Below are 144,179 nucleotides of genomic sequence, written 5' to 3' on the forward strand. Positions count from 1 at the left end.
AATCCAGGTTCCCATGCCCCTGCTGCATTAGTTTAAATCCCCCCAAAGAGCACTAACAAATCTCCCCCCCCCAGGATATTTGTGCCCCTCAGGTTCAGATGTAGACCATCCTGTCTGTAGAGGTCCCACCTTCCCCAGAAAGAGCCCCAGTTATCCAAAAATCTGAATCCCTCCCGCCTGCACCATCCCTGTAGCCACGTGTTTAAATGCTCTCTCTCCCTATTCCTCATCTCACTATCACGTGGCACGGGCAACAACCCAGAGATAACAACTCTGTTTGTTCTAGTTCTGAGCTTCCATCCTAGCTCCCTGAAAGCCTGCCTGACATCCTTGTCCCCTTTCCTACCTATCTCGTTAGTGCCAATGTGGACCACGACTTGGGGCTGCTCCCCCTCCCCCCTAAGGACCCGTAAAACACGATCCGAGACATCACATACCCTTGCACCTGGGAGGCAACATACCAAACGTGAGTCTCTCACGCTCCCACAAAATCTCCTATCTGTGCCCCTGACTATAGAGTCCCCAGTTACTAATGCTCTGCTCCTCTCCCCCCTTCCCTCCTGAGCAACAGGGACAGACTCCGTGCCAGAGGCCCGTACCCCATGGCTTACCCCTGGTAAGTCGTCCCCCCACAAGTATCCAAAGCGGTATACTTGTTTCTCAGGGGAACGACCGCAGGGGATCCCTGCACTGACTGCTTTTTCCCAGTCCCTCTTACAGTTACCCACCTATCTCCAATCTTTGGTGTAACTAATTCCCTGAAGCTGCTATCTATGACCCCTTCTGCCTCCCGAATGATCCGAAGTTCTTCCAACTCCAGCTCCAGTTCCCTAACTCGGTCTTGGAGGAGCTGGAGATGGCAGCACTTCCTGCAGGTAAAATCAGCAGGGACACTAACTGCATCCCTCACCTCAAACATCCTGCAGGAGGAACATTGCACTCCCTTCCCTGCCATCCCTCTAACTTTCTACCAAGATCTGGCTAACAACTAAATTAAATTTTTATAAAAAATAATAATAATATAATAAAATATGGTACTTACCTCAGACCAATGGGTTTTATTATTAGGTTAGAGGAGGAGGGCGGGTGGGAGACACTACACGTGTAGTGTCTCGGGTTTCCTCTCCACCAGAATTTATTGGTGAGGGTCTTCCCAGACGTCCGCGGGTCGACTTCCTGTTCCCGCCTAAAAAACTAATTTTAAAAAAAAAGAAAAATTCTCAGCTCCTGCTGAAATTGACTAACCAGCCAGCTCCACTCCCGCGGAAATCGACTGGCCTGCCCCTGCAAAGACAAGTGCTTTTAAAGGTTGACTTACCTCCCAGGAACCTCCTTCCGCAATGCTCCCGCTGAAACTGACTCACCAGCTGTTCTCACGCCGAAATCGACTGGCCTGCCCCTGCAAAGACAAGTGCTTTTAAAGGTTGACTTACCTCCCAGCAACCTCCTTCCGCAATGCTCCCGCTGAAACTGACTCACCAGCTGTTCTCCCGCCGAAATCGACTGGCCTGCCCCTGCAAAGACAAGTGCTTTTAAAGGTTGACTTACCTCCCAGCAACCTCCTTCCGCAATGCTCCCGCTGAAACTGACTCACCAGCTTTTCTCCCGCCGAAATCGACTGGCCTGCCCCTGCAAAGACAAGTGCTTTTAAAGGTTGACTTACCTCCCAGCAACCTCCTTCCGCAATGCTCCCGCTGAAACTGACTCACCAGCTGTTCTCCCGCCGAAATCGACTGGCCTGCCCCTGCAAAGACAAGTGCTTTTAAAGGTTGACTTACCTCCCAGCAACCTCCTTCCGCAATGCTCCCGCTGAAACTGACTCACCAGCTGTTCTCCCGCCGAAATCGACTGGCCTGCCCCTGCAAAGACAAGTGCTTTTAAAGGTTGACTTACCTCCCAGCAACCTCCTTCCGCAATGCTCCCGCTGAAACTGACTCACCAGCTGTTCTCACGCCGAAATTAACTGGCCTGCCCCTGCAAAGACAAGTGCTTTTAAAGGTTGACTTACCTCCCAGCAACCTCCTTCCGCAATGCTCCCGCTGAAACTGACTCACCAGCTGTTCTCACGCCGAAATCGACTCCTGGTACATGGTACCAGGAGTCTTTTCCTTGAAAGAAACAGTAATTAGATTAGTGTAGAAAACATTGGAGATTGAAGAAAGCAATTCAGAAGCGACATCTCAGAAAAATCTATGGTCAAGACTGATCAGAAGGTGGAACGTCTCAAGAGGCCTGACCACTTCAAGACACATGGTGAACTATACCAGAACTGTGCTTTCTTTAAGCAGTAGTTCAAAGTCTTTATTTCAGCCTCCGCACTAGAAAATGCATCAGACCAGCGTAAGATAGCTCTCCTTCTAAATTTGGCTGGACCACAAGCAATTATTCAATTTGTTTTAATTTAGTGCAAATGAGGACAAAAGTAAATACAGCATGGTGCTCCAGAAGTTTGGCAATCACTGTAAGAAACAGATGATTGAGAATTCTGAGCGCTACATGTTTCAGAAAAGGTTGCAGCTATGGGGAGAGTCAGTGGATTCCTTTGTCACAGCTCTCAAGCTCCGAGCATTGTAATTTTGCCTCCGCCTCCGAGTCCATGCTGCGGGACCACGTTGTGTTTGGAATTAAAGATGAATGGCTGCGTGAGAAAATGTTGAGAAAACCAGTGTTGTTGATTGAAGATGCTATAAATAGGTGTAAAGCCAGTGAGCAGGCATACAGTGACTATGCTGAATTCGTGGCGAAAGAAAAAAGCGCGAAATCGATAAACGTGGCTGACGCCATTAATGCTGTGTCGCAGCAAAGAAAACTGGCCGGTGGCCATTTTGATTGTGTCATCATGAGCATGATGACATGCACACACTATGGACACGCCCACAGTAAAAACAATTGACCGGCGAGAGGGAAATATTGTTCCAATTACTGTAGACTGAATCATTTTGCAGCACAGCGTTGTTTAGAAACAACTGTTCCAGTAACCAAATTTAACAGCATTATAGAGAAGGATCCAAAGTTTGCAAAGTGTTGAGAACAAATCGAAAATCACAGAAGATACAGAGGATTGCTCACCTTATGCATTGTCCGATACATTCATGATTGAAGCCATTACCAAGATTGATTTACTGGATCGGGAAGAAAGACCAATAAACATAACTCAAAGATAATAAAGGAGTGAATTGTCCCACTTGAAATAAATGGTGAAATGATCCCATTCAATATTGTTGCTAACTTTGGTTGGCTCTTAATTCGTTGCTCGTTGTGTCTTTACTTAAGTTGCTCTGTTTCTATAACCTTTGCTCTAGAGTCGCCAGGTATCTTTATGATACCACCACGAGGTTCAAGTTCAAGTGCTGATCAATAACTCAATACACCAGTTAGTAAGATTCAAATCAAAACACATTTATTATACACAGTCAATAATTACTCATACATAAAACTCTACTTACTAGACTATCTCTAACACTATAGGCCTATACTTAGCTTGGAACTGGCCCACTAGGTCAGGGGAACAAATGGCCTTTCGTTCAGGTTCTGAGTCTGTAGGATTCAAAGCTGGAGTAGACTGGTAGCTAGGAGCGCCTATCTCGTAGTGTGCGTTGACTGGAGACTTACTTGGTAGATGCAGCAGCTAGGCAGTTCACTGTCAAGGGTTGGTTCGTGTTGCTGAGTGACCCTGCCAAGAAGAACAAATTGAACTTGGGGACTCTACTTTATAGTCCCCAGGGGCTTCGCGCTGTTTGGGGCGGCCCCCATATCGGGTTCCAAGTGATTGGACTACGTTCCGATCACTTGGGTCAATTTCTCCAATACTGGAACGGTTCCCTGATCGCTGGTCGGTTCCTAAATGTCCGTTGGCCTTCCTTTGTCTTGGCTCCTTCTGGCGCCGAGGAGTCTGCCTTGGCCTTATTCACTTTAAGTGTTTCAATTGTGCCCGGGGATCGCTCATTAATATGCAGATGGCTGCTGGTTTCAGTTCTGTCTAGGTTTCTGTAAGTTCTAATACACAGGAAACTTTGCACCTGCTTGTTTCTCCTGTGTTGGCTGAATTTCCCTGCATCCTTTGCGGATCTCCATTTTAAGTCGGGAAGTGGCCAACCCAGGTGGCTACAATATTGACACAGGAGCACACAGAAATATTATCATATTCTGCTCTTTACAGCAAGCAATCAGAAAGCCTCTGATAAAGCAGTCAACCTGTGAGCTCAGAGATTACAATGGTAACAGGATAGCTACAAGGGGACATGTTGTCTCATCATGAAGAATGGGCAAATAGAGCTACCCAGCGACTTTGAGGTCATAGAGGGTCAGAAATCTTCATTGATTGGTATTGCTGCTTGTCAAAGATTGCAATTAGTGGAAAGGATTCACTCAATGGATGCTTCAGGTGACACAGATGAAGAGTCCAGGGAAGACGTAAGTGATGTGAACAACCTCTCTGAAGTTCATAATGATGATGGCACATCAGAAAACATAGCTTCGACTGATGCTGCAACATCAGAAAACAGGGCAACCACTGATGCTGAAACATCATTACTACCAGGGCAGCATGTTAGCATACTGGTTAGCACAATTGCTTCACAGCTCCAGGGTCCCAGGTTTGATTCCCAGCTTGTGCCACTGTCTGTGCAGAGTCTGCACGTTCTCCCCGCGTGTGCGTGGGTTTCCTCCGGGTGCTCCGGTTTCCTCCCACAGTCCAAAGATGTGCAGGTTAGGTGGATTGGCCATGCTAAATTGCCCTTAGTGTCCAAAATTGCCCTTAGTGTTGGGTGGGGTTACTGGGTCATGGGGATAGGGTGGAGATGTGGGCCTGGGTAGGGTGCTCTTACCAAGAGCCGGTGCAGACTCGATGGGCCGAATGGCCTCCTTCTGTACTGTAAATTCTATGATCAGAAAACAGGGCAACCACTGATGCTGAAACATCAGAAAACAGGGCAAATACCAATGCTGAAACATCAGAACCTAAGTTAGTCCGAGTAGAGGAATCGCAAGCTCGTTTAATTTCTGAGATACCACCAGTAATTGATCGCAAACTGCAGACCATAAAAGCCGAAACCAAAAAGGACTTAACTGTCCAGAAGGTAAAACTATACCTCAGAGAAGGATGGCCGGCTGGATGCAAATCACCCTTTCAAGACATAAGAGATGATCTGACTACGATTGATGGTGTCCTGATAAAAGGAGACAAGATAGTGATACCGGCCAGTTTACATCTAGAGATACTGCAACAGATTCACGAGGGTCATCATGGCATCGAGAAGCGTCATAGGTGAGCCAGACAATTGGTGTATTGGCCGGGAATAAACCAAGAGATTGATCAGTATGTGCAAGCATGAAATACTTGTCGGGTGCATCAAACTGCACAGAGCCAGGAAACCGTGCAACAGATGGAAATTGTGACCAGTCAATGTCTCTCAACACCACAAATGCTGCTGGGGAGAAGACTACGAACCACATTACCACATGGTTACCAGAGGTGGAAATCTTTCAACAGCAAGGTATCACAGATCATCAGTCTAGAAACTGATAACAAGAAGATAAGTGAAATAATCACTTAGACAAAGAAGCAACAGGAGGTATAACAGACACATCTTGTCTTTACCTGAGCTTCACGAAGGGGACTTTGTGAGGATTCAAGATCCAGAAGATGGTTGGCCAAATCTTGCCACAGTTCTTCATCAGGTAGAACCCAGGTCCCACCCAGTGCGAACAGAACGAGGAGCACTGTTCAGAAGGAACAGATGAGCGTTACTTCGTGTCAAACTCAAGGTTCAAACTCAACAGGAAAAAGTTGTTCCAAGAGACAACATATTTAAGGACATTTCATTGCCTTATCAGATTCAAGTTTAGCTCCAACACAGCTAGAGGATGGACTAGAGCAATCTAATACCTTGAATATTCCACTGAGACATTCTATCAGAAGCAGACAACCTTCAGAGAGACTGAACTTGTGATTATAATTTAACCATTCTCATCTAAGTGATGTAACTGTAATAATGCAAACAAACACTGTGTTATATGATAATAAGATAGTGATAGTTACGAGCCATTTAGATAACAATACTATTAGGCTAGTTATAAAAGAAAATATCACAACCGCTGTAATAATATTTTCTTTCACAAAGGAAGGGGGATGTGGTATCATAACTATCAGCATTACAAGGGTTAATGTGATACCATGAATAGCCACTAGAGGGAGCTACAGATACTACTATATAAAGCAGTGCTGCTGGACCTGAGAGCATGGGTAAGCAGGAGACAGCTAGAGCAAGGTCATCAGAACAGTTAGTATGAGAAGGTTAGATTAAAGTTATACCAGTGAGTGAGATTAGCAGTAGGTGATTGTAGTTAGATGTTATTGATCAATTCTAGATTCTAATAACGACTAAGCGTCAAAACCCAGTTTAGTAGTGTAAATAAAATCATAGCCTTGTTTAAATAAAAGCTATGCTGTGGTCTTTGTGGAACACTATGCGATCCATCCTAAATAAGCAACACAAAGAACACCACACAGAGCTCATTTCACAACGAGTCATCATCCCCAATATTGACTGGGACTCACTTTGTGCTGGGGGCTTGGACGGGGCAGAGTTTGTAAGGAGCATCCAGGAGGACTTCTTAAAACAATATGTAGATAGTCCAACGAGGGAAGGGGCTGTACTGGACCTGGTATTGGGGAATGAGCCCGGCCAGGTGGTAGAAGTTTCAGTAGTGGAGCATTACGGGAACAGTGACCACAATTCAGTGAATTTTAAAGTGCTGGTGGACAAGGATAAGAGTGGTCCTAGAGTGAATGTGCTAAATTGGGGGAAGACTAATTATAACAATATTAGGCGGGAACTGAAGAACCTAGATTTGGGGCGGATGTTTGAGGATAAATCAACATCTGACATGTGGGAGGTTTTCAAATGTCAGTTGAAAGAAATTCATGACCGGCATGTTCCTGTGAGTAAGAAGGATAAATACGGCAAATTTCAGGAACCTTGAATAACGAGAGATATTGTAGGCCTCGTCAAAAAGAAAAATGAGGCATTTTTCAGGGCTAGAAGGCTGAAATATAAGGAAAGTAGGAAGGAACTTAAGCAAGGAGTCAGGAGGGCTAAAAGGGGTCACGAAAGGTCATTGGCAAATAGGGTTAAGGAAAATCCCAAGGTTTTTTACACGTACATAAAAAACAAGAGGGTAGCCAGGGAAAGGTTTGGCCCACTGAAGGACAGGGGAGGGAATCTATGTGTGGAGCCAGAGAATATGGGCGAGGTACTAAATGAATACTTTGCATCAGTATTCACCAAAGAAGGAATTGGTGGATGTTGAGTCTGGAGAAGGGTGTGTCGATAGCCTGGGTCACATTGAGCTCCAAAAAGACGAGGTGTTGGGCGTTTTGAAAAATATTAAGGTAGATAAGTCCCCAGGGCCTGATAGGATCTACCCCAGAATACTGAAGGAGGCAAGAGAGGGAATTGCGGAGGCCTTGACGGAAATCTTTGGATCCTCACTGTCTTCAGGTGATGTCCCGGAGGACTGGAGAATAACCAATGTTGTACCTTTGTTTAAGAAGGGTAGCAAGGATAATCTAGGGAACTACAGGTCGGTGAGCCTTACGTCAGTGGTAGGTAAACTACTGGAGAGAATTCTTCGAGACAGGATCTACTCCCATTTGGAAGCAAGTGGACGTATTAGCGACAGGCAGCACGGTTTTGAGAAGGGGAGGTCGTGTCTCACTAACTTGATAGAGTTTTCCGAGGAGGTCACAAAACTAATTGCAGGTAGGGCAGTGGATGTTGTCTATCTGGACTTCAGTAAGGCCTTTGCAAGGTCCCCCATGGCAGACTGGTACACGGTAGACTGATTTGAGCAGCACGGTAACATTGTGGATAGCACAATTGCTTCATAGCTCCAGGGTCCCAGGTTCAATTCCGGTTTGGGTCACTGTCTGTGCGGAGTCTGCACATTCTCCCCGTGTGTGCGTGTGTTTCCTCCGGGTGCTCCGGTTTCCTCCCACAGTCCAAAGATGTGCAGGTTAGGTGGATTGGCCATGATAAATTGCCCTTAGTGTCCAAAATTGCCCTTAGTGTTGGTGGGATTACGGGGTTATGGGGATAGGGTGGAGGTGTGGACCTTGGGTAGGGTGCTCTTTCCAAGAGCCGGTGCAGACTCGATGGGCCAAATGGCCTCCTTCTGCACTGTAAATTCTATGAAATCTATGAAAAGGTGAAGCCGCACAGGATCAGAGGTGAGCTGGCAAGATGGATACAGAACTGGCTAGGTCATAGAAGGCAGAGAGTAGCAGTGGAAGGGTTTTCTGATTGGAGGGCTGTGACTCGTGGTGTTCCGCAGGGATCAGTGCTGGGACCTTTGCTATTTGTAGTATATATAAATGATTTGGAGGAAAATGTAACTGGTCTGATTAGTAAGTTTGCGGACGACACAAAGGTTGGTGGAATTGCGGACAGCGATGAGCGATAGTCAGAGGATACAGCAGGATTTAGATCGTTTGGAAACTTGGGCGGAGAGATGGCAGATGGAGTTTAATCCAGACAAATGTGAGGTAATGCATTTTGGAAGGTCTAATGCAGGTAGGGAATATACAGTGAATGGTAGAACCCTCAAGAGTATTGAAAGTCAGAAAGATCTAGGTGTACAGGTCCACAGATCACTGAAAGGGGCAATACAGTTGGAGAAGGTAGTCAAGAAGGCATACGGCATGCTTGCCTTCATTGGCCGGGGCATTGAGTATAAAAATTACAAGTCATGGTGCAGCTGTATAGAACCTTAGTTAGGCCACACTTGGAGTATAGTGTTCAATTCTGGTCGCCACACTACCAGAAAGATGTGGAGGCTTTAGAGAGGGTGCAGAAGAGATTTACCAGGATGTTGCCTGGTATGAAGGGCATTAGCTATGAGGAGAGGTTGAATAAACTCGGTTTGTTCTCACGGGAACGACGGAGGTTGAGGGGCGGCCTGATAGAGGTCTACAAAATTATGAGGGGCATAGACAGGGTGGATAGTCAGAGACTTCTTCCCAGGGTAGAGGGGTCAATTACTAGGGGGCATAGGTTTAAGGTGCGAGGGGCAAAGTTTAGAGGAGATGTGCGAGGCAAGTTTTTTACACAGGGGGTAGTGGGTGCCTGGAACTCACTACTGGAGGAGGTGGTGGAAGAAGGGATGATAGTGACGTTTAAGGGGCATCTTGACAAATACATGAATAGGATGGGAATAGAGGGATAGGGACCCCGGAAGTGCAGAAGATTTTAGTTTACACGGGCAGCATGGTCGGCGCAGGCTTGGAGGGCCGAAGGGCCTGTTCCTGTGCTGTACTTTTCTTTGTTCTTTTCTTTGTTCTTTGTTCATCCACCATCCTGTGAACAAGACCCGCTGTTACTGCCAATCCAGGGCCAACAACCTGTCATGATGCTGGTAGGGCCTCTTGGAGAGGAGAGGGGGAGAGGGAGCTGGGGTAGTGGGATGGAATGAAGGGTTGAGGGACAAGAGTAGCAGTGAAGGGACAAGAGACAGGGAAGGTACAGTAAAGGGAGGAAAGACTGGGACGGTGGAGTGAAGGGAGGGAGGACAGGGAAGATGCAGTAAAGGTAGGAGGGCCAAGGAAGATAGAGTGAAGGGAGGAGGGACAAGGAAGATGGAGTGGAGGGAGGAGGGACAGGGAAGGTGGAGTGAACGGAGGAGGAACAGGGAATGTGGAGTGAAGGGTGGAGGGACAGGGAAGGTGGAATGAAGGGAGGAGGGACAGTGAAGGTGGAGTGAAGGGAGGAGGGACAGGGAAGGTGCAGTGAAGGGAGGAGGGGCAGGGAAGGTGCAGTGAAGGGAGGAGGGCCAGGGAAGGTGAAGTGAAGGGAGGAGGGACAGGGAAGGTGCAGTGAAGGGAGGAGGGACAGGGAAGGTGCAGTGAAGGGAGGAGGGGCAGGGAAGGTGCAGTGAAGGGAGGAGGGCCAGGGAAGGTGCAGTGAAGGGAGGAGGGACAGGGAAGGTGCAGTGAAGGGAGGAGGGCAGGGGAGGTGCAGTGAAGAGAGGAGGGACAGGGAAGGTGCAGTGAAGGGAGGAGGGACAGGGAAGGTGCAGTGAAGGGAGGAGGGATAGGGAAGGTGCAGTGAAGGGACGAGGGACAGGGAAGGTGCAGTGAAGGGAGGAGGGCAGGGGAGGTTGTGAGTGGCTATGGGAAAGTGGGCACCACTTGGAGGTATGGAGAGGTGGTGTAGGGTGGCAGAGATGCCGATGACCAAACCTCTTAGTTGGCACATTGGGGGATGATGAGGTTGTCCCATGTGCAGCAGCCCAGGAACACATATTGGGTGGCCTGCCCTACCAGTCTGGGTAACCTCTGTCACCCAAGAGCCAACATCTCACCCGAGGGAGCGCCTCAAAGGTGCCAGGTACCTCAGAGTGCGCCAGGGTGTATGTGTCGTGCCGCTGCCTGGGTATCGGGTGCAAATGTGCATGATATGCAGCTGGTGGCACACACCAACTGCACATTCAGGGAGTGGAAGCCCTTCCTACTGATGAAGGGTCCCACCTGATGAACCGGTGCTGCTAGGGGGACATGAGTGCCATCGATCATCCCTCGGACCTCGGGCATGCCAGCGATGGCGGGGAAACCTGCTGTCCCGGCATTCTGGTGCGCGTGGTCCAGACTGAAGTATATAGAATCCGCTTCCTAGGTGTACAGGGCATCTATCACGTCACGGATGCACCTGTGTGTGGATGTGTGAGATCCCACAAGATCCTGCTCAACCCCTGTAAAGACCCTGAGGCGTAAAGCTCAGGGTGACTCTCACCTTGACAGCCACCGGGAGCAGGTGTCCTCCTCCAAACACCCGCGGTGCGAGCTGCGCCACCACCTGGCACAGGTGCTGCACGGTCTCACTGGTTAGCTGAAGTCTTCGGTGGCACAGGTGGTCTGGCAGTTCCACGAAGGACAGGTAGCAACTGTATACATATGCCCTGATGTGTGGCCTCCTTCACACCTCTTTCTTGAGCCTCACCAGCTGGCCCTTGCTCTTCTGGGGCATGTTCCTCTTGTGCCTGGTCTCCCCTGATCTTGCCTTGTTCCACAACGACAGCTGGGGCCAAGGGGAAAGAGAAGACATGTTAGCAAGATGAGTATTCCCTTGCCCACCCAAAGGCAACAGGTTACATAGCCACCCAGAACTGTACTTCAGCGCCACCCTCCACATGTCGCCCCTAACCCCACACCTCAGCTGGTCCCCCCAATATGTTGCCATCTGCACTGCACCCCTGTTCCTATTAGTGAGTGGCACCGGGTCTGTGATGTGGGAACCCTCTCCTCACCACTCGTCCCTGTCAACAGGGGCACCAGTGACTGCCGCAACTCATGTCAGTGATAGGCTCTGTGGCCCCCTGTAGGGTTTACTGTGGGTTGTCTGACTGGGTGGGCTGTGTGTAATCTCACCAGCAGGTGCCACCTGGTTGTGCAGTTGAGAAGGTGATCCTGTGCCAGCAATCACCTCCATGCTTCGAGGCAAGTCCTACAGAAGGGGGTGAGCGAGGGAAGTGTGCACACTCTGGGAGCACTCTTTGATTTTGCAGCCAGCGAGTGACCAGAACATGGAGCCAGAATCGGCGGCGGGCAATAAGCCTTGCTATTTGTATTACGCATGATGCTCCACCCGATCACAAATCCCGGCATCGCGAAATGCAGAATCCAGCCCCTGAATTGCCAGTGTAAAGGTAAGATGCAGTAACATTTGATCTTTTAATAATATTTACATGCTAGTAACACTATCACGACAATTTTAGCAACACTACATAATATGAATTGGGAAAGGAGAGACCTTCATAATAGTTTATGAAATGTGGCGCACAGAATCAAAGAGCTAAATGGGTCGAATTTCTGCCAAGCTGGCATTTTTAGCACACTCGTTAATGTGCTCCAGCAGAACCCCTCTGGGTGCTATTTTAAAATAATCATTAATAAGCAGCTCCAGGGCTGTAGTAACAGAGCATATGTAGGAATTTTCCTCAAGTGCTTAAAATGTGCGAAATGGAAGAATAAATTAATTTAAAATCTGAAATTACTTTCACACGAAGCGCAACAAACTTTATGTTTCTCAAATATATGATATTGGTTCGTAACAAGTGCCATTCACCCACAAGGTTTCTATGTCCGGTTTTGGGCACACTTGCAGGATGTGCCAGCAGCAGCACTTAGAAACATCTCACTATTCAATGGCATTTGCCATTTTATTTGGCCTGGGGAAGATGCACTCCGCCGGGGCCGCACTTAGAGGGATTTCCCATTTTAAAAGGGTAACCCAAACTTCTCCCAACCACACACCCCCTCCCCACAATCTTGGGGAAGCCCCTGGGAATGTCCCCACACCCATGGGCCCCATTCCTGGCATTGCCAACTTGACACCTGGGCACCCTGGCACTGCCAGTCTGGCAGTTCAATCTGGGCAACCAGGCAGTGCCAACCATGTGCCCAGGTGCTACGGGGTGTGACAGGGCACTACACTGTCCTGTCCCTGACCACCCAGGGTCTCCAATGGCCTGGGAGGCACTCCAGGTGCAATTACGTTTGGCCCACCTTCCGTCTCGAGAGGGCCTCTTCCCGACACCATATGGGGTCCAATGTTTGTATTCATTACTACAATCTAATATCTGTTTGATACACTATGATTTATTCTAAAGATGTGGCAGAATCTGTTTTACGTGTGTGGGGTGCTTAGCACAAACAACAGACTTTTATGAGTTAATGTCGTTTTACATTTTATTGTTTTTCAGTGTTTGATTTCAATCGCCCAGATTTTTTGGTTGTCAAGATGCCATTCATAGTGGATATTCTGTGAAACTGACACCAACGCCTGCCATCTTCATGGTGCAGTTCAACACCAAAATCTAGACGTTGTTATTAAAGATTACTTGCTCCTCCACAGGATGCTTGGTGGAAATCAATCAGAAATTACTAATTTGATGTGAACTTTCACTTTGAACTTCATTATACTCGCTGCTAAATCATTTGAAAAAGTTATGCCTTGTCTTGCAGACAGGGGAGAGATAGGCAAACTGTATTGATTTCTTCTCACCACCTGTCTGTAAGCAGAACGTGTTTTGAATTATTTTTTAAAGTATGTGATGGCGTGTTTTCCCAAACCTTCAGTTTGTTAAATCCAATTTACCAAACACCCACGGCAAACTCATATTATGATTAACTTAAAAAGTTAGCTTATGCCACATTCAAAACCCGAGGGTGGATTGTTTGGAACTTCCTACTCCAGCACACACACACACACACACACACACACACATTGTCCAGGCAAACCCATTGACTCTTCTAGCAAGTTGAACTTATCAGATGTGTTAGTAATTTAATTTATTATGTTCCTGTGTGCTAAAGCAGCATATGGAGATTGTAACAATTAAGATACAGGATATTTCAATGCTTGTTACACTGGTTTCTGCCTAGAGCGTTCTCTCGATCCCCAGATCAGTTGGAATATCAGTGATGAACAGGTCCTCTTGAGGTAGTCATTTTGCAGCAGTCTGCCAGCCAACAAGTGTCACAAAGGCATAAAGGGGAAAAAACAATTTCCAGTTTAGTTAAATTAAGTTAATTTAAAGAGAAAGCTGCGACGAGCAGACTTCAAGTCTAGAGGGTCGTTGGGATAGTGCTTGACCGTTTGGAGAAGTGGTAGTCTGCTTGGCAAGGCCATAAACCTGAAAGTGTGTTTTGAAGTTAAAATAAATGAATAATCTTTATTGTCACAAGTAGGCTTACATTAACACTGCAATGAAGTTACTGTGAAAAGCCCCGAGTCGCCACATTCCGGTGCCTGTTCAGGGACACAGAGAGAAAATTCAGAATCTCAGCTGGTATGGGAATTGAACCTGCTGCTGGCTTTGTTCTGCATCACAAACCAGCAGTCTAGCCCACTGAACCAGTTAGTGTTGAGTATTATGCAGGAATCCAGGGAGAATAGATCTCGGAAGGCGAAATTGAAACCTGTGAGGCGGTAAAAGACGTCCAAGTGGGAGTGATTTTTGGAGAGAATTCCAAAGAGCGATCTTCAAAGGTGTCGCTGGGAATCCCTTGTAAGATAGAGTTTCATTGAAATTATTTGACTTGGTGTTCAGTGACATCTGGGTGGCTTCTTGAGAAATCCATGCACCTGGTTGCTACTGTCATTTATTTTGTAATGTGGTGTGACTGAGCACATTCTGTCTGTTACTTCAAATGTATCTCATATGTACCCTGAATGTTAAAGTATACGATACATATTGTAAATTGTTGTCTTTCTGGACTTGTAAAGTAAAGCTTACTTTTGTTCATAACCCATGGAATCTTGTGGCTTTATTCCAAAAGCAGGTGGCTTGAATCTCGACCTTTATCTACTTTAAACAAAATATTATTTGTCCCTAACCAGATTGCAACCCCCAACCTTCTCCCCCCCCCATATTTTTTTTATTCATGCATAGGATGTGAACATTGCTGGCTAGGCCAACATTTAATGCCCATCTCTAATTACCCTTTGTGGTGTTGGGTGCTCTGGTGCACAGATGAGCCAACACAGTTGTATGTGGTACAACTCTATTTTATTTTAACTCTTATAATACAGTTCGTTCTGGATACTCTGCACGTGCTGTCTCCCTGAGTGTGTTTGGTGGCAGATGTGCCCTGGTCCTCCTCTGCAGCTAATACTGACCACCGGGGGTCGTGTCTGTGCTTTTATATCTTTCTGTCATTGGTTGTGGTGTTGTGTGTTCTGATTTGTCTGTTGGTGTGTCTATCATGATGTGTGTGTTTGAATATCATGACATCCCCCCTTTTTACAAAGATATGTGCCTACGTGGTTGTAAATATAATTGTGTCGTGAGTGCATCTAAGAGTGTGTGTGTGTGTTGTGTACAGCGTGTGTATATGACATAACTATTTACATGGGGCGATGTCGGGTGCGTCACACTAACAAGGTTGTACCATAACAAAACTTGGATGCCAATGAAAAAAAAACTTGAACATTGGTCTGGTCAGACGATATCTGGAACAATAAACAACAACAGGTTATAATACAGAAGTGTTTGACTTTTTGAACGTATGAACAGCGTTATAAGTCCAGTCTAATGGGTGACCGCCTCAAGAATGGGCTGGTCCTCAAGCCGGTTCAGCTGTGGAGATTTGGGGTCACACTGGTTCACCTTGGACTGTTGGAGGTGATGCTGTTGCCGAAGTCTCTACTTTACCACTTGTTGTACTTCGTGCAGTGCTTGGTTTTTTCATTCGTGCAAATATAACATTCAACATCTTTGTTAGTGGTGCCTTGGCTGTGGTTTGGTTCTGGTGGCGATGGAAGGGGCATGATCCGTGGCATCTCCACGAAGTCATCCTTGGGAACCAGTGGAGGATCCGGCATGTGCGTACGGTTCAGTTGCGAGCGTGGAAGGCGGCGCAAAGCCCGCTGATTGCGCCTACGCACCAATCCATCTGCCCTGCATGCCAGGAACAAGGTGGAGTCTGTTTTCTTTTTATGTTTGTGGTGGACGGCATCTTGTAGCCGATGGGTCGTTGCCATCGAAGTAGCACCATCACTAATATCATGCAAGGCGATGACTGTGCCAGATGTGGAAGTTGGCCGAGACCGTGTACGCTGGTTCCGGCCACATGCTGTGCCGGAAGGGCGACTCCGCAGAGAAACGTCGAAGCATGTCGCCTTGGAGAGAGAATTGTTGCTCGCATCAACGTCTGGCGATGGCGAGAATTGGTGTGTCCATCTTGGACCGCCGGTGCTGGTTGCCACTGCCGACCCAGTGGGACTGCCACGCGATCCATTCCCTGTCGCCGTGGCATCCGCCGTCACCCTGAGCGTGCCATCATCGAGGCCGTGACACCGCCCGTCCGGAGCAAGGTCTGGCGTGCGCAAATCAGAGTCGGCGCTTGGCTGCTCCCCATCTGGAGTCCGGTCTGCCTTCCGTCGATGCCCCCCGTCCGGAGCCCCAACAGGTTCACTGGAGGCAGCCGAGATTCCCTGAAGCTGCACTTCTGGAGTCGGAACATGCAGGAATGCACCAACCAGTGGAGAGGGTCGAGCCATCGAGGGTGGAAGCGGTGCGCCGCCACCGCAGTCGTCAGTGGTCCCACCGTGATCGTCGAGTGCCTCGGTACGCACTAGGCGAGGTCTGTCACCTTGCACCTTTTGCATGGGAAGTGGGATGCTGTCGTCACTCGTCTCACATCCCGTGGATAGATCCTCATTAGCAGCTTGCTGTTCACTAGGGTTGGGTAAATTGTCAGAGTTTTCATCTGGTGGTGCACACCATGTCGGTGGACTGTCATTGTCTTGCCGTTGTCCTTCATTTGGACTTTTCTTTTTTAAATTGGATTTGGGACATTTCCCCTTTAAATTGGTGCAGTCTGGGGCCTCTGACATCCTGACACTCGGTATGTAGCACGTAGGAAGCGACTGCGCATGCTCAGATCGCTGTTCCTTTACCGATGGCCGTTTTCTTGACTGCGCATGCGCAGCATCTCGCGCATGCGCAGCATCTCGCGCATGCGCAAACGAAACTTCCGGTTCTGCGCACTGCTCGCGCAACTGTGCTAGCGTGATACCTTTAGCAAGATGGCCGCCAACCTCGACCCAGCCCTCTCTCAGGCCCGGGATTTCGGCCTCTGGGAATTCGGGCTCCGGGATCCCAGCCACGAGGTGAGTACTGCCGCTTATCTTACCTTTACTTGCCGATTGGATTGCGTTTTCTTCACAGTACTTGGAGAATTTGTCCAGGACTGCCTGGTAATCGTACCTTTGCTGCCTCCTGAAGAACCTGAACATTGTGAATATTTCTCTTGCCCTTGCACCGGCGATGGTGAGGAGAAATTCAATTTTTTCGCTATCATCCAGGTCTTGGAGTTCAGCTGCCACCAGGAACAATTCGAACCATTGCCGGAATCGCCGCCAGTTTTCGCGGAGGTCGCCGTGGCACTGGAGCGGCTGCGGAACCGGGAGCTCTATCATTTTGCCTGGGCACTGCTGGTTGTCTCTGTACACTGAGGTATGCCGGCAGGTATCGATCCACTCCTGTACCATGTGGTGTTGGGTGCTCTGGTGCACAGATGAGCCAACACAGTTGTATGTGGTACAACTCTATTTTATTTTAACTCTTATAATACAGTTCGTTCTGGATACTCTGCACGTGCTGTCTCCCTGAGTGTGTTTGGTGGCAGATGTGTCCTGGTCCTCCTCTGCAGCTAATACTGACCACCGGGGGTCGTGTCTGTGCTTTTATATCTTTCTGTCATTGGTTGTGGTGTTGTGTGTTCTGATTTGTCTGTTGGTGTGTCTATCATGATGTGTGTGTTTGAATATCATGACACCCTTCAGAAGGTGGAGGTGAGCTATCTTCTTGAACCGCTAGAATCCATGTGGTGTAGGTACACCACAGTACTGTTAGGGAGGGAGTTTCAGGATTTTGAACCAGCAACAGTGAAGAAGCTACAATATATTTCCAAATCAGAATGGTGAGTGTCTTGGAGGGAAACTTCTAGGTGGTAGTGTTTCCTCATAGCTGCTGCTCTTGTCCTTCCAGATGGTAGTGGCCATTATAGAGGTCTATAAAATAATGAGGGGCATAGATAAGGTAGATAGTCAACATCTTTTCCCAAAGGTAGGGGAGTCTAAAACTAGAGGGCATAGGTTTAAGGTGAGAGGGGAGAGATTCAGAAGGGCCCAGAGGGGCAATTTCTTCACTCAGAGGGTAGTGAGTGTCTGGAACGGGCTGCCAGAGGTAGTAGTAGAGGCGGGTACAATTGTGTCTTTCAAAAAGCATTTAGATGGTTACATGGGTAAGATGGGTATAGAGGGTTATGGGCCAAGTGCGGGCAACTGGGACTAGCTTAATGGTAAAAACTGGGCGGCATGGACTGGTTGGGCCGAAGGGCCTGTTTCCATGCTGTAAACTTCTATGATTCTATGGGTTTGGAAGGTGTTGACTAGGGAGCCTGGATTAGTTCCTGCAGTGATTCTTGTAGATTGTATCCACTGCTGCCAATGTGCATCAGTAATGAAGGAAACCGATGTTTGTGGAAGGGTGCTTTTTCCTGGATAGTGCCAAGCTTGGGTGTTATTAGAGCTAAACTCATCCACAAGTGGAGGATATTTCATCAGATTCCTGACTTGTGCCTTAAAGATGGTGGACAGGCTTTGTGGAGTCTGGCGATGAGTTACCTGCTGCAGGATTCTGAGCTTCTGACCTATTCCTGTAGCCACAGTATTTATATGGCTCGTCCAGTTCAGTTTCTGGTCAACATTCAGGATGTTGATAGTCGTGGTTTCAGCGATGGTAATGACATTGAGTATCAAGGGGCGATGGTTAAATTATCTTTTGTTGGAGATGATCATTGCCTGGCACTTTTGTGGCACAAATGTTCCCTGCTACTTATCAGCCCAAGCCTGGATATTGCCCAAGTCTTGTTGCATTAGGATATTGACTGCTTCAGTGTCTGAGGAATCACAAATGATGCTGAACATTGTGCAATCATTAGCGAGTTTCCCGTTTTTGATCTTAAAATGGAGTGTAGCCACCTGGGTTGGCCAACTCCCGATGTAAAATGGAGAACGGCAAAGGCTGCAGGGAAATTCAGCCAACACAGGCAGAACCCAGCAGGTGCAAGTTACTGTGTATTAAACTCTGCAAAAGCCCAGACAGCATCGATACAAGCAGCCATCTGCATAATAATGTAGCAGCCACCTACATACTAATGCGCGATCCCCGGGAACAATCGCAACACTTGGGACAAACAAAGCTAAGCCAGACTCCCGGCGCCAGCAGGAGCCAACACAAAAGAGGTTAACGGACACCTCCAAACCGCCTATCGATAAGGGAACCGCTCCAGTATTGGAGAAATCGAACCAAGCGATTGGAACGAAGTCCAATCACTTGGAACCAGGTACAGGGTCCGCCCCAAAAGGCGGGAAGCCCCTGGGGACTATAAAGTTAAGCCCCCAAGTTCAAATCGTTCTTCTTGACCGGGTCACTCAGCAACGCGAACCAACCTTGACCGTGACCGGTTCAACTGCCGCCGATATCCAGTAAGTCTTAAGTCAATGCTCGCTACGAGATAGGTGCTCCTAGCTACCAACTTCGAATCCCACAGACTCGGAACCCGAATGAAAGGCCATTTGTTCCCCTGACCTGGTGGGCCAGTCCGAAGCTAAGTATAGGCCTGTTAGTAGTAGAAGTAGCTTAGAAGTAGAATTTGTGCATGAGTAGCGATTACTGTGTATAATAAATGTGCTTTGATTTGAATCTTACTAATCGATGTATTGAGTTATTGATCATTACTTGACCTTGAACCTCGTGGTGGTATCATAAAGATACCTGGCGACTTGAGAGCAAAGGTTATAAAACAGAGCCATGCAACAGGAGTGATCGTCATTGATGAAGCAGCTGAAGATGATTGGGCCTAGGAGGCTACCCTGAGAAACTCATGCAGCGGTGTACTTGAACTATGGTGACTGAACTTGAACAACCGCAGCCATCTTCCTTTATACTCGAACTCTCAGCAGAGAGCTTTCCCCTTGATTCACATTGACTCCAATTTTGCTGGGACTCCTTGATGCCATAGTCGGTTAAATGGTGCCTTGATGTCAATGATTGTCACTCTCGCTTCACCTCTGGAGTTCAACTCTTTTGGCCCTGTTCGAACCAAGGCTGTAACAAGGTCAGGAGCTGAGTAATCCTGGTGGAACCCAAATTGAGTGTCCGTGAGCAGGCTATTGCTAAGTAAGTGATGCTTGATAGCACTAATGATAACCCCTTCCTTTACTGATGATTGAGAGTAGACCTATGGGGTGATAAGTGGCAGGGTAGGATTTGTTTTGCATTTTGCACACAGGACACAATTGGACAATTTTTCACATTGCCTGGTGGATGTCAGTATTGTGGCTGTACTGGAACAACTTGTCTAGGGGCGGGATAAGTTTTGAAGTACAGGTCTTCAGTATTGTATTGTCAGGGCCCATCACCTTTGCAGCATCTATTGCCTTCAGCCAGTTCTTGATATAACATGGAGTGAATCAAGTTGGCTAAAAACAGGCACCTGTGATGTTGTAGACTTCCGGAGAGACTACAGGCTGGATTCTCCGTTCTTGCGGCTAAATGCTGGCGGCAACGGAGGATCCATGGGGTTCCATGATGGAAACGTCAGCACCACACCCACACTGATTCCGCTACCGATAAGGGGCTAGCACTTGCGCCACGTGAAACATCTGCGGTATATGCTGAAAATGGTGGTGGACATGCGCAGGGCCGCACATACGCACCAATCGTGCCTGAAAAGATGGCGCCGGTTGTGCTGGACCGCGTAGCCATCCACCCCGACCCCACGGCCCAACTCCCGGCCAGCCCCCACTACTTCCCCCAGCCCTGGCAGGCCCCCCCCGCCCCTCACGGCATGACTTTCGGCGAAGTATGGCGCTGCTGGACACTGTCCGAACGCCGTCTCTCTCTCTCTCCGCAGCCACCAGGCCAGGCTCACGACTGTTCAGACCATACGTCGCCCACGCCATCAGGAACTCGGCCCATCGGAAGCGGAGCATCGCGGGTGAGCCCGCTATTGAGATGTGAACGTGGTTGCAACCATGTGCAGCATGCGTCACAATGAGGCCGATTTGGAGGGGGCAGAGCATTGTGATTCAGCACCAAACTGGCGCCTGCCGTGATTTCGGCGTCGCAGCTATTCTCCGCCCAATCACCATTCCCGATTTCAGTGTGGGGCAACGGAGAATCCCTCCCCACATCCCGAAGTTTGGCCAAGGATCATAAAATATACAAATTACATTCTTTCGTTCCCTTTCTAAATGGACCTGCAGATTCCAAGGTGCTATATGAGTCTCTTAGCAGCTCTGGAAGTATAAGGGGCCGGATTCTCCCAAAATGGGACTATGTCCCCACGCCAGCGTAATAACGCTGCCGTTTCACTCTGAAGATTCCTGTGAAAAAGTGGAGCCGATTCACTGACCTGCAGGAGGGCGAACAGTGACCCAGAGTACTTCACGCAGGTTTAGGTGTGGATATGGGCTCCTGCACATCCGGTTTTGAGTCCACACATGAGCACGGCGGCAGCCTCCAGCGGCCACGCTAAGCGCCATGGTGGACTCGGACCTCAGAGGCAGATTAAAAATGTACCCCCCCCCCCCTCCGATCGGCCACTTGCCCGAAGGTCCGACCCTGCCGATCTGTCCCCCGGCCGCCTATAAGGCCCCCGCCACTCGGTGTCCGATCCCCCCCACCACCCACCAGGGTGGCCCGCGGACTGAGTCCGCAACAGCCATGCGAACATCCCGACCGGCGATAGGTGGTTAGAACCACGCCGTTGGGAACTCGGCTGGCCGGGAGCGGAGGATCGCTGGGCAGGCCTCTGGCAATGGCCCCCCGGCCGCGTGGAGTACTCGGTGAACACGCTGATTCTCAGGTCCTGGAAAAACGCTGGACTGGCACCGGGCCCAATTTTGGCATGAAATTTTGATGTGCGAGTCTCCTGGTTTCATGTGATTGTTAGGGGTCTATGCATGGTCTATCTTGGATTAGTGTCACTAAAGAAAGCAGTGGAGCTGAACTAACAATATTAGACATTTCTGCAATTTATTTTAACATAATGAACAGGAAGTGGTGTAATGAACAGCAAGGTTAACGGATGAATAGTGGCAACCTTTTTGGTTAGCTGTACTAATTTTCTTGGTCTTATTGTAAAACAGCTACTGGCACATAGGTGCATACAAAATCAAATAATTGCATTTGATGCAGATAGTGATTCACCATCTTGGGCGGAATTCTACATTTGAGAAACTTATTAATGCTGGGACTGAATAGTGGCGAATTCCACTGCCTGGACCACCTGATGGGCTCGATCCACATTGAAGTTGGTATATTGTGCCACCCGGTCATATAGGGCATCTGTGATGGCGCAGTTGCGCCTGTGTAAGGACATCTGCACTCTCTGTTCCTGCGTCTAAGTGCCAATGCAGGATCCGTGCAGTTCCATGACGGAAACAACATGCCGTACCCGCACTGATTCCACTGCCAGTGAGTGGCTAGCCCCGATACTGCATGAAACACCCACACACACATCGATCGTGCCCAAAAAGCTGGTGCCGGTTCTGCTGGACATATACCCTTCCACCCCGACCCCATAGCCCGTCTCCTGGCCACCCCCCACTACTGCCCCCAGTCCTGGCCGAAGCCCCCCCGGCTAGTGGCATGACTGTCGGGGAAGTATGGCGGTTCTGGACACTGTCTGTACGCCCCTCTCTCTCTCCACAGCCACCACGCCAGGCTCATGATTGTTGAAACCACACATGGCCTGCGCCGTCATGAACTCGGCCCATCGAGGACGGAGCATCGCGGAACCTGGAAGGCCCCCGTGGCATAAATGTTCAGGGCAACCATCACCTTGATGGTCATTGGGAGCGGGTGTCCTCCCCCATACCCCTGCTGCTCCAAGTGTGCCATTGTCCAGCAGAGATGTTGCACGGTCTCCCTGCTCAAACATAGCCTTTGGCGAAACACTCGGTGTGGCATGCCCTCGTATGACAGGTGCAGCCGATATACACAAAGCCAGATGCGATGTCTCCTCCCCAACTCCTCCTCAGCCTGTAGGGCAACCAGCACTCCAGCCTCTCTGCCTAGCCCCTGCTCCTCTGGGGCAGGCTCCTGTTCTGTAGGCTCCTGTCCTTGCATCCTCATTGTGTCATTTCTGGCTGGACTCCGAAATCCATTGCCTGCATGGAGTAAAGGACAGATATGTTAGCATGGTGAGTACTCATCCAGGTCTAACGGGCTACGTGGTGGCCCTGGCTTGCACTGCAGCCCCTAACCCCGCATGAATGTTGAATATCCTTGAACATTCAGTTCCAGCCTTGGTCACCCTGCAGCCATGTCTTCATAATGGCAGTTAGGTCATACCCGTTTACTTCTTCATGTGCCATCAATTCATCAAAATTAATGTAAATGCTGTATTTCTTTTTAACATTTTTCTGTATATTGACCCCATTTTATGTTCGTCTTTGTTCGTGCTGCCTTCCAATTTTACTTACTTCTTTTCTTCCGACCATTAACAGCTTTGTTTGTCTCCTCTTTGGGCTTCCTCTCTGGTTAACACCTCCTTACCAAGCTCGTTTAAACACTCCCCAACAGCACTAGCAAATCTCATGGTGAGGATATCGGTCCCGGTCCTGCTAGAGTGTAAACTGTCCCCTTGTATAGGTCCCATCTGACCCAGAACCAATCCCAATGCCTCAGAAATCGGAAGTCCTCCCTACTGCACCATCTCACCAACCATGTGTTCATTTGTTTTATCTTCCTATTTCTGTACTCACTAGCATGTGACATTGGGAGTAATCCTGAAATTCCTGCCTTTGAAGTCTTGCTTTTTAATCTCTTTCCTAACTGTCTCAAATCTGCTTTCAGGACCTCATCCTTTTTTCTCTTGGCACCGATGTGGATCATGACCCTTGTTATCGGCAACCCCCATAAGAATGTCCTGCAACTGTTCAGTGACATCGTTGAACCTGGCATCAGGGAAGCAACAGACCATCCCGGAGTCATGTCCTCGGCCGCAAGAACGCCTGCCTGTTCACCGAACTATTGAATTCGCTTCCGCTATTGCTCTTCCACTCTTCTTCCTCTCCTCTTGTGCAGCAACGCCTCCTGTGGTGCAATGGACTTGACTCTGAGTGTATTTGTCTGAGAATCCATCCACCTCACCAGTATCCAAAACGGAAAACCAGCCAGGGAGTGAGATGGACCCAAGGGGCTCTTGCACTACCTGCCTGGTACTCCGAGACTGTCCAGCAGTCACCCATTCCCTCTCCATCTGTACTCTCTTAACCTGTGCTATCTGTGTAGTTCTCTGCTTCGTGGATGTACCACTGTTCCTCCAGCTGTCACTCGAGCTCTGAAACCCAGAGCAGGATTCTGCAGCTGGTGACATTTCCCACACATGTGGTTGACTAGGCCACAGGAAGCATCCACATGTTACAGTGTGAGCAGACACGCAGCCAGATTGTCCTGCCATGCCTTAACTTTACTCTGCAGGCTATTTATCATAAACCTGGAGACTTGAAACCTCAACCCAACTGCTCCTAAAAAGTTTTTCTATTGCTAGTAAACATTACTACTACTACTAATCCTTATAATTACTGCTAATCAACCCACATTTTGAAAGATAAATAAGTAAAATAATCACTTTCCTTTCTCCCTGTGATATCTCAGAAGGTGACCGATTCACAGATTGAGCCCGTTGGTTCTTTGAAGTTTGTCTGCCACTCTCTACACTCTTACACACCCAAATTAAGTTAGCTACTGAAGTGAACAGCATCTCTTTCACTGCACTGAATTCCCTCGCTCACCAAATTCCCAAACTCTCAATCTGTGATGAGCCACACTCAGTGATCAAACACTGTCTTCATAATATAATAATAATAATCTTTTTTGTCACAAGTAGGCTTACATTAACACTGCAATGAAGTTACTGTGGCTAGGCGAGAAGGTTTTAATTCATGTGGTAAGCACTTTTGCAGCGCTTCTTGTGGGCCAGGAAGAGCAGGGGCATTTTCTCCAGTTTTAATAAGCTACACAGTAAACCCTCTCCATTGCCCATCCACCATCCGTCTGCTCTTTCCATCCTTAGACCCCAAACTGACAATTATTAAATTATCACGTCCAACCCCACCAATCACTATCTTGTACAACTGACACTATCAGACTCCCACACTATCCAAACCCAGCCACCATGGAACATTTCACCTGCTCCCAGAAATCAAACCACACCCCCCCAAATCCCATTAGAATCCAGACCATCATTAAGCCTCCACTCCATCCATGATCAGGATTCCCTCTGTGATTGGGACGCTACTCAAACACTCAAAACTTTCCCACCACCCCCCACACACACACACATTCGACATATCTGCTCTCTTAGGCTCCTGGCCTTGCTCTGTAGGCTTAACCTTTAGCTGGCCTCTGACCTCAATCGCACTGCCTGTGGGTCGGAAAACAACAGAAAATTACTTAGAAGTGCACTAATATTCTTCTGGGTTTTTCAACCTCAAAACAATGCTCTGAATGGAATGTGCTTCCCGACAAAAACCGAGGCTACTTATCTTGGGCCTAGCCAATAGCATCGGAGTTACCCAATTATAATGACTGAGGAGCTGCTTGCCTCCAGCTTTCTGGCATTTCCATTGAGAATTTGGCCAACAACTTGATAATGAGGGCTAGCCTTTAAAATTGTCAGAGCCTCCTGTCCACGAGGCTGCTTACCAACCCATGAGTTAAACATTGTACCTATAATTCTGTATTTACTTTACAGCTAACAATGTGAGGTTATCAACACACATAAAGCTACAAATTAGAACCATAGAACCATAGAAAAATGACAACACAGAAAGAGGCCTTTCAGCCCATCCTATTTGTAATAACCTTACAAGACCCACAGAGATCCACGAGTCAATCTCCCCAGAATACGAGCTTCCCCACTAGTGGGTGGAGGCCTGCCCAGCTGGGACTCATTACCTTGATCTGTGAAAGCCGCCCGGACTGGGACCAGCATTCCAGTTGTCCCAACAGGGACTTATTGTGTGTACACTGTCATAGCAGCTGCTTTCTTTGAACTAAATAAATCTCTGTTTGCTTCCCTTCTCAGGCCTCCTGAGTCTTCATGGAGTCTCAGTCAGCTCAAAAAGAAACTAGCTGCTCATTTTAATCCCACTTTCCAGTACCTGGTCCATAAACTTGCAGGTTAGAGCACTTCAGGTACAGATCCTGGGATCTATTAAATGAATTGGGTATTTCAGCCTCAACCATCAATTTGGGCAGTGGATTCCAGACATTCCACTATTCTCTGGGAGAAAAATTTTCCCCTCAAATACTCTCTAATCGTTCTAGAAATCACCTTGAATCTAAGTCCCTTGGTAATTGACCCCTCAACTGGGGGAAACAAGTTTTTCCTGTCCACCCTATCTAGGACCCTCATAATTTTGTCCTTTCAATTAGCTAAAAAGCTGGTTTAGCTCAGTGGGCTAGACAGTTGGTTTGTGATGCAGAACAAGGCCAGCAGCGCGGGTTCAATTCCTGTACCAGCTTACCCGAACAGGTGCCGGAATGTGGCGACTAGGCACTTTTCACAGTAACGTCATACTTGTGACAATAAAAGATTATTATTATGTCACCCCTTAGCTACCTCTGTTCTGCGGAATACAACCCCAGCCTATCCAATCTACTTGGCTGCAATTTTCAAGCCCTGGCAACATTCTTGCAAATCTCCTCTGTACTCATTCCAGAACAATTATATCCTTCCTATAATGTGGAGACCAGAACAGTGCAATTAAATGTTCCCGCACTTGGAGAACAGCATCTCCATTCTTTAAACAGTCAATTAATTGCAGGAAAATGTGAAAGATATCAAGGAGATCTGCGGGAGACCTTTCATGCATTTTAAGTTTGTATGTCATGAAAAACAAAGCAGTATGAGAAAGCCCGCTCCAAGGCCTCCAATGTCAGGTAAAATATAATATGGTATGGCTTTAGCTTTAATGCCAAAACACTTTGCATTGACGAAGGTATTTGTGTAAACATGCCATTAATTGATTTGAATAACAACCACTGGCATATTTTTTCATTTGTACCAAAGTTTTCCCCACATGACTGGTGCACTGCCTTTTAGGCTATGCATGTTGAATATGCCCATGCCCATTCATTGCTGGCATATCAACCCTGGACAGAAGGGCGGGGGCTAGGGTGAACTCAGGTACCAGCAAGCACCATTTATGAAATGCCTCTTTGAGGTTTATCCTTATGTTTCCACTGCTCTGGAGCGTGTTGCCCAGAACCCATGTGGACAACCTGCAGTGCAGCAATCGTATGGCACACAATCCAGTCTATTATCTGTAAAACTGGAAGCATGAGAAATATACCTGAAACCTAGCTCTCAACCCCTTCTCTCTTTGAACAGGAAATGTTATGACACAACAGAAGAGAGAGTGGAGAGATGGGCGGGGGCCAGCCTGACTGGGTAGGAAGTGGAACAAGCCTATTCAGAAGGGGAGATACCCCTTCCCCTCAAGGAGTCAGACAATTGTCCTCAGACATCCAAAGGGGAGAGAAGTGGCTGTTGGACACTGAGGCACGATCAATTTGACTGGAGACGAAGTTGAATCCAAACTGAGGCTTTATAAGTATCAGATGTGTGGCCTCCCACAGCAGCTGGCAAAATGGCTGCGAGCTGGAGGCTGATGTGTTGGGTACTCTGGATCTGTGGAGACTGTGTTTACCTTAGCAGTAACATAGACAGGCTACCAACACTTGTAATAGTGCAACTCTATTTTATTTAACTAAGAGCTGTTAAGCATACTTGCACTGTGGGTCGACACTATGTTAGATTGACTGAAGACCTATGCCTAACCTGACCAGCCTATACTGCTAGCACATGGTGGATGTTTGTGCTATTGACTGCGGGCTCTGTCTGTCTCAGAGGCTGCATCCCGAATGAGCGGGAAAACTGGTGCCCTCTGTCTTTATAGTGATCATGCCCTAACTGGTGATTGGCTGCTGTGTTGTGTGTGTTGATTGGTCTTGCAGTGTGTCAGTCAGTGTGTGTCTCTGCACCATCATATACTGATGTGTATATTATGACATCCCCCCCTTTTCTAAAAGAAATGTGTGTTCGTGGCAATAAATAATGTAGTATGCGAATGTTCCTAACTATGTGTGGCACATGCGAGCATATTTACAGGACTATGTACAGAAACTCTAAGATATTTACATTGGAAGGTGTCTCGTGCAGATGGACAGAATGTAACACAAAATATAACTAGAAAAACAGTATGTACAAACCAGTGAGTTAATCAACCAGGGTAACAAAACAATCAGTTCATGAGTTCAAAGTGTCCATGAATTCAGGCAGTTCATAAATTCAGTCTCTGAGGTGGGCAACAAATTCTGGTTGACCGCCTCAAGGGTGGGTCAGGGGCCGCCAGTTCTGGAATGGGCGGGACTGTGTCAGACTCAGAGGGTGGCAGAGCAAAAGGGAGATCTGCAAAGTCCGTGACGGGTTCGTCGTGACGGCGGGGCAGGACATGATGATCTGGTGGTGAGCGAGGAAGGAATCGTAGTGCCCGCCTATTTCGACAAAGAAGAGAGCCGTCTTGTAGATAAACCCAAAATGACCTGGGACCCACTTGTCTGAGCACCACAGCGGTGGCGGACCAACCACCATCGGGAAGTTGGACACGGACCTCGTTATCAGGAGCCAGAGCAGGGACTCCATCATATACTGATGTGTATATTATGACAGAGGCCACGCATATTTATACCCCGCCTCCAGGGCGGAGCTAGCATGCAGGGGCCACAGGTGAATCTGTAGTGCAGGTTCTACCGTACAACCTCTAATACCAGAACACAGTGGTTTACCACAGACACCAATTAGACCTCCACTTAGGACCCTTTGAGGTTGCCCGGCCTTTCATAACTCCCCTTGTCCGACATCCCTTCACCTTTCTCCTCTGTGACTGCAGAGGAAGCAGCTGCTTCACAACAGGACAGCCAAAGTAAGCCTGCGCTTTCCAGGCCTCAGGTCTTCAGAGGACGGCTACAATGTTCATTCAAGACAACAGAGCAAAGTAGTCAGAAGGCTGCCTCCATCCCTGCTTCAGATATCAGGAGAGAATCTGGAAGAAGTGGGAGTGAAAGCATAAGAGATTTTGTTATCACATTTGGTTGCACTGGTATCATATGATTGTTAATGAGATACAATATGGTTTATTTGCGATGACCCCAGCCCCCACCGGCCACCATACTTCGAGAAGCTCCTCACCCTGCGCCTATCTCCTCCTTAATCATACATGTGAAGGGAGGCAAAGGTTTGTGAGGCCCTTTTGAACCATGTGCAAGAAGCCTCCTGTGCACACTGAGCTATTTCCCTTCACACACTCATCTGTCCCAAGATCTTAACATTGTCAGTGCTCCATTCTGGGGTTCCCCTTCAGTTATTCAGTGTGGTAGTCACCACTGTTGTATTATATTGTATATACTGCACTGCATACAAGGGTATTACGGTAAGGCCCCTGTACTACAGGTACAGGGGTAGATCCCTGCCTGCTGGCTCCACCCAGTAGGCGGAGTATAAATGTGTGTGCTCTCCGAACAGCAGCGATTTCGGCAGCAGCTGCGGGAGGCTCCACATCTCTGTGTAATAAAGCCTCGATTACTCTCTACTCTCGTCTCATCGTAATTGATAGTGCATCATTCAGTTAAGATGAGCTGGATTTCCACACACCCATGATGACCCAACTCCCATACAGCACCTCCAGATCTCCACCACAGGACTCGGCATAGGTTGGAGCCTTCATGGTTATCGTGACCTTCAGCATCCAGTTGAATGCCTTCACCCCTCTCCCATCACACTCACCCTCCCTCACCAAAACCATTGATTGCCCAACCCCCCCAGGTGCAACATTTAACCCTCTCACCATTACCCTTCACTCAATCTTACCCCATCACCCTCTGTCCTGTGCAGGTGAAGGTCGACATTCCGTAATTTCCCAAAGAGCTCACACCGCCACTATAGATGTCCCCCCCTTATTTTACCAACTTCCCAAATCTATCTCTCCCTCCACATCCGCTCAAACAAATCTCAGAGCCTCTCCACTCACTCTAACCTCACCCTCCCACCCTGCCAGTTGCCATTGCCTCCTTTAACCATCACCATTCCTCCCCACTGGTTCCCTGAGTATGTCTCCAACACTCCTCAGTTGATACTACAGACTTCTCTCTCCCTCCGTATCCCCTCTTCACCCAGATACCATTTACGCCTGTACACTCCCCATGCACGTTCACATCTGCACGCCCCCATGCTCATTCACATCTGCACACTCCCATGCCCGTTCACACCTGCACACCTCCCCCGTGCCCATTCACACCTGCAAACCCCCCATGCCCTTTCACACCTGCACAACCCCACACCCTTTCACAGCTGTACACGCCCCATGCCCAATTACATCTGCACACCTCCCATACCCATTTACACCTGCACACCTTCCCGCCCATTTACACCTGCACATCCCCATGCCCATTTACACCAGCACATCTCCCCCACATAACGCCCACTAACCCCTCCCCGCACACCACTAAATGCGGTGCAGAGGGATTGGAACATCTGCCCATTGTTTATGAACACTAGTTTCCAGGACAAATTCTGATGTTGTGATAGTGGAGACATTTGTCAAGCAGCTTCGAGAGACACAGTGGTGCAAATAAATAGCATATTTTTTAAAAACCTCTCTGCGGAGATAATTTCACAATTAATTTAAGTTAACAATTTAATAATTAGCGGCACATTATCACAATGGTTAGCACTGCTTCCTCACAGCGGCAAGGGCCCAGTTCAATTCCGGCCTTGGGTCACTGTCTGTGCGGAGTCTGCACATCCTCCCCGTGTGTGCGTGGGTTTCCTCCGGGTGCTCCGGTTTTTTCCCACAGTCCAAAGATGTGCAGGTTAGCTGGATTGGGCATGATCAATGCGTGGTGTTAGGGTTAGGGTTAGGGTGAGGAAATGGTCCTAGGTACAGTACTTTTGGAGGGTCGGTGCAGACTTGATGGACAGAATGGCCTCCTTCTGCACTGTAGGGATTCCATTGATTCTATAGAACAATTTAAAAAAATATATATATTTTTCTAAGAAAGGGGCAATTTAGCGTGGGCAATCCAGCTACTCTGCACATTTTGGGCTGGATTCTCCGTTTCAGGGACTATGTCCCCACGCCGTTGTGAAAACTTTGGTCTTTCACGCCAGGAAAACTGGCGTCAAAAGGCCACAGATTCACAGCCTTGCAGGGGGCAAGCAGGCAGCTGCCGCAGAGCTCGCAGCCCCAGCTGCTGATACGGTCCCCCGACACGTCCGGGTTAGAGGCCGCGCATGCGGACGGCGGCAGCCTCCAGCCGTGTTCCATGGCGGACTCAGACAGCGGACCTGGACCATGGAAGTAGTGCCCTCGATCAGCCACTCGCCCGACCCGGACCTCCCGCACAAAAATACCCCAGTTCCGAATGAGGCTCCCCCGCCCTCCGATCGTGCTTCCCCCGACTGTGGCGGCCCTGGACTGAGTCCGCAGCCGCCACGGGGGTATCACGAACGGTGGGACCATGAGTGGTCCACAGAGTCGGAAATTCAGCCAGTCGGGGACAGAGAATAGCAGGGCGGGCCTCAGACAATGGCCTCAGGTGGTGGATAATCGGCACGGCGTATGCTTTTCGGGAGCTCGGAGAATCGCCAGGCCCGATTTCATGATTGAAAACTGGATTCTCCACCCCGTCGCCAAGCACGATTTTGCCGTCGGGATGCTGAGAATCCAGTCCTTTGTGTTGTGGGGGTGAGACCCATGCAGACACGGGGAGAATGTGCAAACTCCACACGGTCAGTGACCCGGGGCTGGGAACGAACCCGGGTCCTCAACGCCGTGAGGCAGCAGTGATAACCACTGCACCACCGTGCCACACTCAATAGAACAATAATAAAGTAGAAGTCCTAACTCACTTGGTGAGAAAATTCTGTCTCTCACATTTTATGATTGTGGGACATGTTTGTGGGAAATCCTGCTTTTTACAATATATAACTAATTCTTAACTATGTTGCAATTGTATCTAACTCTGCAGTTCGATGTACTTTCTGTGTCTGCTACTCTCCAAAACGATAAGCGCCAAAAGGTCGTCCCTTAAAAGGGCCCGCTACCACATCCCTCCCCCTTATGCTCCTTGACACATATAGTATTGTACAGTCCTTCACAAAGTTAGTCTATCAAGGGACTTCCTAGGTCCGGTGGAACGCCTCAGTTCCGTAGTGTTTCCTCCACCTGTGAGGCAGTGCCTTTGTCAGCAGCAAGAGATTCCTTTGAGGTCTCGACAGGTGGGTGGGGGTGCACCCCTCTCCAGTCCCCTCGAGTAGTGCGAGGGACCTGTTCTGAACATAGAACATAGAACATACAGTGCAGAAGGAGGCCATTCGGCCCATCGAGTCTGCACCGACCCACTTAAGCCCTCACTTACACCCTATCCCCGTAACCCAATAACCCTTCCGAACCTTTTGTTTTGGACACTAAAGGCAATTTAGCATGGCCAATCCACCCAACCTGCACGTCTTTGTTTTTTTAATATTTAGAGTACTCAATTCATTTTTCCCAATTAAGGGGCAATTTTGCATGGCCAATCCACCTACCCTGCACATCTTTGGGTTGTGGGGGCAAAACCCACACAAACACGGGGAGAATGCACAAACTCCACACAAACAGTGACCCAGAGTCGGGATCGAACCTGGGACCTCGGCGCTGTGAGGCAGCAATGCTAACCACTGCTGCCCCCTGCACGTCTTTGGACTGTGGGAGGAAACCGGAGCACCCGGAGGAAATCCACACAGGCAAGGGGACAAGGTACAGAATCCGCACAGACAGTGTCCCAGCGGGGAATCGAACCTGGGATCCTGGCAGTGTGAAGCCACAGTGCTAACCACTTATGCTATCGTGCTGATCCCCTTCAGGAGCCACCAAAGGGGTGTTGGTAGGGCCCACCTGATTACCTTGTTCAGTCGTTGGGGCTGCAGCCTCTCTGCTCCTTATGTGGACTATATGATTCTGCACCCGTCTCCCTTGTAAGTCCACCAGGTATGAGATAGGACCTGAAGTGTTGGGTGCTCCGAGGTACAGACGAACCAACACGGTTGCGAGTGGTACAACGCAGTTTTATTCCATTAAACTATTTATACATCAAACTTGGTACTCAGCACATTGTGACTGTGTGAGTGTCTTGCTTTGAGGTCCTGGCCCTGTGCCGTCTCCAGATGGACTGCCCAGGAAGTGTCATGTTTCTTGTTTTATACTGTGTCTGCTCTTGTCTGTGATTGGCTGTCGTGTTATGTGTGCTAATTGGTCCGTTGCTCTGTCTATCATTATGTATGTGTTATGATGTATGTTTGAATATCATGACATCCCCCCTTTTTTACAAGATTATGTGCCTATGTGGTTATAAATATAAATGTGTCCGGAGTGCAGCTAAATGTGTGTGTGCGCGTAATATTTACATCATGTACATGGGGCTTAACTATATACAAGGGGCGATGTCAGGTGTGACATGCTAACGAGGTTGTACCATAACAAAAAGAAAAACAACGTGGAAATTTGGAACGATCAAATGAAGCCTGTAACGAGAAAACAGAGACATGTTATAAAACAGTGGTTGCAAAAATTCAACGTGTGAACAGTCTCATAAGTCCAGTCTAGTAGGTGGGCGACGAATTCGGGTTGGCCGTCAGGGTGGCACACCATTCATCGCCCGGATTGATGGTGTTGACCCGGTTCCCATCAATGACCGCAACCCGGAAGGCGTCTTCTGTGTCATCGGTTTGGATGTCGTGATGTGGAGGCTGAATGGTCCGCACGTTCCTGCGAGGTTGTCGGAGATGTGGAAGATGAACAGGTTGGGCCGCTCGACAGTAGGCAGCGTAGTGGCCCATCTTGCCACAGCATAGGCATTGTCGGGTTTTTGCAGGACATTGCCCTTTTAAGTGTGCAGCTCCACAGTTGCCGCACGTCATGACATCATGGCATTCATTACGCCACTGCGCATGCGCAGTTCGGTCTTGCGTCGGGCGCGCCTGCGCAGCACGTCCCTCAGTGTTGCGGTAGATTTTGGCGCGCACAAACGCGGGAGGCCTTGAAAAGTGCGCGAAATGGCCGCCCTCGTCCGGGCCGCGGGCCGGGAGAAACTTGATTGCCTGGACACGTTCGGCCTCGTGGGTGGCCTGGCTTGCCGATTCGGTCGCGTGGGACCCCCTCCGTGCCGATTCGGTCGCCTGAAATTGGGCATAGCGGCTAGTCGCATTCTCATGCAGGACACAGACTTCAACTGCAGATGCTAAGGTCAGGCTTTTTATTTTTAGAAGCTGCTGGCGTAGGCTGCCAGAGGCAACGCCAAAAACGATCTGGTCCCGGATCATGGACTCTGAGGTGGTGTCGTAACCGCAGGACTGTGCGAGTATGCGGAGGTGTGTCAGGAAGGACTGAAAGAGCTCATCCTTACCTTGCAGGCGCTGCTGAAAGACATACCTCTCAAAGCTCTCATTGACCTTAATGTTGAAGTGCTTGTCGAGCTTGAGGAGGACCGTGTCATACTTAGCTTTGTTCTCGCCTTCCGCGAACACCAAGGAGTTTTATACATGGATGGTGTGCTGACCTGCGGTAGTGAGAAGCATGGCAATCTTTGTTTCGTCCGAGGCGCCCTGTTTTTCATTGGCTTGCATGAAGAGTTCGAAGCGCTGCTTGAAGAGCGTCCAATTTATGCTCAGGTTCCCAGCGACTTGCAATGGCTGCGGTTTGTTGAAGGTGTCCATGGCTCAGGATGGCAGATTTGCTGGTAGGTATCAGTTCACTTCTGGTACCATGAAGTGTTGGGTGCTCTGATGTACTGACGAACCAACACAGTTGCGATTGGTACAACGCAGTTTTATTCCATTAAACTATTTATACATCAAACTTGGTACTCAGCACGTTGTGACCTTGTGAGTGTCTTGCTTTGAGGTCCTGGCCCTGTGCCGTCTCCAGATGGACTGCCCAGGAAGTGTTGTGTTTCTTGTTTTATGCTGTGTCTGCTCTTGTCTGTGATTGGCTGTCGTGTTATGTGTGCTAATTGGTCCATTGCTCTGTCTATCATTATGTATGTGTTATGATGTATGTTTGAATATCATGACAGGACCAGGTTTTGCCACAACTTTACCAGATACCCAGATGCAAAGTTCTAGTTTTAAACGATCTGATGCCTTTCACTGAATTGTGATACTTCATTTGGAAGACTTGCCTTGCCTCCACCCTCCCTGCCAAATTGGGGAACACCAGGTCTAACCAAGTGCAAAGGCGATAACAATTATTAGCTCCGCTGGTACTGACCCCAGGACTAATGTGAGAGGTGGTATTGTATGAAAGGAGGAAATTAGTTGATTTGGGGTGAAATGGCCTATCTGGTTTCTTTCACATTGCAGATTTAAAAATTTGTACCGCTCTTTCTGCCAGTCCATCCGAGGCCGGATGATAAGGGGACGTTCGAATGTGGTGGATGCCAATCGTCTGCATGAAACTCTAGAATTCCTCTCCCATAAAAGCCGTGCCACCCTTTCCCCGTAACCCAGCAACCCCACAGAAACATTTTTTTGGACATTAAGGAGCAATTTAGCATGGCCAATCCTCCTAACCTGTACATCTTTAGACTGTGTGAGGAAACCGGAGCACCTGGAGAAAACGCACGGAGACACGGGGAGAAAATACAAACTGCACACAGTTACCCAAGACCAGAATTGAACCCGGTCCCTGGCGCTGTAAGGCAGCAGTGCGATCCACTGTGCCATTGTGCCGCCCCTGTCGGAAAATCATTGGGCTCTGGACAAGTGATTTTCTGATATGCACTTGCAGAGGGTGAGTTTCTCCTTGTGTAGACAATACAGAGGAAAAGTTGATCATGAATTGGGGATAATGGTTTATGATTTTTTTTTACAGTCAGTCAAAACATGGGGCGAAATTCTCCGGAAACGGCGCGATGTCGCCGACTGGCGCCCAAAACGGCGCAAATCAGTCGGGCATCGCGCCGCCGCAAAGGTGCGGAATGCTCCGCATCTTGGGTGGCCGAGCCCCAACCTTAAGGGGCTAGGCCCGCGCTGGACTGATTTCCACACCGCCAGCTGGCAGAAAAGGCCTTTGGTGCCCCGCCAGCTGGCGCGGAAATTACATCTCCGGGCGGCGCATGCGCGGGAGCGTCAGCAGCCGCTGACGGCATTCCCGCGCATGCACAGTGGAGGGAGACTCTTCCGCCTCCCCCATGGTGGAGACCGTGGCGAAGGCGGAAGGGAAAGAATGCCCCCACGGCACAGGCCCACCCGCGGATCGGTGGGCCCCGATCGCGGGCCAGGCCATCGTGGGGGCACCCCCCAGGGCCAGATCGCCCCACGCCCCCCCCCCCCCCCAGGACCCCGGAGCCCGCCCGCGCCGCCTTGTCCTGCAGGTAAGGTAGGTGGTTTAATCTACGCCGGCGGGACAGGCATTTTAGCAGCGGGATTTCGGCCCATCCGGGCCAGAGAATCGCGGGGGGGTGCCCGCCAACTGGCGCGGCGCGATTCCCGCCCCCGCCGAATATCCGGTGCCAGAGAATTCGGCAACTAGCGGGGCGGGATTCACGCCAGCCCCCGGCGATTCTCCGACCCGGCGGGGGGTCGGGAATCTCGCCCCTGATGTTGAAGTCTTTAAAGCTTGTCATAGAATCATACAGCACAGAAAAGGCCCTTTGGCCCATCGCGACTGCGCTCGTCAGAATCAATCACTTAAACATTCTAATCCTATTTTCCAGCACTTGGCCCATAGCCTTGTATGTCCTGGGATCACAAGTGCACATCTGGTGAACTTTCACGAGAAATAATGCGCTTTACCGATGTTGCAAGTTCCAGCTATTTAGAAAATGGATTTTCAGTGCAGTGCTCAGAACTGTACAATAATCAATAACAGCCTATTAACCTGAGGTACTTCTGGTGTATTTGAAAAAAAGGCTGAAATACATGGAGTAGGCTACATATCAATTTGTGTCGGGTACCATTAAAACCTTAAAATAAAAAATAAAAAGGCAATTGGCCTTTTAAATTATGCACTTTTATGACCTTTTAAATAATGCATTTAACTATGCATTATTCATCAAACTAATTCTAGATGGTTTCCTTTAACTGTTTCTTACCATAAATAAAGGTCATTATTGTGACTAGATTTCAGATGTAAAGTATTTCTTTCACATTCTATTTGTTCTATTATCTGATTGAAAGTAGATGCTATCTTAGTCGTCTCATTTTTAAGGTGCATTATTAGCAATACTTACAATGTACAATGAAGTGACTCCTGGCTCACGGCAATTTCTAACACCTATACCATGAGATGATGAGATGTGACCTTTTAAGAAATCGAACTTTAGAAGTCTTTTTTATGAATGAAATTTAATCAGGTTAAGATGGACATTTACTGTATTAGAATATTTTAATCTCACATTTTCTGGCAAATTAAATCAGATAAAATCAAATGCTCGGATTATTTACAACAACTTTCACTGATATTGATCTTTTAATGTCTTGAACCATCCAAAAGCATTTCACAGGGATGTTATCAAACAAAATTTCACACCGAGCCACATAAGGAGTTATCAAGAGAGACATTGACCAAAAGCTTGGTCAAAGTGGTAGTTTTTAAAGAGGATTAGAGAGGCAAAGCATTTTAGGGAGGAAATTCCAATGCTGGAGCAGGAGTCCAGGTCTATGGATATCAAAGGTTAATATTCTTAGGACTAGCCTTGTTTGCATTAAGTGGAATTTGAAGGGAGTACATGTTTCATCCATTTAAGTAAGACTTAATATGTTGGCCCTGGGCTTTTTGTGCTGGTCGTCCTAACTTTCCATTGTAACCTCATCAAGAGAGCAGCAGAATCCTTCTCAAGAAATATTGTAAACAACATTATTCCTGACTGCAGAGGATTGGTCCTATTTGCATCTGACTGAGCAGACAGGTTTGCTGTTGCAGCAACCCCACATCAATGTAACATAAGGTTATATTTTGTCCCTCGTGGCAATTTTCAAGCATTGGTTGGGAACTGTCCATTGTGGTGTTGGGTTCTCTGGTGCACAGATGAGCCAACACAGTTGTATGTGGTACAACTCTATTTTATTTTAACTCTTATCTACAGTTCGTTCTGGATACTCTGCACGTGCTGTCTCCCTGAGTGTGTCGTGTAGCAGGTCTGTCCTGGTCCTCCTCTCCAGCTAATACTGACCACCAGGTGTCGTGTTTGTGCTTTTATATCTTTCTGTGATTGGTTGTGGTGTTGTGTGTTCTGATTTGTCTGTTGGTGTGTCTATCATGATGTGTGTGTTTGAATATCATGACATCCCCCCTTTTTACAAAGGTATGTGCCTACGTGGTTATAAATATAATCGTGTCGTGAGTGCATCTAAGAGTGTGTGTGTGTGTTGTGTACAGCGTGTGTATATGACGTAACTATTTACATGGGGCGATGTCGGGTGCGTCACAGTAACAAGGTTGTACCATAACAAAACATGAATGCGAGAGAAAAAAAAACCTTGAACAGTGGTCCGGTCAGACGATATCTGGAACGATAAACATAAACAGGTTATAATACAGAAGTGTTTGACTTTTTGAACGTATGAACAGCGTTATAAGTCCAGTCTAATGGGTGACCGCCTCAAGAATAGGCTTGTGCTCAAGCCGGTTCAGCTGTGGAGATTTGGGTTCACACTGGTTCACCTTGGACTGTTGGAGGTGATGCTGCTGCCGAAGTCTCTACTTTTCCATTTGTTGTACTTCGTGCAGTGCTTGGTTTTTCATTCGTGCAAATATAACATTCAACATCTTTGTAGTGTTGCCTTGGCTGTGGTTTGGTTCTGGTGGCGATGGAAGGGGCATGATCCGTGGCATCTCCACAAAGTCATCCTTGGGAACCAGTGGAGGATCCGGCGTGTGCGTACGGTTCAGTTGCGAGCGTGGAAGGCGGCGCAAAGCTCGCTGATTGCGCCTACGCACCAATCCATCCGCCCTGCATGCCAGGAACAAGGTGGAGTCTTTTTTCTTTTTATGTTTGTGGTGGATGGCATCTTGTAGCCGATGGGTCGTTGCCATCGAAGAAGCACCATCACTAATATCATGCAAGGCGATGACTGTGCCAGATGTGGAAGTTGGCCGAGACCGTGCACGCTGGTTCCGGCCACCTGCTGTGCCGGAAGGGCGACTCCGCAGAGAAACGTCGAAGCATGTCGCTTTGGAGAGAGAATTGTTGCTCGCATCAACGTCTGGCGATGGCGCGAATTGGTGTGTCCGTCTTGGACCGCCGGTGCTGGTCGCCACTGCCGACCCAGTGGGACTGCCACGCGATCCATTCCCTGTCGCAGTGGCATCCGCCGTCACCCTGAGCATGCCATCACCGAGGCCGCGACACCGCCCGTCCGGAGCAAGGTCTGGCGTGCGCGAATCAGAGTCGGCGCTTGGCTGCTCCCCATCTGGAGTCCGGTCTGCCTTCCGTCGATGCTCCCCGTCCGGAGTCCCAACAGGTTCACTGGAGGCAGCCGAGCTTCCCTGAAGCTGCACTTCTGGAGTCGGAACATGCAGGAATGCACCAACCAGTGGAGAGGCTCGAGCCATCGAGGGTGGAAGCGGTGCGCCGCCACCGCAGTCGTCAGTGGTCCCACCGTGATCGTCGAGTGCCTCGGTACGCACTAGGCGAGGTCTGTCACCTTGCACCTTTTGCATGGGAAGTGGGATGCTGTCGTCACTCGTCTCACATCCCGTGGATAGATCCTCATTAGCAGCTTGCTGTTCACTAGGGTTGGGTAAATTGTCAGAGTTTTCATCTGGTGGTGCACACCATGTCGGTGGACTGTCATTGTCTTGCCGTTGTCCTTCATTTGGGCTTTTCTTCTTTGGAATTTTAAATCTTCCCCCAGACATTGCAGAACCTTGTTTATTACCCCCAAATTCTCCCATATGTATGGTCTCAAATATAGGGTCCAATGTTTCTATCGACATTGTACTATCTTCCAAAGAACATTCCGTTTCACTTTTCTTCTCAGGTACCTCATATGTATCTTTGTCTAATGTACACGCCTTCATGGTCTCTGGGTCTGATTTTGCTGGGACTGGCATGGTCACAGTCTCTCTTTTACTGTTCTCAATTGCCCACATTATACTCCCCATACATAACTGCTTAATCACTGGGGTTAGTGTGGTACAATGGATAATCGGGTCGACCTTATCTGCATCTTCACCATTAGTGGAAAGCACACTTGGTTCACTTGAAACTGCTGCAGGTTTTAAATTCGTTATCTGGCTACTCGATGTCGGTGTCCTCAGGATTCTTGCTCCAATGTTCTGCTCATTTATCAGTGGAGTGTGTATAGGTTCAATGCAATTAATGTTCCCCTCAAGGTTTGAAGAGTCATTACTGACTAACTGCTGGTCTCCGAAGTTGGGACTTTGCGGCGTTGTGTTGAAGGGAGACATTTGTCCCTGCTGTAGATATGATTCAGGTTGAGTTATTTCCATTACCTGAGGATCAATGTCTTGTCCATTTTTTCGATCCGTACTAAAACACTGGCAATTCTCAGTCTGCTCCTTGCAAGTTAAACATTCAATTAATTTCTTTAGCAAATCCTCAGCATCCTTCTGTGACCGTGCAGCATTATTAATCTCTGTTCGGCTATAATGATCCTGAAGGTCAGCGCATAAACCTTTTTTCTTCGGGCTTGGAAGAGGCGATTCCTTTGGCTTGTCTTCAGTTGGGCTGGAACAGTCTTCAGCGCTGTGCCCTTCATTGTAGCATGAGAGACCGTCATGGTCATGCTGCTGTGTAGTGGAGCATGGTAGGCTGTTATAGCCTTCTTGCTGTTCACGTGAGTTTGGCAGACTTGCATCGTCTGCTGCTGGTTGGTCAGGAGAGGTTGCTAGACCCTCATGGTCTTGTTCCTGCAAGGACCGCACATTGGAGTCTTGCGTTGCTTCTATCGTGGAGGCTGTCCACGAGCTCTCTGTGGAGGCTTGTGACACTGGAGTCACTTCTTGTTCGTGCAAGGACTGCGCTCTGGAGTCTTGCGTTTCTGCAATTGTGGAGTCTGTCCACGAGCTCTGTGTGGAGGCTTGTGACTCTGGAGTCACTTCTTGTTCATGCAAGGACTGCGCTCTGGAGTCTTGCGTTTCTGCAATTGTGGAGTCTGTCCACGAGCTTGCTGTGGAGGCTTGTGACTCTGGAGTCACTTCTGGTTCATGCGAGGACTGCGCTCTGGAGTCTTGCATGTCTTCTTTCATAGAGTCGGGAACGTTGAGCGGGACGTGGACCAAGCTCTGTGTGGCAGCAAGGCGCTCTCCGTGTGCTTGCACCACTCCCTGTCTGTTAATGTCAGGCTGCAGCATCATCCGGTACTGATAAGTTGGGACGTCATATCTGCTGGGTTGAAGATCCTCAAATCCGAAAAATGAATCCGCATCTGCGTCGGAATCAATGTGGGGGCCGCCAATGTGCAACACAAAAGGTTCGTCCGAGTCATAGTCGTATAGGACCACGGAGCTATCATTGGGCTCGCGAGGTCCGGAAACACTGTAAAGATCATCATCGAAGTATTCGAGGTCGGAATCATCGGCTTGTGCGTAGGTAACTGCTTGTCGGAGGGTTCTTCGGAGGTCAAATTCATCTCCTGGGTCAATTTGCGGCAATGTGCTGTCATTCCAGGTGAGGGAAGGTTGTTTTACAGCTTTAACAGATTTTTGTTTTTTTGATTTAGGACGTTTCCCTTTTAAATTGGATTTGGGACGTTTCCTCTTTAAATTGGTGCGGTCTGGGGCCTCTGACATCCTGACGCTCGGTATGTAGCACGTAGGAAGCGACTGCGCATACTCAGATCGCTGTTCCTTTACCGATGGCCGTTTTCTTGACTGCGCATGCGCAGCATCTCGCGCATGCGCAAACGAAACTTCCGGTTCTGCGCACTGCTCGCGCAACTGTGCTCGCGTGATACCTTTAGCAAGATGGCCGCCGACCTCGACCCAGCCCTCTCTCAGGCCCGGGATTTCGGCCTCTGGGAATTCGGGCTCCGGGATCCCGGCCACGAGGTGAGTACTGCCGCTTTTCTTACCTTTACTTGCCGATTGGATTGCGTTTTCTTCACAGTACTTGGAGAATTTGTCCAGGACTGCCTGGTAATCGTACCTTTGCTGCCTCTTGAAGAAGCTGAACCTTGTGAATATTTCTCTTGCCCTTGCACCGGCGATGGTGAGGAGAAATTCAATTTTTTCGCTATCATCCAGGTCTTGGAGTTCAGCTGCCACCAGGAACAATTCGAACACTTGCCGGAATCGCCGCCAGTTTTCGCGGAGATCGCCGTGGCACTGGAGCGGCTGCGGAACCGGGAGCTCTATCATTTTGCCTGGGCACTGCTGGTTGTCTGTGTACACTGAGGTATGCCGGCAGGTATCGATCCACTCCTGTACCATGTGGTGTTGGGTTCTCTGGTGCACAGATGAGCCAACACAGTTGTATGTGGTACAACTCTATTTTATTTTAACTCTTATCTACAGTTCGTTCTGGATACTCTGCACGTGCTGTCTCCCTGAGTGGGTCGTGTAGCAGGTCTGTCTTGATCCTCCTCTCCAGCTAATACTGACCACCAGGTGTCGTGTTTGTGCTTTTATATCTTTCTGTGATTGGTTGTGGTGTTGTGTGTTCTGATTTGTCTGTTGGTGTGTCTATCATGATGTGTGTGTTTGAATATCATGACATCTATCACCATGAGAATTTCTATGTGACAATGGACGAGCCGCAGCAGGAGTACTATATGCAGTTTTAGGGAGCCAACCATAGAGAGGTTACTAATGTACAGCTTACATTCATAAGGTTATAGAATGACTGAGCAATCAGCCAATTGGCCATTGTGCCAATGTAAACGTTTTGGTGGAGCTGTCCAATTGGTCTATTCCCTTGCTCCTTTCCCATAACCCGATACTTTGTTTCCCTACAAATTGTTATTCAAGTATTTTTTTAATGTATCTACCAGATATCTTTCGATCATCTTTTCAGGTAGTACATTTCAGATGACAACAACTAGCTAAATAAAAAATTGTTTCCTCTGGCTCTTTTGTCAATCATCTTAAATCCTTAAATCGGAAACAGTTTTACCGCATTTCCAATTTTCGATAAAGTTTTAAGTTGGTTTCTGTGGTGACTGTCCCTTTAAGGGCAACACGGCAGAGTAATGGTCACATGGCATGCATGACCAATCGAGACTCAGAGTGTGGAATCACCCCATGGTGAGAAAGGGTCCCAGACAGCCACATTTTGGGAACTTGTTACAACCATGAGACTGCTGTACAATTCTTATTAATAAATACCTTTTGTTTCATGAATGAAGCCTGTGAAAGTGCATCTTTGCAGCTTCCTTGAATCTATCCCTCCATTAACAAAGTCACGTGCCAGCTAGTGCTACATTGTACTTCCCCATGCAGTGGCTGCAGCATTACTGACCCAATTGATCTCCCATAAGACTTGTAAAGTATGACCTCCTCCGCTGAGGGGCAGAGGCCTAGCAGCTGGGGCTCGTGAATCTGGTGCTTAAAAGCCGGCCCAGATTGGAACCTGCATGATCAGTAAATGTCGGCATTGCAACATTTACTTTTGTTTTCCAAATAAACCTTTATTTGTGTAACCTTCTCGGGACCGCTGAAGATTTTATACTGGCAGGTAGCTGCTGACTGAGTGTGGGAGATGGCAGATTCTCTTGCATGATGGCCTCGAGCAGCTCTTGTCCTAAAAGGTCTGGCTTCAAATTGTACCACCTCAGCATGGCTACCAGCAGTCTGGGCTGGCTGGCTAACAGGTTGGGTGCAAGCAAAGTGGCAGTGGTAAAGGGATGAATGCTGTCACTTGATGTAGTGCCTCAGCAGTCCTAATAATGTGTTGGAGGATACTTTGCTAGGCTGCTGTGAGATACTGCAAGCTCTTATGAACACTGATACCCACAGACATGATGGCAGCAGTTTGCACATTCATGGCAGCAAATGGGGTTTGGAGGAGTTCAGCTGATCTTCCACTGCAGCACTCAGATCTTGGGCTTCTTCTCCTTGTGTTGCAACGCAGGCTGAGATATTGGCCACCATCATGGTTGGGTCTGTATGTACATGTATGAAGTTAGCCACTAATTCCACAGCAGAAAAAATGAATTCCAAGCTCTGCACAAAGCCACGTCCAAGGTTGATGTTGGACTCCTCCATGCTCCTTGACTGTGGCAGCAGACTTTCTGATAGGCCTGCCCCTGCACCAAGCATGTCTGGGTGCTAACTCATCAATCATCTCAGCAAAGTTCTTATCTGAGTCTTCTGGTGAGCTGGTAACTGCATTATATTTGTCCCTGCCCTGGCTGCAGGCCACTCATTCCTGGTATCTCACCGTGTGCAGGTCCCACATGTAGGCTAATCTCTAAAGTGTGCACAGTGTCAGTGTCTGCATGAGAGTTGACCTGTGAGTGTGAGATTCAGTTACCATGTTTCTTCTTCAACAGTCTCTTCTTCCTATATCTTGCTTCTGCACTTCTGCCTGACCAGGTCCTAGAAATCAAGAAGATTTATGATGCAGAAGATCATTCAATCCACCTTTGCATGCTGATTAACAAAGAGCTACCAGCTTCCTGCACTAGGACCTTGGTGTTGGATCATGCAGGTCAGAAATGTTTATCAGTTGAGGGGGAAATGGGATGTGAGAAGGAGGACCAGGTATGAGCTAGCTGTCATCTTTGGTGTTTTCAATCCTCCTACTGACTACGGCCTTAGTCGTTGCTGCTCTAATGATGCTGAGCATCGTTCCCTCCAACAGAGTAAGGACACACAGCCATTTCTGTACCCAGGCAGTTTAGTGTTTCTGCCTGCAGTTGTGCACCAACATGTCCTTCCATACAGAAGGAGGAGCGCCAGTGATTATGGTGAAATGTGTTTGAGGGTTCTGTCTGTCGTGGTTGAACAGCTGGCGGTGTGTGCACGTTGTGAGATGTGCCTGCGAAGCTTGCAGCAATGCTAAATGTGTGAGAGTTGAGGCAAATATATGAAGGTGAGGTATGCTGAGAGAGAATTTTATTAATGAAGCCAAGTTGGGGAGAGGGAAGGGCTGTGCTGTGAAGCAATGTGTGAGATTGATGGTTCAGTTATGACATTAGAAGATGTGTTCAGTGACCTTGACCACTCGTGTGAAATAATTGAACTTCTTGTAACACTGAATCTAGGTTCTCAGCGCTCGACTACTGGCATTGACTGAACTACTGTTCCCATTGCCTTCACAGCTTCTGGAGTCTCCTGGTCCCCTATGGATAGGGGGCATCTCCCCACCTGAAAATCTCCTGCATTAGGGCCTCAAGTACTGTGTCAAAGAACCTTGGAGCCTGTTCTCTGCCATATTGTGAATTTGTATCTCCTTCTCAGGGGACACTCATTCCTAAACTGATTTCCAACATGTGTTCCAGTCAAGATGCACGTCTCCTGTCAGAGGTCCACACTGACTTTAAGCAGTACAGGCTACTTTGGACTTGGGCGCACCTCTCACAATTTCACCCCCCCCCCCCCCCCCCCCCCCACCCCCTCCACCCCCACTTCTTCCTGCGCATGAGGGCTCTCACTCAATAACATGCTTGGTGCTGGCTGTATGCTGCAAATGTGTAAGTAAGAAGACAGCATGACGGATGCTACCTGCATCGAAGAAAATGGACATGGCTTAATCACACGTGTGAGCCATGCACCCGTTTTCAGGCCTATTGAAATGTGTAACTTCCCGAGGGCTGAACCACAAGCTAGCCCACACCAATGTTTATTTCCCTGTCTCCATATTGTAGCTGTGTACCCCTGACTGAATTCAGCAGCTTCAGACAGGAAATAAAGGCAGCCAGGGTTGAACATCTGCCAGATTTTTAAGATCCTGTTTTGGATTCTGCATTTACAATTCCAATTACATGCACAAGAGCATTCCTCTGCCACTCCTCCGTCTACTGGCACGGCTGAAACAATAAATTGTTTTTCTTCATTAATATTTTGAGTACATTGCCTATGAAAAACATAGATTGCTTCAATAATCAAACCTTTCAAAAAGATAATTCAACCAGCTGTACACTGATCATGTATTCCACATTGAAACCTATTGAGGGAAGTAGTTTTCACAAACCAGTTTAAACTAGTGTGTATGGTAAAATCAATTAAGATTAGCTGAAAAACATACAGAATTGAGTGAGTCTAACAAAAGTAAATGCAATTGAAATAAGCCAATTTTGTTTTATTTTTACATGCTGATGATTGGCAATTTTTCATTGTCATGAAGGCATTCATAAAAAGGGCAGACAGACAGATGAGAAGTAAGTAGTCAGCCTCTAACTACAGGGTGCTCTGAATCCTCATTACCTATCAGTATGTTGTCAGGAAACTGGATGTTAAAAATGTGAACTTCGGTTCCTGCCCTGACATAGTGTTGATAACATAAGCTGATAAATAATTACCTTTTGTCCCCACCACCCAGCCCCCAACAGCAGCTGTAGCTCTTCAACTACTCGACATGCCCTTGGAGAAATTCTGTGGTCCCTTTTGTATCTCAGCAACTCCTGCGATTACAAAAAATCAATCTGCACTCTGCCTGATGCAACTGGGACAGAAATCAATTGGCAATGGCATAGCTTTGGGCACTTGGGGGCCCGTGTTACTGCATCATGGCCTGCAGTCTGGTAGAATATTAAACAAACATTGAACATCATGTGGCTCGTGTTGGCTGAAACAATGCCGTCCGACTTACTATGTGCTGCAGGCTTGGCATGCTCTTGCCAATATTGTGCCATAATATTGATGTGTCTTGAAATTTGTTCTAATTGTTGCAATAATGAAATGAAATGAAAATGAAAATCGCTTATTGTCACAAGTAGGCTTCAAATGAATTTACTGTGAAAAGCCCCTAGTCGCCACATTCCGGCGCCTGTTCAGGGAGGCTGGTACGGGGATTGAACCGTGCTGCTGGCCTGCCTTGGTCTGCTTTCAAATCCAGCTATTTAGCCCTGTGCTAAACCAGCCCCTAATGGACTTAATAATGGACTTAAAAAAGTACACACACATCTAAAAACTGACAAATCCCGATGAGTGTTTTACCTTTCCAATTTTTGGACTCAGTAGTGTCCTTTTACATCTCCATTACCATCTCAGTACAGATGTGTAAGAGGGTGCCGATTTTTACATCATCACACAAAGCAAAATTAACCCCAACTGCTCGAGCAGCAAGAGATTAGAGATTGCAATTTGATGAGGGGAAGGAATATGCAACAAACGGTATCACATCAAGTGACTGTTATACAACTGTCCACCCGGTGTCCAGTTCCACTGACTTCAATAGAATCGAGAAGAGGTTCAGAACCATTGCGATATCACCTGTTGTATTTCTTGTCCAAATCAAAGTTCACCCCCTGAGGTGTGAAATGGGGCTGGATCCTCTGCTTCGCAACGCCGGAAATGCGTATTGTGATTGGGCGGAGAATCGGGCAAATTTGAAAAATCGAGCTTTACGCCCACCGCCAATTCCGACACCATGGGCGGGATTCTCCACAATCGGCGCGATGTCCGCCGACCGGCGCCAAAAACGGCGCGAATCAGTCCGGCATCGTGCCGCCCCAAAGGTGCGGCATTCTCTGCATCTTGACGGGCCAAGACCTCACCTCGAGGGGCTAGGCCCGCGCCGGACTGATTTCCGCCCCGCCAGCTGTCGGGAAAGGCCTTTGGTGCCCCGCCAGCTGGCGCGGAAATGACTTTGCCGTGCGGCGCATGCGCGGGAGAGTCAGCGGCCGCTCAGGTCATCCCCGTGCTTGCGCAGTGGAGGGGGTCTCTTCCGCCTCCACCATGGTGGAGACCATGGCGAAGGTGGAAGGAAATTCCCACCCCCCGCCGAATATCCGGTGCCAGAGAATTCGGCAACCGCCGGGGCGGGGATTCACGCTAGCCCCCGGCGATTCTCCAACCCGGCGGGGGGTCGGAGAATCCCGCCCAATGTTTCAGTCCCTCGCGGGCGGCAAAATCACCGGTGGGCCGATGCAACACCATCACATGGATTTAAATATCATTAGTGGGTTGGACCGATGTGCTCCCCCCTTCCGCGATGCTCCGTGCCTTTTAAGTTGAATTATGCAGGCGCAAATTGTTGCAAGTAATTAAAAATGGGGCCCGGACATCATGGCTGCTGAGAAGACTTTTAAAAACTCTTCAAAATTGTCAATCTTACTGGGGTGTTTCCGCCTGGGCCCGGGGTTCGGGGAGCTAGGGGGGAGCAACTTGGTGCCAGGTCTTTGGAATCGGGGTGGCCCTCTCGGGATCAGGGTGACCTGGCTCAGACCACCATTGCTGCAGTATGTGTTTTAAACGCACTCCTTTGGTGATTCTTACAGGCCCTTGGTTGCTCGCAGTCGTGTAAATGTTCAGAGAGCCTCTGGTTACCTGGGAACCCTCAGACTTCAGCCCATCAACGGATGGATGTGGCCAAGTACAATCAGTGGCACACCAGGTGTTGGCACTCTTCAGTGTTATGTTCTGTGTTGTGGCCGTGGTAAAGATACACACAGAATATCTAGTTCTTTGACTAGTAAGATAGTTTATTAACAAAATAAACACATGGAAAGATAACTAACAAACTATGATACAAACGGTAAAGAATGAGTGAATTCTCCTGGAGCTACTTTTAATGCAACTACCCTCTAGTATGACTTACTACCAACTGCCAATCTGTGGAGTCACATGGTGGATCACCATCCCCACCTGCAAGTCGGAGGTTGTACATCCAACATTGCTATGCATATGTGTATCGCCACATCCCTCTTCCTTTGGAAATGTGAATGTTTAACAAATATAACTGCTTTACAAAATATGATATGCATAATAATTTCAAACATGTCACATATCCAAATCCAACTGTGCTTTACAAAACATGACATATATACCAATTTCAAACGTGTTCCATGTACACAGTTCATTACACGTTCAGTCTTTCACGTTAACGACACCTTCTTGTTGGTCTCCTGAACCTTGACCAAATACGTGATCTTATTTCAAGAGAGAATCGCTCTCTTGGAATCGGCTCTCAAAGCGGAGAGACCCTTCCACCAGCTACACCGGAAGCAAGTAAGTCCAAGGCCAACGCTCGCTACCAGACGGACGACCTTAGCTGTTCGCCTGTACCACTTCGAACCCAACAACCTCAGATCCGAACAACAGCCATTGTTCCTCTGACTGAGTGGGCACCCGAAGCTAAGTATAGGCTTTAGCATTAGAGATAGTTTAGTCTGTAGTACTTTGTGCATGAGTATATATTGCCGTGTATGTAAATAAATAGTATTGACTTTGAACTAACTAACTGGTGTATCAGCTCTTTGATCAGTATTCGGGTTTGAACCTTGTGGCGGTATCGAAAAATACCTGGCGACTCTAAAGCAAACGTAATTAGAATTAAGGAAGGCGACCATATTGACCGCCATATTTAGAACTAAATAAAGAGAACAACAATTTGTGAAATACTCATTTGGCTCAAAACCCTTTGGATTTCGGCGGCAGCGGTGCGCAGGGGCCTTCTGGGAGGTGAGTACTTACTTTAAAAAGCCTTGCCTTTACAGGAGCAGCCCTTCGGATTTCGGCGGCAGTGGTGCGCAGGGGCCTTCTTGGAGGTGAGTAGTGTATTTAAAAGCCTTACCTTTACAGGAGCAGCCCTTTGGATTTCGGCGGCAGCGGTGCGCAGGGGCCTTCTGGGAGGTGAGTAGCGACTTTAAAACCACTAACCTTTACAGGAGCAGCCCTTTGGATTTTGGCGGCAGCGGTGCGCAGGGGCCTTCTGGGAGGTGAGTACTTACTTTAAAAAGCCTTGCCTTTACAGGAGCAGCCCTTCGGATTTCGGCGGCAGCGGTGCGCAGGGGCCTTCTTGGAGGTGAGTAGTGTATTTAAAAGCCTTACCTTTACAGGAGCAGCCCTTTGGATTTCGGCGGCAGCGGTGCGCAGGGGCCTTCTGGGAGGTGAGTACTTACTTTAAAAAGCCTTACCTTTACAGGAGCAGCCCTTTGGATTTCGGCGGCAGCGGTGCGCAGGGGCCTTCTGGGAGGTGAGTACTTACTTTAAAAAGCCTTACCTTTACAGGAGCAGCCCTTTGGATTTCGGCGGCAGCGGTGCGCAGGGGCCTTCTGGGAGGTGAGTACTTACTTTAAAAAGCCTTGCCTTTACAGGAGCAGCCCTTCGGATTTCGGCGGCAGCGGTGCGCAGGGGCCTTCTGGGAGGTGAGTACTTACTTTAAAAGCCTTACCTTTACAGGAGCAGCCCTTCGGATTTCGGCGGCAGCGGTGCGCAGGGGCCTTCTGGGAGGTGAGTACTTACTTTAAAAAGCCTTACCTTTACAGGAGCAGCCCTTCGGATTTCGGCGGCAGCGGTGCGCAAGGGCCTTCTTGGAGGTGAGTAGTGTATTTAAAAGCCTTGCCTGGTCCCGTGTCTGTTCTTCTTTTCTGTTTTATTTGTTTTTATATAAGGCGGGAACCGGAAGTTCGACCCGCGGACCTCTGGGAAGTCCCCCCCCCCCCAACTAATAAATTCTGGTGGAGAGGAAACCCGAGACACTACACGTGTAGTGTCTCCCACCCGCCCTCCTCCTCTAACCTAATAATAAGACCCATTGGTGTAAGGTAAGTGCCATATTATATTATTATTATATTATTAGCTTTGTGCAGGTCAAGGTTCGGAGGTGGAGGAGCAGTCTCTGTCAGCGAGAGAACCTGAGAACATCTAAGACACTCAGAAGGTAAGAAGGTAAGTAAGTTATTTTTACTTTTATACCTTTTTTCAAATTGTGTGTGTCGGGGGGAAACTAAAGTGACATCACAGAAAAGCTGTGGCCAGAGTGGCTGGTTGGGATTCTAACCTAAATTTTAAAAAAATTTGAGTATTTGGGAACTAATTAAACATAATAACTTAATTATAATTTAGAGGATATCTAAGCCAGAGATCGGAGAGTATTATAGTTAGCTATCGCATTTCTATTAGAAATCTAGTGCTAGGAAACAGATAGTTGACAGTAACTTTGAAATTAAAAAAAAAGTATTTAAAAAAAAAAAGACAAATTTTAATTAATTGACGCAATGTCAGTTAGAGGGGTGCTGTGCTCTGACTGTGAGATGTGGCAGGTCCGGGAGGCTTCCAGCGTCCCGGATGGCTTCATCTGCAGAAAGTGCACCCAACTGGAGCTCCTCACAGACCGCATGGTTCGGTTGGAGCAGCAATTGGATGCACTTAGGAGCATGCAGGTGGCGGAAAGCGTCATAGATCGCAGTTATGTAAATGTGGTCACACCCAAGGTGCAGGCAGAGAAATGGGTGACCACCAGAAAGGGCAGGCAGTCAGTGCAGGAATCCCCTGTGGTTGTCCCCCTCTCGAACAGATATACCCCTTTGGATACTGTCGGGGGGGATAGCCTATCAGGGGAAAACAGCAGCAGCCAGAGCAGTGGCACCACGGCTGGCTCTGATGTTCAGAAGGGAGGGTCAAAGCGCAGAAGAGTAATAGTAATAGGGGACTCTATAGTCAGGGTCACAGATAGGCGCTTCTGTGGACGTGAAAGAGACTCCAGGATGGTATGTTGCCTCCCTGGTGCCAGGGTCCAGGATGTCTCCGAACGGGTAGAGGGAATCCTCAAGGGGGAGGGCAAACAGGCAGAGGTCGTTGTACATATTGGTACTAACGACATAGGCAGGAAGGGGCATGAGGTCCTGCAGCAGGAGTTCAGGGAGCTGGGCAGAAAGTTAAAAGACAGGACCTCGAGGGTTGTAATCTCGGGATTACTCCCTGTGCCACGTGCCAGTGAGGCTAGAAATAGGAAGATAGAGCAGATAAACACGTGGCTAAACAGCTGGTGTAGGAGGGAGGGTTTCCATTATCTGGACCACTGGGAGGTCTTCCGGGGCAGGTGTGACCTGTATAAGAAGGACGGGTTGCATCTAAACCGGAGAGGCATAAATATCCTGGCCACGAGGTTTGCTAGTGTCACACGGGAGGGTTTAAACTAGTATGGCAGGGGGGTGGGCACGGGAGCAATAGGTCAGAAGGTGAGAGCATTGAGGGAGAACTAGGGAATAGGGACAGTGTGGCTCTGAGGCAGAGCAGACGGGGAGAAGTTGCTGAACACAGCGGGTCTGGTGGCCTGAAGTGCATATGTTTTAATGCAAGGAGCATTACGGGTAAGGCAGATGAACTTAGAGCTTGGATTACTACTTGGAACTATGATGTTGTTGCCATTACAGAGACCTGGTTGAGGGAAGGGCAGGATTGGCAGCTAAACGTTCCAGGATTTAGATGTTTCAGGCGGGATAGAGGGGGATGTAAAAGGGGAGGTGGAGTTGCGCTACTTGTTCGGGAGAATATCACAGCTATACTGCGAGAGGACACCTCAGAGGGCAGTGAGGCTATATGGGTAGAGATCAGGAATAAGAAGGGTGCAGTCACAATGTTGGGGGTATACTACAGGCCTCCCAACAGCCAGCGGGAGATAGAGGAGCAGATAGGTAGACAGATTTTGGAAAAGAGTAAAAACAACAGGGTTGTGGTGATGGGAGACTTCAACTTCCCCAATATTGACTGGGACTCACTTAGTGCCAGGGGCTTAGACGGGGCGGAGTTTGTAAGGAGCATCCAGGAGGGCTTCTTAAAACAATATGTAAACAGTCCAACTAGGGAAGGGGTGGTACTGGACCTGGTATTGGGGAATGAGCCCGGCCAGGTGGTAGATGTTTCAGTAGGGGAGCATTTCGGTAACAGTGACCACAATTCAGTAAGTTTTAAAGTACTGGTGGACAAGGATAAGAGTGGTCCGAGGATGAATGTGCTAAATTGGGGGAAGGCTAATTATAACAATATTAGGCGGGAACTGAAGAACATAGATTGGGGGCGGATGTTTGAGGGCAAATCAACATCTGACATGTGGGAGGCTTTCAAGTGTCAGTTGAAAGGAATACAGGACAGGCATGTTCCTGTGAGGAAGAAAGATAAATACGGCAATTTTCGGGAACCTTGGATGACGAGTGATATTGTAGGCCTCGTCAAAAAGAAAAAGGAGGCATTTGTCAGGGCTAAAAGGCTGGGAACAGACGAAGCCTGTGTGGCATATAAGGAAAGTAGGAAGGAACTTAAGCAAGGAGTCAGGAGGGCTAGAAGGGGTCACGAAAAGTCATTAGCAAATAGGGTTAAGGAAAATCCCAAGGCTTTTTACACGTACATAAAAAGCAAGAGGGTAGCCAGGGAAAGGGTTGGCCCACTGAAGGATAGGCAAGGGAATCTATGTGTGGAGCCAGAGGAAATGGGCGAGGTACTAAATGAATACTTTGCATCAGTATTCACCAAAGAGAAGGAATTGGTAGATGTTGAGTCTGGAGAAGGGGGTGTAGATAGCCTGGGTCACATTGTGATCCAAAAAGACGAGGTGTTGGGTGTCTTAAAAAATATTAAGGTAGATAAGTCCCCAGGGCCTGATGGGATCTACCCCAGAATACTGAAGGAGGCTGGAGAGGAAATTGCTGAGGCCTTGACAGAAATCTTTGGATCCTCGCTGTCTTCAGGGGATGTCCCGGAGGACTGGAGAATAGCCAATGTTGTTCCTCTGTTTAAGAAGGGTAGCAAGGATAATCCCGGGAACTACAGGCCGGTGAGCCTTACTTCAGTGGTAGGGAAATTACTGGAGAGAATTCTTCGAGACAGGATCTACTCCCATTTGGAAGCAAATGGACGTATTAGTGAGAGGCAGCACGGTTTTGTGAAGGGGAGGTCGTGTCTCACTAACTTGATAGAGTTTTTCGAGGAGGTCACTAAGATGATTGATGCAGGTAGGGCAGTAGATGTTGTCTATATGGACTTCAGTAAGGCCTTTGACAAGGTCCCTCATGGTAGACTAGTACAAAAGGTGAAGTCACACGGGATCAGGGGTGAACTGGCAAGGTGGATACAGAACTGGCTAGGCCATAGAAGGCAGAGGGTAGCAATGGAGGGATGCTTTTCTAATTGGAGGGCTGTGACCAGTGGTGTTCCACAGGGATCAGTGCTGGGACCTTTGCTCTTTGTAGTATATATAAATGATTTGGAGGAAAATGTAACTGGTCTGATTAGTAAGTTTGCAGACGACACAAAGGTTGGTGGAATTGCGGATAGCGATGAGGACTGTCTGAGGATACAGCAGGATTTAGATTGTCTGGAGACTTGGGCGGAGAGATGGCAGATGGAGTTTAATCCGGACAAATGTGAGGTAATGCATTTTGGAAGGTCTAATGCAGGTAGGGAATATACAGTGAATGGTAGAAACCTCAAGAGTATTGAAAGTCAAAGAGATCTAGGAGTACAGGTCCACAGGTCATTGAAAGGGGCAACACAGGTGGAGAAGGTAGTCAAGAAGGCATACGGCATGCTTGCCTTCATTGGCCGGGGCATTGAGTATAAGAATTGGCAAGTCATGTTGCAGCTGTATAGAACCTTAGTTAGGCCACACTTGGAGTATAGTGTTCAATTCTGGTCGCCACACTACCAGAAGGATGTGGAGGCTTTAGAGAGGGTGCAGAAGAGATTTACCAGAATGTTGCCTGGTATGGAGGGCATAAGCTATGAGGAGCGGTTGAATAAACTCGGTTTGTTCTCACTGGAACGAAGGAGGTTGAGGGGCGACCTGATAGAGGTATACAAAATTATGAGGGGCATAGACAGAGTGGATAGTCAGAGGCTTTTCCCCAGGGTAGAGGGGTCAATTACTAGGGGGCATAGGTTTAAGGTGAGAGGGGCAAGGTTTAGAGTAGATGTACGAGGCAAGTTTTTTACGCAGAGGGTAGTGGGTACCTGGAACCCGCTACCGGAGGAGGTAGTGGAAGCAGGGACGATAGGGACATTTAAGGGGCATCTTGACAAATATATGAATAGGATGGGAATAGAAGGATACGGACCCAGGAAGTGTAGAAGATTGTAGTTTAGTCGGGCAGTATGGTCAGCACGGGCTTGGAGGGCCGAAGGGCCTGTTCCTGTGCTGTACATTTCTTTGTTCTTTGTTCTTTGTCCAAACTTCAACTCCAGAGTAAAACTCATTGGCGGTGCAGCACCTGAACATTGCACCTGTAAATATTGTAAATGCTTTGAGACAGGCTCACCATGCTCCTGTTCTATGTCACTGAGCAAACCTATATGTTTGAAGACTGTCAACCAGAACTCTGGAATTCCTTTTGGCTGCTCCATTTCTTCATCTGGTTTATCTTCCTCCCCCTTGACTTTTGGTTTTATCTCATCGGATAACTGCTCCACTTCATCTCATTGTCATTTGCAATGATCCTCTGTCGCAGTGCTGTTTGGAATGTACAGCTGCTCAACTAGGTTCAGTGCCTCACACTCTTCTGCTTCTATGATGGACTCCCGTTCCTGTCCACAATGGAAAATGTTATGGTGTGACTTCTGTTGTGCACCCATGCTTCGGGTTCACGTCTCACTCCCATTGTAGTCTCTCGCAGATTGTTTGATTGCTGACTGTCGTTTTGACTCTCGGTCATCCATGGTATCAGCATCTCCATCACTATTGGCACAACTGGTAAATAAGATTTCTTTACTTTGCATGTTCGGACTCATCATGTCCTGAGTCAAAATCAGATGAACGAAAAATAGGTCCTCAATGCACACTTCATCAATCACGTTGACTGATCCTGTTTGGTCCACTGTTGGATGTGAAAACATTGCCTCGCAAAGTGATTTGTTCTGCCACACTTGGACACACCTTCCAAAATGCTGGGGATTGTGGTGGCAAATGTCAATTGCCACATCGCTGGCATAAAATGGCGCACCCGGTCGGTCACTTAAAATGGCCGCCCGCACTGGGACCACGTTTCATATTCAACTGCATCACAATGCCATGGCGCTGACTTCTTCTTCCACATTGGTGGCAAAATGTTGCAGATTGAGCGTGTTAATCTGCTGTGCAGCTAGCTCGCTTGTATGACAAATCTTGATTACGTTTTCGACTGGAAGCTCATCTTCCCTTCATAGCCTCTTGCATACCTTACCATTTGATATCCCAAACACTATCTGATCGCGGATCATCGACGACTTTAAACTACGAAAATTGCACGACTGCGCCTTCAACGTCAAGTCGGTTAGGAAACAATCGAAAGATTTGCCTGCCTTCTGAGTACGCGTGCAAAAGATATAACGCTTGAACGTTTCATTTTTCTTCTGGGAGCAATATCGATCAATGTATTTTATTACTTCATTGAAGGTTTTACTTTCTGCTTCACTGTTGAATAAAAGGTATTATAAATTTTGATGGCTTGAGGATCTGCTACCGTGAGCAGCAACACAATAACCCTCTTGTCAGACCGCGCCTGCAGGGCAAGGGTTGCAACACACAGTTTGAATTGCTGCTTAAAAGCACGCCAATTCTCATCTACAGTACTGGTGACCTGAAGCTGGTGAGGTGCCTTCAGACCTTCCACCTCTAACTTCACAGTCTTTCCATGCATTGCATTCCAGTTGCCCATAGTTTACCAGGTAGGTTTTGTCCTGTTTTCTCCATAGTTATCTTCAATTGTTCAACACTCTTGGGACCATTTTATGTTCTGTGTTGTGGCCGTGGTAATGATGCACACAGAACATCTACTTCTTTGACTAGAAAGATAGTTTATTAACAAAATGAACACATCGAAGGATAACGAACGAACTATGATACAAACGGCAACGAATGATGATTTCTCCTGGAGCTACTTCTAATGCGATTGTCCTCCAGTGAGACTTATTACCAATTGCCAATCTGTGGAGTCACATGGTGGATTACCGTCCCCACCTGTTGGTTGGAGGTCGTACTTCCAACTATATACATTGCTATGCATATGCATATCACCACTCTCAGTGCGCTCATCAGTAATGCAGCCCCACTACAGGGCAAGCAGCAAAATAGCAGAGCTCACCTCAAACAAATACAATGTGACCTTTAGCACCCTTTCTCGCAGGGCTGAGGCCTCACTAGTTACACTATCAGCTAGCCTATCCATCAGGACCGTGAGTTGTCCCCTGCCTGTCCACTGCGCCCCTGCTGCCATCCATCCTGCCCCGGACAGATTGTCACAACTTGTGTATCACACCCACGACCCGCATCACGCTGCAGCTGAGCTCCCAGTAGACACACACTTCCTTCGCTCACCCTCATCTGTAGGATCTGCCCAAACAGAAGCTTCTAAGCATAGAGGTGATAGGTGGCACAAGATCACCTTCCCAAAAACACAACCATGTGCTACCCCACCAAGTGAGGAAACACTCAGTCGGCCCCACTGGGGAAACAGGACAGGAGCCACAAAACATATCAATGACAAGGGTTGCGGCAGCCACTGCTACCACTGTTGACAGGGACAGGTGGTCAGGACAGAGGCTTCCGGTGTCACAGATGGGGATAGGGCTGCACTGCAGACAGCAACATATCGGGGGAATGGGCTGAGGGGTGGAGTTGGGGCGTTCATGTTGAGGGTGGTGATGAAGCACAACTCAGGGTGACTATGTAACCCGTTGGCGTTGGCCGAGCAAGAGAATACTCATCTTGCTAATATGTCTTCTCTTTTCTCCTCCGGCAGAGAATAAATTTCAGAGTACAACCAGGAATGCTCGCTATCTGCTTGGCCGCAGCTGCCATTGAAGACGCACGAAGGCTGGGGGAACAGGGAAAGCTCAGGGTGGACCCGGCACAACAGGAGCCTGCCCTAGAAGAGTCGGGGCTTGTCAGTGAGGCTCAAGTGCTAGCAGTTCAACGGGCTGAGGAGGAGGTGCAAAGAAGGCGCCGCATCAGAGCACATATATACTGTCGGAGTCTGTCCTTTAAGGAGATGCCGGACCGCCTGTGTCACCAAATACTTTGGCTAACCAGTGAGACCGGGCCCCACCTGTGCCAGGTGATGACGCTCCTGGCACCGCAGGAATTTGGAGGAGGACACCCGGTCCCAATGGCCGCCAAGGTGATGGTAGCCCTGAACTTTTATGCCTCTGGATCTTTCATGGGGGTCGAGCGGGGACCTGTGTGGGATCTCGCAAACATTCACACAAAGGTGCATCTGCGATGTGACAGATGCCCTCTGAGCCCAGGCAGCAGACTATGTAACCTTCAGTCTAGAGCAGGCTCAACAAAATGCCAACAACCATCACTGGCATGTCCCAGGGGTGATCGATGGCATGCATGTCCTTCTACGAGCACCGGTTCATCAGGCAATGCCCGTCATCAATAGGAAGGGGTTCCATTCCCTGAATGTCCAGCTAGTGTGTGACCATCAGCTGCACATCATGCACATCTGTGTCCGGTATCCAAGCATCGTGCACGACGCATACATTCTGGTTTACTTGTTGGTTTCCAGAAACTTCGAGCCACTCCCTCTGGTGAGGGGTTGGCTCTTGGTTGACAAGGGTTACTCGCTGGATTCCCTGACCAATAGAGAAACCCGCTATGATGATGCCCATGCAGCAACCAGGAGCATCATTGAGGGGTGCATATATTTACTGAAGGTGTTTTTCTAATGCCTGTACCACTCAGGTGGGGCTCTCAATTATAGCCACAGGATGTTCTTTTGCATCATGCTGGCCTGCTGGGTCCTGCACAACGCCGTGCAGCAGAGGGGCGACATGCTGCAGGAGGAGAAGAACACCAGGCCTCATCTGATGAGAAGGATGTCCAGGCAGAATCAGGTCTGGAGCCCAATGTGTGCTCCAAGGCCACCGCACATAGCACATCATCAACACCTCTGCCGCCCTGTCCCACCGTTCCATTCCACCCCCCGTCCTTCCAAATGGAATCCCCGTCCCCATAACCGCTCACACCTTCCCTGGTCCCCCTCCCTTCACTCCGCCTTCCCTGCCCCACCTCCCGTCACTTCATCAACCGTGTCCCTCCTCTCTTCACTCCACCTTTGCTGTCCCACAGCCCTTCGCTCTTTCCCACTCCCCCAGCTCCCCCCCCACCCCTCCGAGGATCCAACTAGCATTACCACAGGGTGTTGGACCTGGATTGGCAATATCAGCGAGTCTTGTCCACAGGACGGAGGATGGATGGAGGATGATGACGATTTGCTGTAAAATGAGCTCTGGTGCTCCTCATTATCAGAAAAAGTCTGACTCCTGCCTTCAGGATCACATAGGGGCAGCACAGTGCTTCACAGTTCCGGGGTCCCAGGTTCGATTCCCAGCTGGGTCACTGTCTGTGCGGAGTCTGCACGTTCTCCCCGTGTCTGCGTGGGTTTCCTCCGGGTGCTCCGCTTTCCTCCCACAGTCCAAAGATGTGCAGGTTAGGTGGATTGGCCATGATAAATTGCCCTTAGTGTCCAAAAAGGTGAGGTGGGATTAGTGAGTTATGGCGATAGGGTGGAGGCGTGGGCTTAAGTAGGGTGCTCTTTCCAAGGGCCGGTGCACACTCGATGGCCGAATGACCTCCACTGTAAATTCTATGCTTCTATGATTCCACTGTGATCCCTGCTTATATGCTGGCCACTACATCTCACGGGCCCATATGTCCTTTGGGGAAATTTCTGGAGATGGTGAGCGGTTAGGGCTCACTCTAAGGTAAGCTGTCATACAAGTCGGCCTCACACTTCTGGTCCCGTACCTTGTCACCACTCGCTGAGGGTGACCCCAGTGGGATGTCCAGGTGTCATGGGGGCCCTGCCCCATCGCATCCTCGAGCCCCCAAACCCCTCACCCAAAAATCAAAATCCCCCTCAACCTCCCACAACCCCCACCCAGTACAGCTTCTATACCCAGCCCAGCCCATCCCTAACATCCTTCAGAGGATAGAGGCAGGGTGCAATGTTGGTGGAAAAGTGTTTACTGGTGACTATGTACATTGTTATGCCCTGGCCTCTAACTTTCACCTCGGTGCTACACCCATGCCAACATAAGTGGTGTCTAACTTTCTGATTTTCCATGCTCTACCACTCCTTGTGGGTGTTACCCCAGACAGCATATCAGACGTGGAGGCAGCCTGCTGCTTGTCTCACCCTTGAACCTTTGTATTTGGCGTGTGTCCTCTGCAGGACCTGGACCTAGATGGGCCCGACCGACATTTGGGTGTCATTGATGATGACGTGCCACCCTGTTCTGCCGGCTGCCCATCAGGTGCACCAGCTATGCATGGGGAGCGTTTCAGAAGCGCTGAGGTGTTCCAGCACCTACCCTACAGGAGGCACCGGTATGGGCACCTTCATTTCCTCCTCTCCCGGGGTGCTTGATGGCCCCTGGGCTACTCAATGGCAGGGAGGTGAGGCCAGAGGATGCATCATCACCTGGCGCTGACAGTCCTGGAGTCCAGCTCTTGCCTGAACCATGGTCTCAATGTCCTCAACCATGGAACACAGAGACTGGGACACGTCCCTCAATGAGTGAGACATTCCCTCACTGCCTCGGTCATGTCCCCTACAATGTACAATGTCAATCTGAGACTGTGCCATGTCCCTCTGGGCCTCTGACATGCCCCTCTGTGACTGATCAAGGTCAGTCAGCGCTCAACCAATGTTCTCGATGTCCTCCACCATGGTCCTTTGCGACTGGGCCAAGCTCTGGGGCACAGCAGTAATCTTCATGTGGGCCCAGTACTTGTCTGCCTGGGACTGGGCTCCCCTTGTTGTGTTACGCTTCTTCATGGAGCATAAGCTGCTTCCTTGATGTATGCTCTGACAAAAGAAGGTTCAGACTTGGAGATAGGTTGAACACATTTATTGAACAGTTAACAATTCTCCTACTTGAGTTCGACTCTCCTGCTAATCTTGCTCTCGTAACTCAATCTAACTAACCAGTCTGCTCTAAGCCATGCGGTGGGTGTGATGCTTCTGATCTGCCCCTGTCCTTCTCTCTGAGTGTCACCTGTGGAAAGAGAAAGAGCATGTCTGCTCTGTCCTTTTATATGAGTTACCCCCTTGTGGTAGTGTCACCTCTGGGTGTCTTGACTGCCCATTGGTCGTGTCCTATTCTATGTGTTCATTAGCTGTATGTTTGCGTGTCATGATGTCTCTGGTGCTCCCTCTAGTGTTTACTTAGTCTTAGTGTATTTACATTAACCCCTTATGTATTTACAGTGATGCATATCACCACATTACCCTTTTTTCGTGTTACATATTTCCTGTACTTGGTTAAAGAAAATTGAACAAAATAGGTAGATAAGTGATGACATGCACAAGTCATGATGACAATGAGATTATACAATACCAAATAATATGTATGAGTCCAAAGTTCATGAATTTACACGGTCGAGTGGCTTCCTTGTGCTGTTATGGAAGTGTCAATATTGATGTTGTCATTCCCTTGTGACCGCCGTCAGTGTCCCTGTGCTTAAGGAACCAAGAAGTCATCAGGAGGTGTGCAAATGGTCAAATCACTTTGTTGTCTGGATTGGACTCTTTTTTCCTATGCTTGTGGTAGCGATGCAGTATGCCATGTGTGTTGTCCGATCTGGACTGTTTCTTGTGATTGCGATATCGATACAGTATGTCAACTGCCTTGAAAGCTGGTTTGCTCGTTTGTAGTGGAGCAAACTTGAATCGGTGAGATTTGCTGTCATGCCATGGTATGGCTGTACTCTTGCCAGTGTTGGGAGCTGTGTTGTTACATTGTCCTGCATTTGCAGAGTTGTACCATGTCGTACCAGTCATTGTTCCAGTGTTGTTGTTTTTGTCGTGCTTGTTGTTGATGTTGGTGCCTTTGGTACGCTTCTTGTTGTTGTCTTTGTTGTTGTTTTCATAGGTTTTGTTGTTGTGTCTGTTGCGCTCAATGACCACACCGAGTTGAGAATTCGAGTCCTTCACAAAGTTACTTGTGTCAGTGTCCTTTGTGGCATCTGCTGTTTCATTGAACGTGCCGTCTCTGATTCCTCGGTCCTCCCTGTCTGGAGTTGTGTCCGGTTCACTTGAATCATTTTTGGCTTGCCGATGCTCCCCGTCTGGAGTGCTTTCTGGTTCACCTGAATCAGCTTTGGTTTCTTGACACTCCCCGTCCGGAGTCATTTCATGTTCACTTGAATCAGGGGCAGCACGGTAGCCTTGTGGATAGCACAATTGCTTCACAGCTCCAGGGTCCCAGGTTCTATTCCAGCTTGGGTCACTGTCTGTGCGGAGTCTGCACATCCTCCCCGTGTGTGCGTGGGTTTCCTCCGGGTGCTCCGGTTTCCTCCCACAGTCCAAAGATGTGCAGGTTAGGTGGATTGGCCATGATAAATTGCCCTTCGTGTCCAAAGTTGCCCTTAGTGTTGGGTGGGGTTACTGGGTTATGGGGATAGGGTGGCGGTGTTGGCCTTGGGTAGGGTGCTCTTTCCAAGAGCCGGTGCAGACTCGATGGGCTGAATGGCCTCCTTCTGCACTGTAAATTCTAAATTCTATGAATCATCCGAGGTGTCACTTGAATCATCTGAGGTGTCTTGATGCTCCCCGTCCGGAGTCAAAACGTTCAGGAATGCATTTTCTTGTGGAGAGGCTCGAGTGAATGAGATTTGAATTAATGTGGTGTCACTGGAGTCACTAGTAGCCTCACTTTGATTGTCGAGTGCCTCTGTACATACTAGCTGAGATCTGTCAGTCTCGCTGAGATGTCACGCATCTTGTATGGGAATTGTGAAGACTTGTCAGACATACAGTGGGTAGACCTTCAGTGTCTTCTTGTTGGTTAGATAAGCTGGGGAGACTGTCAGAGTCTTTTTCTGGTGGCTCAAATAATCTGGGTAGACTGTCATAGTCTTTTGTTGTTCACGTGAGCGTGGTACACTGTCATAGTCGTCTTGCTGTGCGCTTGAGCGTGGCAGACTTGCATCGTCTGCTGCTGGTTGCTCAGATAAGATTGCTAGACCTTCATGGTCTTGTTCATGCAAGGACTGCGCACTGGAGTCTTGCATTGCTTCCATCATGGAGTCTGTCCACGAGCTCGCTGTGGAGGCTTGCACTGCTCTCTCTGTGGAGTCTGGCATCGTTCCCTGTGTGGAGTCATGCAGTGGTCTCGATGTAGAGTCGATCTGTGCCCTCTCAACGGAGTCATGCAGTGGTCTCGCTGTGGAGTATTTCTGTGTTCTCTGTGTGGAGACGTACAGTTGTCTCACTGTGGAGTCCGTCATCGCTCTCTGTGCGGAGTCGGAGACTTTTCGTGGTGCGTGGACCACTCGCTGTGTGGAGTCGGGCCGCTCTCTGTGGGCTTGTACCTCTCTCTGTCTCTTGGCTTCAGGCTGCTCTCTGTGGCCTTGTACCGTTCTCTGTCTCTTGGCTTCAGGCCGCAGCAGAATCCTGTACTCACGAGTCGGGATGTCGTCTATGCTGGGCTGAGGATCCTCAAATCCGAAGAACTCATCCATGTCTGTGTCGGATTCTGTAATGTACACATCATCTCATTGCTGTTCGGATTTGGTACTGAGGTCGCCACGTCCAATGATGAAATCATCTTCCAAGTCGTAGTCTTCAAGGACCATATCATCACTTTTTGTGTCGGAGCTGTCATTGTGCTCACTATGTCCAAGGAAGAAATCAACGTCTGAGTCGTAGTCTTCAAGGACTAAATCATCTCTTAGGGAGGTGCTAACTGCTTGTTGCAGGGTTCTGCGGAGGTTAGACATTGTGTCAGGCATTGTGCTTTCGTTCCAGGTGAAAGAATTGTGTTTTCCGGCGTTAACATTTTTTTTCACTATTTTGGGACATTTCCCCTTTAAGTGGACATGGTCTGGGGCCGCTGACGTCATGACGCTTGTTACGTAGAGCGTAGGAATGGATTGCGCATGCGCAGATCGCTTTTCCTTTACTGTGCGCTCTTTTGCCGGTTTGTGTCTTCTGGGGAACTGCGCATGTGTGGCTCCTCTCTCAAGATGACTGCCAATCAAAATTGCCGTTTTCCTTTGCTGCAAGCCTACCTTTGCCTCGTAGTGAGTATAGGTGCCAGTTTTACCGATTTATTCTGTTGTGTTCACCTCGCAGTAGTTTTCAAACTTGTCCAGGACTATCTGGAAGTCTCTCTTGTCCTGCCCTTTGGAGTACCTGAAGGAGTAGAAGATTTCTGTTGCACTTTCACCCGCAATGGTGAGTCGAAGCTATATCTTCTCAGCATCGGCCATGCCATCTAGGTCGGGTGCCACCATGTAAATCTCAAACCTCTGTTTGAATGCACACCAGTTGGCACTGAGATTGCCGCGGTACCTGAGCTGCTGAGGAACCGGAATCTCGAACATCTTGCCTGGGTGCTGTTGCTGGTAGTCACGGATCTTGAGTTGGACTATATAGATTCAACAGGCACTCACTGATACCATGTTGTGTTATGCTTCTTCATGTAGCATAAGCTGCTTCCTTGATGTATGCTCTGACAAAGGAAGATTCAGACTTAGAGATAGGTTTAACACATTTATTGAACAGTTAACAATTCTTCTCCTTGAGTTCGACACTCCTGCTAATCTTGCTCTCGTAACTCAATCTAACTAACCAGTCTGCTCTAAGCCTTGCGGTGGGTGTGATGCTTCTGATCTGCCCCTGTCCTTCTCTCTGTCGCCTGTGGAAAGAGAAAGAGCATGTGTGCCCTGTCCATTTTTGTGAGTTGCCCCATTGTGGTAGTGTCAACCCCGGGGTGTCTTGACTGCCCATTGGTCGTGTCCTATTCTATGTGTTCATTAGCTATTTGTCTGCATGTCACAATGTCTCTGGTGCTCCCTCTAGTGTTTACTGAGTCTTAGTGTATTTACATTAACCCCTTGTGTATTTATAGTGATGCATATCACCACACCCCTGTTCTGCGACTTAGCCATTGACCGCACAGATTGCCCCAAGACTTTGATGCTGTGACCCATGGTGGCATGATTGGGCAGCACTGCAGGACAGTGGTTAGCACTGCTGTCTAACAGCGCCAGGGACCTAGGTTCAATTCCGACCTTGGGTGACTGTCTATGTGGAGTTTGCATTTTCACCCCGTGTCTGTGTAGGCTTCCTCCGGGTGCTCCAGTTTACTCCCATAGTCCAAAAATGTGCAGGTACGGTGGGGTTATGGGGATGGGATGGGGAATGGGTCTAGGTAGAGTGTTCTTTCAGAGGGTCGGTGCAGACTCGATGGGCTGAATGGCCTCTTCTGCACTGTAAGAATTCTATGGTTTTATGATTCTGTGGCTCTGATTTCTTGCTCCAAGCCTTCTTGCTCCAGCCCAAGAGGGGCTGGTTTAGCACAAGGCTAAATTGCTGGCTTTGAAAGCAGACCAAGGTAGGCCAGCAGCACGGTTCAATTCCCGTACCAGCCTCCCCGAACAGGCGCCGGAATGTGGCGACTAGGGGCTTTTCACAGTAACTTCATTTGAAGTCTATTTGTGAGAGTAAGCAATTTTCATTTTTTCATTTCATTTCATTTTCATTTTCATTTCATTCCACTGCGACGCCACCCATTCAGTTTGGCCTCGGTAACAAACATTGTCGGCATGCTTCCTGTGCCTGAAGGTGATTGGATTCCTCCAGCTTTACCTGCGGGTGCTAGAAAGTCGCTGACACCCCCTCCTGTAAATCTTGGCTCTGTGTCTGTATCTCTACCAGTGATAGTGGGATCATACCTTCTAGAAGTGGGATCATACCTTCTAGAAGTGCGACAGCTGTGTGGACCAAAGCTGTTTCCTTAAATCGGGCATCCCTCCAACCGTCCACTCCCTCGGGAGTCCCTGCCTCCACCTGATGGGCTGCAGCATGTGTGAGGCACACCCCAGGCCTCTTCACTAAAATGCCCCACCAAGATGATAGTCTCTGCGATGATGGAGGGTGGAGGTGATTACAGTGATGTGAAGTCGGAGTCTTTCCCGGACTGGTGCTCCAGGGTGTGCTGGGGATGTGGCTGTGTGGCAGTGACCCCAGATGGCCCGGTTTCGTCTGAAGGAGGTCTTGCAAGACAAAATACAAGAGACATGGTGAGATCCTAGGAATGAGTTGTCTGTGGGAGAGGGGTGACTCAATTGCTACAGGGACATCATTTTGCATTGGGATCTCACTTGGTTACCACATGCTGACTTCCTCTTCCGAGACAGCCGTTTCCTCAGTCCCGCCCTCTAGCTCCATCACCCTCTGCTCCATGGGGGTTTGGACTCGAAGGTCTTGGATGCCCCCTCCAGTTTTCTGGCACTCTCTCCGGTTATGTGCCTTGTCCTAGGAGACACATAAAGGGCATTGTGAGATGCTCGCCAGTGCTGGAAATCACAATAATGTGACCTCGGCACGGAAAAGCTCCCCAAGGCCCCAAAAGCCGGTAAAGTGCTGGTGAATATCGGTGCTGCAGCCACCGAGAAACACCCTGCCAAACGCGCCCGAAAACGGACTTTGTTTTCTGTCCTCTGAAATGTGCCCTTAGTCTCCCAAACAGAGAATCCTGCCCATGGTCTTTTGGGTCATCAGATATGGAATTTTCATAAAATTATCTTGAATCTAAAACTGGTTGAGGGATTGAAGGAGATGAAGAAAAACAGATAGCTTTTAATTAAAAAAGATAAGTTTGAAATAATTTAAAATAAATGTTCGGAATTCATTATAGATAGATAATACAAAGTTAAAGATAAATGAGGGAAATGAAATCACATGGAGGCAATGATCTTGCTTGTTATTAATCTGTGCTTTTAAATAAAACTGTAATAAAGGTATTAAAACTCAATCGGGCTATTACCATAATAATTGTGATTTTGAGACTCAAAATTTGTGAGATAAAACTTTCCAATTGACTCGTTCACTGCCGACAGAATGTCAGCATTATTGTTTCTAGTTCCAATTGCAGACACACAAAGCATACATTCAATTTTTCTTTGACCACTTCCACTTATAAAGGCACATAAAAGACTACTTTGGCTTTATTTTGACTGTGCGAGATTATCTTTATACTAGGAATGCCTTTGTTGTAGAGGATGAATATTGAATTGAATTTTAATATCATGGAGCCATGAAAAATGGCTAGCAGCATAAATGGTATGCGATTTGCAATGTTGTTCATGGTTCAGGAAGGAACTCTAAAGTGTTGAGATAAATGTGGCGAACTTACCACAGTGCTCCTGTTGAAGTAGAATGTCTGCTATTAAATCTAAATCTACGAGGTGTCAGGCTGGTTTAAGAAACTGACTTGTTTTTAGATCCTTTGGGAATGTGCTATTTTCCTGAACCCCCAGTGTCCCTGCAGCAGGAAGAATTCTGCTGTTTTGTGATGGTCAGCTGCAGGTCTACATGGGTTTTTATGTATTGTTGTAGGCTTTGACATCAAGAACATCAGCATGACAATGGTGCCAGAAACAGGAGGCATCATTACAAAAATGGACATTTATAAAAATATATACCATGAAGTTTCTCCGATGGCTAGGTGAGGACAAACAATGTGTGGTTGCATACGGGTCAGGCACGTCCCAGATTTGATCTCGGCTTTGCGCTGACTGAGCTGATATTGGTTGCAGCAAAAGTGGAGGCACAAAACAAGAAGTAAAATATTGCAGATAGGATTTGATCCCTGGCCTGTGCTGAGTTACCTGATCTTACCTTGGGGAACTGTCGGACCAATAAATAAAGTGACATCTGATCAATATGTACTCACTGCTGGAAAGTGTGTAAATGTTAGGTGAAAACAGCATCATCTGCACTATGAAACTCACATGGTGAGCAGCCCAACATTGACAGAGATCAATAATAATATAGACCGTCAGCTCCCAGTATAATTAGGTGAGGAGACACAGGGTGAAAAATTAGTTACGGCCTGAAAAAGAGCACATTGATCATGACGTGTGATTAACCAGTGCCTGGTTGTCTCTATGCAGACCTCCCGCTGCCTGTTTCTTCAAATAAGCAGCCCCAAACCACTTATGATGCAGGATGGCTGCAACTTCAGCAGGGAGGCCAACTTTGTGTGAGGTCAGCGCCATTCGAAGGTAGCCTGTACCTCTTAATGGCGAACTAGATTCCAGCTGCAGTAAGTGCAGCTGCTTTTGGAAGAGACCTGGAGCAGCAAGAGGAGTGAAAATGGCAGAGAGAATGCCCCATTAATGCAACACTGAAGGTCTTGGTAGAGCTAGTGGAAAGGAGGAGAGAGTTCTCCTATCCACAGGGATTCAGGAGACCTTACAGGCAGACAACGATTAGGCTTGGAGATCAGATAATCATCACTGCCAATGTAAATAGTCCAACTTTGGATGCAGCACAGGAAGAAATTTAATAACCTAACTCGAGTGCTCTGGATCACTGAATTCATCTTCAAATGTCATAGCCTTACAAATGAAGCACTGGCCTTACACACTGCGCCATTCGCTACCATAGCCCCCAGGCCCACCACTTCACTCACCTACCAAGAATTTCTATCAAACATGAGAGGAAGTTGGGATGATCTGTGACTGAGGGGAGGTAAGCTGTGTGACTGTTGTGGAACGAGAAATTGGGGTTATACTCAGTGAAACTGAATTTAAATGAAGTGATCACAGGGAGTCCAGCCAGAAATGGGATGTATTTGTTGCGTCCTCTTTTCTTCATCTTCCACCTCCTCTTTTTCTCTCCCTCTGCTCTTGAACTGCTTTCCATATCCCTGGTGGTAAGAGCTGTGCCCTCATAATGGTGAGCTTATGCAAACACAACAGACTACGATGAATCAGGAAACAGGCTCCAGCGAAAACAATAGGGTCCGTCCCTATTGAACATCCTATGGTCTGTTTTATGATGCTTCGAATGTCAGTGTGGTAATACTAGGTATTGCAGTACCTGAGATGTGGATGACCATTGGCTAGACCTAGGAGTCTACCATTGGCTAAAGTACATAGCTCCGCCCTGAGAGGCGGGGTATAAGAACCAATGCCGTCCCAGCAGCCTTCACTTTCTGTATCGAAGCTGCTGGGTACAGTTCTAGCTGATTAAAGCCTATTAGTTATGACTCAGCTTGTCTCGAGAGTAATTGATTGTGCATCAATCAGCATGAATCTCATATGCATGGTTGGGATGTCCAGTGGAATTATAAGCCATGTGTCAAGCGGGTAACCTTGGTCACCCAGTGGCCACTCTGGGGGATGTTACAAATGTTACTTGCTCCAGCCTGGAAAGGTACACGTGCGCTGAAATTCAGGGCCATGGCTACCTTCAAGGCCATTGGCAGGTCTCCCTGGTCTGAGGCAGCAGGTCTGCCTGCAAGAGATGGCAGATTTTCATCAGCGTTTCCTTCAAAAAATGGAGGTGATTCTCCTGGTTTAGGTTGAGCTGAGAAAAATCATCCCAGAAGGATCTGGGTGGGTAAGACCTCCTGTTGAGAGGCCTCCTTTTCCTTGTCCTCACTCTGCGTGCAGCTTTTCCTTTTCTGTGTTGCCTGTGCTCCATCTCCCTCTCATGCTCCAGGCCAAATAGGATGGTAACTATAGTACCCATGACTGGGAGCACGCAGTCTGACCAGAATCCTGGAAGGCTGAAACAGCACCTTCTCCATGTGGAGCATCACTTCACCATCATTGAACACTTCTGCAAACCAAAAGGAGATAAAGTCAACAGATATTATTCAGCAAACACACTCGAGAGTGGTTAATGATCTCTTTATATAGCACTGATGGGAGGTTCTTCCTACTGCTGAACACATATCCAGCTGTATGAGGCTTAAACAAGGTGTTAGCGGGAGCAACGAGGTGAAAAGCAGGCAGCGCGAGGCAGCCATGACTGAAGCTACAATCCGCATACTCTGCAAACTTCTGGTACGTATTTCTTACAATCACACTACTGACCTCCCCAAAATGGCATCAGTTATGGGCCATGCCAGAAAGCACTTAAAATGCGGCACAATGGAGCTGGGTTTTGTGGCTCTATGCATGTCATGCACTCGACTGCTCCAAAAACCTCCCCAGTCCCATATGATATACATCCATGTGGTGTTTTCAAGTCCTGCACACAAAATGTGCACAGTGTCATCAAAGTCCCAAAATACATTTAAATTAGGGCCTATTTTAATAAGATGACCAGAGCACCTGAGAGTCCCTGCAGTCACTAAATCCACATGTGAAACTGAAGTTTCAGGAGTTGTCTGGAGGGAAGGTTCTCCGAATTGAAGGACACGCTTTATTATTGTCTTAGTTTTGTTGCAGTCTTTAAACACAATGGGCGGGAATTAACGGAAAAAACAGAGTCCCGATGTGGGCGTGTTTAGCTGGGTGTTTCCCGCCGGTTTCAGCGCCGAGAACGACCCTGCTATTAAACAGGGCCCTATTCCTTTTTCGGGCCTCAGCGAGGAAGGCACCGCCGAGGCCGCACTTATCTCCATTTCCTGCACCGAGGAGCGCTCAACCCTCCAACCGACCCCCGGACCTTCCCCCCCCCCCGACGCCCAACTTACCAATTAGGGGGTCCTCAAGCACCCGCCTCACACCACCTCATAAGGGCAGGGTACCCTGGGCCTAGTCCCTGGCATGGGAAGATGCCACCTGGGCACCTTGGCACTGCCAGCCTGGCACCGTGGTAGTACCCCTGCCAGCCTGACAGTGCCACATGGGCACCCTGACAGTGCCAGAGTGTCACCCAGATAGCACTGCCAGGATGCTATTGCCAAGGTGCCGAGGTGGCATCAGCCATGCCAGGGTACCACTCTGCTCAGTACCCGACCACTTAGGGGTCACTGATTGCCTGGGAGAGCTCCCAAGTGCCGTTCTGCCTGGTCCACATTTGTGAAGTCGATGCTAAACGGTGTCTGACTGGGATCTCAGAGGCGACAGGATTTGATCCTAGATGCTGGGTGGATCCGGTGTAGATATACTCAAGTTAGGCCGACTAATCATTTGACTATGCAAATCTGTATCCCACCCATTGTGAGCAGAATCTAAGTTGTGACGCCTTGTGAGATCCCGCTAGATCTCTCAAGGTATAACGCACGAGATTAACGGCCGTGTCGTGTCCGAGTCAGGCGTGGCCGTTAGATCACGCGCAACATGTAGCAAAGAAGCATACGTTACCAGTGCCTACAAGTAAGGGAAAAATGGTGGTGTTGAATTGGCAGCCAGCCCTTCACTGGGTGCTGTTCCCTGACATTCCAACCCCTGAGTCCCATTGCATTCCCATTATGTCATGTGCCAGGCATTGGGAATATTATTAAAATATTTAACCATTAGTACTGGGACTGCGACGCTGAGGACCCAGGTTCGATCCTGGCCCTGGGTCACTGTCGGTGTGGAGTTTGCACATCCTCCCCGTGTCTGCGTGGGTTTCACCCCCACTCCCCAAAGATGTGCAGACTAGGTGGATTGGCCACGCTAAATTGCCCCTTAATGGAAAAAAAACATATTTGGGTACTCTAAATTTATTTTAAAAAGTATTTAACCATGTAAACCTCATGTTATCATGTCATAGCAATAAAAACGGTTATCAAAAAATAAATCTGTTCAATACTTCCCAACATATAGGTAGTACAGAAAAATGTAACCAGAACCTTTCAGGGTAAACAATATTGTGGTGAATCTACTCCCATTTGGTCATTCCCATTGCTGCCTCAGCTGCACCAGAGTCAGAGACAGAAGACCACTTTTTCTTTTTTGTGGATGAAGATGTAACTCATCCAAAACCATGCAAAAGCTCCAAATGAGAATGTTACCTCGGGAGCTTGCATCAACCATGCTGTAACGGAACAGCGTGGCAGAATCAATACCATCAAATGAATAAAATAACATCTTGATTAAATTTATTGTCATGTCAGAAAATACGATGATGCAGCCATTGCTGTTCAGGGGCCAAACTGAAAGTATCACCTGATACACAATATGGATAATTTACAACACCTTCATTATGAATTACATTTGGGAAAAAACAACAAATGATTATTGTTCAAAATCAAATGAAGAGCATTTTAAAATGAGGCAGGAAAGACAAAGCAGCACATTTATAAGCAGAGGGGAACATTGTTATGAAACAGATCACCTGGGAGCACATCCACAGCAGATATTAATCAACACACTGGATAAATCTGATACTGCATTTTGACTTATGAGGTGGCATGGATAACGCAATTTACACCAAAGTGACAGTAGGTGATGACAATGGATTGAAATTCTTACAATACTCTACAGGGCCGCAAACAAAAGCCCACCCGGGAGTCAACCCACAATTCATTTGAAACAAAATCAAATCAGGAGCATCTGCAATCCTGAAAATCCACAGTGTGATCTATTTATCACCTGCACAGCCTTTCACCTGTACCTACCAGGCAATGTGCCACATGGATGGTGCCGTCACACTTCGCACAGGACATGTAGCCCAGTCAACACAAGAATGTTTCAGTGGGATCAAACCCAAATCAACACTGGTGAAAATGATATGTCCGTGTAATGGCATCCAAACCACATAAAACAAATGCAAAATCTGTACCGGGGACTAGCAAGTGCAGTGGGTTTGATAGAGGCCATTTGCCTCTGCAAATTGTCTCAAATTTATCCCAGACTAACACAGTGAAAATCTCCTCTGTCAGCTGGCTGTAGGTGGGTTTAACATTAAATCTGCAGGCCTCAGAGGTTCAAACAAAAAAAGAGCTGTATTCCGGAGATGTTAACACTCTAGGCTGCTATGTTACTGCCCGTTTGCCCTCACAAACGGCCAATGATGCAAATGTGAGCCGTCTCTTAGGGCGCGATTCTCCAGCCTCGTTACATAGAACATTACAGCGCAGTACAGGCCCTTCGGCCCTCGATGTTGCGCCAACCTGTGAAACCACTCTAAAGCCCATCTACACTATTCCCTTATCGTCCATATGTCTATCCAATGACCATTTGAATACCCTTAGTGTTGGCGAGTCCACTACTGTTGCAGGCAGGGCATTCCACGCCCTTACTACTCTCTGAGGAAAGAACCTACCTCTGACATCTGTCTTATATCTATCTCCCCTCAATTTAAAGCTATGTCCCCTCGTGTTAGACATCACCATCCGAGGAAAAAGGCTCTCACTGCCCACCCTAGTTACGCTCTCATGCGAGCAAAATGAGGCTGGTGAATAGCGGGAGAGGACGAAAATGAGAACCGTGCCAGGCACCAAACAGTTTGCGATGCAACCGGCCTGCTCTGTAGGTGAAATCTGGATCTCACTTTAGGGTAGCAATAAACCAATTATCACTACTTAAGCCCTATTTCCATACAACCCACGGCTGGGGGGGACGGCCAAGGGAGGGGGGAAGGGGATCCGCTTGGGGGGCAACCACGTGCGGCTCCACCATGCCAACCTCTGGATCGCATGTACCTGTTCCGGGGGCAGCCCTTGTCACTGCCCATCTGTCTCACCGACCACCCATAACCCCCACCGACTGCTGAGGCCTCTGGCCATGCGGCTGAAGGTTAATGCTGAATTGGCAATCGTGAGTGAGCAGGACATGTAGCATGTGGGAGTCATTGCCTAGCATTCCACTCACACCCTGATGCCTGGAGACAGTGCCTGAACACTGCAGGAGGCAATACTACACATGCAGCAGCCAACATCTGAACATTCAGGGGATGGCACACAGCTCTGGGGCCAGATTAGGGGCAAACCTTCCCGAATAATTTAGTAAACCTAAGAAAGATTGAAGTTAGTTCACATTTTGAGGCTCGGGTACATCCGTAATGGCTTCCCCTTTCGAAGGCAATTAATGCAGTCCCTTGGTGTCGATGACAGGTCCCAAATATTCGATTGAAGCTTGGAAAAATTCACATTTGCCTTTTCAGACTCTTAATACATAATCTTCTAATCTCTAGAGTGTGCATCGAGGTTGCGGAGACGTTCCCCCTCATTCTTTCCAACAAAGGAGATGTCATCTAAGTAGCACTGGACTCCCTCTAATCTGCTTAAAATTTGGGTCATAGTTCATTGGAACAATGCTGGTGCGGAAGTGATGCCAAATGAAATGAAATGAAATGAAAATCGCTTATTGTCACAAGTAGGCTTCAATGAATTACTGTGAAAAGCCCCTAGTCGCCACATTCCGAAATAACCCTTGGTGTGTCACAATCATCAAGAACTGTTGTGAACCTTGATCCACAATCAATTGAAGATATGCTTGGATGAGGTCAATTTTATTGAAGTATTGGCCTCTAGCCAACTTAGCAAATAGGTCACAAACCAAGGGCAGAGGGTACTGTTACGCATTCAATACAGGATTAATAGTAACTTTAAAATCACCACAAATGCGTACAGATACATCTTTTTTCATCACAGGTATGATTGGCATTGCGCAATGACTCACGTTAACAAGTTCAAGGGCTCCTGTTCTGACCAGCCATTCTAATTCTGCTTCTCCCTTAGGTCTTATTGCATCCGGCACTGACCTAGCCTTCAAGCATCTCACCTGACTTTCTTCCTTGACCTTCAGCGTTACTGAGGTATCTTTTATGCTTCCCAGCTCACTGTTAAAGACAATGGCATGGCTCGGCAAGATTTTAAGTGGACCTTATTCGGAATCTGTCAGAAGATTTACCTCAGCCCAATTTAATTTGATCTTTTCCAGCCAAGTTCTTCTTCATAGTGCTAGGCAATTTCCTTTGACCACATGCAAGGAAAAATCTGCCATCTGTCCATTTGATTGCACTGTTACATCAATACTGTCCCTCAAACGGAACATCTTCTCCAATATAGGTTTATAACACTATCTTTGAGAATTTCAGAGCAATATTTTGGAGTTTTTCTTGATAAACAGTTTCTGGTGCCAATGAGACAACTACCCCAGTGTCCATCTCCATCTTCACCGGCTGTCCGCCCAGTAACGGAGTCTGCATCACCCTGGAATGGGTGTGTTCAATTTCTAATTTGACCGCACACACTCTCCCTCTCTAAAACAACACTGATTACAGGAAGCAAGGGGCAGGGAACTGATGGTTTCAGTGTATCTCTCCTCCTCTGTCCATAACAATATAGAAATGGTGATTCCCAACAATAAACTCATCAACCAGCAGAAACACAAATAAAACAAACACAGTTCTACCAGTGAATAAAATAACAAAACAGTCCCAACCACATTGCCTACACTCTCAGATACAATTGCTGAATATAGTAATTACTGAATGGTGTTCAGGAGTGGAGGCTACTGAATGGGCTACAATACCTTTCATGATGAAGCAGACACTCACTCTCGAGGCTTATAGTTAAAATTATGCCCGTACGAATAAATAGGATTCTGTATTTTCCTGAGGATGGAACAAAATCAGTCAAAACATATATAATGAATATCAATCTCTGAATTTCCATCAAGCGAATGTGTACATGTTACCAATTCATGTTTGTAACCATCAATTCTTGATTAAACTGAAGATATTGTTTAAAGTATGATATTCACACTACATTGTGTGCCTGACTGTGCATCAGTCCAAGCATTTGTTATGAAACCAACCCAGATGACATTACCAGATGATCGTGGGGAATGATTCCATGGAGTTTTCCATGGAGATTCCCATTCTGCTACTGGTGGAAATTCAGCTGAAACCCCACGTACGCATATAAAATGGCAGTGGAGCAGGAGAAACTCCAAGGTGCTGTGGGAGCACCTTCCTCACACAGGCTGAAGCGGCCTAAGAATATGGCAGACCAACAGTTTCTCAAGGGTAACTAAGCATGGACAACAAACATCAGACTTGCCAATGATGCCCACATCCAAGAATGAATTATTTTTTAAAAGATTCTCTTTCATGGATCTTTGTTCATTCTGAGATTCTTGACAACCATGAAGAGTCAAACCAATTACTCACAGCCTGTTTCTTCCTGGCTGCTAAAACATCAAAAGCTCCCCAGAATAAAGAAAAGCATTGTTGTCTGAAATCAAATGTATGGCCACTGATCACAATACTGTACTTAAATGAATGTATTCCATCATCATTAACTGATGTGACATTTCTATGAACATCCACTTTATGGTGACTAATTCCACTGCAGAGTTTTGAAGCCTGTTTTTTTGTATGAGTGATGTCACCTCATTTTCAGCGACTATCAAAACATCAAAAGAACTCATTGCCAACCGATTAATCACACCCAGTGTTGATGCCAACAAGACCATTAATTAGTTTGGAACTGCATAATTTTTAGTGTTGTATGGAAGTCACAAATTTATTAATGTCATCAATGATCTGATTCAGCGCTACATTGTCAAATCTACATATATAATATCCATTAAAAACCTAGCATTGTATCAGGAAGTGTAGTTATCCACTGATCCACTGAGGAGTTCATGTTCCGACGTTACAAAGGTGTATTCCATATCTTCGTTTTTCTACAGGAGGATCCGACTTGCAAAATAGGTTCAACAGGATAGCACAGTCTGGCAACCACCAACCTCTACGAAGAATCCATGTCATTCTGTGGATGGAAATACAAAATTATTTCCATATACAATTATATACAATATCCATTTTCTTCTTATGAGTCAGGGGCACAGTGTCAGCTGCTAATGCATAATATTTCCAAGCCAAACGACTGATTGCTTTGGTTAAACTGTGGGCTGTTTATGTTCTCTGGACATGATTTCAGTTAATGATGCTTCTCTTCCGAGAGCAATATTCAACTTGAGTGCTGATATCCATTTCAGGGAGTTGATTAAGTAAAATAAGGCAAAGTGTACCCACTACTTTTGACTGCATCCCAACATTTCTGATTGGCGTATCCAAATGACTTGATCAACAAAGTTTTGGGTTGGCTACCCAAATGACAACACAAGTGCCAGTGAGGACAGAAATTTTAATGTATATTGGAATTACTAGTCTCAGCACAGAAGACTGTTTAGGAAATTCCACTGCGAGTTCAGTTTCAAGCTTCAAGCATGGCTAAGGAGGAAGGGGATCAGGGGAAGGATTTTTCCACCTCCATTCTTACCAGGGATTAAGATGTCATTAAGAATCATACGTACAGGTTACAGGATGGAAGGATGTGGGACCGACCAAAGTCTGAATGAGAATTCCTGAGCTGCAAGATCCTGGACATGCCTGGTCAAGGGGGGCAGTTTCTGACAGGCCGGGTCCACGGGCGGCTGGCGTTATTTTGCACGGCGCAGCTGCTGCAGGCCGCCGCCGTGCGCATGCGCGACCATGGACCCGGCAATTCTTCGGCCGTATCCACAGGTAAAGCCAGGGCTTTACTCTGCGTGCCTGCTAGACCCCCATCAGAAGGAGGATCGGTGCTGCTTTAGCGCCATTTCTTTGGGCGTAAAACGCCACTGTTCTGTATCCTTGGCGGACCTGCCAACTTTGACCATCCGCCTGGCCCTGCACCAACTGACCCCGTGTCTCTCCTCTTAAAGGTCTTTCCCTGAGATTCTGCCTGCACTCACCTTGCCTCCTCTCCCTTTTGCCCCTCTCTTCCTCTTTAGAGGATGTCCCACCAGCTGACTACACTATCACTAGTAGATGCGATGCAGAGGACGATCATCTCGCAAATGTGGGAGTATTGTGCTCCAATCCTTAAGGAATCCTTCCATGGACAATGAGGTTCTGAAATGCAGAAAGGCAGCTTTGAACCTCTACCCAAAACAACAAGCTGAAAAATCACATGGGCAATGTAAAATCACTGTCTGTTGCTTTCTTAATGGCCTTAAATATCAGCAGGCATTCATCCGACTCAAATGCTCGCCTTCCAACCTCAAAATCGCACATGTGTACAATAACTTCGGGAAGTATGCCCAACATCATTTGACATTTTATATTCGGGCAGGTCGAGTGTAAAATTCTGGCCGATGTTACTGATGAGTAATGCACAGCCTGCAGTAAATATCTAAAGAATAAGAGCTCAAATCCCACTTTGATCATTCAAATTCAGTTTAAAACATCAGGAAATATAAAGTTAGTACCGACAAAGAGGTCACAAAATGTTAGTGTTATAACCTGCCTCCTTACCATTGGCTGGGGACTAATGACAATCCCACAATCCTGTGGGAGTATGAGCTTCCCCAATGAGGGGGCGGAGAAATCATTAGCAGACTCCCTGTATAAATAAAGCTGGCCAGTTTGGAACCAGCAGGAAGCAGTGTGCAGCAAGGGAAGTTGCTGCTGCTGTTGTATATATATATGTTATTGTAAATAAATGTTATTTCTTTGTATCCTTAAAACTCGTGCTGGATTCTTCGTGACCCTCACAAAACAGGCGACGAGGGTTAAAGTGAATAGCTGTCTACACTGCTGAAGCCACCTCCCTGGATTTTTGTTGGATACAGGTTGGAAGTTGTTTTCCATTACACCATGCCTCTGTATGAACGTTTGGATGTTTTTGATGCTGCGCTGGAAAGCTGGAACCAGTACGCACAATGGATGCGTTACTATTTCCGGGCAAACAATATCACCGAAAACAAGCACCAGGTGGTCATATTGCTCGCCGCCTGCAGCCCGCATACGTTTGGGGTGATTAGGAGCCTTATGTACCCAGCTGCGCCGGACACCAAAACGTTTGCTGAACTTGTGAATTTAGTGGGGCAACATTTTAACCCAACTCCGTCCACGATAGTCCAACGTTACCAGTTTAATACCGCTGAGAGGACCCCAGGAGAATCCCTTGCCAACTTTCTATCCAGGCTACGCAGGATTGCGGAGTACTGTGACTATGGTGAGACCTTTTCAGAAATGTTACGCCACCGTTTGGTTTGCGGTATTAACAATGCGGCCACCCAGAAAAAGTTGTTAGCGGAGCCAACATTGACTTTTCAACAGGCCATTCAAATCGTATTGTCCCGAGAGAGCGCAGAACAAGGAGTGCAGGAGCTACAGGGAATGGAGGTGCATGCCGTGGGGCGCAACGTCCGAAAACGTCCCCCCGCAATCCTGCGGTACCTTGGGCGAGGCGACGTCCGGATCGACGCCAGTGGCCGTCGGATATTCTTCCCCGAAGGGAGCCTTCTCCCGAACCAATGGATGAGGAGCCATGTCCGTGTCATACTTGTAGTCACCGACCCCATCGTGGATGCCGGTCCTGGGGGCCGCCGTCGTTCCGACCGAAACTGGGACCAGCCCAGGGGCCGTACGTTCCATGTGGATGAACCTGCGGCGACTATTCCTGAGGACGTGGAGACGGAGGATGACTGCCCGTGTGGCCCCCATTAAGGTGACAGTACGGGTAAATGGTCACCCACTTGAGATGGAGTTGGACACTGGCGCAGCGATCTCCGTGATCGCCCAGAGGACATTCGACCGCATCAAGCAAGGTATACAGACCCTTACATTAACCGACATACAGGCCAGGTTGGCCACCTACACGGAGGAACCATTGGACATCGCAGGAACTATGATGACCCCTGTTGTTTATGGACGCCAGGAGGGGCGTTTCCCAATTATCGTGGTGCGCAGCCATGGGCCCAGCCTGTTGGGTCAGGACTGGTTGCACCATTTGCTGTTGCAGTGGCAGCACATCCTCCAAACAGTTTCTGGAGGGTTGACTGAGGTGCTAGGATGATACCCAGATGTATTCCAGCCCGATTTGGGGAAAATAAAAGGGGCCATAGCTGGTATCCAAGTCGAACCAGGAGCCACGCCGCGCTACTTCCGGGTGCGCCCGGTGCCTTACGCCTTGCTCAAGGAGGTAGAAGGGGAGCTCACTCGTTTGGAGACATTGGGTATTATCAGGCCCGACCGTTTCGCTGACTGGGCAGCACCAATTGTACCTGTAATGAAGCCAGATGCCACAGTTCGCTTGTGCAGCGACTATAAACTTACAGTGAATACAGCTTCCCGACTCGACCGATATCCAATGCCTCACATAGAGGATCTCTACGCGAAGCTTGCAGGCGGACTCTCGTTCACAAAATTAGATATGAGTCTCGCCTACCTACAGTTGGAGCTGGACCCTGCCTCCCGACCATATGAAACGATTAATACACACCGGGCCCTGTCTGAATATACACGTTTGCCCTTTGGAGTATCCTCTGCCTGCGCTATTTTTCAACGCGTTATGGAGGTTTTGTGAGGGTCATGAAGAATCCAGCACGAGTTTTAATGATACAAAGCAATAACATTTATTTACAATAACATATATATATATAACAGCAGCAGCAACTTCCCTTGCTGCACACTCCTTCATGCTGATTCCTAAACTGGCCAGCTTTATTTATACTAGGAGTTTACTAATGGTTTCTCCGCAACAATTGAAAAGATGCGTTTGTCGTTTAGTACGCATGGCCTCCCCGAGGTGCTGGTCACGGATAACGGCCCTCCATTCACGAGTTAGGAGTTTGCGAGGTCCACGAAGATGAACGGCATACGCCATATCTGCACTGCCCCTTACCACCCGGATTCAAATGGGTTGGCAGAGCGCGCAGTGCAGACATTCAAAAGAGGCCTAAAGAAGCAGTCTTCCAGATCAATGGACACGAGACTGGCTCGCTTTTTGTTTACGTATAGGACCACCCCCCATGCGGTGACTGGGGTAGCTCCCGCAGAACTCCTAATGGGCCGGAGACTTCGCACCCGCCTTAGTATGGTTTTCCCGGACATTGGCGCAAACGTACGCCGCACACAAGAACGGCAGGGACAGGGATTTTCTCGGCATTGGCCGATTCGGCAGTTTGCGCCCGGTGACCCAGTGTTCGTTCGGAATTTTGCTGGTGGTGCCCAGTGGGTTCCTGGTGTTATCTTTCGCCAAACGGGCCCTATACCTTACCAGGTGCAAGCCCAGGTTCGTCTCCAGCGCAAACATGTAGACCACGTTCGGTCCAGAAGACTATCCCCTCAAAAGATTCCCCGCCCCCGTAGCTCATTTCTACAGCCGCAGAGACCAGAGACAAGGGACGGTAGTCCTCACAATCTTCCTCTGGTGCCTCACTCAAAGCCTGCGCAGGTCGTTACAGAACCGCGTGGAGATAGAGACGCCGAGGTGACGGAGGCAGCAGACTCTGACTCCGAGATGGAGACACAGGACGCATCAGAGGGGGAATCCTCAGGCCCACGGGCCGTGGATGTACAACCGTTACGCCGTTCATCACGGAAGCGCCGGTGTCCGTCTCGTTACACACCGCCCGCTCCAGCGCCTCGTGCAAATGGTGTCCGGCCTGCCACAAAACGTGTCCGATGCCCTCCTTCGCCAGGGTCTTCGGTGGATTCCTTGGACTTTGGGGGGAGGGATGTTATAACCTGCCTCCTGACCATTGGCTGGGGACTAATGACAATCCCACAATCCTGTGGGAGAATGAGCTTCCCCAATGAGGGGGCGGAGAAATCATTAGCAGACTCCCTGTATAAATAAAGCTGGCCAGTTTGGAACCAGCAGGAAGCAGTGTGCAGCAAGGGAAGTTGCTGCTGCTGTTGTATATATATATGTTATTGTAAATAAATGTTATTTCTTTGTATCCTTAAAACTCGAGCTGGATTCTTCGTGGCCCTCACAAAAGTTAGAATGTCATAAAATCCTAATGTGTTCACTAGTGATCCTTAGAGAAAGGATCCTCCTTTTCTTACCCAGTCTCGCCAGTATGTGAATCCCAGCCCACACCGACTTGGCATCTAACTGTCCTCTGAAGTTGTTCAGCGGCCATCCAGATGTATCAAACTGCTTGATGTGCTTTAATAAGGCTCAATATGCAGCCATACTCATGCAAGTCCCCAGCAAAAATATCTAAATTAAATGACCCCAAACATTTGTTGAGTCCAGGAGCATAGGTCACTAGCACTAACACTGCACATATTGCAGGATGTTTTGGCCCTTAATGTCACAGGACCAGGTGACAAGGAATGAGAGTTACAGCCCAAACTGACCCTAACTGCACCTCATCCCTTCATTCACTTGCAGGAGTCAGTCTGTAAGAACCAGAAATGAAAAACCATCATTACCTTTCCCCCAACTAAAGGACTCCATGGCCACTTATCACATCCCTGTTTGCAGTCAAATTCAAGATTTAATCGTGTTAAACAGTCACAGAACAGCAGAAAATATTTTTATAAACAACCTCCAGAATATGTATGCTGCACAAACTTACTTGCCACATTTGGATGTGAAACCAGGCACGAATATTCTTAATTTTCAGTAAAAATTTCAATACAATCATCTGTGAAATCTGAAACGGGTAAACAGGCAATGTTGCATATTTTGAAAATATACCTGTTTGTAAATTCCCTGTCCTTGACCTCAAGCTGAAACATTTAAGAGGAATTCAGCTGATGTCACATCAAGCTGGATTTTCTGGACATCATGGTTCATCTGTTTCATATTTGGCAGACATCCAAGTAAAATTTTTCGACAACACCTAATCCCATTTGTATAATAAAACATGTTACTCCTCTATGGTAACTAACAAAACAGCAATCAACAGCACAAATTCTCAACCACTGTATTAGCCACCATCATTGTACATGTCTTAAATAACTTTAAGAAGTCTTACAACACCAGGTTAAAGCCCAACAGGTTTGTTTCAAATCACTAGCTTTCGGAGCACTGCTCCTTCCTCAGGTGAGGAAGGAATTCACCTTGAGGAAGGAGCAGTGCTCCAAAAGCTAATGCTTTGAAATAACCTGTTGGACTTTAACCTGGTGTTGCAAGACTTATTACTGTTCTCACCCCAGTCCAATGCCGGCATCTCCACATCTTAAATAACTTTAGCAGTTTTTAAATTTTCCCCATGGCGCTCAGTTAAGCTGAGCTGGTTCCTCTGCACCCAGCAACTATGTTAATTCAACGATTTTGCCTCTGGTAAAATTGACGATTCACAAGGTGCGTTTGAGGTTGTTACGCACAAATATCAACTGTCATTGTTTTCCACTGACAGCCAGTGCTTACCAGATTGTAGTTCACTTGTCAGTATTTACTGGCACAAAATCAGCACAGGACATAAAAACCTCACTCTGACTGATCTGAGATCATTCTAGGATGCAGCTCTGAAAACCTTTCTGACATCAGGTAAAAAGGTCAAATGCATCAATCGCAACGATTTGTATTCTGTAGCTTCAGGTGAACTATGCACTGTTTATTCAAAGCTGCATCTCACGGCTGAGTGCTGTCCTTCAATCCTGCTCTTCTTTGTTACCTCTTCATTTATTTTTCTTGGAGATTAATTAAAGGCAACAACAGCCACTGAACCTGTAGATTCAGAAGCAGGAGCGATATGAACTGGACATAAGAGCAGGAATTATGTGCGTGACCTCCCTGAACGGTCAAGGTATTTTGTGAAAGATCCATAGATTATATTTCTTAATTGCCTAGAAATACTGCAATTCAATGTTGTGATCTTTCTTAAGCTAAACATCTGAGATGTATATGTAGTGAAAGTTAGGGATTTAAAAATGTTCTCTGTAATTTTGTGATAGGTCACAATTTGATGTTTCAGGACCTGGCCTAATTTGTGGTTCTGCTTCCAGCCACTGGAATTTGTTCACACATCCTTAACGCTTGCAATGTGGAGAACACCATGGGCAGGATTCTCCATTGGCCGATGCAGAAATCGGGAAAGGCGATTGGGCAGGGATTTGGTTTTGACGCCGAAACCGTGGCGGATGCCGGGTTCACGTTGTCATGATATTCAGATAAACATCATGGTGCAAACATACATACACACTGATGGACAGATCAACGGACCAATCAATACGCACACAACATCACAGCCAATCACAGACATTCACCATGTGCTGAGTGCTTCTCCAAGATAGTGTTAGGGCTAGGTCCACAGGTTAGAGGGTAATGAACGAACCACAGTAACCAGTTTACAGATGTTATTATTGTTAGTAATAAAACTGAGTTGCACCATCCGCAACCGTGTTGGTTCGTCTATGTAGCAGAGCACCCAACACGACACACGTCAAATCGCAAATCTCTGGTGCCTTGAGAGCGGCGTCAATGCATTCCACTCCGCATGTACAATAAACACGGTTTGCAAATCATGGGTGGGCCTAACCCGGTAATCTCCGGGGCCTCTGTAATGCTCTGCCTCTGCCGAGGGAAATTCCCGACGGCTAGGTTAACTTCTGCTTATAAAAATGGGGCAACAGGCGCCGTGGCTGATGAAGGAGAGAGAGGAGGTAGGAGATGCTGAGGCGCGTCCTGACACTGGCTGGGCTGGCTGGGGGGAGGGAGGGTGGGCCTGTTTTGGGGCAGGGGGCGACAGGAGGTGACCAGGGGACAGGTTTCGGCCCTCACGGGGCCTGGGTGTCCAGGCATGGACCACCATTGTTGCAGCCTGCAAGGCAGCCACCATGCTGTGCACTCCACTGACCACCCACCTTGGCCCACGGTTCGACTGAGTGACACTGGCCATTTGGGTGCCCCACCCCACCAACCCCACACCCCAGCCCTCACCCTCCACCTCACCACCTCGTCACTCCACTCTCCGCCACAGCCCACACCCCAACCGGTTGCCATAGACTCCCATGAACACCGTCCCTGCACCACACCCACCACTCTTTGCAACCTCTTCCGTGATTTCTACCAGCGGTAAGTGCTAGCTGAATTGTGGTCGCTGGGCCAAGCACATTCACAACATTCCCCTCGCCACCCCCTCTGCGGCCAGCCCATCCCTCACACCCATCTGACAGAGCACTGAGGCAGTTTGCAATGTTGCGCACAGGTGTTTAATGTGAACAGATATATGCAGGTTTGTGTCAGAGACCATGACGCTATACTGTGCCCTGCACCCATGCAAACTTAACTGGCGTCAACCTTTCAGGCCTTTTGGGCCCTAACGCTACACCTAGGTGGATTCCCAGGTGGTACATCAGGAGTGAACACAACTGCTGCAATTCCCGCCCCGTGACTTGGGTCCCATTTGGCGGCCGTCTTTTGGCACAACCAGGCCTGGATGTGTCCGGCTGCTGCTCGGGTGTACTAGGTGGCCTAGTGCCATCCTGTTCTGACCATTGCCCATGCACTGCGGTGTTCTGGTGTTAGGTGTTCTAACACCTAGTGGGGATAGGGGGCAGGGTGTGAATCACAGAGGAGGGAAATATGGATACATTAGGGCCATTTGAACTCAGTGCTGAGTTCAAACCGACCCCATTTTGGCTGATGTAAAATTTAATAACTGTCATGCTCTGATTTATTTTAAATTTATTTTAACCTTTAAAATAAACAGGCTGCAGCTGTCAGTGTGAGTTAAAAATACCCTGCTGGAATGCTTTGATTAGCAGGACTAGGTTAGAAAAAAAGTTGCTATAGTCACACATTTTCAATAGAGTGTTTTGTTCAAACTTCCCCAAGGACTATCATTGTGTCAGTATGAATGCTTGGCTGGGTTCCAAAAGCTACAACTTTTTCTCCACAGGGGTTTCTGAATTTATAGTTTAATTAACGGCTTTTAAAAAAATGCATTTTATTACCAACATGTATCAAAACAGGTTACAACACATAAACACCTGGGAAACATACTTCCCAGCAATCAACTGTACAGTTTATTTTAATTAATAGCTTGAATATGTGCAGTCTGAATAGAAGTTTGTTTGTTTTTATAAAAGATAACCACTTGAAGATATTGAAGGCTTTGAATGGATTTTACAAATGGACGTTCTTTTCACTATCAAGTGTCTAAGAGTGAGAGTTGTATTAAATTGTTAGATGCTTTTTTTTCTTTTCATTTCTGCATGTGTACTGAGGTCTGTCCATGATGGATACTGGGTGAATGGCTAAGGAGGTGGTATGGAGGGTATTGTCTTGGCAGCCAAAATCTGGCCTTTAGTTTAAAACTTAACTCTTGTACTATTTTTGACAGTTCCACTAAAATTTTGTAATAGCTAAAATAAATCTGAATTAAACTTATATTGTGTGAAAACTTATCTGGCAGGTGTCAGGACCCCGGCTGGGACCATATGGATGTCCTGAACATGTGCTTACTGGTGTGGTCACCTAAGATGGCATGCTGCAAAGAATGCTGGGAGAAGTGGCCAAGTTCGAGGACAAGCGGGCTGCAGCTCAAATAGACGTGAAGGCTGCAGCAATACACAAGAAAAAGGCCATCTCCAGGCCATCACGGGACAATAGGACTTGCATGTTAATTTAACCCATCTAACAGACACAACGGCGCCTGCCTTCCTTATTTGGAAGGGCCTACGTGCCCCGAACACCTATGGACATGGCCGGTAAGGGCATGCCTCACCATCAAGGTAGTGGACCTTAATTGGACTTGATCGATCAGGGTGATCAAACCCTGATCGATTGATTGGACCGCCCAAAAGGGCGCGAAACCGACAAGGATAAAAGATATTGAGTAACCCTACAATCTCTCTCTGTACAACAGCAACCTTCATCGGCCAACGTGAGGAAGACCCAACCAACAGAAGGAAGACCAGAGCCAGGAACAGACCGGACCAAGGACTGATCATTGAGGACTACTAGATTCAGGATAACAGATAAAGGCCAATATCTGTCTGGTACTTGCTCGTCACTCTGAAAGTTAAGTTAAGGTCTTGTAAGAACTTGCTCTGTACTGTAATTTATGTTGAGAGTGTGATTGTATAACCATAACATTAAGTTTAAGTGAATAAATATTGATTGTTTAAAGAAACAGACTTCCAGTCATTTTTCCACCGTATACGGGTTAAGACACATTGTGATTTAGCAATTTTAGTATTGCACGTGCCAACACAACTTAATATGAGACAGGCTTTCACTGCATTAACTTTTGGAAGTGAATTGTGTCAGTTTGCATCACCCCAATGACTAAGGACAGAGAGCTAGTTGCAATATCAGCATGAATTGGTTGACTAGAAGAGAAGATGGAGAGGGGGAAACACGACAGCAAGAGGTGGGTCTCAATACAAGGGAGCAGCACAGCAGCCAAAGGGATGGTTTTACTCTTAGTGAGAATGTAATCCATGTGCATTTTTGGGGGTTGATGGTGGTGGGATGGGTTAAGGAGATGGTTGATAATAAAGAAAATAAGTTATGGATTATCTTGGGTATCCTAGAATAGTGGATGGTTCTGGAAAAGTAGGGTGAGCTTAATATGATCCAGCCAGATTTGGTGATCGGTGGTTAAACCAGTTGTATGAAAGATATGCCGAATTCTATACCCCTTAAACCTGAGGAGGCAAAGGTGGCATCCATGCCAAGGAGGAATAGCCTGGGTTGGAGAGGGGGAGCAAAGGTTTCACAGGCGAAAAGGCATTACAGGTTGAGCTGTGGAAGTGCTTGAGCAATGTATCAGTCACATAAACATCGTGCTCAATGGAAGGCCAAAATCTGGAATTTGGAAAATACAACGATAAATGACTTGGAGTCAGAAAGGAATATTTCAATTCAAGGCAGTAAGCTTGGGGATAGCAATGGCCTTGTTTATGAGTGAATTAATATTCCGGATGACAATGGAGGGAAGGAGGTTGACTGATAGAGTCCAAGGCATTGCAATGGATTAGGGTGACCACAATGGGAAGGAGGTGGGTGAGATAGGTCTCCATTGTATGCATTGAATGGGAAGGTCAATGAGAGGAAGGGATGGGACAATTGGAATTGCTACTCTGAAGGAGCGAGTGATGGATGCCTCATTCCATGGATGCATTCTTTGAAAAATTACAAGAGAGTCTCTGGCAGTAGCTGAGAGCTGTTGCAAGGTATATTCAGCCTGGAATGGTGGCAGGAGCATAAGAAGGCAGAATAACATATTGGGTAAAAACTGAAGGGTGCACAAAGGAAGAGTTGCACGTTATTAAAGTGAGAACGCAGATTTCAAGACTCCGAGAGAAATCAACAGGACAAAAAGGAAGATGAAGTAATGTCATTGTGTCAGAACAGCAACCAATATCATGGAAGTAATTAGGGCTACCAAGGCATGTCAGAGGTGACAAGAGTTTGGTCAAGAAGTATCCCTGATCTTAACTTGCTTGAAACCAATTTGTTTAGACAGCGTTTAAGTCAGGCCCCAACAGAGAACGATCCTCCAAGCATGCGTATTTTGTTATAATACCAGCAGATGTTACTGCTGGACAAACAGGTCCTAGGGTGAAACTTGGTTGGTAGATCCGAACATTTATTTAGGAACATGGAGGGCAATTACTGAACGGAGTCACAGGAGTCAGCTAATGAACATCTAACAAGAAAACAAAACATTTATTAAACAAAAAAAGATGAATAATATTACAATACCCCTTCACCAACAACTATACCATTACAGATATGTACAGATTCCTAAGAATAAGACAAGTTGCAAAATCTATCTTATACTCCAATATTGATAGTAAGTAAATCAATAGACGAACAATGGCCAGACACCCCACACTCCAAAACCAAGTCACAGATTCCACCCAAAATACCTTTGACAGGTTTCTCATCAACTCCCCACCATAGAGACTTGCCACACAATGAGCCAACTGGTCCCACAGAATCTGCTTTTAACTTGGGTTTCCAATATTCACTCTTAAACAACTCACCTTGAAATTACCTCCCAAACTTTTCACCTGGACATTGTTGCTCTTTTACCTGAACCACAAGACGCGAGTACGTTTCTTGTATTGGACAAATGACCACACAACCAGTATGTTAGTTCAACTATAATTTATTATTAGACACAGGCTTGGTGCTATGCGTAATAATCTACACGCAGCTACTTATTAAACTACACCTAACAACTAAAATGATCTTTACTTAACTTCCAAGTGACCGGCTCTGTGCAGGTTAGACAAGGCCTTTATCTGGATCCTCAAGTGTGTCGGCTGGAAGTCTTCAGGTTCGTCTCGCTGCAGCTCGTCCTTCAGGCAGCGATCGCGGGTCCTTGAACTTGGCTGGTCGATATGCTGCAGTTGGTCGGAGCAGAGGCCGGTCCCAAAAGAGACCGAATACTAATTGCGCAGTTTTTCTTCTCTCCCGATCTTTCGCGCTCTTTTGGGCAATCCCAACCCGGGATCCAATGGATCGATCGGGTTTTGATCACCCTAATCGAGTCTGGCCAATTAGGGACGGGTACCTCGATGGTTTGGGCGGGTCGTAGCTGCTATTGTCCAAGGCACGTATGTACTTCCATATTAAGAAAATAGGTACCTCCGAGTCTGCTACTGTTGCTATGTTTCGATCTGTGCCCCATTGTCCTGGGGAAATCGGTGATGGACATTTAGCAGGTGTGAGTTTTCAGTTAGGTCTGGTTTTCCCCAATACACAGGGGCTGTGTACCGTCTGTGTCCCAATCTGACCACAATTCCCATTATCCTTTGGGGGTGGCCATTTTTGATGGCCACAGCAACTTCCATGTGCATTCAGGCTTCACCTTCCATTCACTCTCTCAGATACTCAGCCATGCCAACAGAAAGTTATTGCTCCATAGGTCCGTAATAACGAGTCACCAACCTGTGGCTGTCTCCACTGATCTTCTGGCTTCTCGCAAGCCTATTTTACCTGAAGTTCTGCAATTTACCTTGGAGCCATTTTCTCTGCTCCTCACTTTTAACTTTACTCAACAGGACCTAGTTCCAGATTCCCATTTTGTCCCTTTGACTCAGTGCCGTTCTCCTGTTCCACTCCCTGGTTTTGGCTTTTTCTTTAGTTTGGGATTCTCTCCATTTCCATGTCCTACCTATTCTGACACTTGCTGCTCACTTCTGTGTCATCTTGTATATATGTAGGTCTCCCACCAATCCTCTGTTGCTAAGCAACAGCAGTTTTCTTTCTACTTTGTGTTTGTTTAACTTCACTTAAAGCCGTAAAACCTGATTGCAATGCAGGCATTTTTAAAATTCAAACCAAAACTCAAGTTCTCCATTTCTTAACACACAAATGCAAAATAAATTTAAAGCTATATTTTATTGCTAACACCCATAAATACACATGTAATTTACTAATCTGGGGTCTTTAACAGATTATGCTCTTAGTGTTGCAATACTGTGATGAATGTAGGACATTTTTATATAGATTGTATTATATATATCTGTTGCAGTAATGTTATTAAAAGCCTGGGTTAAGGTATATGTATATATAAATCTCTGTTGCAATCGCTTTTTTAAAAATCCTGGTTTAACATGCAGGCAAGCAGTATGTCTGCAAAAGGTGCACTTGTGATATCATAAAAGTGGGATAATCATTCATTTTTAACCATTTAGTGTTTACAAAGAGATGCCTGATGGAACGTTGTTATGATTTCTGGAGATGCCCTGGAGACTACATAATTTTAGACATTGTGATATGTAAGGTTTTCGGGCAATTCGGCCTTTTTTTTGGAACTGCCCAAGAATAAAACTCAGAGACTGTAAACTGACTTTTCAGCCAAGAGAACGTAACCAGATTTCCCAGCAGGCTTGGTCCGCTGAGCTGAGTAGGGACATAAGTATTTACAAACCCCCCCCCTAGGAGCTACAAGGAAGAAGGAGCCAGACAACGAGATAAGATCAAAACACAGACAAAGGGGCACGGGAATACACAGGGGGCCTGCCTGCAAGCAGGACAATGGGATGGTCATAGCCCCATGCAAATGTAAATGACCTGGCCTCCACCAGAGCAGAATCCAATTAACACCCCATCAACATAGCGAGGTGAGAATAGCAGCCATCTCCGGAGCAGCTGGAAGACACTGAAATTCTTCACAAGAGAGCTTAACCTCGTTATCCTAAAAAACAGACTGTCTGGGTTCAGTATATTGCACTGGAGAAGCCCCTTGAAGATAAGCGGTAGAAAAAACCAAGTTGGAGGCGGACCTGGGGGAGGTACTCCAATCTTGACAGAAGCTACCGGCAGGAACTCACTGGGAGGAGGGGGCGGAGTCAGCGCCAAATTCAAATCGCGGACGGTAGAAAAAACCAAGTTGGAGGCGGACCTGGGGGAGGTACTCCAATCTTGACAGAAGCCACCGGCAGGAACTCACTGGGAGGAGGGGGCGGAGTCGGCGCCAAATTCAAATCGCGGCAGGTCTGCCTGGCTGGAAGGAGCGGACCTGCGAGGAATACCCGGACGCAAACAGCTCTGACCGGCTCAAAGGGGGCGGGACCAGCGGGAACTTCAAACTTGGACTGATACAACGCAAAGGAGGAGGAAAACCCGGAAGTCGACAGCTCTGACCGGCCCAAAGGGGACGGGACCAGCGGGAACTTTAAACCTTACCTTTTCAATGCAAAAGGGGCTGGCCGAACACAGGACAAAGCCAGGTAAAACAATATAAAAGGGGCTGTGTTTCGATTGAGGGTCTCTTGGCTCGACCTCTCCACCTTTGACTTGACCTCTGCAGCCTGTGACCGTAAGTACCCTGCAGCAGCTTGCGAAACTCCCTTGACTTTGATAGTGGTTGAGGCTTTGGGGAAGGGGACTTGATTTGTGTTTTGTGCCATTGCTAAAACTGTGTAACAATAAGATTTTTCGTTGTGTCCGTTATAGTACTTTCTGAATAGACTTAGTTTGTGTTAGAGTTTAAGATTTTATTATATTTTCTTCTGTTGATGATTTTGACCTGGGTTTTGCAATAAACCTTGATTTGCTGATGATTGGAGTCGTTTAAATTCTTCAATCTCTCACCAGCGATCTCTGACCAAGTCATTGTTAAAATATTCCTCACCTTAATTCCGGGTTCAAGAATCAAGGGTCATCTTGAGCGATTCGCTCAGGACAGGCTGCTGGTTAGGTAATAAACAGCAGTGTCCTATTCTCTCTCTTGGGAAAGCTACTCCAGCGAAGTAGGAACCGGGTGGGTGTTGCACCACCGGCAAGAGAGAGAATCACCTGGGTATTGGTAGGGGTCTGGAGATCTGTGTGATATAAGCCTCAGGCTGCCGGTTAGGGATAAACGGCAGGCTTGTTTCAGTGCTCTCTTCAGTGGAAGTGTCCCAGTGCGGCATCCCCTGGCCTCTGAAGTTTCAGTGCCAGCTGGAGAGAGACACACACAGATACTCAAACCCCAGATATCGGCCCAGTAGTGGAGTAGCAGAGATGGCACCCTCTACAGATAAGACTTAGGTAAGCAGGTCATAGGATCTGGGTGGGATAGAGACAATGCAATTAATGGGAGGAGCCATATCTGTAGCAAGCAGTTTTGCTGTAGGGTCTTTTAGTCTGACAGAGACACAAGGATTTGCAGGTTGTGCCTGAAAGAGTCTCTCTACTTTCCTGCAAGGAAATATCTGCACAATAGTATATCAAGTAACCCTGTGTTTGCTAACTTTATTTATCAGTTGGTTTTGACCTTTGCTTAATTGAGATAGAGAAGGTATAAATTAGCAGTTAAAGTGTTTCCTTTTATTTTAAGAACTGTTTAATTGAAAATCTATTTTATGTAATGTTAATGTGGTTACTCTAGTGCTAATAATAATGTTTGTTTTAATATAAAAGATCCCTACTTGTCACTCCTGGGGCAAAGTATATTTCCCTCATAGTTTTACAAATTGAAAAATTGTTGTGGTCTCGTCCGGTTTCCTAATATAAAGTGGTGTCTGGTCCAGTACCGAACCAATATGATGATACAATATCTGCTCAGCCAACTGCCAATTCTGACAGGTGCAACCTCACCAAATACTGAAACGGTTCTCAAAGCAAAGTCCAAAACCCCTACAGAACTTATTCTACAGTGAATTTCTCTCTGCAGGTACAGTGAGAAAAAGCACCAATCCCAGATTTGTCCTATTCATGTTGGTTTACTGGGTGATGGCATTGGATTATGTTGATTTCTCTATGGGTATTCTCGGTAAAGACACCAATCCTTAAACTCTCCTGATTCCCAGGTTGTTCACTAGGATGAAGCAGCAATTCCTGCTCAGCATTGATACCCTGATAGTTGTTAGGGTCAAAATCTCGAGTTTAAGGAGGGAATTCTGTACAATTCCTGCTCCAAGCACTCTATAATGCTTGCTGCTGATTAAACTGGTGCTGCTTGAGTATAGGGTTTGACCATGGCCCTTACCATCCTTTCCAAGCCAGTGATTGCTCACTGATTAGTGATTACATATGAAAAAGTAGTCATTAAAGAGGTAGACTAAAATCAATACTGCAACATATTGGGCATGCTCTTTAAAAGGAGCTGACAGTCAGACAATACAGAAATCAGAATAGTGCAGATGAGTATGCTGTCACTGCATTCAGGAATAATTTTTGGTTAATGAAGAGGGAGATCTGCATTGCATCTGAAGGATTGATGGGTGTTGCTGTATCCGGAAATAGGTGGAAATAGAAAACTTCCATTTCCTACTACCAGCACCCCTCACTTTGAAGACTGCAACTGTGCACATCAATATGTACACATTTTCATTGCAAAGAATGCTAAATGGGCTGTCTTGAAAACACAGGACAGACTGAGTTTATTTAATTAAATAACAATGATATATAAATTTGCTTTAATCTTACATGAATGTTTTCGTTATTTTACATGACCTTTAAATTCATTTTCTTTAATGCCGGTGGAAAATTGAAATAATAAAAATTACATTTTAGAAATGCTGCAATACATTTTAATTACATATTAGTGGCAAACCGGTTATCTGGGGGGCTATGTTCATGTAGGCATTAAACCACCTATTGTAAATGTCTTTTAAAAATGATCCTGAAGTTTCCATAAATCCAGCCCAAGGCAACAAATCTGCCAAGGAAAATGCACAATGATCTGCACTGATGGAACATCGGTGAACTCCTAAATAGCACAATATGGCTCAATGCAGCAAACATTTCCTCAGTGCACTCGAGCTAAGCTTCTGTCTAATGATGCTGCCTTTCTAAACAACAACAGTATATTAATCACCAGGAAAGTGAAAACCTTGCTTCAGGTCTGCGAGCCCCTCTCCTGTGAAATCACATAACGGATGTTGCTCTCAAGCAAGTAATTTTGAAAGTGACAAATATTACAGATGCGGAATTTATGGGAGTGCTTGCTCCATGTTTATTAACTCATCCATCTTAACCAAAATAAAATGACTACACTCCCAGAAAAGTGAGCCCTTCTTATCCTGTCAGCTAGCAGATTTCTACAGGTAATCAATATATCTAATTACTCAATCCCAGAGCTCTCATTTAACCCTTGAGCTGCTGACGTAGATTGGTAGCATTCAGGTGGCAGCACAACAGAATCATAAGTCAATTACAAAGAAAAATGTTTTAATTATTGTACTTTGCTGCTCTGAGGTGACCTTCATCAATATTTTAGGATACTCTCCAAATGTATTTAATCATAATGTCGGCATAGGTGCTGCTTTGTTGCATTTTTAAAAGGTTATAAATGATGCTATGTATTCATTACCAGATTAATATATTTTTGCTCTCAAGGATTAGCCTATTCAAAAGATACCCATCGCATAATTCCCATTAATATTTAAATCAAGATAAACGGATTTATGTGGCTTTCATCCAAAATGATTTCTGCAGCTTTAGTATGTGTGGATGATGAGGTTTTTAGGAGCGATGAAAGATTTTCAATAAAGATGTGTATTGTCCTTGAGGAAAGGTGATCAATTAAAGGCGATCAAGCTAATGAGAGATCTAAGAGGATACATGAAAAGCATAGACTGGAAGAAAGGTTCATAGGTCGCAGTCTTTGATCGACTATTTAATGGTGATATGCAAGGAAATAAGATTCTCATTGACACATAGGTACCAAGAGAAACCTTTCATAATGTTAGTTAATCTCCTATGGTGTTGTTCAAGGATATAAATTAAAGGGTCTTGAAGGGAGGGGTAAATTGCCTTTTTGCGCATTTATTTTACGAGGGTATATCATTTCAAGCTGGTTTTAATGTGTCAAAATATACCGGTGTACTTTTATGCCATGTCCTACTTGTTTGAAAATGGTTGGCAGCTTTGGGGCACATTAGTAAGGCCTTGTTGCGCCCGTCTCAATGATGCAACAAGGCCGCTAAATCCCACAAGAAGCCTCTCTTACAACGCTCAGGATGCCTCTAAGATCTAAAGAGATCTCACAACACTTTGCGATCTGGATCTCAGATTTGCATATTTAAGTGGGCAGTTAACTTAAATTAAATATGTCTGCGCTTGAGTCTCCCACGACCCAGGATAGAATGCCCACGCCTGGGAGACCTCGCCATGGCACCGTTTAGCACTGGTTTCCACAAACGTGGACCAGGTGTAATGGCACTTAAGGGATCTCCCAGACAATCGGAGGCCCCTGGTTCACTGGACTCTGGGCAGGGCCCTGGCACTCTGATGACACTTGGACATCATAGCACAGTTAACCGTGCATGCTGGCATCCAGGCGGCACTGCCAGGCTGGAAGCGACACTTCCTGGGTGCAAGGATAGCAGTGCCTGGGTGCCAGTTTGCCCATGCCAGGGATGGGGCCTGTGAGGGTGCCTTAAACTTATGTGGTGGGTGAGGGAAGGCTTGAAAACATCCTAATCTGTACTTTTGGGGGGGGTGGGGGGCAGAGGCCACGGTGGGGGCGGCGAGAAATCACGTTGGCATTTAAAAATGGCGCCTCTATCTCTTCCTGCACTGGTGATCTCAGCTTGCCAGTGCGGGAAGCGAGGTAAATGCAGCCTCGGTGGGGAGCTCCCCACAGAGGCCCCCCCAAAAAACAAAGTCCTGTTTGATAGCGGGGTCGGTCTCGGCACTGTAGGCTTCAAAAAACACCCCACGATTCGCGCCAAAAACGGGACTCTTTTTTTTTTGAGAAGTCATGTCTTTGATGTCTGACCACTACGGAGTGTGAAATGAAATTTCAGAGGAAAGATGGCGTCAATGAATATCCTGAACACATTATTACTGAAATACTGCAAATCACGATAATGTTAAATTCAAGCCAAATAGCATACCCCTGACCCATAGACCACAATTAGAAAGGGTAAACAAAACCTCCTCCATGTTAGTCCTCAATACTGGGCCCCGCAAGGCTGCATACTTGCATACTTATCCCCCTACTAAAGCCCCCCCATACACACACAACTGTGGGGACAAATTCTGCTCCAACTCCATATAGGTTTGCTGATGACACGACCTTAGTGGGTCGGATCTCAAACAACGATGAGTCAGAGTACAGGAGGGCGATAGAGAACCTAGTGGAGTGGTGTAACGACAACAATCTCTTCCTCAGTGTCATGTTTGCTGGTCCTTGACTTCAGGAAGCAAAGTATCGTTCACACCCCTGTCTGCACCAATGGTACCGAGGTGGAAATGGTTGACAGCTTCAAATTCCTAGGTGTGCACATCACCAACAATCTGTCCTAGTCCACCCACGTCGACGCTATGACCAAGAAAGCACAACAGCGCCGAGACTTCCTCAGGAAAGTAATGAAATTCGGCATGTCCACATTGACTCTTACCAATTTTTACAGATGCACCAGAGAAAGCATCCTGTCTGGTTGCATCACAGCCTGGTATGGCAGCTGCTCGGCCCAAGACTGTGAGAAACTTCAGAGTATCATGAACACAGCCCAGTCCATCACGTGAGCACACATAGCAGCCATTGACTCCATTTACACCTCCCGCTGCTTTGGGAAAGCGGGTAGCATTATAAAAGACCCCTCCTACCTGACTTACTCACTCTTCCAACTTCTTCCATCGGGCAGCAGATATAAAAGTCTGTGAACATGGACGAACAGATTCAAAAACAATGGGGGCGATTCTCCAATATGGAGACCAAGTGCCCGCGCCGTCGTGAACGCCGTCGCGTTCCACGACGGCGCAAACAGGCCTACGCCAAGGCCAATTCACTGCCTGAGAGGGGGCCAGCAGCGGCGTTGCGAGGAAGGCGGTGTGCAGAGCGCTGGAGCGGCGCCGTCATTGCGCGACGCCACGATGACGCCGCGCCACATATAAGGACGTGCGCAGGGCGCACAGAAACACCGGGGGATGACATGGAGGAGCCCCGTCGCCACGCACCCCGCTTCAGAGACAGTGACCTGGAGTCACTGTTGGATGCAGTGGAGGAGCGCAGGGCCATCCTCTACCCCCAACAAGGACAATGGCAGTCAAGCAGCACCGTGAGGCGTGGATGGTGAGAGGTGGGGGCCTGTCGATGAACCATCCCGCGACTGCATAGAGGCCAGTGGTTACTGCCCAGATGCACCGGTGCACCGACGCCTGACTGATCCCGCACAGGTCCCCGCTCAGCGACTGGAAGGAGCCGGTCGCAAAAAAATTCAGGGCCACAGTTATCTTCACCCTGTTCTCCCCTGTCCTCCTCCTGTTCCACGTGGCTCGAGGTGTGCCAGCAGGTTGCATATATGTGCAACCGTGCCACGGGTCATCCGGAGTCTGCTCCTGCATGCCACCTCCGTCATGTCCTCGTACGAGATGCGGTCCCGGTACACTTGCTCACGCATGGCACGCCTCCGCTGCCTTGGAACGACCACCTGATCATCCTCGTCCCCAGGTGACGCTTCAGGATCTGTGTCGTCGCCCTGTTCCCGGCTGGCAACGTGGGGGTGGTCCGCACCCTCCGCCTCCTCATAGACTGGTCGGGCATGGTGGCCTGTAGCAGCAGCGCCTGGCACGGGGCCTTCCGCTGCCACTCCCTCTGCCGCACCCTCCATGAGCCTCCATCCTCGCATGCGACGGTTTGCCATCTGCATGGCTGCCGCTGCCGCCACGGCGGCGAACATCGACGGCTGCTGCGAAAACATCATGCACTTGAAGGGGGGGGGTTGGTATGGGAGGGAGAGGCAAGGGCGGTTGTTAGTAGGGCGCTTTGACAAGCAGCAGCCAGGGCCCTTTGGATGAATGGGTGCCCAGGCAGCCTGCACACTGTTCAATCAGACATGCAATGTTCCACCCACCACGGTATCCGTTTCCCGCACCGCTCAACCCGTGTCTCCGCATCGCTCGGCCAGCAGACAGACCCCTTCACCATGGTGCCGGTATGGTGCGATGTCTTCGCCAATGTCCTGCCGCCGCACTCCATCGGGGGTTCTCCGTCCTGCAGCCAACCGTTAGTTGGGCCCCCCCCCCCCCAACCAGGCAAGATGGTGGGATCCTTTCCCCACTCCGTCCTCCATTCCCCTTCCCAGGACCACAACACCGCCACCTTCCCATTTCCCCCTTCCGTGCACTCCCTCACACAACCCATCCTCGTTGGCCCTGTCGTCGCCCGTCCCAGACCGCCGTCCCCCCCACTCCTGCCCACCCCCCTCCTCCTTCCCCCTCCTTCTCCCCCTCCTCCTCCCTACATACCCCCTCCCCCGGAGAATCCCACCCCAGATCTCTTTACACATTTTCTCTACTGAGTAGTACTGCAATCCGGTATGCTTTACCATGGGCGGGATTCTCCGACCCCCCGCCGGGTCGGAGAATTGCCGGGCGCTGGCGTGAATCCCGCCCCCGCCGGTTGCCGAATTCTCCGGCACTGGATATTCGGCGGGGGTGGGAATCGCACCGTGCCGGTTGGCACCCCACCCCCGTCGATTCTCCGGCCCGCGATGGGCCGAAGTCCCGCTGCAGGAATGCCTGTCCCGCCGGCGAGAATCAAACCACCTCTCTTACCGGCGGGACAAGGCGGCGCGGGCGGGCTCCGGGGTCCTGGGGGGGGGGGGGCGATCAGGCCCCGGGGGGTGCCCTCACGGTGGCCTGGCCCGCGATCTGGGTCCACCGATCCGTGGGCAGGCCTGTGCCGTGGGGGCACTCTTTTCCTTCCACCTTCGCCATGGTCTCCACTATGGCGGAGGCGGAAGAGACCCCCTCCACTGCGCATGCGCGGGAATGCCGTGAGCGGCCGCTGATGCTCCCGCGCTTGTGCCGCACGGCAAAGGCATTTCCACGCCAGCTGGCGGGGCATCAAAGGCCTTTCCTGCCAGCTGGCGGGGCGGAAATCGGTCCGACGTGGGCCTAGCCCCTCAAGGTGAGAATCCCGCACTTTTGGGGCGGCGCGATGCCGGACTGATTCGCGCCGTTTTTGGCGCGGTCGGTGGACATCGCGCCGATTGCGGAGAATCCCGCCCCTGATGTCTGTGTTTATGTAATTACATCGTGTAATTACATGTATACCCTAGGTTTTTTTTCTCTCGTGCATGGAATGATCTGTCTGAACTGTACGCAGAACAATACTTTCACTGTACCTCGGTACACGCGACAATAAAACAAATCCAATCCAAAAACTATCTTAGGCCACTTTGAGTGTGCGTTTACAATGCCCATGAATGTGTGCCCCACGACTGGACCAGCAAAGTCAACATGTAGACGTTGCCATGGCATTTTATGCCGTTCCTGAAAAATGAATGGTTTTAGTCCAGGATGCTTTCCTGCTGTACTCCCCTTTAATACCATTTCCAGCACCTTCCCCGTCTCAGAATGGTTTATGGCATTTGTTTGGACTTGAGCTGCAGTCACTGGAACATTCTCAATCGTTGTGTGGCCAAACAATAGCTGTTAAGGGCCTGTGGTTCCTCAGCAATGTGAAGTGACAACCATAGAGTTTTTGGTGAAATCTCCATATACAGAAATGATACTCAGTGTCTCCTCCAAATGAGCAGAGTTAGATTCTGCAGTTGTTAATGTACGAGATGTAAATGCCATTGATCTTTCTTCCCCTGAAGGTAGTACATGTGGCATCACGATTCCCAACACTGTACAGCGAAGCATCACAGGCAAGTTGTAATGGTAACTTCAGGTTGAAATGGACCAACACCTCTGACTTTTTCAGGGGTCCCAGTGGGAGGTCCCCCTATTATGGGGTCCATGTGGGAGGTCCGTGAATAAGCTTAAGGCGCAGCATGTGTGGCTACTAGAGGAGGATGGATGTGTGATAAGACAATATGGAACTTGGGAGTCAGGAAGGTTTGTGGAATGTGGGATTAGAAATAGGAATAGCTGTCGATATATGAGCAATCTGAAGTGGCTACATGCCTCCTCAAGGGGAGTGATTATTGTTCAGAATCACAGAAAATACAGTGCAGAAGAGGCCCTTCAGCCCTATGAGTCTGCACCGACACAAGAAACATCTGACCTACCAACATAATCCCATTAGCCAGCACTTGAATGTTGTGACATGCCTAGTGCTCAGCCAGGTACACTGTAAAAGATGGGAGGCAACCCGCCTTTCTCACCCTCCAGGCAGTGCATTCCACTGAAGAGCTGTATGATGTAGCTGAGGTGTGAGTAGTGCCAGTGAAGAATGCAATAGTGTATGTTGTGCAAATGTCAGTATATAGTTAGACAGTGGATGCCGTGAATGATACTGGTCTCATGCAGTTATTGAGAAGTGTGACTGTGAGACGGATCGCTTGTGTCAAATCATTTTTTCCCCCAGAAATTGGAGCATTGTCCGTGAAGTAAAGCTCTTGGCTGTGGATTTTCATATTTGGTGAATTATTTGCCCCTGTGGCCTCTTCCCCCTTACGAAAGGTAGGATGGCATCCTCCCTCTCTGTGCCTCTTCCACCCAGAACACCCTGTACATCATTTTACCCGGTCCCCAAGCCACTCTGACACGTGCTTTACTTTGTTACCCATCTTTAGCGGAAGCTCATACATGGACACTGCAGATATCTTTCCATAAACATTGCTCCTACTCAACACTGAAGCATGTAGCTTTCCAGTTTAGTGCTTTCAAACATGTTTAATTCATGGGCATCAACAATTCACCCCAAAACTGCAGGATAAAAGCCAGGTAATTAATTAACATGTCTTATTAGCACAACACTCACTTAGCATCTGCTGTCTCTCTTTGCCCAAGGTAACCGTCAAATTGTTTTGTCCACAGATACTGCCAGGCCCGCTAAGCATAACCAGAAATTTCTGTTTAAATTTCAGATTTCCAGCTTCAGGAGTATGTTTCTTAATTTGTTCTTGCCTCTGGACATTTAGCCTTTTAACAGGACTGCCCCACAGTAGCGTTGAAACTAGGGGTGGGATTCGCCATCCATCGACACCGGAATCGTGAGGCACGATTGGGCGGAGAATCACGCATCAGCAAAAAATCAAGGCCGGTGCCTGGCGCCCAACCGAATACCACGCTCCAGTGTCGAGTACCACGCTCCAGTGCCGAATACCACGCTCCAGTGCCGAATACCACGCTCCAGTGCCGAATACCACGCTCCAGTGTCGAGTACCACGCTCCAGTGCCGAATACCACGCTCCAGTGCCGAATACCACGCTCCAGTGCCGAATACCACGCTCCAGTGCCGAATACCACGCTCCAGTGCCGAATACCACGCTCCAGTGTCGAATACCACGCTCCAGTGTCGAGTACCACGCTCCAGTGCCGAATACCACGCTCCAGTGCCGAATACCACGCTCCAGTGCCGAATACCACGCTCCAGTGCCGAATACCACGCTCCAGTGCCGAATACCACGCTCCAGTGCCGAATACCACGCTCCAGTGCCGAATACCACGCTCCAGTGCCGAATACCACGCTCCAGTGCCGAATACCACGCTCCAGTGTCGAGTACCACGCTCCAGTGCCGAATACCACGCTCCAGTGTCGAGTACCACGCTCCAGTGCCGAATACCACGCTCCAGTGTCGAATACCACGCTCCAGTGTCGAATACCACGCTCCAGTGCCGAATACCACGCTCCAGTGCCGAATACCACGCTCCAGTGCCGAATACCATGCTCCAGTGCCGAATACCACGCTCCAGTGCCGAATACCACGCTCCAGTGCCGAATACCACGCTCCAGTGCCGAATACCACGCTCCAGTGCCGAATACCACGCTCCAGTGCCGAATACCACGCTCCAGTGTCGAATACCACGCTCCAGTGCCGAATACCACGCTCCAGTGCCGAATACCACGCTCCAGTGCCGAATACCACGCTCCAGTGCCGAATACCACGCTCCAGTGTCGAGTACCACGCTCCAGTGCCGAATACCACGCTCCAGTGTCGAGTACCACGCTCCAGTGCCGAATACCACGCTCCAGTGTCGAATACCACGCTCCAGTGTCGAGTACCACGCTCCAGTGCCGAATACCACGCTCCAGTGCCGAATACCACGCTCCAGTGCCGAATACCACGCTCCAGTGCCGAATACCACGCTCCAGTGCCGAATACCACGCTCCAGTGCCGAATACCACGCTCCAGTGCCGAATACCACGCTCCAGTGTTTCGACAGCGATGTGAATACATTTAAAGCCATACATACAGTAAATACCGTTGGCACATCATTAACGGATCTGCCCCAGTATTCTCTGGGCCTCCCGCGATGTTCCGCCTCCGCCAGGAGTAATTACCGATGGCGAGGTTAACTTGTGGTATTTAAAATCGGGAAACAGGCATCGTGGCTGCTGAGGGAGAGAGCGGAGGTAGAACATGTTTCCAAAAGCACAGCTGTGTTTTTACAGTCCTGCCATTGGCAGGGCGGCTGGGGGGGTGGGGGGGGGGGGGGGGGATGCCTGCCAGGGCCAGAGCACAGCCGGGGGTGACCAAGTGATGGACTGTAGGCTGGAGTGTCAGCCCAGGACCGGGGTGTCCAAGCATGGAACGCCATTGGTAATATTCTTTATTAGTGTCACAAGTAGTCTTACATTAACACTGCAATGAAGTTACTGTGAAAATCCCCCAGTTGCCACATTCCGGCGCCTAATCGGGTACACTGAGGGAGAATTCAGAATGTCCAGTTCACCGAACAAGCACGTCTTTCGGGACTTGTGGGAGTAAATCGGAGCATCCGGAGGAAACCCACGCAGACATGGGGAGAACATGCAGATTCTGCACAGATAGTGACCCAAGCCGGGAATCAAACCTGGGACTGTGAAGCAACAGTGCGAACCACTGTGCACCGTGCCACCCATGCCGCAGCCTGCAACGCATCCATCTAGCTGTGCACCTCACTGACTGCCCACCATGGTGGGAGTGGTGAGGGGTGTTGTGTGGGTGCTCGGGTGAAGGGACGGTGGATGGTGTAGGGGTTGTGGACTGCTGGGGTGGAGGGGGGGGGGTGGTACCACGCCTGCTATAGGTGCACCACAACTCAGTGGGGGCTCACTTGGTTCTCTAATGCCAACCTCTCCCTCAGTGGCTCTCTGCAGCCAGGTCCAATGCCTGCCACTTCACTGCCATGAGGAGCCGCAGGCCGAGCGGGCCCCCTCCAGTCTGCTCTCTCTCTCCCTGCAGTTTGTGCGCTACTTTCTTCTCGGGCGGGACAGAAAATGCAGTGTGAGGCAGTCAACACAGGCAGCACAGGGGGTGGGCAGCTGGTAGCCTGTGTGTGCAGGGCACCCAGCCATGGCGGGCATTATTGGTGTTGGCATGTGGTGCAGGGTGGGGTGCCGTCAGACTGCTGGTGGGTGGGGTTCAGTCACTCTCCTGGGGGGGGTGGGGGGGAGCTGTGGGTCAGGGGTTGGTGCCAGGGTACAGTACTGGTTACAGTGACCGCCCTGAGGAAGTCGCGCAACTTTTTATGGCACTGCTGTCTGGTCTGTACAGTGGGGCCCTCGACGCTCACAGCCTCTGCCACCTCCAGTCAGGTCCAGTGTACGGCGGTGAGTGGCAGCCTCCTTCCCATCCTGGGGAACAGGGTGCCTCGCCTCTCTTCCACAGCATCCAGCAGGGTCTCCGCATCTGCAAAATGGGGTGCCGCTCTTCAGGGTGCCATCTTGTTGGCTGGAATGCGCGTGTGTGGGGAGTGGTGTGCTTATATGCGGCTGCAACATGTTAGCCTTTCGAGTATCAATCCCGACCCCGGCGAATCGGAATCCGTTTTGCATTGGAATTGCACTAGTTTCATGTGGCGCCGGTGCTATCCCATTAACGGATCATGAACTGCCCCAGGACCCCCGCTGCATTCGGAGTCGTACAACACCATCGATTCAATCCCGGCGTCAGCACTTAGTCTCTGAAACGGAGAATCTGACCCGAGGTTTAATTTTATCCATCTTTAAAGCGTTGATACAGACCTTCCACATTAGGTTTGTGCAAGACAGTAACAGCCAGAGCCAGTGGCTAAAGAGTGGAAAAATAAGTCATTATTAGTAATATTGCAAGCACATTCATACCCAGTAGGCATAGCAATGGCTTGCTACCAAAATGTCACTCATGGATTCTACCAACCAAAACTTCTTTATTGTAGATGTCAAAATGATCCATTTAAGAAATAGATTTATTGGTATTTCTTATCAAGGGGCTTAGTAGTGGGCTGAATTCCTCATTTTTCAAGGAATAATCTCAGCTGCTGCAACCCTGGATGTGGATGGAAGCTGTTATTAAGGCATGAGTCATATATCTCTTCCAAATAGTATTGAGGGCACTAACAATCACATGAACAGAGGGAGAACAATGGCTTCATGTGTTTTGCTGTGAACTTTCTCACGCTTGACAAATGTGAAGCTTTCTCTACATGGTGTTGAGGCTAATTTGTTTTACTTGACATTAGTTTTAATACCACTTTTCCTTTGTTTACAACAAAGCTTTTTGGTTCCTTTCATCTTTTTAACAGCTCATTCTAACAGTGGAGAAAATAATCTAAAGGTTAAAAGTGATCACCAGAGGGATGAGCAATATGAAAGTTGAAGCAGCTTGGGGTAATTAAAATGTCGTAGCGGGTCTACTGGATGATTTGCATTTACGATTGTAGAATACCATTTATCTGTGCTGAAAAATAAAGCATTGCTTCATGAGAAGTTTAGCATGGATACAACTTGAGTTTTCTTGATAGCCCTTCTTCAAATCTGTCCAAAATGATCGAGGAAGTTAGGCTATGATCCATATCTCCAGACAGTAGGTGAAAGCACATTGTTTCATTGCTGCTCAGTTCAGTTTTTATTTTTTGGAAACAACACACACGCGCACACGCACACACACACAAATATCAGACGTAAGAAAATCTATAGCTCAGAATATATGAGTAAGGCCTATGCTTATCCTTAAGACTCACGTGGATGCCGTGGAGGAGAGGCGGATGACCCTGTACCCCGGCCCAGGAGGAAGGCCACCAGGCACTGCCATTCGCTGTGCCTGGGTGTAGGTGAAAGACGCGGTCAATGCCATGATAACCTGGCCCCTCACCCCTGGGGGACAGCCCACCCCTCACCCTGCCCCACATGCCAGCACCCATGCCAGTCGCAATGGCCGGGTGCCCTGGCCACTGATGCCATCACCTACCCAACCCCTGGGCTGCATACGCTGGAACATCTGGGAATGACGTTGTTTGTGTTTGCACCCCCCCCTCACCACCAGGAGGAGGCCGCGCTCAACCATCAGGAGCGGGAGAAGACCGGACGGCACCCACCAGACCTGCGGCCCCTCACCGTGCCCGAGCAGAGGGCACTGGACATGGTCGGCGGACCAGAGGCAAGGGAGGTCAGTTGAGGATCCCCATCGCACATGGTGGTCCCCCTCCGGTCTTCTCCCACTCCCAGCGGATGTGCGCGGCCTTCCCTGGAGGGGGGGGGCAAATGCAAACAACAATGACAGTGTTAGATGTTCCAACGCATGCAGCCCAGGGGTTGGGTAGATGCGTCAGTGGCCAGGGCACCTGGCCATTGCGGCTGGCATGCGGGGCAGGGTGGGGGTTCAGCCGTCCCCCGGTTGGTGGGGGGGGGGGTTCCGGGTTACATGTGTGTGTGGCGGGGGAATGGGGGGGGGGGGGGGTTGGTGCCAGGGGCGCAGTGTTGCCTACTGACACTGACCGCCCTGAGGAGGTCGTGCAGTTTCTTCCTGCATTGGATGCCAGTCTGGACGACGTTGCCCACGGTGCTGACTGCGTCTGCCACCTGCGCCCAGGCTCAGCGAACGGCAGTGCATGGTGGCCTTCCTCCTGGGCCGGGGTACAGGGTTATCCGCCTCTCCTCCACGGGTCCAGGAGGGTCTCCAGCCCATGCATTTTTTTTAAGAGAAAGATAAATTTCCTACTGTTCCATTCATAGGTTTTACAGATGAACTCTTTGTGTCTTAACCAGTTCTTTAAAACTTTCTGTCTGTAAAAGGAATTTGTTTAATTGTTGTAGAACACGTATTTTGACCTTTCACCTCAGAAACCTTTGACACATGTCAAGAAAATGGAATCCAACAGGAAATTAGGTTATTTAGCCCTCCTCTGGGGGGTTGTGCCTGATGGGTGCATCTGGCTGGTGACCACTTCCCAATGTTTACTATTGATTAAAAATTTAGCTCTTTGCATTGTTAATCTTTATTAATCTCTTCCTTAATGCGAGGTTTTGATGTCTTTAGGTTTCCTTTGAAATGTCTATCTCTTCACACTTCCATTTGAAGGGGGTTCTTATTTGTTTTTCTCACCTTTCCCCTCGAAGTTGGCCCCACACATCATGTGGGGATGGTTAGATCCGCTCTTGTTAGCAATGGCCATTGCTTGGTGCAGCGCAACAATTACTCACTCAAGTCGAGAAAAGATTAAATCAATCGAGGCTTTATTAAGCAAGACTTGTTCCCCAGCAGCTCAGTTACAGAATGCGGCTGCTGGGAGAACTCGAGCTCTTGTACTCCGCCTTCTGGGCGGAGCCAGCAGGCGGCAGATCCAACCAGGACCCGGGACCTGTCAGCCAATAGCCTCTTGGCTTCACAGGTACCGTACTACCCCTAATACATACCACCACACTTGGTACCTGTGTGACACTTATCAACCCATGCCTAAACATTGTCCAGGTCTTGCCTCATGTGGGCAGGGACTATATCAATATCTGAGAAATTGGGAAATATAGTGAATGAACACTGCAGCCGAGGTTACTTCCTGAGGGAGTGTAGCCATCTGGGATGGCCACTTCCAGAATACAAAATGGACGCTCACAAAGAATGTAGGGAACTGTGGACAATGTTAGGAAAACAAGCAGACACAGAGCCTGTATGCGTGTTGGAGAAACAGCTCCCAGACGGAATTGAAACTATAGGTCAATTAGCATATTGATGGCCCATCTCCGGAAACAAAGGAAAGACACTCAAGCAACTGATACAGTTTCAGACATCCCAACACCACTTCCCCAACCGAAAGCACAAACAAAGCAAGGCCAACGGCCACCTAAGACACGCCCAGCCATTAGGGCACCCACCCCTTTATTGGCCAAGATCAATACCAGTGATCAAGAAGCGGCCCAATTAATTGGGGCCAAGTTTAAGGCCCGCCTAAAAGCGCACGAAGCCCCTCCGGGTACAAGAAGGAACCCACACGAGAGATTCGCTCTCTTGGATTTGGCTCTCAAAGCAGAGAGATCCATCCACCAGCTGCACCAGAAGCAAGTAAGTCCAATGTCAACGCTCGCTACCAGACGCTCGACCTTAGCTGTCCTCCTGTACCACTTCGAACCTAACAACCTCAGATCCGAACAACGGCCATTGTTCCTCTGACTGAGTGGGCACCCGAAGCTAAGTATAGGCGTTAGCATTAGAGATAGATTAGTTTGTAGTACCTTGTGCATGAGTAGATATTACTGTGTGTGTAAAGAAATAGTATTGATTTTGAACTTTGCATTGGCTCTTTGATCAGTATTCGGGTTTGAACCTTGTGGCGGTATCGAAAGATACCTGGCGACTCTAAAGCAAACATAATTAGGATTAAGGAAGGTGACCATATTGACCGCCATATTCATAACCAGAGAAACAGAGCAACAGAATACCTTAGGCAATGTCTTGAACTGAAATTATTGGCCTTCAATGACCACAACTCTCCTCCTTTGTATTTTGTACGACTCCAGCCAGTGAAGAGTTTTTCCTTGATTCTTATTGACTTCCATTTTAGTGTGGCTCCCTTCATCACATGCAAGACACCCAGAGGAAAACCGGGACCTGGGGACCGGGGTTCGAATCCCACCAAGCAGATGGTGAAAATTTGAATTGAGTAAAAAGCTAAAAATAAAAATCTAATGATGACCATGAAGTCATTGTCATAAAAACCCATCAGATTTTCTGGAAATCTGCCGTCCTCACCCGGTCTGACCGACATGTGTGACTCCAGATCCACAGCAATGTGGTTGACTCCCAAATGCCTTCAGGGCGGTTAGGGATGTGCAATAAATGCTGACCCCACAAGCTCACGTCCTGGAAATGAATTTTTAAAAAATCAGATGCTGTCGTGATGTCTGAGGCAGTCATTCCCACCTCGCCTCTGGAGTTCTACTTTCTTCTCCACATTTTGCCATGGCTGCAATAACGCTTGGAGCTGGGTGGCCCTGGCAGAAGCCAAACTGAACATATATGGCAGGTTATTGCTGAACAAATGCCGCTTGATAGCATGGGCAGCAACAACTTCCATTCCTTTGTTGATAATCGGCCTCATCCAAAAGCAGAGGCGATTTTCCCATGATCATATCCAATTCCTCCCAGGCATGAGAAGTTGACATGCCCAGGATGTAGACTCTGTTCCCAGGTGAGATCACGTTCTCAATGCAATTTCATGCTGGGTGGCCAGTTAAGGCATCAGGTCCAATGATATTCCCAGTGCTTTGGGAACTTCAATTAAACTTCCAGTGCAGAAACAACATGGTCCTATAACATGGAAACACATTTGGTGTTAATGCTGTGGCTTTTTGGCTATGTACCAATGCCAGAGGCGGACTTACAATGAAATACACCACGCCGAGGCACAGGCCCTGACCCATACCCACCGGTGTCTGTCTCCACCAATCAGAGCACGATAGGCTTATATTAACAAATGCAGAGCTATCAGCAGGTAATGCAGAGTGACATCAGACTCGGATTGCTCTAGCCACCACAGAGCAGGAAAACACTGGTGAACAATCTCACCAAGTCTGGCAACATCTGTAGGGAGTGAAAAGAGCTAACATTTCAAGTCCGATGACTCTTCGTCAAAGCTAACAGAGAAAGTGGGAAATATTTATACTGTGGAGTGAGAATGAAAGATGAGTCATAGCCACAGAAACCCAGTGAAACCGGGTGCTAATGGCCACAGAAACCAAGGGGAAAGAGTGCTAATGGCAGTCCCCAGAGAGAACAAAAGATGTGAAAGGCCAAACAGCAGAGAAATTAACATCAGAGGATGAACTGTAGGTGTGGGGGGAGGGGAAGGGGTAGCAAAGAGGAGAAAGGTGCAGGAAAGGTGGATAAGATTGGGGTGGGGGAGGGGAAATTAAATGTATATTAAGAAAGAAAGAAATGGTAAAAGACAGTTAAAATGAAATGAATACAAATGGGTCGAGGTGGGGCTGATCATCTGAAGTTGTTGAATTCGATGTTCAGGCCGGAAGGCCTAACCGGAAGATGAGATGTTGTTCCTCCAGCTTGCGTTGCGCTTCACTGGAACATTGTAGCAGGCCAAGAATAGACATGTGGGCATGGGAGCAGGGTCTTTTGTTAAAATGGCAAGCAACAGGAAGGTCTGGGTCCTGAATGCGCACAGACCGAAGATGCTCAGCAAAGGGATCACCCAGTCTGCGTTTGGTCTCTCCGTTATAGAGGAGACTACATCCAAAGGTGTGCAGGTTAGGTGGATTGGCCGTGCTAAATTGCCCTTAGTGTTGGGTGAGGTTGCTGGGTTACAGGGATAGGTTGGAGGTGTGGGTTTGGATAGGGTGCTCTTTCCAAGAGCCGGTGCAGACTCGATGGGCCGAATGGCCTCCTTCTGCACTGTAAATTCTCTGAAAAAAATTAACATTGAGGTCTCCTGAGGCGAAGATCTCCAGTGTTACTAAAGTAACTTTTTTGCGGATTGGTGAACAAAGCCACGAAGGAGGGAGATGGTGCGCCAGCCAATTGGGACTTGGCGTGGCCGTTGTTGAGGGGAGTGGGGCAGGCTGCCAAGCTAGCAGTGAGGTGAGGTCATCAAGGTGAGGTGTCGCCAGGGCCGGGTGAGTTGGCGGAAAAAGACACAATGCAGGTGGTAAGTGAGACAGCCAGCTTGTCGGCAATAGGGGTTGCCGTCATTGAGCAGCAAGGATCCCCCGGGACTGAGGAGAGCAAAGAAAGCCTGCTCTTTCAGAAAATTCAAATTCACATTAAAATCAAGAAAGATCAGTTAATATGAAGCGACACTATCAGACCTGGCCGTGAAAATTGAAGGTGAGACAAGAGGATGAAGCTGGGCAAAAAGACAGTTTGTAATTTTACTTTTAAAGTTTCAAAGTATTGAACAGTTCACAAACTGCTCATTCATCCACGTCCAGCAAAGCTATGGGTGAATTATCTGATGACTTACAATTTACGGAGAAACCACATCGCCTGAAAAATGAACAAGAAGCGGAATTTGAAATAGCAATGGAACCAAAAGATATTTCTTCTGTTGAAGTGAGGGAAGAAACCTACCCTGAAGACATTGCCTTCTGGCCACAATCTGTTTTACTGGGTATGATAGAATATTACAGACTGAATAAACTAGAAAACGTTGGTAATATGGAAAATTTGAGAACAGAGTTTGATTTTTTTCAACATTCCTCCAGTTAGAGTTAGAAGGCCGATAGCAGGTTCGAAGTCTTCATAAGTTTCATTTTCTGAGGGTGAAGAGAAATGGCATGACGGAAATTCGAAATTGGTTGATTTTTTTGGAAACCTCGAAGACAGTCTACTGTTATGTTTGCAAATTATTCCCTGACCCTAGTAAAGGGAAAAAAGCATTCGCCGACGGTACTCTAACTGGAGAAATGTTGAAAACATTGGGCGAAATTCTCCCCAAACGGCGCGATGTCCGCCGACTGGCGCCCAAAACGGTGCCAATCAGACGGCATCCCGCCGCCCCAAAGGTGCGGAATGCTCCGCATCTTTGGGGGCCGAGCCCCAACATTGAGGGGCTAGGCCGACGCCGGAGGAATTTCAGCTGGCGGAAACGGCCTTTGTTGCCCGCCAGCTGGCGCGGAAAGGATGTCGGGGTGGCGCCTGCGCGGGAGCATCAGCGGCCGCTGAAAGTTTCCCGCGCATGCGCAGTTGAGGGAGTCTCTTCCACCTCCGCCATGGTGGAGACCGTGGCGGAGGCGGAAGGGAAAGAGTGCCCCCACGGCACAGGCCCGCCCGCGGATTGGTGGGCCCCGATCGCGGGCCAGGCCACCGTGGGGGCACCCCCCGGGGTCAGATCGCCCCATGCCCCCCCCCAGGACCCCGGAGCCCGCCCACGCCGCCTTGTCCCGCCGTTAAATAGGTACTTTAATTTACGCCGGCGGGACAGGCAATTTATCGGCGGGACTTCGGCCCATTCGGGCTGGAGAATCGAACGGGGGGGCCCGCCAACCGGCGCGGCCCGATTCCCGCCCCCGCCCAATCTCCGGTGCCGGAGACTTCGGCAACCGGCGGGGGCGGGATTCACGGCAGCCCCCGGCGATTCTCCAACCCGGCGGGGGGTCAGAAAATGACGCCCATTATTACTGATCATGAAACTTCCAAAGTTCATATTAAAGCTATGTGTGCATTCATTCAAATCTGTAAATTATCTGGAGGAATTGATTCTGCATTGTCGGCTCAATTTGAAAAGGGATCTTACTGGAGGTAAGTGCTGTGTTGTTGCCCCAGTCAAAGTGCATTAGGACCCCCTTGAAGAGGACATGGGGCGAAATTCTCCCGAAACGGCGCGATGTCCGCCGACTGGAGCCCAAAATGGCGCCAATCAGACGGGCATCGCGCCGCCCCAAAGGTGCGGAATGCTCCGCATCTTTGGGGGCCGAGCCCCAACATTGAGGGGCTAGGCCGACGCCGGAGGAATTTCCGCCCCGCCAGCTGGCGGAAACTGCCTTTGTTGCCCCGCCAGCTGGCGCGAAAATGACATGTCGGGGCGGCGCATGCGCGGGAGCGTCAGCGGGCGCTGAAGGTTTCCCGTGCATGCGCAGTGGAGGGAGTCTCTTCTGCCTCCGCCATGGTGGAGACCGTGGCGGAGGCGGAAGGAAAAGACTCCCCCCACGGCACAGGCCTGCCCGCGGATCGGTGGGCCCGATCGCGGGCTAGGCCACAGTGGGGGCACCCCCGGGGTCAGATCGCCCCGCGCAATTTATCGGCGGGACTTCAGTGGAGGGGCCCGCCAACCGGCGCGGCCCGATTCCCGCCCCCGCCGAATATCCGGTACCGGAGACTTCGGCAACCGGCAGGGGCGGGATTCACGGCAGCCCCCGGCGATTCTCCAACCCGGCGGGGGGTCGGAGAATGACGCCCATGATGAGTCATTATTGTCAAAGTGAAGAGGCAATTTTGGAGCCTGCCTTAAATATCTCAATGAATTTGATTAACTTCTCAAAGAGCATTTGTAAAGTTATCAATATTGTAGCTCATGGAAGACCAACATTGTAACACACAAAACCTACGATGACTTCATTGCTATGATGTCAGAGCAGCTTGGAAACCAATTCACTAATGAAGTAAAAGATGCCAAATACTATTCCATTATAATTCATTCAACACCAAGCACAAGTCATGTGGACCAATTAACTTTAATTTTAAGATATGTGACCAGTGACGGTGAAGTTTTAGAGCAATTTCTTTGTTTTGTTCAGCTACAATCCCAAATTTCTGAGTGTCAGGAGACAATTGTTTTGGAAATCATTGCAAATTTAGGTTTGGTATCAAAATTGTCATGAGCAGAGCCTCGATAATACCACAAATATGGCAGAGAAATATTCAGATCAACAAGCAAGACTGAACAGTGCATACCCCTGTGCAATATTCATTCCATGTCCCAGCCACTCCTTGAAATTAATCTGCAACGCTGCAGCTGAATCTTTTGAGGAAGCTGCACATTTTCTGACATTGTTCAAAATGTGTGTGCCTTTCTTTCAGTTTCCCAGCATTTGTGGAGTATGCCGCAATCATGCTTGGAACGGGCAAATGAAAAGCATTTGACAGTCAAAAGAATTTGTGACACTAGTAGCAGGATTCTCCCTTCTGGGTACAAAGTCCCCATTCTGGCGGGAGAACTGGCGGCAACCACTCCAGCGACAACAGCCTGCGAAAGTGCAGAATTCTCCACATTTCCGGGGGTTAGGTGGACGCCGGAGGGGTTGGTGCCGCTCCAGCCGGCGGCGAAGGGACAGCGCGAGTTCGCGCATGCACTGAAGGGTCGGCGCAATCTCGCGCATGCGTGGAACTGCCGGCGTGGGTCCGCGCATGCGCAGACAGGCCGGCATACTTAGCGCGTGCGCGGGGGGTTCTCTTCTCCGCGCCGGCCATGGCGGAGCCCTACAGGAGCCGGCGTGGAAGGAAGGAGTGCCCCCATGGCACAGGCCCGCCCGCAGATCGGCGGGCCCCAAAAGCGGGACAGGCCATCGTGCCCCCCCCCCCCCCCCGTCGGATCCCCCCGCACCGCTGGCTGCCATATTCTCCGGCGCCGGTTTTTGGGCAGGATTCGCACCGCCCCCCCGGGGATTCTCCAACCCGGCGGGGGGTCGGAGAATCCCACCCCACGTGTTCCACTCATGCAGATACTGTTTTGGTTTTGCAAATAATCTTTGTTGATATGAAGGAAACCTTATCAGACACAAACGCAACAAATTCAGATAAATGTCATGCAAAAGCTGAAGTAAAATCCTTGGCAGAGAAGTTTGAAAAACATGGGGCGGAATTCTCTCAGCCCGGGGCAGGGCCGGAGAATCCACGCGACCGGCGCGCATTGCGGCAGGCCGTCCCAACGCCGGCACGCGACTATCCGCAGAGAGGAAAATCGGCACCATTAGCACTGGCGTGGTTGGTGCTGTGCCGGTTGGGGGCCACTCTACGGGGCCCCCCACCACTGATTCTTGGCCCGGGATGGGCCGAGCGGCCCGGGATGGGCCGAGCGGCCGTCGTGAAAACGGCGAGTCCCGCCTGCGCCATCCACACCTACTCCCAGCCGGCAGGACCTCGTCGTGGAAGGATCGGGGGGGGCGGCCTGTGGGGGGGGGAGGAGGGTTCCTACGTGCCGGCTCCTGTAGTCCTGTGCCATGTTCCATCAGGGCCGGCGCGTTGGCGCCGGTGCCACTGCGCATGCGCGATCCCGCTGTGCCCATTTGTGCCGGGATCAGCAGCTGGAGCAGCGTGAACTGTTCCAGTGCCATGCTGGCCCCCTGGAGGGGCCAGAATTAGTCGTCGGGTCAGCCTGTTCATGCCGTCGTAAAACGCAATGGCGTTTACGACGGCGTGGACACTCTGCCGCGGGATTAGAGAATCCCGCCCATGATTTGGTGTTTTTATTGTTTTATGGAACCATTTATTCAGGAATTAACACTCAGCAAATTGCTGCAAAATATTAATGCAACTTTATTGAATGCTGCTCAATTATTAGCCTCAGTTACAAGTTTTGTCAATGAAGTTCAAATTGACTAAAGCTTGGTGGAAGCAGAGGCACTCACATTAGCCAAGCATACAGGTCCCTCTGATTATGAGAAGCATATAAGATGCAGGAAGTTATTTTTTGATGAAATTCGAGTTAAAAGGAAAAGAGAATATCATCGTTGAGACTGTTAATGTTATTTGTGACATAATAATGGTGCAATTTCAGAGTCGAAGTGAATTTCTGAAGGCAATTGCTGATTTGTTTTTTGTGAAGTTTGGATGAGAATGCTAAAAGCCACTGCAATTAGAAATTAAGTGAATTCTACCGGGAGGACATAGACACAAATCCTTTTGAAAACAAAGTGAAACAGTTCATTTATTTCATCGATAATGATGAGCTCTGTGCTTTGAGATCACCAGCTGATTTGTGTAGACTTGTCTGTGATGATTTGCAGACAACCTTTTCAAATTTAAAAACCTTTCTAAAATATTTTAAACAATACCTGTCATAAATTCTTATGGGGACATTTTTTTCTGTATTGAAAAGAGTTAAACATTATTTGCAAAGTACAAATGAGTTAGGAACATGTGACAAGTTCAACAATGTTGACGATTGAAACTGTGTCTTCACAAGAATTTACCTACAAAGATGCAATTGATGACTTTGTGAAGAGAAAGTAAAAAAAAAAAACTATCTAAATTGCCACACCAGCAAGGGATGAAACAAGAAAATCTTTAAAACCTGTCCATCTTCCCTTGCTTAAATTCTGTTTTCAATTCAGATATAATGGCTGAAACTGGTCACATGCTGGTAGTTCTAACCTCCATCACTCTCAAGACTGGCCTTCAGAAAGTCTCTGGGACAAAGAACGGAATCCTGCAGACAGAGCCACTGATATTGGACTTGGACTCCACTCACGTGAATTTATGGCAATAATCTCTTTCATTTTGTGACAGGGAGTAGGAAAAGGGGGGGGGGGGGGGTGAAAGAGTTGGGGATGGGTATTTCCTTCTTCTACTTACATCTGTGAAGAAAGAAACAATAATGAATAAAACTTCTCCAGCACCTTTCATAACTTCAGGATGTCCCAGAGTGCCTCCCTGCTTTTTGAAACGTGGGTCGAGATTCTCCGACCCCCCGCCGGGTCGGAGAATCGCTGGGGGCTGGCGTGAATCCCGCCACCGCCGGTTGCCGAATTCCCCAGCACCGGATATTCGACGGGGGCGGGAATCGCGGCGCGCCGGTTGGCGGGCCTTCCCGCGCGATTCTCCAGCCCGGATGGGCCAAAGTCCCGCCGCTAAAATGCCTGTCCCGCCGGCATAGATTAAACCACCTACCTTACCGGCGGGACAAGGTGGCGCGGGCGGGCTCCGGGGTCCTGGGGGGGGCGCGGGGCGATCTAGCCCCGGGGGGTGCCCCCAAGGTGGCCTGGCCCGCGATCGGGGCCCACCGATCCGCGGACGGGCCTGTGCCGTGGGGGCACTCTTTTCCTTCTGCCTTCGCCACGGTCTCCACCATGGCGGAGGTGGAAGAGACTCCCTCCATTGCGCATGCGCGGGAATGCCATCAGCAGCCGCTAACGCTCCCGCGCATGCGCCGCCCGGAGATGTCATTTCCGCGCCAGCTGGCGGGGCACCAAAGGCCTTTTCCGCCAGCTGGCAGGGTGGAAATTCGTCCGGCGCCGACCTAGCCCCTTAAGGTTTGGACTCGGCCCCCAAAGATGCAGAGCATTCTGCACCTTTGGGGCGGCGCGATGCCCGACTGATTTGCGCCGTTCTGGGCGCCAGTCGGCGGACATCGCGCCGATACCGGAGAATTTCGCCCCAGGTCACTGCTATAATGTGGAGAATATGCCAGCCAATTTGCACACAGCAAATGACCATAGACAGCAATCACTATATTTTTAAATATCAATCTGAGAGTGTAGATGTGGGGCGGGATTCTCCGACCCCGCACCGGGTCGGCGAATCACCAGGGGGTAGGGGAATCGGCACCAATGGCGGCGGCGCAGTTAGCGATGCGCCGGTCGGGGGCCGGTCAACGCGATCCCCCCCGGCGATTCTCCACGCTCGAGGGGCCGAATGCCCGCCGAGTTCGGCCGAGTCCCGCCGGTGCCATTCGCGTCTGGTCCTACCCGGCGGGACCTCGCCGTTCATGCTGCGGTGTGGGGGAGGAGGGATCCTACTCCGGGGGTGCCTCCACGGTGGTCTGGCCCGCGATCGAGGCCTACCAATCGGTGGGTGGGTTATCCAGGGGGTGGGGTGGGGGGCGGCTATGTTCCTCTGCGCCGGGCCCCTGTAGGGCTCCGCCATGTTGCCCGGGAGCCGGCGCGGAGGAGGCGCACGCGCATATGCGAACTCGCGGCATAAAACTGGCAGCACAGACAGCTCAGCACCCTCTCAGGGCTGTGCTGGGACTGTAAGCCCACGTGTTCAACTTTCTGGAGTCTAACTTGAACACATAACAGACTGAACTTCAGAGAGCTGAATGCTCCAATGTGGTAGACACCTGCCTTCAAAGATGCATCTGGTCTATCTACTATTGCAGCAGCTCTGGACTGCCTGGCTGAGGTGGCGCAGCTCAGGCTAGTTGCCATATTGGCGGGGTGAAATGAGGGAGGGGGTGCTGGGGGCTGCAAACAAAGTGGGGTTGTTTTCTTTTGTAGGGGAATCCTTTCTTAAAAACTTTTAAAATCAATTATACAGAAATCTGATCATATTCTGCATCTACAACGGGTCAGTCATAAAATTAGAATCCTTACAGTGCAGAAGGAGGTCATTCGGCCCACCGAGTCTGCACCGACACTCCAAAAGAGCACCTTGCCTTGGTCATTCCCCTGCCCAATCCCCATAACCACAAAACCGGCACATCTTTGGACACTAAGAGGTATTTATCATGGCCAATACACCTACCCTGCGCATCTTTGGACTGTGGGAGGAAACTGGAACACCTGGAGGAAACCCACACAGACACGGGGAGAAAGAGCAAACTCCACACAGACAGTCCCGCAAGGGTGGAATTGAACTTGGGTCCATGGTGCTGTGAGGCAGCAGTGCTGACTACTGTGCTAGCATGCCTCCCAGGACATCTCCTGCAAACCTGCAGTATCTGTCTGCTGCATCATAATGAAGGCCTGAGTCATGGGGGGTCTGACGTTCAGAGAGTCTCTACCCTTAACTCAACCAAACCGCACTGCCCACATCCCCCGCCTGCCGGCAACCTATATAATTACAGTGGCAAAAAGCCAAATGGCCATGTAAAGGTCAATGTTCCCGTGGTTTATACAGACTGAAGTAATGTGTTAGAACTTTGACACAGATTTTTAGGTGAAGCGGCTTCGAAAGCTAGTGCAATCAAAATGAAATCTGGCAAACACAGAAATATGACATCAGCAAAACCACAAATAAAATGAATATGCTTGTGCTTCAGGGGCCTTTTATCCTGCCCTTGAATGACAAATTAATAAAAACATTCAAAGCCTGCCTTCCCTTTTTTGGCTCATGCCACAAGCGCAAAATCATATGGGCGATGTCAAACTTTGGTCAATTGACTTTTCAATGGCCTTTATTGGCCCGTTAACTGTTTCCGGGCAAGGCTCCAATTTCCATATGCGCCCGCCGATTTCAATATCGCACACGTGTGCGGCGACGTCGGGACACACGCCCGACGTCATTTCATACAACTTTACATGTGTCTGCATCGGGCACGTGCCCGACCTGAACGCCTGAAAAGTCAGGCCCAGTTCTCCATCTGGTGGAATTTTCCAAACCCTCCCACTGGCAGGATCTTCCAATTCCGCCAACGTCTACCCCTCCCGGGCGGCGGGGCTAGCCACGCAAAAGTCCACAGACTTCAGTGGAAACCGGAAGACCCTGTTGGCAACCAATGGCTCACTGCATCTTCCACAGGGAAATCCTTCGCAAGCGGGGGCTGGAAAGTCGTGGCCATAATTTCCTCCAGCCTCACAGCCCTCCAAGATATCTGTGCTCCACTAACTCTGGCCTCCTGTACATCCCTGATTTTAATTGCTCCACCATTGGTGGCTGTGGCTTCAGCTGCCTGAGTCCCAAGCTCTGGAATACACTCATTGAACCTTTTCACCATTCTACCTGGTTTTCCTTCTTTAAAACATTCCTTAAAATTTTCCCCGTGAGGAATCTTTGATCATCTGAGCTAATATCTCCTGACAGTTCTGGAGCACAGGTTTTCAGTACAGCCGAGTGTGTAAGGATTGCAGAGCTTTGACCTGACCCATTGGTTGTGGGACCACTAAACTCTGTCGGTAGCATACTGTATGTAGTCTTGTGTCATAGTTTCACCAGGTTGGCACCTAGGTTTTAGATATGCCGAGTGCTGCACCAGGCAAAGTGAAAACATTGCTGGATTTTTACTTAAATGGTCCACTGGCAGCCAGACATCCGAAAGCCATGCAGAACCCAGAACCAACATGCCCCTGCATGTTGTGGGGCTTTAACTTCCAGTCGGGCAGGGAATATGGTAATGAGAGGCACAGGACCAGCCCGATCTATGCTTGGATAGGGTTATGGGGGGGCAGTGAGAAGGTGATCTCAGAGGAGGAGGGGATATGTGTTCCCTCCCGGATAAGGGTGAATGATCTCAATAGGTGGAGGTATAGTTGGTAGAAGAGGTGATGATGCTGGGATTGAGAGGGGGTGTAAACATGAGATGAGATGGGAGGGGAGAGCCGGTCAGATGGGCTGGTGATTTCTGAGTCCAGGAGGAGTGGTGCATGGAGCTTGGAAACCTTGGTGGGGGAAGAATGAGAAGACAGAATTGAAGGCCTGCTGGTGATTTGGGGGTCTGAGGTGAGGACTCAGAGGATGGAGTTGGGGGAAAGTGGGGCTCTAGAGGAGGAATTGGAGGCCCAGGGAGGGAGATTAGGGGTATAAGAGGTGGGTGGAGTCAGAGGCCTGGTGTGGGGTGTTGGGTCAGGTGCCCAGTGGGTTAGATCTGAAGCTTGGTGAGTGGAGACATCGGGGCCGGGATTCTCCGACCCTGCGCAGGTTGGGGGCCGTTGACAGCAGCTACCCCTGGTGATTCTCCGGGTCCTGATGGGCCGAGTGGCCGCCCAGTTTTGTCCAGTCCCGCCGGCATAAATTACTCACCTCATGCACGGCGGGACCTGGCAGGTAAGTGTGCAGGGGCGGTCCTGGGGGGGCGCAGGGGGATCCGACCCCGGGGGGCGGGGGGGGGGTCACGGTGGCCTGGCCCGCGATCAGGGCCGACGGTTCCTGCGGGCGGGCTATTTACGTGGGGGCCTTCTTTCCTCCGCGTCGGGATCCTGTGGAGTTCTGCCATATTGCTGTGGGCCGGCGCGGAGAAGAGAACCCTTGTGCGGAATGTGCGGAAATACGCCGGTCAGTCTGCGCATGCGTGGAAATACGCCGGCTGGTCCGCGCGTACGCGAACTCGCGCCGGCCCTTCGGCGCCGGCTGGAGCAGCAGGGGCGGCTCCGGCGACAACCTAGAAAAGGTGAGAATTCCTCACCTTGACGGGCTGTTGACACCCCAGAGGTCTGGTGGGTAGGAGTTGGATTAGAGGGATTGTGAGGAAAGTCAGTGGTGAGCGTCCAATCACAGGGGCTGCTCAGGTAGGCACACTGTATCCACAAGGTAAATGTGAAGGTATTAACTTCCTGGATTCACCAAATCCTCATCTGGTTCTAACTGACAGGATCGACCCGAGTTAAAATTTAAAGCTGAAGACAAAGGGCCATATGGCCTAATTATCTGATTTAATGAACAAAACCACCTTCCTTGGTGAGTTAATTGCCCTTCCCCCTTTTCACCTCAGTTGAAGCAGAAAGCAAATGGATTGGTGATGGCTTTGGGTCAATCTGATTTTTAGAACCTTAACCTCTTCACCCAACCCAAAACCGACTGTTTACTTTGAGATTTGTATTCCCGCCAATAAGTCAATGGAATGATAATATAACAGGGGAATGCTAAGTTCCCTTCCAAACCAGACTAGCAGGTACATTTCCAAGATATATATCGCAAGAAAAATGCAGCATTTTAGCAGCGTTAGAATAGCAGAAGTAAACAGCTCGAAGTATTTCCCAGTAAGCATGTGAAGCATTGGCCATGGAGCAGGCGGAAAGGGTAGATTGGAGGATTAGCTCAAGGAGCTGAAAACAGTATTGAATAAAAGGTTTAAGGGCGCACACTTGCTCATAATTAAATCACTTTACCCAAGAACTCAGCCGTATTTCATTTTTATATTCATATGGTTTGAATGTTTTGTTTGTATCTCAGATACCAAAATAAGGCACTATGGACAAGATTTCCCTGGTTTTCCTGATCCCAGTCAAAATTGTGTCCATCACCTGCTGGATGCACTTGTGTGTGGAGGCTTGCAAAATCCTACAAAGACTTGGAAGGAGCCATTGGCATAAAAATTGAATGCCACTTTAACTTTCAGCGACACTGGCAATGGATGTCCTCCAAGTCCCCATGGCCTGCAGCAGGTGACAGATGAAACCAACCAGTTCCCTGAACATCTTCGGCGACACTGGTATTTGGGCATCGACAGGTATGTTAGGCGCCGTCTATAGACCCTGAGTCTTGCGAGGCGCTTTGAGCGACAGCTCTTTGGGGTTCACTCTCTGCGTGAAGAGCAGGCCCTGCCATCCCTTCCCCTTCACAGTTCTGCTCCGGCCTTTGACAATCCAGTGCCTCAGCTGACATCGTCTACTTTTCTTCTGCCTATGAGTGGGAAGAATGACAGCATGATCACCAGCTCCATGTTCTCCTCACTGCATTATAGCCTTGCCATAGTCAACATCCCACCTCCAGAAGTCCCCTTCTCCCCCATTTTTGTGTGCAACCATCAGCCAGTGATATCGCCCCACCCACCCACCACACTACCTCGGGTTTCCCTTCCCTCCGTGAGGCACTTCCAAGAAGCCTGTGGCCAGCAGCAGAAGGTAACCTCAGAAATGGTGATTTTCACACTGGACAATCTTCCCTCCGGTCTCCCCTGAGTTAAGCAGCAAATTTCCGCTAGGCCTACCCTCCACTGGTCTCCCCCAATGTCAACCCCCCCCCCCCCACCTGCCTGCCAACTAGATTCCCGGTACTCTGGAGTCCTCCCCCGGTACCCTCCAACTAGGCCCGTGGTACCCCGGTGTCCTCCGCCCAGTACCCTCCGACTAGGCCCTCAGTGACCATAAGACCATAATCAGAAGAGCACAATTAGGTCACTCGGCCCATCGAGTCTGCTCCATCATTCAATCATGGCTGATATTGTTCTCATCCCCATTCTTCTGCCTTCTCCCCATAACCCCTGATCCCCTTATTGATCAAAAATCTATCTTTCGCTGTTTTAAAGACACTCGGTGATTTGGCCTCCACAGCCTTCTGCGGCAGTGTTCCACAAATTCACCACCCTCTGGCTGAAGAAATTCCTCCTCATCATTGTTTTAAAGGATCGTCCCTTTAGTCTGAGATTGTGTACTCTGCTTCTAGTTTTTCTAACAAGTGGAAACATCCTCTCCACATCCACTCTATCCAGGCCTCGCAGTATCCTGTAAGTTTCAATAAGAACCCCTCTCGTCCTTCTAAACTCCAACGAGTACAGACCCAGAGTCCTCAACCGTTCCTCATTCGACAAAGGCTTGCCACCCCCAGTCAGAGCAAGTACCCCTGAGTCAACCCCTTGATAAGCGGAGCCACTCCACAAGCGTTGTACTCACCTCCAAGATCACCTCCGAGGCTGTTCACCTTTTGAAGCCAGTCTTTTGAACCAGATTCATCTCGTTCTGACGTCACACCACCGTGGATGATTTTCTGACCCCGAGGGTGGGGGTTGGGGATAGGGGGGAGGGGGGGGGGTATAATTCCGCATATGGGCCCAATAATGAGATGCAAATGTATTTACATGAGGTTCCCCACAGTTGAATGGTGAGGAACGCAGCCCTCCATTGAAGGGGGACAGGGCAATCGCAGCAAGCTTTCACGCTGACGTAAAACACAACTTTGAACTTCTCACGATATTTTTCACTCAGGTGGCCGAACGCACCCAGCGCTAATGGGTCGGAAAATCCTGGCCATTGCTAAAGGTGAGGAGGGGTCAGATGTAACATTCACCTCCTCTCCAGTTATAATGCACATAGCAGCGTCTTCTAGTCAGGAGGGATTTAGATGCTTAAACCTCTTGCTGTAAACAGGGCAAGATTTCAATCAAATGTAATGGTGACATTAAAATGTTTTAAAATAAATACACATAACATTTCCTGTGTCTCAAGCTCGGAATGTGGATGTGTGTTCAGTCCTCTCTTAGGATACTAAGTTACTTTTGGCAGGAACCAAGCCATTAAAGGGAAGTAACAATTTATCAGGTCATTTCTTGGGGCCTACATCAGAAAAATATTGTTGGGGTGTTTAGTCTGAATTTATTTTCATACTTTTTACCAAGACCTTTTACACTGCTATTTTCACAGAATCCCTACAGTGCAGAAGGAGGTCATTCAGTCCATTGAGTCTGCACAACTCTTCAAATGAGCACTCTGCCCATTTATGAGTGTCCATGCGCACTATCCCCGTAATCCCATAGCCTAAACTGCACATCCCTGGACATCAAGGGGCAATTTATGATGGGCAATTTCCATACCTGCACATCTTTGGACTGTGGGAGGAAACCAGAGCACCCGGAGGAAACCTATGCAGATACGGGGAGAAAGTACAAACGCCACAGTCACCCAAGGCTGGAATTGAACCCGGGTCCCTGGTGCTGTGAGGCAGCAGTGCTAACCACTGTGCCACTGTGTCATCCATTTCATATGGTCACATTTCTAGCAGGCGTATTCCTATCAGAATCTCTTGTCTTAATTAGAGGAAAACACAGAGGAGCAAAGTGGGGGCACCTTTGCAGGTGAGATTTGTACAAGAAGTGCACAGCACAGAAGTATACCTCTGAACATCGAATACATGGCAATCGATAGTGGAAAGGAGATGTAAATGAACAAAAAGAGCTAAAAACATTTGTGCTACTAAAGTCAGATGTTGGCTTCTCATGGACAAAACTATTTTCTGAACTCCAACCAAATTTTAAGAAGGTAAAATTGATCATTCTGCATCTATAGGGGGAGAAAAGGGCAGTGGAGGCTGCAGAAAATATTCAAATTGAGTTGGGCAGATTTTTGATTGACAAGGCAGACATGGGTTAGAGGGGTAGGCAGGAAAGTGGACAATCAGATCTTATTGAATGGCGGAGCAGGCTCAATGGACCAAATGGCCGACTCCTGTTCCTACTCCTTATCACCTTATACACAAGTGGTTGTCTGATCATGAGAGGACGCTAACCCACAGAATCGAAGAACAAAGAAAAATACAGCACAGGAACAGGCCCTTTGTCCTTCCAGGCCTGCACCGACCATGATGCCTGTCTAAGATAAAACCTTCAGCACTTTCGGTGTCCGTATCCCTCTAATCCCATCCTATTCCAGTATTCATCAAGATGCTTTTTAAATGCCGCTCCACAACCTCCCCTGGCAATGCAATCCAGGCACTCACCACCCTTTCCTCGCACATCTCCTCCAAACTTTCTCCCTTGCACCTCAAACCTATGTCCCCTAGTAATTGACTTTTCCATTCTGAGAAAAAACGCCTGACTATCCATTCTGTACATGCCACTCATAATTTTGTAAACCTCATCAGGTCGCCCCTCAAACTCCAGTGTTCCAGTGAAAAAAATCCAACTTTATCCAAGCAGTCCTCATAGCTAATACCCTCCAGATCAGGTAGTATCCTGGTAAACCTCTTCTGTACCCTCTCCAAACCATCCACATTCTTCTGGTAGTGTGGATGCAATATTCCAAATGTGGCCTAATCAAGGTTCTGTACAGCTGCAGCATCACTCACCGACTTTTATACTCAATGCCCTGATTGATGAAGGCAAGGATGCCATATGCCTTCTTGACTGTCTTATCCACCTGCGTTGCCACTTTCAGTGATCTGTAGACCTGTACGTTCATATCTCTCTGCCTGTCAACACTCCTAAGGGTGCTGCAATTTCCTGTATATTTCCAACCTTGATTAGACCTCCCAAAGTGCATTACCTCACATTTCTCTGGATTAAACTCCATCTGTCATTTTTCCGTCCAAGTCTCTAACCGATCTATATTCTGCTGTATTCTCTGATAATCCTCTTCACTATCTGCAACTCCACCAGTCTTCATGTCATCTCCAAACTTATTAACCAGACCAGCTATACTGTTCTCCAAATAATTTCTATACACTATGAACGACAAAGGTCCCAGCACAGATCCCTGCGGAACACTAGTCACCTCCTTCCATTCAGGAAAGCACCCTTTCACTGCTGCCCTCTGTCTTCTATCACCAAGCCAGTTCACAGAGGGTAGCGGTCATTTATGTGGCATATCTCTTGAGAAACATGGAAAGGGTGGAATGATGGCGCAGTGGTTAGCACTTCTGCCTCACAGCGCCGAAGACCCGGGTCACTGTCCGTGTGGAGTTTGCACATTCTCCCTGTGTCTGCATGGGTCTCACCCTCACAACCCAAAGATGTGAAAGGTGGATTGGTCAGGCTAAATTGCCCAATCAATTGGAAAAAAAATAGAAAATAGGAGCAGGATGAGGCCATTCGGCCCTTCGGGCCTGCTCCGCTATTCATTGGATTGTTAGGGTACTGTTATAACCCCTTTGTTTGTTCTGTGTGTTCTTAACCCCTGTCCTGTTGACTGCCTTTGATCTGCCATCTTACTGCTAATGGCTACAACACTGAGATTTTTGCTTAAACCACAGTCTTTAGGCAAACCTGAAACACCCCTGCTTTAATGGACTTGCCCAGGACTTCCCTTTTAGGTACTGTGGCAGAGCCCGTGATGTCAGTTTGATAGGCTTGGCAAGCAGCCAATCGGTGAAACTAAAATTCTGAACGATCTCCTGTTATTGCTTGCGATTGGTGGAACCATTCAGAATCTTCCGGAAAAAAGTTGGGTCATCTGGAAAGCTCCATTTTGCCCTCATTTCTGTGAACAGTTCAGCCAGGAAGCAGCTGGAACACTCTCACTCTGCCGGGTGATTTGAAAACCGAATCAGATCTATGAAGGCACTGACCGGAATCCCCTGCGTGAGCTCCATACAGTGGTAGGAGGTCAGAATTGCACCGACCTGAATCTCAAATAAACCAATTCCCCAGAGGGTCACATTTGGAGAAGACCGACCGCCTCAGAGGCCACAACCATAGCAGCGAAGATACATCTCAAACATTTTTCTTCCAGTCCCATTATTCTAACTCGTTTCTTATCTCTTCAACATGTGTCCATTTTGTGTGTCTCTGGGTAGAGGGTGGGATGTTTTTTTGGGATGAAGTAGACCAATAGACCATGGTGTCAATATTTCCTTTCTATGTTCAACTTTACTCTTGCGATAAATAAACGGTTTGTTAATGTTTTAATTATAAATCTGGTCTCTGTAATTAATGCGAGCAGTCATGGATTAAAGATCTCAGGAAAACACAAATTATTGGTTAATTCATTTATGTTCAGACTCTAGGGTATTTTGGCGCTGAAACTGACCGTGCACTCACCCAGGGTGTTGGAATATGATTATGGCTGATCATCCAATTCAATAACCTGATCCTGTCTTCACCCATATCCTTTGATCCCCTTCGCTCTAAGTGCTATATCCAACTACTTCTTGAAAACACACAGGGCTGGATTCTCCACCATCGGGATGCTCTGTTTTGCCGGCAGCCCGGGGGTTTCCCGGCAGCGTGGGGCTGCCCCACAATGGGAAACCCCATTGAGCAGCCGGCGAAACGGAGCATCCCGCTGGCGCACTGAACCAGAAATCTGGCACGGTGAGACGGAGAATCCAGCCCATAATGTTTTGGACTCAAGTACTTTCTGTGGTAGCGAATTCCATAGGCTCACCACTCTCTGGGTGAAGAAATTTCTCCTCATCTCTGTCTTAAATGGTCTACCCCTATCCTCAGACTGTGACCTCTGTTTCTGGACACCCCCACCATCAGAAACATCCTTCTCACATCTACCCGGCCTAGCCCTGTTAGAATTTTATAGGCTTCGATGAGATCCCCCTCCTCATTCTTCTGAATTCCAATCCTTCAATCCTAATAGACACAGGGTGGATTCTCCATTGCCCGACATTGAAATCATATTCGCCGATCCGGCAGAGAATTCCTTTTGACTCCAAAACCGGGGGCAACGCCTGTTTTCGGATGCTCCACCCCCTCCAAAACGGCGTCATCAGTGAGTACGCCTCACGCCATTGGACGGCCTCAGGACGTCACCTGAAGGCCCTCCCCCGATGCTCCACCCCCGATGGCCCAACTTCCCAATGGCGTGGGACACTTGTGCTCTGAGTTTTCATCAACCTTGCGTTGTCGCTGCGGACTGTGTCCAGCACTGCTACAGTCGGCGAGGGGGGGAGCCGTTCCAATGGCCGGGGAGGCTTCGGCAGGGGCTGGGGGGACTGGTGAGGGGTGGTCTGGGGGTGGCGAGGGGGGATACAGGAGAGCACTATCTGGCAGGCCAGGTCAACGCGCGGCCGACCCCATGTTGTACGGTGCAACCGGTGCAGGTCATTGCTGTGCACATGCACGGCCACGGACCCGGTAATTCATCAGTCATTTATGTTGGGAACGCCGGGGGTTTTATGTGGGTGGCTGCGAGCTCCCTACTGGACGGAGCGTCGGTGTGGGGGCAGCGCCAACATTTTCATCGTAAAACTAGACACTTCATCCGGACATTGCCTCAAAACCGGAGAATCCAGCCCTTAATCTCTCCTCGTACGTCAGTCCTGAAAGGCTGTGAATCTCAGAAAGATGCCTAGCTGGCAGCGAACCCAAAGTCTCTCGGGTATTTAAAAAATGGATTAATCCATTTTAAGTGCTCATCTCAAACAATTAGCATAGTCTGTCAAACCTGGCAGCGACAGCGTCCTGCACAAATGTGTGGCAATGCACAAAAGTCACAAGAGAAAGTTTCTCTGAGCCTGTTTGCTCGCTGCTTTGAGAGTTCACTGTAGAAAGCTGTCCCTTATTGCATGATGATCTGCATCAGTGTAAATCCCTCCCACATGACCATTGTAAAGTCAGAAGAGAGCTGTGCACATTCCCCTCCAGCTGTTTCTAATGTCAGACAAAGATGGCAAAAGGCAAAACCCTTTTTTCTTCATTATTAATTCCATCTGAAAGTAGACCCAGTATGATATCAAATTCTTGTTGAAGTACAGTGAAACATAGCCATGATGGCCACAATATCCACACAAGAAGCCAGACTGGTGCTGTGCCCACCGAGCATTTGGGAGGGCCGGCTGTATTGAATTTGGTGAGACAGACCTCCTTCAGTTGAATAGACTTTTTGGTAATGGGAAACATGTGCAGCGAGCCCTTTCATATTCCCTCCACTAATCCCTTTCTCTTGCGATTCATCAGATGCTCCATCCTCAAATTCACGAACTCCATTCGACACCATGCTTTCTAATGTGAATAGGATGGCAGTGGTATGAAATGAAATGAAAATCGCTTATTGTCGCAAGCAGGCTTCAAATGAAGTCATTATGAAAAGCCCCTAATCGCCATATTCCGGCGCCTGTTCGGGGAGGCTGAACCATGCTGCTGGCCTGCCTTGGTCTGCTTTCAAAGCCAGCGATTTAGCCCTGTGCTAAACCAGCCCCTAGTGGTATTATCACTAGACTAGTAATCCAGAAAGCCTGCTCTGAGGTCCCAGGTTCGAATCCCATCATGGCAGATATCAAAATTTGAATTCAATAAAAATCTGGAATTAAAAGTCTAATGATGACCATGAAACCATTGTCGATTGTCGTAAAAACCCATCTGGTTCACTAATGCCCTTTAGGGGAAGAAATCTGCCATTCTTACCTGGTCTGGCCTACGTGTGACTCCAGACTCACAGTAATGTGGTTAACTCAGGGATGTGCAATAAATGCTGGCACAGCCAGTGACACCCACATCCCATGCATGAATGAAAAAAGAATGAAAAAAGAGGTCTGCCACTGAGCTGAAGATTGTCAAGGCACATGCCTGTAGTTCAAGGAGCTCAGGTATTGTTAACATCCTGATAAATGTGCTTCATTTACAGTTCAAGGCTGTGTAAGATAACCACAACAGGCAGTGGAACAGTCGTGATGAAGCAGCTGTCCAAGTTTGAGGAATGACCATTATCGTCTTTGGTTATGAGCCAAGAGAAGGTTTTGGCAAGGGCAAATTCAGAGATGTGGAGTTAAGTAACAACAGTTTATTATGTGTTTCTGTCCCTTTCTAAAGATGTGCCATGGAGAATGAAAGAATGTGGCAGAGGAATCAATGCTCTCTGCTTGCTTTGCAGCTTATGTTCCTAAGGGATAGCAGATAGAAGACACATACCATGCAAGGGAAGAATACTTTTGAATATCTTGGCAATTTTGATAATGCCGCTGATTTTTGTTCCTCATTTACAATTGGACTGGGAAACTATATTCATTTACTTAACAACCTCCACCCATGCAATGTGCACCTGAGATTTTGCAGATGAATGGTCTTCAGTACAAAACAGGACAACTCCTCTTCACTGCCATTCCTGCAGCAACACCGCCTAGGAATTGTAACTGAAGGCAAAAGTCTTTAGCTCTACCCTTAACATGCGCCTGATACTTCCAAACCAGCACGTTCAATAATTCAACTTTAAAGGTACGCAGCAACCCTTTCAAATCTGAAAACCTGCCCAAATTTGCAATTTACAGCCAAGCAGCTTCCAAACCTGAGTCCACGTGAATATGTGTCCATTCACAAAGAGCCCATTCAATATGTATCCATTTGAATGTAGTTCATGTGATTAATTATTTTCAGGACAAAGCAAACAACCTGCACTAAGTTGTGTCCACTCACTTAGAACATAGAACAGTACAGCACAGAACAGGCCCTTCGGCCCTTGATGTTGTGCCGAGCTTTGTCCAAAACCAGAATCAAGCTATTCCACTCCCTGTCATTGTGGTGTGCTCCATGTGCCTATCCAATAACTGCTTGAAAGGTCCTAAAGTGTCCGACTCCACTATCACAGCAGGCAGTCCATTCCACACCCTAACCACTCTGAGTAAAGAACCTACCTCGGACATCCCTCCTATATCTCCCACCCTGAACCTTATAGTTATGCCACCTTGTAACAGGTACATCCACCCGAGGAAATAGTCTCTGAACGTCCACTCTATCTATCCCCCTCATCATCTTATAAACCTTTATTAAGTCGCCTCTCATCCTCCTCCGCTCCAAAGAGAAAAGCCCTAGCTCCCTCAATCTTTCCTCATATGACCTACCCTCCAAACCAGGCAGCATCCTGGTAAATCTCCTTTGCACCCTTTCCAATGCTTCCACATCCTTCCTATAATGAGGTCACCAGAACTGCACACAATATTCCAAGTGTGGCTTCACTAGAGTCATGTACAGTTGCAGCATAACCCCACGGCTCTTAAACTCAAGCCCCCTGTTAATAAACGCTAACACACTATAGGCCTTCTTCACAGCTCTATCCACTTGAGTGGCAACCTTCAGAGATCTGTGGACATGAACCCCAAGATCTCTCTGTTCCTCCACATTCCTCAGAACCCTGCCTTTGACCCTGTAATCTGCATTCAAATGATTCCTCCCAAAATGAATCACCTCACACTTATCAGGGTTAAACTCCATCTGCCATTTTTCGGCCCAGCTCTGCATCCTATCAATGTCTCTTTGCAGCCTACAACAGCCCTCCACCTCATCCACTACTCCACCAATCTTGGTGTCATCAGCAAATTGACTGACCCACCCTTCAGCCCCCTCCTCCAAGTCATTGATAAAAATCACAAATAGCAGAGGACCCAGCACTGATCCCTGTGGTACACCGCTAGTAACTGGTCTCTAGTCTGGAACACTTTCCATCCACCACCACCCTCTGTCTTCTATGCGATAGCCAGTTACTTATCCAATTGGCCAAATTTCCCTCTATCCCACACCTCCTTACTTTCTTCATGAGCCGATCATGGGGAACCTTATCAAATGCCTTACTAAAATCCATGTGTACGACATCAACTGCTCGACCTTCATTTACACACTTAGTTACCTCCTCAAAGAATTCAATCAAATTTGTGAGGCAAGATTTACCCTTCACGAATCCGTGTTGATTATCCCGAATTAAGCTGCATCTTTCCAAATGGTCATAAACCCTATCCATCAGGACCTTTTCCATTAACTTACCAACCACTGAAGTAAGACTAACCGGCCTATAATTACCAGGATCATTCCTATTCCCTTTCTTGAACAGAGGAACAACATTCACCACTCCCCAGTCCTCTGGCACTATCCCAGTGGACAGTGAGGACCCAAATATCAAAGCCAAAGGCTCTGCAATCTCATCCCTTGCCTCCCAAAGAATCCTAGGATATATCCCATCTGGCCCAGGGGACTTGTCCACCCTAAGGTTTTTCATTTTGCAATGAAAATGTATTACTTGCATGAAGAAACTACTCTGTCTCTTCAAACAAATTCCATTATAATAGCAATGTCCTTGCAAAGGAATTAACTGCAGTGTGATGCATTGAGGTTTACTTGAAGACAGACAAACTACATAGCTCTGAGTACAACAAAAGAACAAAGAACAAAGAAATGTACAGCACAGGAACAGGCCCTTCGGCCCTCCAAGCCCGTGCCGACCATGCTGCCTGACTAAACTACAATCTTCAACACTTCCTGGGTCCGTATCCCTCTATTCCCATCCTAGTCATGTATTTGTCAAGATGCCCCTTAAATGTCACTATCGTCCCTGCTTCCACCACCTCCTCTGGTAGCGAGTTCCAGGCACCCACTACCCTCTGCGCAAAAAACTTGCCTCGTACATCTACTCTAAACTTTGCCCCTCTCACCTTAAACCTATACCCCCTAGTAATTGACCCCTCTACCCTGGGGAAAAGCCTCTGACTATCCATTCTGTCTATGCCCCTCATAATTTTGTAGACCTCTATCAGGTCTCCCCTCAACCTCCTTCGTTCCAGTGAGAACAAACCGAGTTTATTCAACCGCTCCTCATAGCTAATGCCCTCCATACCAGGCAACATTCTGGTAAATCTCTTCTGCACCTGCACCCGCTCTAAAGCCTCCACATCCTTCTGGTAGTGTGGCGACCAGAATTGAACACTATACTCCAAGTGTGGCCTAACTAAGGTTCTATACAGCTGCAACAGGACTTGCCAATTCTTATACTCAATGCCCCAGCCAATGAAGGCAAGCATGCCGTATGCCTTCTTGACTACCTTCTCCACCTGTGTTGCCCCTTTCAATGACCTGTGGACCTGTACTCCTAGATCTCTTTGACTTTCAATACTCTTGAGGGTTCTACCATTCACTGTATATTCCCTACCTGCATTAGACCTTCCAAAATGCATTACCTCACATTTTTCCGGATTAAACTCCATCTGCCATCTCTCCGCCCAAGTCTCCAAACAATCTAAATCCTGCTGTATCCTCTGACAGTCCTCATCGCTATCCGCAATTCCACCAACCTTTGTGTCGTCTGCAAACTTACTAATCAGACCAGTTACATTTTCCTCCAAATCATTTATATATACTACAAAGAGCAAAGGTCCCAGCACTGATCCCTGTGGAACACCACTGGTCACAGCCCTCCAATTAGAAAAGCATCCTTCCATTGCTACTCTCTGCCTTCTATGACCTAGCCAGTTCTGTATCCACCTTGCCAACTCCCCCCTGATCCCGTGTGACTTCACCTTTTGTACTAGTCTACCATGAGGGACCTTGTCAAAGGCCTTACTGAAGTCCATATAGACAACATCCACTGCCCTACCTGCATCCATCATCTTAGTGACCTCCTCGAAAAACTCTACCATGAGGGACCTTGTCAAAGGCCTTACTGAAGTCCATATAGACAACATCCACTGCCCTACCTGCATCCATCATCTTAGTGACCTCCTCGAAAAACTCTATCAAGTTAGTGAGACACGACCTCCCCTTCACAAAACCATGCTGCCTCTCACTAATACGTCCATTTGCTTCCAAATGGGAGTAGATCCTGTCTCGAAGAATTCTCTCCAGTAATTTCCCTACCACTGAAGTACTGAGTTATATGCAAGAAAAAGGGCTGCAGGTGGTAGAAGCAATTGTACAAATGGTTTTGATTCGTGAGCACATTGATTTCTTATAAACAGAAACAATTGGCGTGGCAGAGTTTCCACAATGGAATCTCACTCAGTAGATAGTTGGGCCATTCTCAATTGTAAGAAATGCAGAGAAACGCATTGATGAAGTGCAGGAAAACCTTTGCTCCACCTAGATTACGGAATATGACCCCTTTATCTCATGGAATTCTTCTCACAACTTGCTATTTTTCAAATTCCTTGAATGATTTATTTTGCCACTAATTTTCAGAAAATGCTTAGCGGACGGCATGGTAACACAGTGATTTGCTCTATTGCTTCACAGCGCCGGGGTCCCGGGTTTGATTCCCGCTTGGCTCACTGTATGTGTGGAGTCTGTACATTCTCCCCGTGTCTGTGTGGGTTTCTCCGGGTGCTCCTACAAGTCCTGAAAGACGTGCTGTTAGGTGAATTGGACATTCTGAATACTCCCTCAGTGTACCCGAACAGGTACCGGAGTGTGGCGACCAGGGGTTTTCACAGTAACTTCATTGCAGTGTTAATGTAAGCCTACTTATGGCACTAATAAAGATTATTATAACTATAACATCTCTAATTATCCATTCATTTATGAAGAAAGCCTTCATGGTGTTTCCACGGTATATCCTCTGGATGACATGCTGCTCACTTGCTTGGGGAACTGTTTGTTAGCATGAGCTTAACCTGAGGGTCATCGCTTCATACAGCCCAGGGACTTGTTCTTTATGCTTTCTTCTCAATGCTGAAAAATGTAATACGACATCCTGTGTTCCTGTCAGAAACAACAAGCTTAGAGATTAGCAATATCATGAAACACAAAGATAAGCAGCCACAAACATCCAGCAGCTTCACCAGTTGAGTCAGTTAGAAGCTGTGTCTAACGGTTCATCCATGTCTTAAAATATGACAGAACAGCCTGGGGGTGCTTGGCATGAGGGTAAAGCCTGAAACCTCCACTACCACTAGACCTTTGCCAAGGGGGCTGTAGACAAGGGCCAGAAACATCTTGAATTAGGTTCTAAATGCCGGTGGATATAATGAGCATTCTCAGCCAGCTTCAGGCATCAACACTGTTTCATTAGCCAACAGGAGGACACGGGCAGAGGAACTTACGGTGAAATATTAGACCCTGCTATCAATGACCAGCAGGTATGAAAGGAAAATGTGTAGATAAATCTATATTAAGCTTCATATACAAGAATGTAAGTAGCATTCTTCCCAGTTCTTTTGTCCTTCTCATGTTAGAAACTTCCAGGCAAAATCATTTATTATAAAAGCGAAATATGGTCGATGTTGGAAACCTGAAATACAAAAACAAAAATAACTGGAAATAGGGACAAGGGCAGGCAGCATCAGTGGAGAGAAAAACAGAGTTGACGTTTCGCCTAACCTTTTGTCTTTCAGGATCTCAGATGAATGTTGATTGATATGAAATGTTGGGCGGGATTCTCCGCCTTGCGTCACTAGTAGCTGAGTTCCTGATGCAGCAGAGAATCCAGTGGGGGGAGAAAGCGAGATTGCAACCAAGCACTGACCCATTTCTGAAGCTCCGGTTGCCCACTGATTACTTCAATGTCACTCAACCATGAAGGGAGATGATTGGAAAGCATACAATTCTGTTTGAAGTGGACCAGGAGCTGTCAATCAAAGCTTGATGTTTATAAACATCATGGGGGTGGCACAGTGGCAAAGCGGTTAGCACTGCTGTCTTACAGTGCCAGAGACCCCGGGATCGATTTCAACCTCGGGTAACTGTGCAGAGTTTATATGTTCTTCCCATGTCTTCATGGGTTTCCTCCCACAGTCCACAGATGTGCAGGTTATGTGGATTGACTATTGCCCCTAGGTGGGGTCAGGGGGATAGGGTGGTCGCTTGGGCTTAGGTACAGTGCTGTTTCAGAGGGTCGGTGCAGACTCAATGGGCCAAATGGCCTCCTTCTGACTGTCAAAATTCTATGATAAACATTGTGGTTAGTTTCACAGCTCATCAAAGTTGCTCAACCTTGAATGGGAGATGACTGGAACAATACTGACAGTGGGGGGGTGGGGGCAGAAGCTGTCAATCACAGCCTGGTAAAATCAATATCGAAGAGAATTGAATGAATGGCTTTCAAATCAAAGATCTGAGGGATTTAAACACAGTTGACTGATTTTCTCTTTCAAGGAATTGACAGGTGCTGCTTCCTGTGTAGAAGCCAGCAGGTATATTGCCCAAGTGAGTGTAAAAGCAGTGATTTTTTTCACGGCCTTTGTCTGGACTGCTCTCTAGCTTCCTGACAGGGGTCTCTCTTTTGGCGGGTTTCCTAACAGGGGTCTCTCGTCTGGGAGGTCTTTAGAGGGGTCTCTTATTTTGCAGGTCTCTGTGGCTTCAATTTATTTAGGAGTTCTCTGTAGGGGATATCTGTGAGGCATCTCTTTATTTTGGGCCTCGTTGTGGGGTGTGCTGGGTGGTGGGGTAGGTCAGGCCACCTCAGTACTGCGGAGGAGGTGAGGTGACACAGAAAATCCTGGAAGGGGGAGGTCTGAATTGCGCTGAAGAGGGGGCTGAATTGCTTTGTGTGGGGGATTAAATTGTGTTATGGGGAGGCCGAATTGCCTTGTGGTGGGAGAGGAGCCAGCCTTGTGATTTTTGCTATCGGGCCGCTTACTCAAAATGGCGGCCCGATAGCAGGATTCGCTCGGAAATCTCTCCCAATCCTCGCCATGCAAACATTTGCATGGTTAAAGATTGGGAGTTATTTCCTGATTTGTGTTCACAGCGGGAGTGTAGATCAGGTGCAATTCCTGATTTGCGACCTCACAGCCCATCCCCTGGCCACCGCCCACCAGTTCTCCCAGCTCTCGCAAAAGCCCCCCCGGCAAGCGGCACGGATCCCGGCCGAGTGTGGCGGCGCTGGACACCCGCGCCGTCGAGAACTTGGCCCATCGGGGGCGGAGCATCACGGGTGGGCCAGCCGGTGATGCGCCAACGCCGTTGCAACGGCATGTGATGCAATGATGCCAGTTTGGAGGGGGCAGAGCATGGCTGACCGGCGTCAAACCGCCTCTGGCCCCGATGTTGGCGTCGGAGCTCATTCTCCACCCGATCGCCGAACACGATTTTGGCGGTGGGCAATGGAAATTGGAGAATCCTGCTCTGTTTCGCTTTCCACGGGTGCTGCCAAACCCACTGAATAATGTATCAGATGTTTTTTATAATCCCCATCCTTAACTACCCACTTGCCTTTCACAATGAGCCTATTCAATATATAGCCACTTAAATGTAGTTCCTTGTATTAATTATTTTCAGGAAAAAGCAAACAATTTACAAGTTATGTCCACTCGCTTTGCAAACAGGAAGCTTTACATATTTCTAATTTTACTTGCAATTGAAGAGCAGTTTAACTTTTTAGTTGAATATTTACTCTCATCAATTATGGCTATGGTAAGAAATTGACTGCTATTGCTATTTTGTCTTACCCAATGCCAAAACAAACTCGGATCAGATATAAAAAGCCAGATGCTGAAAACAGTGCAGATGTATTGGGTTGCAATAAGTGGCAACCAGGGAAGAACAAGAGTTGAGGTTTATTGATAATTATGAGCAGCTCTTACGTGCCCTCTGCCTGCCCGTGCTCAGGAGAGAATTCCCACGCTCCTGACACTTCATCCCAGTGTCCATGTGACCACTCGGTCTACATCTTCCCTACATAAGATGCGAGAACCAGTACTACTGAGGTGTAACAGTGTAAGGGAATAGTCGCAAGGTATAAACTTTTTACCACAGACAAGGCCAAACAGGGCTAACAATACATAACTATTTACATTGTGCAACACACTGATTGAGCTGCTGTGGCTGGTGCATAGCCCATCGTGGCTCCTTCCCTCCCCCTTCTCTCCTCCTCCCCCACCCCGTCTTTTTAAAAAACAAAGTCCATTTGTAGACTCATTCATCACATAGTCCTTGAATCTTGTATTTGGTTTAATCATATGCACTGAGGGTGCGATTGTGCCAGTCAGTTGTGCTAGAGGTGCCGTTGCGTTGGTGTCCTGAGTGTGGATGGCATCAGGCGTCCTTGTGGTGTCCTAGTGGCTGTAGGGCTTGCTGTGTACCTGGAGGAACTTCTATTTCCATTGGTGTAGGGGGCCTGGATGACAGGCCAGATGTTTGGTGTACTGCGATGGTGATGGTGCTGGTTCAGATACCTACATAATGAGCACCGTCAAGGTAACCGCATAAATAGAACATAGAACATAGAAAATACAGCACAGAACAGGCCCTTCGGCCCACAATGTTGTGCCGAACCTTTGTCCTAGATTAATCATAGATTATCATTGAATTTACAGTGCAGAAGGAGGGCATTCGGCCCTTTGTGTCTGCACCGGCTCTTGGAAAGAGCACCCTACCCAAACTCAACACCTCCACTCAACACCAAGGGCAATTTTGGACACTAAGGGCAATTTATCAAGGCCAATCCACCTAACCAGCACATCTTTGGACTGTGGGAGGAAACCGGAGCACCCGGAGGAAACCCATGCAGACACGGGGAGGATGTGCAGACTCCGCACAGACAGCGATCCAAGCCGGAATCGAACCTGGGACCTGGAGCTGTGAAGCAATTGTGCTTTCCACAATGCTACCGTGCTGCCCTTGAGAACAAATAAATCTACACTATATCATTTTACCGTAATCCATGTACCTATCCAATAGCTGCTTGAAGGTCCCTAATGTTTCCGACTCAACTACTTCCACAGGCAGTGCATTCCATGCCCCCACTACTCTCTGGGTAAAGAACCTACCTCTGATATCCCTCCTATATCTTCCACCTTTCACCTTAAATTTATGTCCCCTTGTAATGGTTTGTTCCACCCGGGGAAAAAGTCTCTGACTGTCTATTCTATCTATTCCCCTGATCATCTTATAAACCTCTATCAATTCGCCCCTCATCCTTCTCTGTTCTAATGAGAAAAGGCATAGCACCCTCAACCTTTCCTCGTAAAACCTACTCTCCATTCCAGGCAACATCCTGGTAAATCTCCTTTGCACCTTTTCCAAAGCTTCCACATCCTTCCTAAAATGAGGCGACCAGAACTGTACACAGTACTCCAAATGTGGCCTTACCAAAGTTTTGTACAGCTGCATCATCACCTCACGGCTCTTAAATTCAATCCCTCTGTTAATGAACGCGAGCACACCATAGGCCTTCTTCACAGCTCTATCCACTTGAGTGGCAACTTTCAAAGATGTATGAACATAGACACCAAGATCCCTCTGCTCCTCCACATTGCCAAGAACTCTACCATTAACCCTGTATTCCGAATTCATATTTGTCCTTCCAAAATGGACAACCTCACACTTTTCAGGATTAAACTCCATCTGCCACTTCTCAGCCCAGCTCTGCATCCTATCTACGTCTCTTTGCAGCCGACAACAGCCCTCCTTACTATCCACAACTCCACCAATCTTCGTATCGTCTGCAAATTTACTGACCCACCCTTCAACTCCCTCATCCAAGTCATTAATGAAAATCACAAACAGCAGAAGACCCAGAACTGATCCCTGCGGTACGCCACTGGTAACTGGGATCCAGGTTGAATATTTGCCATCCACCACCACTCTCTGACTTCTATCGGTTAGCCAGTTCGTTATCCAACTGGCCAAATTTCCCACTATCCCATGCCTCCTTACATCCTGCAGAAGCTTACCATGGGGAACCTTATCAAATGCCTTACTAAAACCCATGTACACTACATCCACTGCTTTACCTTCATCCACATGCTTGGTCACCTCCTCAAAGAATTCAATAAGACTTGTAAGGCAAGACCTACCCCTCACAAATCCGTGCTGACTATCCCTAATCAAGCAGTGTCTTTCCAGATGCTCAGAAATCCTATCCTTCAGTACCCTTTCCATGACTTTGCCTACCACCGAAGTAAGACTAACTGGCCTGTAATTCCCAGGGTTATCCCTAGTCCCTTTTTTGAACAGGGGCACGACATTCGCCACTCTCCAATCCCCTGGTACCACCCCTGTTGACAGTGAGGACGAAAAGATCATTGCCAACGGCTCTGCAATTTCATCTCTTGCTTCCCATAGTATCCTTGGATATATCCCGTCAGGCCCGGGGGACTTGTCTATCCTCAAATTTTTCAAAATGCCCAACACATCTTCCTTCCTAACAAGTATTTCCTCGAGCTTACCAAGCTGTTTCACACTGTCCTCTCCAACAATATCGCCCCTCTCATTTGTAAATACAGAAGAAAAGTACTCGTTCAAGACCTCTCCTATCTCTTCAGACTCAATACACAATCTCCCGCTACTGTCCTTGATCGGACCTACCCTCGCTCTAGTCATTCTCATATTTCTCACATATGTGTAAAAGGCCTTGGGGTTTTCCTTGATCCTACCCGCCAAAGATTGTTCATGCCCTCTCTTAGCTCTCCAAATCCCTTTCTTCAGTTCCCTCCTGGCTATCTTGTATCCCTCCAATGCCCTGTCTGAACCTTGTTTCCTCAGCCTTACATAAGTCTCCTATTTCCTCTTAACAAGACATTCAACCTCTCTTGTCAACCATGGTTCCCTCACTCGACCATCTCTTCCCTGCCTGACAGGGACATACATATCAAGGACACGTAGTACCTGTTCCTTGAACAAGTTCCACATTTCACTTGTGTCCTTCCCTGCCAGCCTATGTTCCCAACTTATGCACTTCAATTCTTGTCTGACAACATCGTATTTACCCTCCCCCCAATTGTAAACCTTGCCCTGTTGCACGCACTTATCCGTCTCCATTACTAATGTGAAAGTCACAGAATTGTGGTCACTATCTCCAAAATGCTCCCCCCCACTAACAAATCTATCACTTGCCCTGGTTCATTACCAAGTACTAAATCCAATATTGCCCCTCCTCTGGTCGGACAATCTACCTAGAAAAGCTTCCTGGACACACTGCACAAACACCACCCCATCCAAGCTATTTGATCTAAAGAGTTTCCACTCAATATTTGGGAAGTCAAAGTCACCCATGACTCCTACCCTGTGACTTCTGCACCTTTCCAAAATCTGTTTCCCAATCTGTTCCTCCACATCTCTGCTACTATTGGGGGGCCTATAGAAAACTCCTAACAAGGTGACTGCTCCTTTCCTATTTCTGACTTCAACCCATACTACCTCAGTAGGGTGATACTCCTCGAACTGCCTTTCTGCAGCTGTTATACTATCTCTAATTAACAATGCCACCCCCCACCTCTTTTACCACCCTCCCTAATCTTATTGAAACATCTATAACCAGGGACCTCCAACAACCATTTCTGCCCCTCTTCTATCCAAGTTTCCATGATGGCCATCACATCGTAGTCCCAAGTACCGATCCATGCCTTAAGTTCACCCACCTTATTCCTGATGCTTCTTGCGTTGAAGTATACACACTTCAACCCATCTCAGTGCCTGCAAGTACTCTCCTTTGTCAGTGTTCCCTTCCCCACTGCCTCATTACTCGCTTTGGCGTCCTGAATATCGGCTACCTTAGTTGCTGGACTACAAATCCGGTTCCCATTCCCCTGCCAAATTAGTTTAAACCCTCCCGAAGAGTACTAGAAAAGCTCCCCCTGGTGCCCCTCTGGTTCGGATGCAACCCGTCCTGCTTGTACAGGTCCCACCTTCCCCAGATTGCCTCCAATTATCCAAATACCTGAAGCCCTCCCTCCTACACCATTCCTGCAGCCACGTGTTCAGCTACACTCTCTCCCTATTCGTAGCCTCGCTATCACGTGGCACCGGCAACAAACCAGAGATGACAACTCTGTCTGTCCTGGCTTTTAACTTCCAGCCTAACTCCCTGAACTTGTTTATTACCTCCTCACCCCTTTTCCTACCTATGTCGTTGGTACCACGACTTCTGGCTGCTCGCCCTCCCCCTTAAGGATCCTGAAGACACGATCCGAGACATCCCTGGCCCTGGCACCCGGGAGGCAACATACCTTACAGGAGTCTCGCTCGCGACCACAGAATCTCCTATCTATTCCCCTAACCATTGAATCTCCTACAACTATTGCTTTTCTATTCTCCCCCCTTCCCTTCTGAGCCCCAGAGCCAGACTCAGTGCCAGAGACCTGGCCGCTAGGGCCTTCCCTCGGTAGGTCATCCCCCCCAACAGCATCCAAAATGGTATACTTGTTTTGAAGGGGAACAGCCACGAGGGATCCCTGCACTGTCTGCCTGTTTGTTTTTTCCCCCTGACTGTAACCCAGCTATTCTTGTCCTGTACCTTGGGTGTGGTTACCTCCCTGTAACTCTTCTCAATCACCCCCTCTGCCTCCCGGATGATCCGAAGTTCATCCAGCTTCAGCTCCAGTTCCCTAACACGGTCTTTGAGGAGCTGAAGTTGGGTGCACTTCCCGCATGTATAGCCAGCGGGGACACCGGTGGTATCCCTCACCACCCACATCCTACAGGAGGAGCATGCAACTGGCCTAGCCTCCATCCCCTCTTACCTGACAGAATATAGCTGCCCTGTGGACTAACTAGATCTCCGCCCTCCGACTCTGCTCCCAGTCAGCTACACTTTCTGTAAACTCCTGGCTCTCTTCTCACTCTTTGCGGAAATGTCGGAAACAAAATGAAAGGAGCACCTTACTCCCTCCTCACCTAACTCCCTCAGTCACCAAACTCTTACTATAGCACTCAAATGCACCAAATTCAGCACTCCCTCGGTCACCAAACTCTTACAATAGCACTCAAATGCACCAAATTCAGCACTCAGTGCAAACCATGTTTGGCTGTGGGATATGGCACCTCCGCCAGTTTGTCGTGGCCACTTGTCGTCTGGATGCTGACAGTTCTGCCAACTTTTAAAGGATAGAGCCTGCAAACATTTTGATTGTAATACCTCTTTCCCCTTTGTTGCTGCTGATGAGGGCGCCATTCACATTGGTTTCGACTTTCAGTTGCGGGAGGGCCTTGGAAACGGGGATCATGGTCCTTGTGTAATGTTGGCAAGGACAGCATGTCTCGGCACATTTTGCAGACTGAGGAATGCAGCATAGAAATTTGTCTGGTCTCGGGCTTGGCTGAGCATATTGCCCATTCCTGCCCATTCCACCCGGCTGTTGGACTGTAGGTACAGGGGACTACTCATAATGTGCTCAAAGTCCTATATGTGTGCAAAGTCCCTGAACTCACTGGAGACAAACTGGTGAGTGCTGTTTGTCATTATAGTTAGAAGGATGCCATGTATAGAGAAGTGTCTCTTGAGCTTCCCTGTGGTCATATTGCTCTTTATCTCTGGCAAGTGTTCGATTTTGAAACATTCAGAGTAAGAGTTGACGAGGACCAAGTGCTATTTACCATTCCAGCTGCAGTGAGTGACCATGGGAGGTCCGGATCTCCTATGGGTGCAGTGTCTCTATGGGTTAGTGCAATTTGAGTGCGTTGCATGGTGCACAGCTGAATGCTTCCCTCCCCATGCCCGCATACATGGAGAGCTACTATAGGGATTCCTTTGCCCAGGTTTCTGGTTGTTGCCAACCCTGGGTGCCCTTGGTTGGGTTGCTGGGTAAAAACCTTCTGAAGAGAGTTGGGGATGATGAATCGCTGGCCAAGCAGTATCAGCCAGCACAGTTAGTTCATCTCTGATGGAGAAGAATGTGCGGTGCTCCTGAGAAAGTTTCTTTGAAGACTCAGCAAGCCTTTCATAATGACATCGTGAAGCTGCCTGCATGTCAGATCCAACTGCAGGGCATCAATGCGTTCCTCAATTCGATGAGATGAAAGTACCGGACTGGTCATGATGTCGATGTCCTCTTCACAATCTGCTTGGTCAGTGGTGGGCAGGAAGTTTCTGGAAAGAGCATCAGCCAATACATCTCTTTACCATGTTTGTCGGTGACACTGAGGTTATAATGTTGCAGCTTGAGCATCATGCACTGCAGTCAAGCAGATAGGATGTGTAGAGGCTTTTTAAGAATAGTTAAAAGTGACTGATGATCGCTTTCAATACAAGGAGTTCCTTCTTGATCTGGGTATAACGAGTTCCAGTGTCAGTGAGGGCTCTGGATATGAAGGCGACTGATCTAGGCTATTGCAGAAAATACGGAGGCTGGGATTGAGGGTGATTTAGAGATGTGGATCAGAAATTGGCTAGCTGAAAGAAGACAGAGGGTGGTGGTTGATGGGAAATGTTCAGAATGGAGTTCAGTTACAAGTGGCGTACCACAAGGATCTGTTCTGGGGCCGTTGCTGTTTGTCATTTTTATCAATGACCTAGAGGAGGGTGCAGAAGGGTGGGTGAGTAAATTTGCAGACGACACTAAAGTCGGTGGTATTGTCGACAGTGCGGAAGGATGTAGCAGGTTACAGAGGGACATAGATAAGCTGCAGAGCTGGGCTGAGAGGTGGCAAATGGAGTTTAATGTAGAGAAGTGTGAGGTGATTCACTTTGGAAGGAATAACAGGAATGCGGAATATTTGGCTAATGGTAAAGTTCTTGGAAGTGTGGATGAGCAGAGGGATCTAGGTGTCCATGTACATAGATCCCTGAAAGTTGGCACCCAGGTTGATAGGGTTGTGAAGAAGGCCTATGGAGTGTTGGCCTTTATTGGTAGAGGGATTGAGTTCCGGAGTCAGGAGGTCATGTTGCAGCTGTACAAAACTCTGGTACGGCCGTATTTGGAGTATTGCGTACAGTTCTTGTCACCGCATTATAGGAAGGACGTGGAAGCTTTGGAGCGGGTGCAGAGGAGATTTACCAGGATGTTGCCTGGTATGGAGGGAAAATCTTATGAGGAAAGGCTGATGGACTTGAGGTTGTTTTCGTTAGAGAGGGTTAAGAGGAGACTTAATTGAGGCATACAAAATGATCAGGGGGTTAGATAGGGTGGACAGTGAGAGCCTTCTCCCGCGGATGGAAATGGCTAGCACGAGGGGACATAGCCTTAAACTGAGGGGTAATAGATATAGTTCAGAGGTCAGAGGTAGGTTCTTTACAGAAAGAGTGGTGAGGCCGCGGAATGCCCTACCTGCAACAGTAGTGAACGCGCCAACATTGAGGGCATTTAAAAGTTTATTGGATAAGCATATGGATGATAATGGCATAGTGTAGGTTAGATGGCTTTTGTTTTTTTACTTCCCATGTCGGTGCAATATCGTGGGCCGAAGGGCCTGTACTGCGCTGTATCGTTCTATGTTCTGTGTTCTATGATCTGTCATTCTGGGTGAAGTCTGTGCTGGGAGGTGTTTGATGATAGGAGTACGCGTGCTCAAACATTGAAATATTGTAGCACCGGAACGACTGAGAGTGCTTGCTAGGTTTTGTTGAACATAACAATGTGGTGCTCCTGCCAACGCTATTTGACATCTTGGTGAAGGAGCTGATGAAAGGTCTGGTGACCTCACTGTAGCAAGGAATGAAATTAGAAAGATAATACTTCATACTACGGAAGCCCTGCATATTATGCTCGCCCACAGAAATGAACATCTGTCATAGAGCTGTTGCCTTGTCTGAATCTGGCTTCAGGCCATCAGTGTGAGCAAGTGACCCACATTGGGTACATGGTTGACCCTGAATCTGCATTTAGTATAGTTGAGCTTTAGCTGTATTGTCCTAATTCTGTCAAGGACTAAACAAAGACTTACATCATGTTGTCACATTGTACAAACCCAGACCAGGATTTCACAGGGCACCCGCACTTCACATCTAAGATGCTGAAAACCTTGGCATGGGGCATGTCAGCTATAACCTGTTCAACCTTCTTCATTGAGTGATGAGGTCTGAGCAGTGCCTTGTCTAGGTGGACTGGGTCAGTGCTGATCCTGACCGTGCCGTCTTTCTTTACTGCAGCCACCATTGCTGAACCCCATTCTGTGGTCTCGTCTACCGGGACTATGACACCCAGTGTTGTCATCCGGTCCAGCTCATCGACTCATTTCTGCTTCATTGCTTAGGGAGCTGTTCTCGGAGCACACAACATGGGTGATACCAAACCATCTGGTGTCATATGATATATTACAGATAGCTTCCCAATGACGTTGCAGTTGAATAGATCTTTTATTCTATCATTTCTGGGGCCTGTTGCTGCAGAGTGTGCACACCTGGATCAAGGTGGATTAGCCCAGTGTGATGCTGTCCTGAAGACCCAACAGTGGCTTCACATTTTGGTTAATGAAACTGGAAGCTGCCCTGAGAGTAATGGAGACTGCCACAAGGTCCACATGGGTGTTAGGATCTGGGGCAGCATATGGGTCGATTTCCCATTGCAATTGTCTGGGCAGGACATTGTACTTTTCTCCCGTGCCAATATGAACTTTTAGCTTTGCATTGTTACAAACAATGTTCAAGATGGTGAAAATCCCACCCTTCTCTGTGATGGTGTTGACACTCTCGCAGTAGAATACTTTTGGAAGCTCAGTGGTTTGGTTACTCTGACTGAGCTCCAATTCATTTACCTTGTTTGTGCTCTGATCCCAGAAGCAGCGATCGGTGGCAGTGTGGCTTGTGGCAGTGCACAACTGAATAGGTAAATCAAATGTTTGGTTGGTAGCATTAAACATGTGTCTATCTGCACATGTGCTCAAATATTTTTAGTAATATCTCAGGGTCCTCCACCTCGTCCTCCATTTGAAAAACAAAAGACTTGGATT

Source organism: Scyliorhinus torazame, chromosome 9, assembly GCF_047496885.1.
Source record: "Scyliorhinus torazame isolate Kashiwa2021f chromosome 9, sScyTor2.1, whole genome shotgun sequence".
In the NCBI taxonomy this organism is placed as follows: Eukaryota; Metazoa; Chordata; class Chondrichthyes; order Carcharhiniformes; family Scyliorhinidae; genus Scyliorhinus; species Scyliorhinus torazame.